The sequence below is a fragment of the Lepidothrix coronata genome, unplaced genomic scaffold, assembly GCF_001604755.1.
Source record: "Lepidothrix coronata isolate B3197 unplaced genomic scaffold, Lepidothrix_coronata-1.0 Scaffold87, whole genome shotgun sequence".
NCBI classification, from domain to species: Eukaryota; Metazoa; Chordata; class Aves; order Passeriformes; family Pipridae; genus Lepidothrix; species Lepidothrix coronata.
The window spans coordinates 2,092,310-2,234,511 of record NW_016690267.1 but is presented as its reverse complement, the minus strand read 5'-3'; the positions used below and the strand labels follow the sequence as shown (position 1 = coordinate 2,234,511).

Sequence of the window (142,202 nt, the reverse complement as noted above, 5' to 3'; positions counted from 1 at the left end):
TTTCTCAAAAGAAGCATTCCAGCCAAATCAAGTGTTGCCTTCCCATTATGGGATTTAATCTTCCATTGGTGTGGCAACAGCGATGCTTCTGAAATCAAGTACAGTCACAAAGTTTTTGTAAGTGAAATCCACCCCAGACACAAGGTGATGCTGAACTTTCCACTGGCCTCACCTGTACTATCATGTAGTACACAATAAAGAGGAAATAAATCCCTTCTGCTGCAACCACAAAGATGTGGAGGCTGTTGGTGTAGGGGTAAAGCCGGACACTCTGCAGCTCTGCACTTGGGAAGAAGGCCCCTGAAACACAAACAGGGGTCACCTCAGGGCTCTGATAGTCACACCTCTCTGTTCTCATTCCAACACTCAGTTCACCAGTCAGACTTCTGTACTTGCTTTCACATCAGTGTGAGCCTGACTCCAACTATCAAACTGAGATTTAGACTGGATTATGTGAGTAACCTTGTAAGTGTTCTTTGACATTTTCCTCAAACAGGCATTTCAGGCAGTCAGTGGCTTTTAGAGTGCTGGTGCTGTCTTGTGTCATAGCACAACACTAATTCCAGCAGGGCTGAGTTTGGATTGGACTGCAAATGCAGGACTGTAGCAGGAGGACTTGGAGATGTAAAGCTGAATCTTGTTCTAAAAGGAACATGAGCTCAGTTTTGCGGTCAGTTTTGGCATTTTCCAGCACCGGGCCAGACCTGAGGGAGGCTGCTCCCAGACCAAATGTTTTTTTTTATGGCCTTTAAACCAGAATATGGTTTCTCTGTTCGCTTTGTTGTATCCAGGTTATGTATTATATGATTACACAGCAATATACTGGAAGTCATCTGGAACAAAAAAACAGACTGTTATTTGTACTTTTTGTCTTAATATTGTATTGATTAGCTGAAGAGATTAGGAAACAATTTTTTCTTGTTCTTGTATAAATTCTGGAGGTTAAGTTTCAGTGTCGTGTTTTCTTCATCAGCAGATGACCACAGCATAAGCAAACATAAGATATTCCATTTTAGTCAGTATTACTGTGATGTTGCATTTTTCCTTAATGATTTATATAATTTGCATTGATTCTGTCATGATTAGATTTATTAAAACCCTTCTGTTTACTGAATAAAGAACTAGGAAAACACTGACAACATATAAATCCACCTTCTACAGGTGCACTGCTTGCTGTCTTCACAAATCTGTAACTTAAAAAAATGTACTCACCCAAAGCATTGCTCTCAAACATCAGGCTTATAATGCAGAACAGGTTCACATTGGCATTGTAGACTGTAAATTCAACAAACACTGCTCTGGTGAAGGTGTCCAGCCAGACATTGCTGAAAAGGTATTGGAGAATTCTGCCAAAAAAATGTAAAGCCGGTGATCCAACTCATCCAGGATAGAGACAGTATCACAGGGAGGAGACACTGATAACTCACAAGAATACAAGTGGTACCTGGAGGCATTCCCAGGATCGGTTCCCAGCTGAATCACGTATCCCCCTCCACTGTAGGTGGCCAGTTTACCCCAGCTGGGCTGCCCTCTCAGTTTGGACTGACTCTGATACTGCCACGCTGAGCTCAGGTCAGAGGAGTTATCAAAGACTGAAGAATTCCAGTGTTCCCCATAAACTGCTGTATCTTCTGTCTCTAGGGAGTATGGAGCATGGCATTCCTCAACTACATGCTGGAGTTTGGGAGAAATAGGGCAGGTGTCTCCTTTCACTCTTACTTGGCGAATTCGAGCACTCCCCACCAGCTTGGAATTGCCATCTGTAATGAATCCTAAACAGGAGATGGAAAAGAGCAGCACTGGCAACCTGGCAGAACTAATAATATTTCTTCATTTCATTTATGATTCACTGATGCGTTAATATTTTGCTATATATTCTTTTCTCAGAAACACTGTAAGCAAAATAGTCATGGAAATGAAACCCTCATGTTGATTGGAACTGAGTTCTTAAAGAACATTCATAAAACCAGAGTTCAGTATCACTACCCATCTGTATTTTATACAGAAGGAAACTGAGGCCTGGGGGAGAAAAGTGACTCACTTTGACTCCCACAGCAGAGTAGCTTTATGCAGTGTTCGTGTGGCCTGTCATGTCCAAAGAACAACTCTGCTAATGTATTTCAGTATTTACCCTTAAATGTGAGCTGGAAAATGGGTCAGATTTTTCTGCATGTGGCTACATAGAGAAAACATGGTGATATTGCATAATTTGCCTTCACATTGACCCAAGCCCTGATGCAAACAACTCTCCTGAGAAAAGCTTTATGGTGCCACCTGTCTGCCGTTCTCTTTTCTGGGTTATGGAAGGCAGCTTGTGTAGAACTGTGGCATATATCTGAATATCTGCAGTACCTAATGTAAAATGTGAAAAATACAGCATTATAGTGCAGAATTTTTGGTTTATATTACATACAAGGAAAATATCAGGGCACACTTGACCTGTGATCAAGCTGTGGGGGGTTTGTTATCCACTAGTATTCATATTATCATATTATAAGAATCCATGCTAGCCTTGTACTCTGACATCTCTTTCTCCACTCAAATACACCTGTGAAAGTTAGGGATATGTATAAAAGATTATGCTTCACAATCTGGCAAGCTGATGGGAAACAGTGTGACTCTGCACCTTTATATGATCCATAAAGGTTTTTGAGTAAGGTGGTGTTTGCCCACGTGAAGAAATCCTGGTAACTGTAGACATCGTGGAATCCAGCTGTAAAGCTGTCCTCAATGTGTTTGTTCAAATAGTAGGAATTGGGATCTCTCTGCCCATAGGCAACCAGTAACAGCATCCATAAAAACCCAATATAGGCTGGGAAAAAAACCAGGAAGAGACAGCACATGTGAGATCTGAATTAACAATGCTGTTCAAAACACACTGCAGGAATGATTACTGCTGTCAGCACCCATCAGGCCAAGGAGGTGCTTTGTAGACTGAGTGACCAGTGCTAGTAAATGTGCACAAGCTGCTGCAGTTTAACTGTTTCACAACTGGAATGTGAGCAGCAGTCAAGAAAACAAGTGGGAAGGCTGAACAGCAGTTCAACAGCTCTAAATAAAATGAGTAGTCTAACTTTGTTCCCAGTGAAGTTGAGGTAATTTTTGCCATTGATTTCAGAGAAAATACAACAAGAGTATAAATCATGATCTGTAGATACTACTGCTTTTAGAAAGATGTCCTCCATCTGCTCTTTGACTTCACCTTCATTTAACTGTTGACCTCCTCGTTCTATCCTTCCTATTTTTGTTTTAACCCCTCACATGTCTGTAACGTGTTTCTTTACCATAAAATCAAGACTTAGCCACACTTCTACCTCCAGCTAACATTTCCACCTCCTTGCAGCTCCAGCTGCCACAGAACAGCCTGTCTCTACATCACAATGGCTGGCAGAAAGCTGAAGATGTGCCAAAACTTTGTCACCCAAGAGAACAATATTTTCACTGATGAGTACTACTGAATAAAGCAAGTAATCTAGGTATGGATACCCAGGATTTCTCGGATGAGGGCAAATGCTTTCTGCTCCTTCATGCAGCTGATTTTCATTTTTTCCACATCAGCTGCGGGAGGTGGCCGGTAAATGTTGCTTCTACTGTCCCTTCGGGCTCCAAAGAGAGGGTGTGAATCACCTGAGAGGGAGAGCAGTAAACCCTGAGATTAGTAAACAGATCATCCATGTCCTGCTTTTTGTTTCTTTGGACATTCAAAGGGAACATTTCTATTTATTGCTTTCCCTTAGGAAACAGTTCTGCAGGATTTATCCAACCTATACATACAGTGGTCTTTATTTTTTTCTGCAGCTGACACAAAATCAGTTATTTAGGTTTGTTTTCACTTCCACTTGATCTTGGGAATGCTAATGGGTAGGTAGGTAGTCATAATGCCTGTGGATTTAGTGATTTCTGCTAACATTGAGAGCTAAGATTCAGGTATGTAAAGATAACCAGTGAAGTTCTCAGCTGAGCTGAGTCACACATAAAGCACTCCAAAAGCTTGAGAATGCTGCACTTTCTTTAATAATATCTCACTTTACCAGCACTTACCTGGTGCAGATAAAGGCCCATCAATAGCTGGGTTTTCTACATCCTCATGTTCCACCTTCTTCAGAACCAGAGCAAAAAAAGCAGCAAATCCCAGCACCTGGAAAGAATCAGCTATAACTCACCATATGCCCATTTCATATAAAGAAGTGCAGGCCACTGATCCCTTTGGATCCAGGCACTGCAGAGAACAACTGCTCTCTGACTGTTGAACTCCTGCAGCTGAAGCCCTTAAACGAGAGAACAGTGCACAGTGACACATCTTCCCTGCTCAGAAACCTCATCACCTATTAAACCCTGATGAAAAAAGGGAGATGAAACTAATGGAGGTAATGTCAGCAAAAGACAACAGAACTCTGCAAACCAGCTGCTAACTCTTTGTTAAGGGCAAAGGCTTCTCATTTTATACCTTAGATCCTGTGGTTCTTTAGAACTGTCTTCCTGCAATGGTAGTAGATGAGCTGATCTTGGCCAGTGGTTGTATTTCTGAGGATCTCACCTTTAAGGGCTGTGTGATGAAAAGACTTTCCAAGAAGGAGATGACCATGGAGATCAGCCACTTGATGGAGTTCTCCTTGCCATAGTGCAGCCCATAGAGCATGGTAAAGAACCCGGACACACCACTGGTAGCTGCCACCAGGAACCACCCGATGAACACAAACCACCAGGGCAGTCCTTTGGAAGAAACACTCTTCTTGTCATCACCGGAGAAGTTTGGAGTAAGGGACCACCTTGAGAGTCAACCAGAAGAGAAAATAACAGTCTGTGGTAGAACAGGAACCAAAATCACAACCATCAAGTCCACTGGGAACAGGCAACATCTTATGATTTAAAACCTCAATCAAAATATTCTGACTTCTTTTAACTAATGCAGCTATGTAGGATATATGGATAGCAAAAAGTACGGTGAGCAAAAATGTGAGGAAGTGTGCAGAGGTCAGCTAAAATTAAAATAAATATGATGGGCTTATTTACTCCTCAGTTTATGCATAATTGAACCTCCAGTAGAATTATTGACAAAGAAAACCATGAGTGTATTTAAGCTGCTGGATGTGTCTCTTGTGATCAGCATAAAGGCCAGGGAGATAATTAGAGCAATTGTTTTCGATTCTTCCAATTTAATTATCATATTTCACTGCACTATTTTTGTCTGCTTATTAATTTTTCTTTATCCGTACATTTTAAGAGACTTCTGTGACTTTGGAGCTTGGTGATTATCCCAGCCCTTTACTATCATGTGGCATTGTGTTGTAACTTTCCATTTTGGAGGCAAAAATAACAAAGAGCAATGATCTGTCATTATTGCCTTTGTGTGCAGTTCACAGTGCGTGGAAATTTCTTTTCTACAATGGTATAATAGTAAGACTTATTTTTACAGCTATAATAATAGTCATCTAGCACATATTAAGCAGTAATTATTTGGGCTCTGTCATCCTGACCAATTTTGAACTCATGAATTTACTTATACTGAGAGTGAGATGAGAACCAGGTTACCCCTCACTGGTGGACGCTGACGAGCACATTCGGGGCTCCAGGAGGTTCTTCATGTGCTGAACCTGATGAACAGCTTGTGTGTAACTCTGAGGCACCTGGAATTTATGGGGCCCCAGTAATTCCAGCTCCATCTCCACATGCTGGAGTTGTGTGTACAAGCAGCGATTGTAATCACTGTATTTCGGTCGCTCACAAATTCTCTTCTCTGGACTTGGGCTTCTTGTTTTTTCTGCAGGCAAAGAATTATTTATTTACCTATTGAGAAAAACTATGCCTAGATTAAAATAGTGTTCAGTACAAAGGGTAGTAGAATTGGAGCTAAGGATTATGAATGTGACAAAGTGAAGAGTAACATGTCAAGGGATGTGTAAAACCAGCTTTAGTACTAGAGCTTAATACTCTTCTGCTGGAATTGTTGCCAGAGGGCAACTCAGTTAAACAGGTCCTAAAACCTTAATAGAGAAGTTAGATCAGATCAACTGTTAATTTGTTCATAGTTTCCCTGTGCAATTAGTAGCTTGGTAGACTCATTGGAAAAGACAAATATGAGTCTCAATGAAATCAGTTAGATTGTTTACTCATATATTCTTGTTTAATTGAAGATAAATAAATGCCTGAGTTGAGAGTCAAACTGAAAGGAACAACAGCATAAGGCCAAGAGGGAAAAAAAAGGTTAAAAAACTGTGAAACAACTGATATTCGTGAGTCTTTGTGCTGGTAGATACTGATCCTGCTCCCAAGTCAGACTGGTAGCAAATATTTAATTCTACAGTGTAAGAAATAGAGATTTCACAGTTGTCTTTACTCAGTGGTAAAGTGGGTGCTCCATTGTGCACAGTGAAAGGACAAGAGGCAATGGGCACAAATTAAAACATGGGAAATTCTTTCTGAACAGGAGAGTATTGTGAGGACTGTTGGACACTGGAGTAGGTTGATCAGAGAATTTGCTGAATCTCTGCCCTTGGGGACATTCAAACCTGACTGGATTTGATCTTGGGCAATCCTTCCCCAGCTGACCCTGCTCTGAGCAGAGTGGTGGGATCCAGAGATCCCTTCTAACCTCAGCTGCTCTGTAATTCTGTAACTGCCTCTGAGTCAGAATGTAAGAAGAGCTTGGGTCATCCCATCCAGTGCTGTCATCATTTTCACTGCAAAGGCTTCAGAGGGCATTTCGCAGTCTGTTGTGTACCTTGCATATCCATAGAACCTAAAGTGACAATTATAGGGCCATCCTTCTTGCTCCCATCATAAAACCCTTGCCCAGCTCTGTTCTGCTGGCAGATGATGTCCTCAACCAATGACAGAAGGGAGTTGATGTTTGTTGTTTTTCCAAGATCTGATGCTGAGGTGAGAGGTGGAGTCTTCAGGACTTTCAAGAGTGAGTTGGCAATTCTTCTTATGTCCTAGGAAAGACAGAGCAACACAGCAGTGACTCTGGCTGCAGTAGCTTAAGCTGATGTGATCTGACAGCACCACTGGCTGGGAGCTGCACTGATTGCTAAAATCTCCAGAATGGATAAGAATAGCACATCCTACACTGCTGGATGTGACAAGCAGGTTTCAGTGAGTTCAGTAAGACGGCTTTCAGGGTTCAAAAGGACAGCTTACCTGCCTGGGGACCTAAGCTGAGAAAGATGGGGTCTATGATACCTTTCATCTTCACTGTCTTGCCTTGTGTTTGCTTTACCCCTGAACACAGGGATTTGGTTGCCCAGTAATCGTGCAAGGGCTGGGACGTACAAAGGCAGCTCTTAACAAAGTCGTGGATGGCATTTAGGTGGGCAAATGAGAGCTTTGCATCCGTGGCAATTGGCTTTTCTCTTCAAACTGGCTGAAGGGCATCTGACAGGGAACGTTTGTGCTGTGGAGCCAGGGAAGCCGGTAGCGCGTGGCACCAGAGGGCAGTGCAGGACTCGCAGGGACTTGCCTTTGTCACAGCCTCTGGAGTGAGCGAGGCAGCCTGGGTGACCTCTGGGGTGAGGGGTACGCTTGGGGACACTCGGCCATTCTTCCCCGGCTTCCTCTGTCTCCCCTCCTTGGCTGGCCGGGGTCGTGTGTTCCTGAAGATCTGCACAATGAGCAGGTTGATGGGGAACATGAGGAGGGAGCTCTCAAAGCCAATCATCACTTCCTGCCATGTGAACTCGATCTTACCTGTCAAGGTCAAACAGAGGGGAGGAGGAAAAATAACCCCATGAAAAATAAACCATCCGTTTTATCTTGTGGAAAAAGCCCATTTGTTCAACACTCCTGCTTCTACATTCTGCTGTCTCTCTATTTCCCTGCCCAAGCAGTGGTGAGGTTTGTTACCCAGATCCATTTTCTGCTCGGCTGGATCCTTTGGCACGCCCCAGAACATGATGCTGGTCAGCATGGTGCACAGGAGCAGGGAGAAGCAACACGACACGCGCTGGGCGCGCGTGAAGGAGCTTCGTGGGGAGCGGCTGAAAACCGAGTACCAGATGTGCCCGTCCTGGAAATCCCTGGAGGTCTTCATGAAAAACAGATTGCTGGGAAGGAGGAGAGGGAAATCAAATGGATGCTTAGAAAGGAGAGGAAAGAATAAAACTGTAGTTCAGTGTCCTGACCTGATCATGCTTGTAGGTACTGTCAGAAGGAATAATAACGTTGAGAAATTACCAAATATTGTGGTTTGATTTGCATGGAGTGGTCATAGGTACTTATGTCCTTTCCTTTTGCCCACACCATGGAGGGAAAGTGAATCATGAGCAGTTTCTATTTAAATTGTTAAGGAAATTACACGTAAGAGAAGATGTTGGGTTTCTGTAGGTCTTGTCAGGCTATCCTTCTTTAACACCAATATTTCCAGTGTGGTATTACTGTATCCTTCCTCTTTTCCTTGTTCAGAGCCTTTTCAGAGCACTAGAAAGACATTTGTCTAGGGGTTTGATCTTTCTTTTTCATGCTTGCTCTTCTAGATTGATTGCTATCAAGATTAAAAATGTCCATAAAATAAAAGGTACCTGAACTGCTTCATGTCCTGTTCTGTAGCTACCGGGAACACTTTATCTAGGACACATTCTCCAATATCAATGGCTAGCCAGGAGTTACAGAGGAAGTACCATTTCTGATCCCATGCCAGATCATGGACTAATACTCGATTCACATACCTGTTGGAAAAACATACAGGGCACAATCACATGTGAAATTCAGAACTGGACAGAACTTCTGGAGGACAAACTCTGGCCTTTGGCTTCTTAGGGTGTGTCTAAACTGTAAGGCACAGAACACATCCCATCCTATACGGGACATGGGATATGGGAAGCACTCCTGGTCCTGCAGTTTAGATTATGATTTGACCTATTCACCGGCAAAAATGAGAAACTAACACTTCTTTTCTTTCTAGAACTTTAGGAAGGATAATTCTCATGTGCTAGAAAAGGAAAATTGTTATCATTATAAAGAAAAATTTGTGGATCTTCAGATCTCCACTTACCAGGATGGGCTGTCCCCTGAGTTATCATGCCACAATCTAATACTCTGCAGTTCCCCAAGAGGGAAGAAGGTACAGAGAAGGAAAACATCCACTCCTCCACGTTCAAACACAGATGTATCAGGATCAGTTAGATGGTGGGGCTCACTCTCTCCTTCCATTCCACAGAGAGTGAGAGTCACCTGGAAAATAAGATGGCACGATGAAGATTTGCACATCCTGGTCATACGTACAATTATTCCTCTGGAATACTCCTCCAGCTTCCATCAAACTTAAGGACTTTCTGGCTTAGGCAATGCATTGAGCTGTCCTGTTTAACAGCCTCAGGCACTCCATTGTTCATCCAGTTCCCTAAATGGGTGCACAAACTGTTCCCCCACACAGTGCCACGAATACCTTGGAGGTTGTGGCTGCGCCACGGCGGTGTCCTGTGAAAACTGTCACCAGGTACCGATACTGAGCAAAGGGGTCATTGTCTTCCAGGACTGTGATTTTCACCTGCAGAGCAACACAACACAAGCAGTGTGTCAGCTGGTCTGGAAGTGTGGATTCCTGAAAGCTGTGAGCAGGAATTTGTTGTCCTGTGAACAACGTTTACTTACCAGTAAACAGAGTTACAGGGAAGGGAGTAGAATAAGTTAAAGACTTCCTATTAACACAGCCTGGGCACGGTGGGAATTGACCTAAATACATTCAGTCTTTATTAGCTGAAGACTTACTTTGGCATCATCCTGGATGTCTTTCCTTCGAGCCCAAATAACTACAAGCACATATATCAGAAAGATGCATCCTACAGTTGTCACCACCACAGGATTTTCCACAAATGTACCAAATAGCTGTGCAGTTTTGCTGACATCTATGGCATTGGGGATGACAAGGAAGGAGCTCCCAAAGAAAGTCAGATGGTTGCACAGGCACTGTGTGCTTCTAGGATTTGTTTTTGGTCCTACCTGAAACCCACAAAAAAAAAATCCCAATAAAACATTTGGCTTTAAAATATTAGATGACTTAACAAGCAAATGAAATGACAGTGTTGAGATTGGTGAGTTAGTGCAGAGAACTGCTGTACACAAAAGAATAGTTCAAATTCCAATAAGGAACATTAATATGTAGCCAGTAACAGGCATTATAACATAATATGGCCTTGTCAAAATTTTTCATTTCTTCTTGGAAGTTCATCCCAAGAAATAGAAATGGAAATGTCATTTGAAGCTTAGTTCAATATGACTAAACTTCTTCAGTTTATTAAAACATCTCAGAATGATCTTGTTTTAAGGTGTGAGTTCAGTGCTATCATTTTACTAGGTGGTGGTTATAAGGGCTGGCTTTGAAGTGTGTAACAGAAACACTGTTTTGTTTTGCTCGACTTACATGACATCCATAGCTGTTCCAGCTCCCCTGGCGCTCATCCCAAAATACACAGCGGGATGCAAAGCAAGTGACACCTATGGTTAGCCCAGCATAGACTTTGGAATCCATTCCCATATCTTGCAAAACCATGAAATAGTAGGTTCCTCCTCCAAAAATGAGTTCTTCCGGGCTAAGAACCCAGGTGTTTGTCTCACCTTGAAGATAAACATTTTCGTTTCAATGCATGAAGAAATGCTAATTCAGAACTATGCAGCTGTATTGCATGTAATAAATAAACCAAAGAAACAGATATGAAATAATTCTTAGCAACTCATTGTTCAAAGCAGCCCACTCCTTTCTCCTGTTGGTGAACACTGCACACTAGAGACTGGAACCCTGAAGCACGACAGACTGAATCTCCTGTGAGAGGTTTCTTTCCAGCTGGACATCTGAACTCATGGGCAAGGCTCACTCTGCAAGTTCATGGGTCACTAAACATTATCTTACCTCCAGCAGCTTTCTTAGAGAACAGATGTTTTTTCATATCATAATTAGTCTCATTTGGGTGATAACCGTACCCCAAGTAGAGTATTAGTGGAATGTTGTGTTCAGATTCCAGGTAGATCACTATAGATGTGTTTTCTGAGGTAACATTGACTTGGAAAGTGCTATAATTGCCCAGATTCAACAGAATCTTATCTTCCTGAGTTGATGAAAGCCTTGGTAACATGATCTGTTTTCAAACAGAAAGACAGAGGTTTAAATACAGCAAAGCACTTTGCTCCTAGCATGCAGCCACGTGCTAGATTATCTTTGTTCATAACAGCAGGAAAGCAGGGCCAGCAAAAATATCAGCTTCAAAGTAATTTTCTTGCTAATGTCAGCTAACCTCTGAAAACATTCATTCTCACATCCATTTAAATGAAGGATAAGATACCTCCTTTTTAAGAAAAGACAGAAATATTTGTTATTTCATTCATCACATCACACAAATCCCCTCATCACAAATGCAGACAACATCATCCCATTATCTAATGTAATCTACACTGCAGCATTTGTTTTCACCTTACAGAAGATGATAACACAAATGACAGTTCATTAATGGAGAAAGGAAAAAATGGGAAAAGAGGGAGAGGGATAGAAAATAGTGGATTTACTTCAATGTTCTCTTTGAGGTTGCTGACCGGTATGATCAAGCCATCCAGACCAGTAAGACTTAGACCCCCCACTGTTCCACTGATGTCAAAACTGGTGTCACTGGAGAAAAAGGGGTTCACAGCAAAGCTCACCATCTGTCAGCAAAACATTAACAATCAGACAACTGAGATATTGTCAATATTTCATTATATTCCTACGCTAAATTGCTGAAGAGTGAAAGGTTGAGCTCAGACACAAACAGAACTGAACTTTCAAGATTTGTCTGCATTCAGATCTAAATAAGAATCTACCTTATCCCTAAGATAGGTCAACACAAACCTTCAAAATTATTTTGATTCTGAAAAGTGACGTGTACAACAATCTTTACTGTTTCCATACTCTGTAACCCTTTTTTAGCAGAGTTGGAAAAGATGCAATGAAAAAAAAATTATTGCAGGTATTATGGGGTTCTCCTGAGAGGGCCAAATCAAGCAGAGAGGCCCTTAGAAAATTTATAATAAAAATATGACAATTACATACTGTCTATTGTTCTGAGGGGAAAAAAAACACCATGTCCTAATTTAGATTAGGAAATGTGTTATTACAGCACATTTGTCTCCTGCAGGATCTGAGTGCCTCATGTATTTCTAGCTGGGATGAAGGAGGGCTGCTGCAGTTTAGTTTGAATGTGACACGGCCTCTGAGCTGTTGCATCCTCCTCAGAGCATAAGGTGTAAACAAACAGCAAATAGATTTATAGGTATTGATTCATTCCACTGCCTTCTCTGGCCGTGTAAGTGTATGTGAGGGGATGATGGGATGGGGAAGTTCAGCTTTCAGTCCTCCTTAGCTTGCTGAAACAACCTCATGCAATTAAGATAAATGAAGACTTCTTCTACCAAAAATATTTCAAATTATTGTCATGACAGGAGGGATGACTTGTGTGCTCGTGTGTTCATTGTAAAAGGAGAAAAGATTCTAAACCCATTATATTGGGAGTGTAAGTTGAATATCAGACTGAGTCAGATAAAAGCTGTTTACTTGCCCTTATATCCACTGTTTCATCATCAAGTCCTGAAACACTGAGAGAGGAAGCAGGTGGGAGAGTAAAGCTGGCAGAGCTGGAATTGGAGATGTTAATGGATGTGCCATCCATGTTTTCTGTTTGTAATCTGTCCAGTTAGGGTTGGACACAACAAAGCAGAATAAAACAGAAATAAGAAAAGAAATAGAAAATAAAGGGGGGAAAAAAACACACCAAAAAAAGACCAAACATTAAAAACATGGACTTCATAACTAGAGAAAAAGCTTTCTCTTTTCACAAGTATATTGTAGTTGCAAAACTATTTCTAACTCTGCCAGTAAATACTTTGTACAATAATCTGTCCCTGACGTAGTACTGCACATAACAGTGCCATGGAATCATCAAAAAAGGGGTGGAACTGGCATATCTGGAGAGGAAGTTGTGCCCAAGGTGTGCTTCTGTGAAAGACATACATGGTTTCTGTGTGAACATGCTCTTGGTTTGAATGCACAGTGTGAGGTGGATGAAAACCAAGCTCTCGGGGAAAAATTTAGGGATGATTATCAGGAATGGAGAATCCTTGTCAGGCTCCTCAGGATTACACTTGCTTCTGCCAAGCTGGTTACAGTTCTATATAACATGTCATTATTGGCAACTTGGAAAAGAAAAGAAACCCTTAACTGGCATGACATGAGTTTTCTACATCATTTCAAAGGGAGGTGACTACTGCCTCTCCCAGGAAATAGTAGTAAATTCTCTGCTGGTTAAAGACGACACAGCATGAGAAATTCTAAGGTGATGTTACTGGAACCCAAGCTGTTCTCACTATCAGGTAGTAATGAAGCCTCATTGCACTGTTGAAGTTGTCATTGTGCTACAATATTTAGTTGGGTGGTTCCATTTAAGCACAATGGAATTAATATTTGGAGCAAATTTGATTAACTCTCAGCTGTTACCTGTGTGTGTACATTGTGGCAGAAGGAGTGGTGAGCACTGTAGGTTCATCATCCGGGGCTTTCCCAAACAGGAGGGCACTCTGGAGATTTTCCACTGTACTCAGGAGCTGGTGTGACACCGAAATCTGGGAAAGGATTAGAGGAGGAAACTTGCAACAAAGGTACTCGGAATCATCAAGCTGCACATCATTTGTCTTTGCTTCCTTTAAATTTCAGTGTCTTCCAAAGCTGACAAACTTGGTGATGTGCTTCTTAATCTCAGAAAAAGTCATTCTATCAGCAATTCAGTTTCTCAGTTGAAACACTGCAGACAGCAAATAAATGTCTTACAGATTTTACTTTTATATTTTATTATTTATAACTTCTACACATTGATGTTTGAAGCATTACAAACATGACATCAGTCAATATATTCGTGCACTTCTGTGCATTAATGCTCTTTAGCTGCACACTTTAGTGTTTGGGTACTTGGAAAAGCAAGACCTAATTACATATCAATTGTGTGTTAGTAGTGTGTTATCTTGGGGGAGCTTGACCAGTTCATAACCTTTTCTCTAGGTTAGATTTCTTTCATGCCCTATTCCCTTGCAGTGATGAAATTACAGTATATTCAGCCCAGGGAGCACTCAGATCAATTCACATCTAGATAGGAAAGGGTAGGACAAAATAAACATGTTGCATCAGAGTGGGCTTTCTGGAAAACTGAAAGCAGGACCCAGAGTTGATTCCAGTGGTGGCAATCATGAATATTGAATACCTGTGGCTTCCTTGAGTTAAGGGGCAAAAGGAGGGGATAGAACCAAAGCTGAAAAAAAATCTTCACGTGCTTGTCATCCATTAGAGGTCATACACTGATGCTCCAGTGCCCTGTCCTGTCCAGCTTTAAATGTAACAAATCTTTAGAGGCTTCTATCCCCTTCGTTAGCAAACATTCAGTGTAACAGGTCTAAGTGGGGAGATGTTTTTTCTCATATTCAAGTCCATCATGGTGTCTCAATGAACCCTTCCCAGTGCCAATTTAAAAACACAAGAGGCAGCAGAGCTCCTCTCAAAAGCAAACATGTTCACACACAGTCCAGTACAAACTGGGCCAAACCAAAATTACCTGTTCTGCCTCTGGCACTGAAGAGTTTGCAGCTCTGATTTCTACAGAAGCTTTAAGGACGTTGCTGACTGCATTAAATAGATGGTTGGCAGCTTCCTTTAAGTTCTGATCATCTCTGCTGTCCTCTGGGTTTACAGCGAGCAAGGAAGCACTGACACCTTTCAGAGTGTTGCTGGCTTCCACCTGCATGAAAAACACAGGGAGCAGTTTAGATGTGCTGGTACCACAACTGACAGGGAAGATACTTGGAAAATACTTCTGTCATTTACTGAATATTGCAACAGCAGTAATCTCATGGCACTATTACTGGCTAAGGCTGTTTTTACTATAATTATTTGTGCTGGGGTAATACCTCCGATGCTAATAAAGATGATATACTAGATGCTATACTAAAATGAAATACAGACCTGAGAAATGCAGCCTGTTTCTACAGATTTCATCTGTAAAAAAAATCTGAAGGAAGCTGGGGAAGGATACTGCTAGGATGTACAGTAATGCAGTAAATTAGGTTATACTTTTGGGTGGTCTGTCTAAAAAATACCAGTATATTGCCAAGCACATCCATGTTTCAATCTTAGTTCCCACAAACCCTGTTGAGTTGCCAGCAAGTGATACCCTTGGCTTTGTGCCAAGTGCCAAAGCAGGATGAGTTGTACAATTTTTATTTTGTGCCTGAATGCAGCCAGTGGTTGCTTTGTGAGTGTGAAAGCACTGGCCAGCTTTTAGCCCAGGATGGTGAGGAAGCCAGGCAAGTTCACTGCAAGCTTGGACACATCCATTCCCACAGCCTGCAAACTCCAAGCAGCCTCACTGCAGGGTGAGGGCTGAACCTGAGCTATGCTCTTGTCTTGCCAAAGTCAACCACATACTGCTGAAATGCTCCCAAGCCATTGCCTGGCTCCAACCCTACAATAGATCAGAAATCAGAATAGCTCTTTTTATTGCCTGCATGTTTGGGAAACTTCCCCAGTGACAGTTTGTTCTCTCCTCCCATGTGCTCACACCTTAAGCTTAAATAGCATCATCTGCTAATAATGTCATGTTGCCAGATAAGATTCAAGAGATACTTTTGTGAGACCCATCTGCACATTTGTGCCCAGTTGCTCTGGGTGCTGCCCTGTTTCTGCCTCACTGACAGCTTGCCTGTGTGCATTTTGGGCAGTGCCTGGATCAGGGACAAATGAATGTGGGAAATTCTAGAAAAACCCCTCCTGGACAGTTTTTCTTCAGGGTTCTAAAAGTGCTTTACAAGATAAAGCATACATCCTAACATGTTTCTGACTAAAAGTTAAGGTTTCTATCTAAAAAAAATATATGAGAAATGTAATGGTCGTAGCCTGGATTGCAGAGGTTGCTGAGACAACATCTGAGAGTGGAATTTTCTTACTCTAAACAGCAAAATGTATTCCCTCCTGGTCAAAATAGACATGCTGGTAGAGTTGAAAATATGGGTAAGAAGAGACAACTGTAAGGCACTGAATCTCTTCCAAGGTCAGTGGGATGCAGTAGAGTCTCCACTGTCAGTGTGAGGAGATGGAAGATGAATTGTGTCTTACCTGTGCTGAGACAGACAGCTCTTCACTCCTGGAAGTGATTTCTTTCAACACCTCTGACATCTTAAGAGCAGCCTGCATTGATGTTACATTAACAGCAGAGAGAGTTGTCAGCATCAGCCCTCGGAGCTTGGGATGAAAAGGGATAATTAGGCAAAGGAACAAGATACTAATTAGGACTGTGCAAGTAATGCTGTATATTGACAGCCAGGCTTGCTGTAAATTATGAAGTAGAGTAAGACTCCACAACAAGGATCATTTGAACTGATATTAGGCCTAGTGACAAGATGCCACTTGCCTCAGTAATTGTATAATCATGAATTTTATGTTACCTCCCAGCACAGAGAATTCATAAGCTTCACATCCATTAAGAGCACGGAGAGTTACTTGTGAGAATTTGTACTAATGTATGTGAATGACTGTGTAAATGCCACTTGCAGAGAAAGCAGAGCTATGTGTGATTGATGTTATTCAAATAATGAATCATAATTGAAGGATACATTGCGTTTCTCTCCATCTTTTCATCTGAGGCACTCAAAGCACTGTACAAATATCAGTTTACAACTGAAATGTCAACTGGTAGCTGAAATGGCCAAGAGAAAATTACCTGCCATCTAGTGCTTTTGGGGAAAATTGGATAGGGTATTTATCCCACAGGAGAGGCCATTTTAATGATATTGAAATTGTTTGTGGAAAATTGGGTTTAAGTTAACTACTTTAGATTAATGCAATAACGAGAATTAATTATTTTACTGGTGGGTGGTAAGACAAATTTTTTATGTAGGCAAATAGTGAAAATAGCTGAAAGCTGTGCCAAACACTGAGACAGATGCTAGAAACTTGAAACCTCCATTGATTTCAGGTGGTGATATGTGAGCTTTTTATAACTTAAGAGTTGTCAAAGAATATGAAGAGTCCATTATATGACATTGTACTGCAAGAGAACAAGTGTCTGGCTGACCTCTTTTCGTGTCTTTGTCTGCAAAGACATGTTAAAGCTTTCCTCTTGGGTCTGCTGGTTAAGGACAGATGTCACTGATTTGTACAGCTGGAAAAGGCTCATGCTGTTGTTCCCATCTTTTAGAATGGTGTTTGCCTTCTCAGATACCATGCCCTGCAGGGTCAGGTTCCCATCCATCCCATCTGCAGGTCCAACCTGATGAAGAAATCAGATATGCTCTCAACATTGCCAACACTGTTATAATTACCTTTGAACAGCTTCCATGATCATCTTGATGACAGCCTAGCTACAGTGGGACATAAAACCTCATGTTCCCAGTTTTAAATGTTTTATTTTTAATGGCCTGATAAGGATTTTCTTACTGGGGCACTGGGGAAGAAGCTGGAGTTTTTTGGGGCCTACAGAGTAACTCCAGACTCACTAAATACATCTTATGCTGCCCAAGGTCCAAACAGATCATCTTTTAAACTTCTGTCCTAGAAAAAGGACAGTGGAAGATACTTCTGACTGCCTTGAGCACACAGAGAATAGTCTTTGTTAGATAGGAAAATAGTGATTATGGCACATTCAGAAGGAAGTGATATGTCAAAAAAATAGGAACAAGCTCCAAAAGTGAATCATGGGTTAGGTATCATCTTGAGAGTTCTTGAAAAAAGTAATTCCACTGTGTACCTTCACTGAAGCATTTGTTTGAACTGTATCACCAAAGGTGTTGCTAACAGTGATTGTCACATGTACAATAAAATTATTTTCCTCTTCTCCAAGTGGAAGATAGACTGGGAAGAGTTCAGGATCCGGGCTGCAGTCCAGGAGAGAGTCTGAAAGAGGAAAGAGGGGGTGAGCTACCAGACTGCAGCCAGACACCTCCTGCTCTCTGCAAACAGGGGACTCCGGGCTTGCTCTGGGCAGAGCGGGATCAGTCTCCCCACAGAGAGGGCAGGTGACACCTTTGCTTTTGCTGGTGAAGCAGCGGTGCTTGCTGGAACTGTGCAGGAGCCAAACAGTTCACCTGGGGACTTACTTGGTTTCAGGTAGAAGCAGTACGTGAGCTGCCTGTTGGGACCGGGTTGGGGTGAACCCACCGAGCCGGGAGCGCTGCAGGAGACTCTGAAGGTGGTGAGCACGGATCCCTGCTCGGGAGACACGGCACAGGCGGGGATGCCGGGCGGGGGCACGGTGCTGACAAGGTACATCCCCTCCCCGTAGCGGTGCCGAGTCACTGCTGGGAGCGGAGGGAGCAGAACGTCAGCAATGATCGTGCCCCGGCAGTACCGGGCACTCACTGTGCCTACTTAGCAACGGTGCTGCTCCTCCAGGCACCACAAACATCAGGCTGGGCCTAATTAGAAACGAAATCCTGCTACTGAACAAACCATAAGAGGAAAAGAACTATTAAAAATATAGTAATGCTTGCATTATAAAGCAAAGCTGTGTTATTTGATCAAGGTTAATATAGCTTCATTTTGGATGAGCCTTAAAGTTATTGACAGCTTGCAGTAAGATAACTGATTCTGTCCTGCTGTGCAACAGCCCAGAAAAAACTCATCTCTGCATTATTTTAAAGAACCCACATATAAAGTAACAGCTTTCAACCTGTGGACTAATTTTCCTTCATGTTTGTCAGCGAGACTGTGTGTGTGTAACGTCAGTGTGATGTCATGACAGCGGAGATTATCTCAAAGGAGTCTGAAAAGCCCTAAAACCCTGCTTGTCCCTACCTGTTACTTTAATCTGAAAAGCTTCTCCCTGTGTCTGCAAGAAGGAGCTGTTCATTCTCAGCACGGATGTGTTGCTTTGAAGCAAATTCAAAGAGTTCTGCCGGAAACCAGTCAGGCCACAGGCCAGAGGGAGGGTTGTAGACTGGAAAATCAGACAGAAAAGAAAACATGGCAGTTTTCTGGACAGCAAAAAGGCTCTTTGCTCTGCTTTCTGTTGTGATTTATCAGGAGCAGCGTAGCAGTTTGGTGCCCTTCATTATAACCCTTCCCAAACCAGGCACCCCCTTGTCTCAATCTTCACTTGTATTTTCAAAGAGTCCACTTGACAAAGTGTCCCTCTGTGGCTTTCCCTCAGGGTGGACATTTATCTTTGTGTGTGCAGTATTTCTGACAAATCTGGTGCTCTCACCTTGGTTTGGGATGTGTTATCCAAATACCAGTTATAATGCATGGCCTGGGAGTCCTTCTGTCCAGAGACACTCAAAACAACTTCATTGCTAATATTCACTGGTTTGCAGTTTGCCTCACACCTGTAAGGAAGTAAGAGGGGATTTACATGTAGTAACTGTATGAGATGTCTAGTAGAAATTTCAGACATATGGCATTTATGCCCATAGTTTCAATGAGGTTTGCATATGGAAATCTCCAACACTGAAAGGCTGTAGGGGAGTCAAAGTGTTTTGGGAAGAATATTAATCACTTAATAAAATGATTATATTCAGAAATGTGGACTGGAAAACAGCAAGACAGCATTTTTACAGCTGTAAATGGATTTACAACAATAGGTTTTCTTTACTCTAAGGGCAGTGAGGCCCTGGCACAGGTTGCCCAGAGAAGCTGTGGCTGCCCCATCCATGGATGTGTTCAAGGCCAGGTTGGATGGAGCTCTGAGCAACCTGGGCTAGTGGAAGGTGTCCCTGCCCATGCCAGAGAGGTGGAACAAGATGATCTTTAAAGTCCCTTCCAACCCAAATCATTCTGTGATTCTATGACTCTAAAAGTACATTATCACTTTATTATCACTATTATTGGTAACTGTGGCCTTGCACTATATTTGTGCAGTAATAACATTAACCCCAGTGAATACTGGGGTTTAAAAACAGACCTGATTTCCAGTTGCAGTTCTTGTTTTGCAGTCACATAGAGACACTGCTCGTCCTGCCTCTCTTCACTGCCGTGGTTTCGGACTGTAATCCTGACAGTCACTGCTGATTTCGGAGGAGGAAGGCAGGAAGGTGGGATTTGCACCTCAGATTGGTTGGTTAGGATTATCTGTTGCAGCACACATTCATTCCATGCAGGCCAGCAAGCTCCTGCACAAACATTTCCTTTATAATTAGAATAGTACCTTATAAAGGACTTTCCTACTATAGGTTTTAAAGAGCTTGATAGAACAAAAAAAGTTTCCTGAACCCAATTTATAGAGTTGGTAATCTGGGTTCAGAGTATAGGCTGACCTCTTCAAAGTAATGTATGAGGTCAAGGATAATTATGGGGACAGAACACAGATGTCCTAATCCAATTTTCAGCCAGAAATGTTTTTGCATCATGTTTAATACTAATAATTGCTGTTTTATTGAGATACATGTAGCTTGCAAATGCCTAACTATATAAGTCACTTGGGTCTAATCCTTGACTATGAGGGTGAAAGCTTAGAAAAGGCAGACCCTGAAAAATTGAAACCTCTGGGAGAAGGCAAAGCTGAGTATTATGCCATGACTAGTTTGGTGTTAACACCAGGGTAAGGTACAAGGACATTCTTCATGTACAGTGAGTGGCAAACTTTAAAGCCAGAAAACAAACTATCCTTTAGTCAGATTTTCACCACTTGATCTGACAGGACAGTGAGTTTGTTACTCATAAAGTAGAAGCTGGTGAAAAAAGTTCAGGAAAGTCACATACCACAGGACCAGAGAAAACTGGAATTACTGTTGTTGTCTGGCCAGCCAAGTGTAACAGTTGTGAAAGGATCCACGTGGCGACTTGGTTTAACATAGATTTTGGGTTCTCTTTTGTGATCCTAAATAATAATAAATGTATCAGTTAGGACAGAAGTGTGTATAACCACACACAAATCTTTATAATGAAAAAGATCTGAAAGTTTAGACCCCAAATGACTGGATGAAGATCTGTGGTTTAGATGGTCTTTCCCTGATCAGAGGTAGTTTGGAAGTAGAAGCTGTGGGAACAGAAGCAGATGGCACAGACAAATCGTGTGCTAAAATTCTCCTGAATGCAGAAGTGGCTTGGGAATGCAGGTCCCAGAAAACTAATTCCTATTAATTCTTGACATCTGGAGCAAGACTTCTAACCCTTGGACAACCCCTTGTTTTCTAGTGCACCTTCTAGTACATCTCTCTTTTATCTGACCTGGATACATTACAGTTATAGATAAAGAGAAGAGGGAGATAGCTGAGTTTGTCTTTCTGGGCAACAAACTGTAATAAACTTGGTTTAGAATTAGATTTATATTCCTCTGATGCAATATATTCCTACAGGCAATCTGTAAAGCACGATGCCTTCTTGTGAAGTATCGTATCTCCTGTTGCAGATGTCTGTCTGCCAGAGTTACAGTTACAAACTAGACCTCTAAGATGATAAAATATTCAATCTGGCATTTTTATTCTTTCAATTTGAACAGCTGCTAGCGATTGATGTATCCTTAACTTCTTAGTTTGCCATAAACTGGATTTTTTTTCATTGCAAATTTTTTTTTAATTTCAATATAGAAGTAGAAAACACTTGGAAACAATACAAAAATATATTAAATTCTGCTTGAAGGATCACCCTTCAGGGAGAGGTTTGCAATATCCAAGTAGATTAATTAAAAATTAATCTAAACAAATTTCAGCTTCCAAAACCGAATTGCTGGGAAAAGTTCATTTTCTTTAATATTTTTTTATGAACTGTAGATTGAATGCCTGCAAACACATTTGCCTCCAAGACTTTTAGTGTAGGTTTTGTGTTAAACCATTTGGGGCACAGAACACCTAGTCCCTAATCTACTAAGACATGAATACTTCTCTCCAATGTCTTATGCAGCACTTTCAATGGCAAGAAAAATTTATATGTATTTCAATTTTAAAGAAAGATCCTTGAATAATACTTACAGTTGCCTTTTGGATATTTGTTTTGTAGCTGCCTTCTTCCTTAGCAGAACCTGTTTAATGCCAAAAAGAGCAGAATATTTTAGTGCTACCTGTAAAGCTTTCAGACATCCTCAGTGAAGATGACTTAAATCCACAGGGTTTGACTACTGACACTGTGAAAGACAGGGCTGTAAGAATCAGACTCTAGAGCAGTCGAGTTAAATAGGTAAAATTGTAACAACAAGCTCATCACAGACTGTAAAGATGATCCTGATTCTTCAAACATAGTGGTGTAAATCAAAATATATTCACAGAAGGTGATGGAGTTTCATTGCTGTACAAAGAAAAATTGGGGGGAAGCACTGGGGAAGTTTCAATACAATTAGAACTAAGGTTACTTTGTTCCTGGTATAATCTGATTTTGTAAATGTAAGGATGAGCCATCTAGAAGCATTTACTGACAGCAATTATGAGACTGCTGTGATGCAAATATTTTCTGGTTTCAAAGCTGTGTCCTGAGCCATAAACTCCCCTAATTATTTCTAGGACAAACAGCAAATGAGCAATGTGTAGCATATCCAGGGTGATGCTAATTTATGACTACTTCAAAGTCAAGGAATCTGCCTTCATCAGGAAGAAGCCTCCACAAAAGTTTTCAGCACTGTTGCTGGAAGGAAAGCAATTACTAGATGCAAACCATAAATATTCCATTAAGGGCTCTGATTGCAAAAAGTGTGGTCAAAACCAGCACTGTCAGATTAATGCCATTACCTTTTTTATGGGAAGTGTTTGCCAACACAGTGATGAATCCAAGATCCAGACTCATGTTTGAGAAGGCATTCTTGGCCACCACTTTCACTAGGAAAATACCTAGAGAAGACAAATGGCCAGTTAAGAGTAGCAGTGGGACCAGTCTATCAGGTTTGGGGAATAACATCCAATTTGTATAGAAAATCCTATTCTTTTCTGTTAAGAGTTTTCAGGGGGTTTTCTGATAGGTGTCCTCTACTGGAAGGTTTTTCAAGGAACATTCCCCTTTATCTCAACTTCTGATAATCCATCTGCCTTTGTCCTAGCCCTTGCCATGCTGTTCTTTGCCAGCTGTTTGTATTATCACACAGTAAACTAGAGGTGTAAAAATATTGAAGTCCAAATGAGTTCAGGCATCTTGAGAGAGCAGCTGTCTCGTTTGAAAATTTCTGCCTCAAAGAATGGGATGTTCAGATGGGTACAGGAAGACCTAATAAAACTTTAAATATTGAATAATTTTAAAACATCAAATGAAATTATGATTAGCTTCTACTGTTCCAACCTTGGCACAGGATTGGAATAGTTCACTGGAAGATGGAATTTTTTTATCTTCTGCCACTGAATTAACTCCTAAGTACAAACTCCTTAATTTCACATTTTAAAGGCCTTGATTACTTAGTAATGGAAAGAAAATATTACTTAAAAGCTTGTTCATAATTGAGTCCAAGAAAAACTACATGTTAGAAATGGGCACACAGAAAAGCTCCCCTTTTCTTTGACATCTCTACTGAGAACTCCGCAGATTGTTAATTACTTCAGTGTAAAATGCAGAGGAGTCTAAACTTGAAATGTTACACATATGAATAAACAGGAGGAAAACACTTTGTGATCCAGGAAAATGTCCTCATTTGTACTTGAATCAGATTGTGTCAGAAAAAAATAAACCCTATGTCTTTTTACTGTGTCTTTTCCACTGCAAGGCTGGGGTGAAGCCTTTTAGCTCCCTTACAAGTCACTATGACCGTGCTGCTCGCACTGCTCTGCACACCAAGTTTAGCAGTCAGAAAAGCCACCAAATTCAGCTGTACTTTTTTGTCCCCCAGCCCAGGATGCTGTGAGCCTTTCTGTGAGCTCTACTGAGCTGTGAGTGTTTGGGAAGCACAGGAGGTGTCAGTGCTGTACCTTCCGAGTGCAGGGGAACCACGTACGTCCGAGGTTCCCCACGAGGACCATCCTCCGTGTGAGAGTGAGTTCCGTTCGATCCCATCACCTCAAACGTCACCTCAGCTGGGGCACCACGAGACACAGAGACATTCACCTCCAAATTCTCCCCCAGCTGCAGAGTGTGGGAAGCCAATGCAGCCTGAAGCCCAGATATTGGCTCAACTAAGTGAACAGCAAAAGTCTCGGAGATCTCTGACGCCGTCGTGTTGCTGGATGCTCGGATTTCCAGCTGATGTATCCCTGGGCCTAGCAGCTCTTGAGAGGCACTGTCCAGTGTCAGGTTATGAGGGGCAATTCCTTCCTTTATGCTGGATTCAGCCAGTGTTATGTTATCTGCTGACATAATGTAGGTCACTCCATTGCCTGCAAAAACACACACCGAAATTTCTCACAGCTTGTGTAATAGGCCAACCAATTCCAGCTGCTTTGTGCAGCACTCCAGTATTTATGCAGGAGTCACAAGAACTGCAGCAATGCAGTCTTTTTTAATAAAGTCACTTTAGGTGACATTATTGAAGTCTATCATGTGTTTCCTGCTGGTACTATTTGGGCAGCCAAGAGAATTCATACACTACTGAATTTTATTTTTTCTGCATAAATGTGGCTTCCAGAAACGTGAAGTGAGAAAGAAATGTACACCAGCAAATGTGCCCAGCTCAGCATGGAATCCTCTTACCCTCAATCAGAGAAGCATTTCTGTGAATTTCTAACTTCAAATACAGGAACATTCTGACTGGCATCCTGGGGATTTATGTGACTAAAGTTAGAGTTCATGCTCTGACAGAGCTCATGCTCTGTCAGCTTTGTGAATAGGAAAAAATCATTCATACTTATGTTTTAGGTGGTGAAATACCTCTGAGAAAGAAGCCCTACAATGCAGCTGAGAGCATTCAGCTGCAGGAATGAGAGGGAAAGCATTCTCTAAAAAGAAGGATTGCTTTGCATAATGAAAATCTTGCTTCTGTCCCATGGGTGGCATAATATTTATCCTGCCCTTGAAATTATGCAGAGAAATTACCCTCACCTCCATTGAGTTCCACTTGAATCCACAACACCTCCCCATACAGTGCACGGCAGTGAGAGCTGTTCCCAGTTTCATACTGGCTGTAGCACCCAGTAATGCTCAGTTGATCCATCTTATCTTGGACAGTCACCTGCCTCTGTGCCATCACGTGCCATTCACTGGTGGTGCATTCCACAAAAACAGTGAACTCTCCAGGGGAGGAGTATCTGTATGTGATGTTGCTGACCAGCCTGGAATAGGAAGAGAACAGCTGCTTGTTGTGGAAGCCTGTCCTGGGAAGTCCTTCACCCTACATGGTAACACTGGTCACATTCCCAAATTTCTGACCTGGCTCAGCAATCCTGCAATCACTGTAATCCCTTGTTTATTTGCATAGAATTTGTGGGGTTGAAGATTGTCCCCTTCTTTCATCTATGGTGTTATTAGGGCTGTATATCAGGGTGGTCATTCCCAAAGCACATCTATAAGGGTTGGTACATTTTGTTGTCAAGTAGGGAGATGACAGGTTTCAGGTGCAGCTGCTTCTGTCCTTGCCCATGCCAGCAAAAATGTCTCTTCACTCCTGGGTCTGGTGCAGCTCCAGTCAGGACAGCAGTGGGAGGTGAATGGCTGTGAGGGTTGCTATTGTCACTAACACACGTAGGGAGATGGTGCAAAGAGCCCAAGGATATCCTTCCTGAATTACAAACACCATGGAAGGCAAAGCAGTAATATTCCCAACACTCTTCTCTCTGAACTCCTTAGATTCTTACCACGGTATCACCCAGTAAATGCAAAGATCAGGACATATCACCTCTGATAATGCATATTTTTCATTAGGTGTTTAAACAAAGAAACAGGTTTCACTCTAACTAGACTTCCAAAACATGCCAAAGACAAGATCAGACCAGAAAAGGCAATTCCTGTAAGAGTGGGTATCAGACTGGACACAGAACACAGGTGAGCATGTCTGTGAGCTATTGAGTAGGTGAAGTGCTTCCCATAAAACCAGCAAGCCTCTGCTTACAGCTGGCAAATATATTTTACATAAAGGCTCGCTATTAAAGATTTTCTTTTCAAGTTCTTTACAGCTACAGGCCTGTGTCTGTAGCTCTGAAAGAAAGTTTACTATTTCTAGTACATTAATTCTTTTTGGTTTTCATTCTTGTACTCTTCGTTTTCCTAGTTACTCACGTAGGATTCCATCAGTAGATAAATAAATTTCTAGAGCCCTTCTCTGTCATTCTCAGCACTTGGACAGAATCTGATTTTTAAATCCAACAGAAAAAGGGTTGATCTCTTAAAGACAGAATTTTTATGCAGTTGAAAAAAAAAATAAGAAGTCCAGAATGTCCTTGTTGTATTTTAAATGTTATCAAAAAATACTCTTTAAAGTTAAGAAAATAATGTTTGCATGTTCCTTGGCAATTACTGACATGTTTTCAGTAATTTTGAGCCTTAGGATCTGGAATAAATTCTCTTAGAACTAGGAAACACTTGTTATAATAAACAGAAGAAATATTGTGGTTGGCAGCTTGACATAAAATTTTGTAGCAATTTCAAAAGAGGGTTCTGCAGATCCAAGTGTCTTGTAGTTATGGCCTATTATTAATCTACATAGTTTTTAACATATCATTTATGAGACTGGGAACATTCAATAAAGTGCAAGCAATGAAATGTAGTGTTTGTGTGATGATACAGGAAGGATATATCTTACGTTGGAGGGTAGTAAGGATCAATAGTGTGACCATCTCCAGTGCTGATGGTACAGGACAGGTTGCCAGAGTATGGTGAGAGCAGCCAGTTCAGACTGACCGTGATATTTTCAAAGACAAAACATGAATCTGTCACAACCAGCTGCAGACCTGTAAAACAGAATGAAGAACTCCATGCCAGTGTTTGCCTGCATTTCTTACGTAATTTAATTCATTTTCATGCATTGAGAGCCAGCCTGCTCCAAAACAGAGTTGATGCTGCTGCTGATTTGTGTGTGTTGGTGGTGTGACAGGGAGCTGATTCTTTTCCATACCTGCTGGTCAAGATTCCTGTTGGACATAATTTCATTCTAGTGTGTTTTATGTGTCTGGATTTCCAAGCTTTGTATTCTATCTTTGTATTCTATCCAAACCCCTCTACATTTTCATGCTTATTTTTAGTGGTCACTGCTATTCCAGTTTCTTCCCTGAGGATGGAGCAGTGATTTTTAAGATAAATATCAATGGTCACAATGTTCCAGCACAGAGCAGGGCAGGCTTTTGGTGTTGCCAGCCCCCTCCCTCTTACCTTCCTTGCAGTGGTATTGAATAGACAAATAGCTTCCCCAAGCTGGACAAGGATCTCCAAAGAAAGTGCCATCTGCTGTCACCTGGCAGGCCTGGAGACCGTGACACTGGCCTGGAAAGAAGGAGAGCTTTATATCAACTGGTGGGTTTTGTCTTTGACTGTCACAACAGAGGAACAAAAAGCAGAGGAGAAGCAGTACCATGTCACTGAGTTCTAGACAAACTTCCACATCACTTTGGCTGCAGTGTGTTGCTTAATGCCTGGTGTTTCTTAGCACCATTTTATTTTATTGGAATAAAGCTGAGTTAGAGCAGGTAAAAAGCCCAAAGAATCCCCACAGGGATGGATCATAGTCACTGTTTAGTCTGGGAAGCAGCAGAGCCCTTGGCCCCAGCGGGCTGGGTGCTCCACACATGGAAGGGAGCAGCAGGTCCCTCCTGCCCTCATGTTCCTGTGGGTGTCAACCCTCCTGGGTTGGAGTTGGGTTTGTCTGGATGTGTCCTCTTCCCATCTCTGCCAACCCTGGCATCTCCCACTGAGCTTGTCAGGGAGTAATGTGCCCACATACTTCTTCACACTGCGAGAGGAGCCAGGTTCTCCATTTGCTCCTCCTCCCCTTCTCAGAATCTTTGTTCCTCCCAGAGTCCCTCTTTCCATCCAGCCTCCTGTAGGAACCTCCTCCCTGTCAGTTCTCTGTGACTCCCTTCATTTTAGGAATAATCCACTTTCCCATTCACAAACTCCACTGAAATACAAGATGAAGTACTTCAGGGACCAGGAACTTTGGCACATACTCTCTGTTCCTGACAAGCAATGAATGCCATAAATTACCTGCTACTTCATCTTTGACACTGATCCAGCTGCAGCCTTCGTCTGTATCCTCCTGGAGTGGAGTCTCAGACACACAGTAATGAGGGGTCTTCCGTCCATAGAAGCTCTCTCCAATTTGAATAACTTCTCCAGATCCACACTGCACAGTGGCATTGTAATTATCACAAGCAATGCTCTGGCCAGATTCTAGTAGGAAAAAAAAATAAAAATCTAACTTTTTGCATTTCTGAAAAATCCTGCTACAGTTCTACTGCATGTCCCCTTTTTTTGTTTCTCTTTCTTCCCTTTTCTCCCTTCTAAGCTAAACAATTAAGAAAATGAAAAAAAAAACCCACTCAAATAATAACTAATTTTTTTTTTTAAAGTCAAAATTAATAGATTTATGCTTTAACTGCCTTAAACAAAACATTGAGGACATTTTCAAAAAACAAAAATATTTTAATCTAAAAAGTAAACTTTTTTTGGGGGAAAAGTCTTAGCATTTTTTTGACTTGCAGTACTGGAAGGTTTAAAGTTACTCTTTCCTTCCGAAAGAGCCTTGTGGCGGTGTGTGATTTGCATAATCTTCAGGTAATTGCTGAGGAGAATAGTTTGCATATTAAGTATGGGACCTGATCCCATTTCTGCTACAGAGACACCTTTGTTCCTGTGTGATATTTGACTGACTTCATTCAGCAGGACTGCTCAGATGAGTAAGGTCATAGCTCTAAATGCATACACCTCATTCTTTGATTAATCTAGGACAGTTAATTATCTGTCAGAATTCTTAGTATCCTGTAGTAATCAGGATACTTAATACCCTGAAGAGGAGGATGTGAAAGACTGCTCCCATATGGGAGTGTTGTAAAAGAATGTTTTTGTTTCAGCTGTCCCAGGTTTAAATAAGTTGTCCTCCAGTTGCTGTTTGGATCATTCCCCTCAGGTCCCTCTATTAACTGTGCCAGTGTGTGCACACTGCAATAATTGTGTGCTATTGTTATTTAAAGGCTAAGGCTAAGCCTGGCTGTAACTATAGCAACATGATCAGTTTACAGATTAGAGCTCTCTAAATAAGCTTGAAAAATAACTTGCTGTTAAATTCTAGTCCAGACTATTACCTCGTGCATTTTTTTGGTTCTTTACTTTATATAAAGATTTCCTGCAGTATTTGCTGTCTCAGCAACTTTTACATGGAAAGGTGCACAAAACCTGATTTGCATTCCTATGTACAGACCCTGGTTCAATACACACATATTTACTACAATAAATTGCTAACCCACAGAGCACCAAATGGTAGAATTGAAATAATAAGAAACACAAATAATGCTCGGGTTGATGGGCAAAGAAAGGATGAAGACAGAACGCTGTCTGCTCAGTTGACTGTGCACATATTCCTAGCTCAGATGATCAAGTAGACAAGTTCCCAGGCATCAGAGAGATTAAATTCAAATATTGGTACTATATGGAGCCACTATTCATTTCAGTGTTCGTGAGCACCAAGCTCACAGTAGCCATGTATGAAGCTGTGAAGCACCACTACATCCATTTTACAGAAAAACTGAGGCACTGTCAAGTTATGGGAATTTCCAAACATTTATCACCCAGAGAAGCTAATGAAAATATTTCCCATTTCTTTGGGATATTGGATCTAATTCCTTGCATGCAAAGCTGGTAAAAGAGGACTCTTTTACTCATGTGTGAATGCACGTGGGCTGGAGATACTGAAAACAAGGCTATAATTGCCTCAACAATCTGGTTTCCTGGGTAGTGGAATGATGGATGTAGTGTAGGATATTGTTGCCCAATAATGCAAACTCTCTTTGAATTTAATGGGCTCTAAGTCAGATCCTATGGTAACAGATGATAGTTTCCTTGCAAGCAGACAGTTGTCTACCGTGGCTGTAATGGAAAAATAATTTTAGTCTGTTTTTGCAAGGAAAATAAGCTTAAGGGATTGTGCTGTCTGCCAATTTCCTCTCCCCCAATCATTTTTAATGTTAGTCATCTTCAGCCAAATTTGATATAAACCTCAAAACACCCTAAAATTTCATGAAAAGCAATTGCTAGGGAGAAGAGAAAGAGCTACATCATCACTTCTATTAGGACTAGGGATTATAACCCTGTTTATCTGTTCCACAGTGTGGGATTCCACTGGCCAACCCATACAGCTGGAGCTCTGGGGCAGCTGCAGAGCTGCAGGGGAGGGAGCTGAGGGAATGAAAAGTATTTGCAGAGGTGGGACATGCTGGGGATTTGGGAGTGAACTGGGAGTGTTGAGGAGGAGGGCAGGGAGGGGATGTGGAACAGAAAATCAGGAGAGGAAATAAAACATTATTAGCTTTGCTTATTGCAGAACAACTTGGTATTAATGTCAGAAGTAGAAGAGTGCTGGACCAGGGCAGCAGCACTTCTAGGGCTTGTGGAAACCTGTACTTGCATACTTGATTCAAAGTCTTTTTATATTAGTGAGCCCACAGCCAGACTGTCCTTCCAGTGCTTATGACCTCGGTTCTAGTTACAGTTTAAAGTACTTATGTGCAAAGTGCGAGGAACACAAATTCCCCTCATATCTATATGTTGAAGGGGATGATATTGCAGGCATTCCTTTCCAGGACTGTTTGTTCCAAGGCACAATCTAAGGGACACGATGTCTGTAGATTTTCTGCCTGAGCACTAAAATGCCATCAGGAAGCACAGGTTCCTGTCTGGTTCCTTAACCCAGGGATGCCCTTGAACTTCACCTCATGGAGGGGTCTAGGAAGAAACAGGAAAAACCTGCTCTCACTTTTGCTCACTCCAGGCTGCCAGGAGTGGTTTCTCTGGAAGCCTGGCTGTATTTTTGCTTCAGTTACAAATGGAAATTATTTTGGCACACATTTATGATCAAGAGTGTCTTTACAGGGCAGTCATACAGGTCCCACCTCGCTCAGGTGCTGTGGGGATGTGGGAGTTTATTCTTGCAACCATGCTTTAAAGTAGCCAGCTGATGTCCTCTGTGGTCATGGACAGCTACACATGAGATTCACTCTCAGACCCATCTCTGCTTCACTAGCCCTCTGCTGGCACCCTGGACCTCAACAGTGGGTTGCTGAGCACCTGCATCTCCCAATGATTTCTGGGTTCTTCTTTCTTTGGATCAAGTCTTACGACAGCACACTGGAAAAAGAGCAACTGCTGGGGTTATATTTTGCTTGTTTGCATTTAATAAGATTGATGAAGTTATTGCCCAGGTACTTAGAAAGCAACAAGGCAATTTATGCCCAGTTGTGCTATTCCAGCTCTTGTGTATCTTACCAAACTCACAAATGAAGTCAAATTCCTGGCTGCAATTTTCAGTCACACCCCACTGATACTTGGCATTCTTCAGGATGTACCCACATGTAGATGAGATGGAAGATGGCTGATCCTTGTACCAGTTAGTGTAGCTTATATTTGAAGTGTCCAGCCAAATCATCGACCCTGTGAACAAAGAAATTGTGTCCTGAATGTTTATTTTCTACAGTAATTCAATTAAGAGCCTGCAGAGCAGGATTGTAGCCCTGCTCCTACTGAAGAGGTGATTTAGTCTGGGTAAGGATCTTCAATTACATTTTATATTGAACCTGATACAATCATTAAAACAGACACTGCCACTTTGTCCTGTGATCCCAGCCTCAAGATTCCACCCTTTCGCTTGCATCAGGCCTTGCAGCACTTCCTTGTGGGATGAATTGGCTCAGCCTGCTCTTCCACTGGAGACCTAACCCAGCACTTTTGTTTCACTGGGTCAGCAGCTGATCTAATAAACCACGTGTTCACACAACCACAAGACCCAGTGGAAAGGGGGATAATATGCAACTGGGAAGTGAAGCAGGCAATTAAAAACATCTTACTATAGATCTGAAGATACAGCAACAAAAGACAGAGGCTTCTCAGCAGATATCTACAGAGGGACTGATTGCATTTTCTACCATGTAAAGAAAGCATCACGGGCTGATACAGATTTAAAGATGTGATTCTAAAACCACCTACCGTCAGTAGTTTCGTTCTGGAAGGAGTTTGAGATCAGTCCTATCCACCACTCCTGATCCTCAGCAATATGTTTTTGCAAAAACTCTTGAGTTTCCTCATTTTGAATAAAGACAAGGTGCCCTCCTCCTCTCTCACACCAGCTCTGGGCACTTGTGAAGGTTTGTTGGAGTCTCACAAACTCGTAGCAGGAACGGTTGAAAGCTTGCTGGTACTTTGAGCAGGGGATTCCTTCATCATCAGTTGCTTCCTCCCCAGCCAAGCATCCAGCAAGAGAAACCAGAACTGCAATCCCCAACCACATTCCCAGCTCAGTGCCCCGTGTGGCACTCGTCCTGCTTACCACACCACCACTCCTTTTGCTGCCTTCTTCAAAAACTTGAGATGTCATCCCTGTCACGTCATCAGCATTCCTCCCCTTTGCTGCTTCCCACAGCAGCAGCAACAGAGCATGGAACGGGTTGCTTGCAATATTTAATGGTGATTGTGTCTGAGGAGACACACAACAGGTGCTGGTGCTAAGCCACTGCAAGGGCCTTGTGAGGCCCATTGTGCAAATGTCACATCCCAGGCGGGATCAGTTTGAAGGGAACACATTAAAGCATTGCTTTCCTCATGAGCAGACAAGATAAAGTTGATATATGCTGCTGTTGGACACGTGGGAAAGTGAGATAAAGCTCCTCCATCAAAGGCATCATTGTGCAAACGTTAAAGCTGGAGGTCTTTCTAACAACAACAACGAGATACAATAATAGGAATGAGAGGAGAATGAGGAAAGTGAGCAAAGCAAGGAGTTATGAGATGAGAAAACACATACTGCTCCTCTAGATACAATTTAAAAATTTTAAAACTATTTAATGGGTTTGCATTGCTTTATTTTTAACAATTGTTGTTTGAGGTGCTTCTTTTGGATGCTAATGCAATGTCTATCATTATTGAATCGTATTCATCCTGCCCACCTGTTTACACATATGCAGGTTAATCTCAGCTGTTCCAAGAAAGTTTCATTTTGAACTGTTGTTGTCTTAGAATTCCACACCTCAAGTGAAATCCTCCTGTCATCCCTTAAAAGCTAAGTTGCTCAACTTCATAGAGCTACAGTATTTATACCTGCTGGGAGGCAGAGGAGAAGGCCTGAAGTTAAAATAATGATTTAGAAAAGATGAAAATATTGCCTTAATCATCAGAACTACTTGGGAGCCCTATGTGCACATTCCAAAGGCTGCTGATGGACTTCAGGAAGCAAGCCCAGCAACATTTAGGAGCTGAAATCCCTAAGTGCACCTCAGCTTCCTTATGAAAGATACCCATCAGGTTTACAAAGCCTCAGTAGAAACACAGCACAAAGAAGGATCTGTAGCTATCGTGATCCTCCTGCCCTTGGCATTAACTCCATTGGATTTGATGCCATTATTACTAATTTATGGCACCATAACCCAAAACTGAAAGAACATGCACTTATATTTAGCCATGGATCAGTGAGCCAGTTACTGCATCCCAGAGGTGCGGGAATCTGAGATGTTGGATGGATTCCTGCATTGCAGAAATGCCTCCTGCATTGTTGCACCGGGGAGCTGAAGGCAATGTCCACACCTACACTGTGCCAGTGCAGCCCCAGCTTTAAAGCTTCCTGCCAAAGTCAAGTATGTGCACTGCATCCAGTCAAACATCTAAGAGTGATCTTCAATCCCAAGACCTTTCTGGACCTCCAGTTCGTGGCTGTCTTGCTCAGCTGGATAAAGCTGAAGCCCTTGAAGAGGGCTTTCAAGATAAAGTTCATGGGGAAGTGTTTAATGGGTAGGACAATTGTGAGGGATGAGAGGAAAGGGGAAGAAAATGCACTATGATGCCTCCATAGACACTGTTCTGGATGTTTTCTTTCTCACCACACCTGCGAATCAAGACTTCAGCTGTGGAACCACTGGAGCAGGTCCCACATGAATTTCTGACTGATTAATAGGGAGAGCTTATGGAGCAGCTGAGATGTGACTATTCCAACTGGGTTTCCCTGCTCAGGAGAAGGCCAACCCATATTTTAATTATCTGATGGATCTGGCCCAGACACCCATCCCCTTCCTGGAAGAGACCATGTATCTATGATTATCAGCTGGTTCTGTTGGGAATGTCTACAATTTAGGAATCCCTTTTGGGCCACATACAAAACTTCCCAGGCAACAGTTTGGGAAGCCCCAACCCCACCGTTTTACATCCAAGCTGCTGCAGCAGGCAGAGCTGGGGGCACCTGCTGTTCAGGCAGTTGGCCACTGTATATTCGCATGATATTTTCTTCAGAGTCTTTGCTTCTTCTGGGGCCCTGCTGACTTGCCGGGCTTTGCAGAAGCTGGCAGCCAGCCCCTACTTTGGCCTTCAAGATATGAGAAACACAGCCCATTCCTGCAAGCACAGGTGTGATGGAGGAGACTCAAACATATCAGGCTTAGTGACACAGCCTGTGCATTCCCAGTGGGTGCCTTTGGCTCACTTTTGTGAGGAAAGTGTTCTGTAGCATCATCCAGCTCTCCCTCTGCAACTGGAAGTTTGACTACATGGACATACTGCTAAAAATGCCAGAGCTGGGGGTGCCACAGGCTGTCCTCTGGGAATCTGCTCCAAAGCCATTGAAATTAATGGAAGTCTTGTCTCTGGCTTCGATGGATTTTGAAACAGGCCCTGAAAAAGAACAAATGTTTGGAAATGTCTACAAATAAAGCCAAGCTCTCCAAGTGAGTCTACTGTTGGCAATTTCTATAGCAATGTGCATTTTTTTCCTAATCTACGGTTGCTATAAGTAACTCTTCAGCTGCCTGCAGCAGATGGAGAGTGGAAGAAAGACAATTTCCCTCCTTTTGCAGTTTGTTGACTTCATATATTTTAGTGCCAGTAGAGCAGTCTGTCAGTTTATTCTGTTTACCACAAGAAAGAGAGAAGCATTTACACGAAAAGAAAATACCACTTTTAGGCATGAAAATTAGGGTGTTCAGGAGGAGAGAAAATTCTGAAAGCCTTTTCACTCATAAGTGAAAAATGACTGGATGTCAAGTAGACAGCGCTCCTTGAACTTACCTTCTTGTGGGAAACCTGCCTTTTGCATTCTTCCTCAACAGGAAGACTTTCTTTTTTAAATAGTTTTCTCAATATCTTCACACCCTCACTCCAAGCTGCGATAAAGCTTTGAATGGCTCCTTTGTTTGTGAGCTCTCTTGAGTCTGTTGGAATAAGACTTTCATTTTTTCTCAGAAGTGTTTTAGGGGGCCCTGCAGATCTCTTACACAGCCCTAACTTGCCCTCAGGAGTTGCACCAGATGGTGGCCATCGAGAGAAAGTTTCTTCAGAAAAGCATTGTGCTATATAAAACATCACAATTGACAATGATGAATTATTTACTCCTGGTTTTCAAATGGATCCTTCGAGGTTTATTAACTTTTTGTTGTTGTTTTAAGTAGAAGCTGTCGAGGTGAAAGAAATCTGAAGCATATTTTATTTGCAAAAAAAGTTATTAGGTGTTAAAAAAAATTGGTGACCTACACTGAAATTCTCTAAAGGAGCCTTCTAGGTGCTGTTCAATGCTCCTGAAACTGAGCCCCTTAAAACCAGCTCCATTTTGATGTCCCAATCTCAAAGTATTCCTAATCCCCGATTTATTTCTTTTTAATCTAAGTTTATATATATAACTTACATGGCATTTGGAAAGTTTAACTGTATAAGCCAAAGTTCTTAGGACCCAGGAGATGAGCACACACAACACTTATCTAACACGTGTAGGTGCAGTAGGATTACCTTGACACCTCCTCAAATCAGCCTTTCATGCCCCAAATGAGGCATCAAGCCTAATTGCAACTTTTGAAAAGTACAAGCCTGAATTCTTGTTCAACACAACCAATAGCTCCACAGTTCAGGGCACCCTGAATCCAGCTGCACATTTCTCCATGACAACTGAAGCTGTCAGGACAACGCGTCTCGCTCATAAGATGTTTCTGTGTCTGAACTTCGGTGCCCCAGACCTGAGGGAAAATCGGATCCAGAGTTTCACTGGGCTAGCAGAGAGCTGGGTGTGCAGACAAGGGGGACAGGTAAGGTGCCCCCACTGGCTTTGGGGTGGTCCTGTTCTGTACCCTAGTGCAGATTATCTGCACCACGACAGCCTGAGAACCTCCCGTGATTCCAAAGGGCACTGCAGCTCTGCAGAAGAGCTCCACAACCCATAGTAGAGGCCAGAAAGTACTAGACTGAAGAATTAAGGAAGTGAAGAGCTGCCAGTGGGAAGGAATAAATCACACCCCCATCCATTTTGGCTGTTGTTCATTTGCCTTGAGGAAGAGCAAGTAAATTTACTCTCTATAAGTGGATATTACCATCTTTACATTCCTGAGTATTACTGAATGTAATGTATAGATTTTATCAGGAATAGAAATAGATCTTTGTTCTATTAATTGAATAAATATAAGAATGGAAACCTGATCTACATTTCTTTGGCTTTAAGGTAGAAAAAAGACTATTTTCAGGTATATCATTAAGTTAAAATCATGAGTAGTCCATTTTACTGTGTCACGTAAAGTTCTTCAGTGTGAAGAATGTTATTACCTGAATAGGTAATAACTGAGTCCTGAGCAGACTGTCCAGAAAGGGATGGAGAAAAGCCCCTAGGTACACCTACACCTTCTCTCTCCTCAACTGGCTTTAAAAAGGCCCACTGCCAATTAGTTTAAGAAGGTGGGTCGCAATCCCCCTTCCTTCCTTGCTGCTCTCCTGTGCTGCTTGTCCTGATGGGGAGACCTGGTTATTTGCTCACCGAAAAGGGTTTGGCCTTGTTGTTGCTTCCACTGTTTAATTTTCCATGAGGCAACACACTGAACTTACCAGTGAGCCGTGCCAAGTTGCAATTTTGATGGTATCTTGTTTATAAAAACAGGGAAAACAATTCTTATCTCATATAGGGCGCAAAAATTAAATTAGACGCTCATGCCTGGCAGGATGGGGTCAGGATGAAGATAAGCAGGATTACATTCAGGAGCTGTTGGGTTGGACATAATTTCTGTTTATAGGATGTGTATGGTTACCTTCTGGCACAAACATCCCCTGGATAAGTCCCTGAGGATCTTTTCCTTTGGAAGCATCTAATACTACCTTTGTTCTGTCGCTGGACTTTCCTCACCTGCCATACAGCTGATGCCTCAGTACCTGCCTCTCTCCCAGCTCGTTCCCATTTGTTATTGCTTTCCACAGCAGAACTTTGACTAGTAGGAAAAGAGGGCTAAGTGTGTCCTGGAGTGAGCTGGAGTTATTGATGGCCAAGGTTAGCCTTGAGTTCAGCAGAAAGGAGCAGAACTACGTGAAGAACCTGATGACACCTCCTGTGTCCTTGTGATCATGTTTGACTAAGTGGCACAAATTACATGTGCCATTGCCTTAATATCTTAATTAGAGAACTGTTCAAATCATTAAAGGTGCCCTCTTTGAGTAAAACATTAACTGCTGGATAAAAATAGGCTGAACTTTGCCTAGCACACACAGAGACACAAAAACAATTTGCTTGGATCTGAGTTTACTGGCATTACAACTTTCACTGGTGTCATCTGCCAACTCTCCATATTTCTGTAGATTGGAAATCTCCCTTTTCCACAAGATTTGTAAGCCATTCCAGCTTCCACCTCTTCATTTAATTTTGTTTCACATTTTTCTTCTGCTTGTTGTGAGCTGTTTCTGAGCTTACAGAACATGAAACCAGAAAGAAAAAAGCTGTATTTCAAGGATTCATTAATATCTCTTATCAGCAGACATCCAACACCTTAGAAAAAAAGATGAGCTTCACAATCCCCATAATGAGAAGACTGGAGGTCCAGCAGCTTCACCATTTTTGTGTTAAGCCCTCTACACTCAGCTGCCACCTGACTAAAACCAGAAAGAAGCTCTTTAGAGTTTTAATTTATGTTCCCCCGAAGTTGTGCAGGAGGCTACAAGGTAGGACAGTGTGTAGCAACATTAATTCTGTCCCTGCACACACGCCTGTGACCCCATTTCTACACCTTCAGTCCTGGAAGTGAATGCCAACCTTCACGTTGTCATTCTGCCCAGTTGAGAACACACGACTGAACTGTATAATATCACATATTAAATCATGTAAATCGTCTTGGGATGTTGAAAGGTGCAGATAAGGCTATAGAAGCCTTACAGTGAGGAAGTTTATGTGGCTGTTTATTTGTTTTACTCTCTAGTGTTTAAGTATTTGGGCATTATGATCACTGGGCAGGCTCAGCTTGGTTGAAATCTAGTATGAGTAGGCCAGTAGTTCTGTGCCTAAGCACTTAAAGAGTTTTAACACTAAGTTACATTATACTTTTATTTTAATGAACAAATCAGTATTGTGGTGATATGTATTAAAACTATGACTGTATATAAAAGAATATAATATTTTTATCAAAGAAATTGTGAAATCTCACAAAAATCTCCCCTCCCCAAAAAAATAAAAATCTCATCAAGGACATTAAAATCTCACAAAAATAGTTATTTTGGTCCAAACAATACTGATCAAAAGAGTGTATGATCAAAACTGTTTTGATCCAAATACAATCTGGTCGAAAAAAATAATATATGGAAACTATTGTTATTTAAATTTGAACAAACTATATTAGTCATTCATGCTTGCAATTGTATTGGGACAGTGCAAGAGACACATTCCTAAATAATCTGGTGGTAGTTTTGTGAAATGAGATCATGTCAATAAAACAATATTTAACAAAGATAAGAGCTTGTGTCTCCAGCAGATGAGATAGCAATCAGTGTGATTTCAGCAAGAACAACTCCTGAGTTCATATCAGGTTTGCTGTTGGGATTTTATTTGGTAGTAGGAGATAACAGTTGTAGTTGAAAGTTCTTAGCAGCGCTGAAAGTCGTATTCATCAAGTCAATTTGACCTTTGTTAATGGGCTTTAATTAGAACTCAGACTTTACAAGCAGAAGATTGAGATTAAAATAAATTAAGTACTATAGAGATAAGGAATTATATTGGTGTCTGAGTGATTTTTAAGGCAATGATTTGCTTCTTGTTAAGTGAACCAAAAGTACAAAGGTGGCACGCAGCAGTGACACCGTTGTACCAGAAATGTGGTTGACCAGCTTTGCTGTCCCTGGGAAGTACCACCAGACTGGTGCTGGGCAGGGTAATTCTTTGCTCCAAAAATGTCTTCATGGCACTTTTAAAGTTCGGGAGAGAAGGCACACAGAGACTGGAGGGAAGTGAAAGTGAGAAAGAAGTGAAGAGGAAACAGCTTGTAGCCTTCACCACAGTTGTTTAGAGCAGAAAGAAACACAGTGAAGCAAACCCACCCATGGTGGGGGCTGATGACTTCAAAAATGTTGCCATGAGGGGTGAACAGAGAGAGGAAACTGGAGAAAAAGGTTAGATTTGGTTGGGGGAAGTTTTATAGTCAAAGGGGTTTGCAACAAGAAGAAACATTGTGAATTAATAAAATTAGACAAGTCACCTGATCCACATCTGCTGGTGATAATTACATATAATTGTAAATCAGTGCTTTGATATTTCTCCATTTCTATGTAAAAAGGGGGAAATCACACAGTTGGCAAGAAAATTCATCTCTCCATACCTTACTAAACTGCTTATTTGTCATTCATGTGAGGAAAACAACAACAAAAGTGTTTTGTTGGTAAATGAAGTATCTTTTACTAACAAGGAGGAAAAATGAGCTCTGCAAAGCTTCCTTATTTAAGTTGTACAAAATATGAGACAACACTTTCAGGCATAGACATTTGAAATTAGCTACCAAACACATTTAGATTGATTTCAGAAGTTGTTGAATATCTATAGCTCCTTGTTCTTCCATCCAAACATTTAACAGGTTTCCAACTAGCTCATCTTGGCTGACCTTTAAACTACATGAACAGCCATGGTGGAGAAGGCAAAAGAAGTTTGAATTAATCTTTTTATTTCTTGCTTGCTCTATGGAAATCTTAATGCCACTACAGATAAGACAACTCCCAGGTCAGATAATGAAAACTGCAGCATTAAGAGCTGCACACAGCAATGGATGAGGATAATGAACACATTAAAGCAAAGCAGAACATCGTGGACAGAGAAAATGTCCTCATGGCTTAGGGAAAGCAGAGTTGGGCAGCTCTGGTTTTTTGCCAGATCCTTTTCAGTCTCTAACACTGCTGAAAAATCCCTTACTTGACTTTGTGTATAAAGTAAGTCAACATCTCAATGCACACACACTCTTTCTCTCACATATATGCAAATCCACACTTGCACATACATAGTGTACATGTGCATTTATGTGTATGTATCTGCATATGTGGATTTTAGTGCTCTTCCTCTCCTACAGCCTTCTGGTTCATTCCTGCTGTTTATTAATGTTCCTAATTCCAACAAAGATCTTATATTTTCTTTTTTAATCTTGTTTCTTATTCTGTTATCTCCTGCTTCTTCAGTGCTTTCCGAAGATGGACCAAGATGTTGTCCTGGAGATCCCCTGGAGTGAAGATCAGCCACTGGACAGGCAGTGGGTTAGGAGAACAATATATAATGAGTGTATCAGAGCAGTCTGTGGCACAAATTGTGTTTTGAATAAAATAAATATGTATATTTCTAAGAGCTCAGTCAGCTTTAAGAAGTGATGCTAAAACATTTTGGGAACAATGGTGATTTAGCTGACAAAATCAGATTTTAGGGTAACCCCATAGGAAATTGCATAATATATAATTGTGCAAAGAATCTCTTTATCCTTCATGGTCAATAGAGCCTATGATTTGCTCTGCAATCACATGCTTTATATTGAAATAATTCTCTTCCCAGAGGATTTTAAAATTAATAACATTCGACTCAGTTAAGTACCTTATCTAGAAACAAAAGCATGAAGTTAAAAATCTGCCTTAATTTAAATGAATCCTGCCATACTTTCAGAGTGGTTTCAGGTCACACATGGGTGAATATGGTAGAGTGACTATTTGTGAAGAGATATTTAATTCAAAGATGTGCCACTCAGTTGACTCTGGAGCAGCTTGGATGTTAAGAAATACAGCCCATGACTGTCCAGCGATGATAATTTGTTAACTCATAGAATAGCCCAGTTAAAATCCACAAAATGAAAGGAAAGGATGATCCCCTGCTGTGAAGTGTTTGCCACTCCCAAAGAGCCAAAACCAGAACCGTGGGGAGATGTTTTTCTTTTCCTCTCCCTACCTGCCGAACAGGACAAGCATATCTCGACAGTGTCCATTGTTTCCCTGGAAAGCCGCAGGGATGTTTTATCCACCCGCCTGTGCCCCGGCTGTGCCTCAGCCCCATTCCCGGGAGCAGACAGGCCAGTTACGTTTTTCTCACTTTCCCCTTTCAACCGGTGAAAGAGTTAATTTTCATGCGAACGTGCAAGAATTACGGTGTGTGTGCAAGGGATTAAAGATCAGCTATTATAAATTGGCAATCTATAAGCCACCGGCCCGCGTTGCACTTTGACCTTATCTTTATATGTAACAGGAAAAAGCTGTTCTGAGCCCAGACAGAGGGGGAACCACGGCGGCGGCTGGAGCGGCGGGCACAGCAGGGACAGGGAATGGCAGCACCGATGGAAGCACTGTACGGCGGGAATAAAGAAGAACACCCGGAGCCCATAAAGGCCGAGGTGCGGGGTAAGTGAAGGAAAATCTGTTCTAAAACGCGCCGCTGTTTTGGTGTTTTCCAACCCGTAAAAACTGCGACGCTTGTTGGCCCGAGGCAGCGCTGGAAAGGGAAACCGAGAGAGGGAGATACGCGAGGGAATTTTGTTTAAAGGACTGATCTCAGATAATGTTTGTGACCCTGCTGGGGGCTTTTTCTCACTTCGTGGGCAATTCTGTGTACTTTTCAAAAGTCTGTTTGATCAGGGCTCACTGAAGTTGGTGGTGAGGGACGAGAGCGGGATTTAAGCTCGGCCGCTCCCTCCCCCACTCAGGCTTTCGCTTTCTTTCTCCGGGACTCTTCCCTCCCCTCCCTCTGTCCGCTCCCGCTCTTCCCGGGCTCCTGGGGGGGCTCACGAAAATTCGGGCTCGTCATCAAGCAGCCAGGCAGCAGTACTGGCTGCCAGCGGGTAGCGTTAAAAAGAGGGTTGAGAAGTTAATCCAGTAAAAATTGAGGAGCTTCCCTCAGCGGAAGTTTAAAGTGGCTCTCTAGGGAGGAACCCTTGACCAGCCTGTTATTTTTCCTGGTTTCTTTTACTTTACAGAAGACTTTTTTTGCTACAGCTACAGAAGAGGTTTGTTGCCGAGATTTTTGTAAATCTCTGCTGTATTGTTTGCGATATGTAGTCCAAAAGTGTAAGGAATCTTACACTGATTGTAAAGTCACTTCCCAAGTACAACACTTAAAAAGATGACAATTAAAACTTGCACGACTTCGTTGTTGTTCAGTTTGGTGGCTGAATGGGAAACGAGTTTGTGTTAAGTCAGACGAAGTGCTTTGCTATAATGGCCTTTCAATTATTTTATGCCTTTATGGGTTTATGCCTTTCAATTATTTTTTCCCTCAAGATAACAACTTATTGAAACATTTGAAGTTGTTTGCAAACAAACCATTTATCAGATCTGATCTCTATTATGCAATAGTTTATTTGAACAAAGACTGCATATTTCAGAAAATAAAGTTATGTATATGAAAAATTCCTATATATAAAATTTCATCGCTAAAGAAAACTCATAGAGAACCTTGACCTCTTTAAATATTTTGCTAGTCCTGAGCTCTGCCAGTATTTTGGCTCCTTGTTACTCAATATGTACACTGTAAATATAAACACGTACTTTTAACATCAGCTGCAATTTAACCCATGCTCTCCATGGGAGCCATGTACAGCCATGTCTGAGACTCTGTTGCTACAATAGTTAATAAATATCCAAATATTTGAGGGTCCTGTGTCACTGTTGTGTCCTCACCTGGTAGGGAAAAGAATAAAGTCCAGATTTTTAAAGGAATATAACACTTCGGGATGCTGACTGGTACCAAGTGTGATTTACAAAGTGATTGGTACCAAGTGTGAAATGGTTAATTCCCACTAAGATGAATTTTCATCTGAAAACCTCACTAGCTGACCCTTTGCTCCATGTTTTCCACACTGAAAATATGCCAGACACTACACTGCATTGCTCCAGAAGTTTCAGAAGCTGTATTAAATCCACAGTGCCTTAAAACGAAGATCCTCTTTTCCCCCTCTTGATCTCTTCCAGCAAAATTATTTTATTGGCCTGTCCTGAAACTTTTTGAGCATCATTACTCTAATACATGGGAATAATCTCTAAACAAAATTTTTGGTCCTAATAGCTGCAAGATGTTGCCTGAATTGCCCATAATATGGGAGAAATAGCAAAGCTTCAACCTGCTACTACCAGATAACAGGGAAGTGGCAAGAAGAAAAACATTTGTATTTCAGGCACGTAAAAAGACTCAACTTGTTCAGTAGTTAATGTTCAGTAGTCAACCAAATGAAAATCATGGATTTATTTTGAATATGTACTTTCTGAAGCTCATAATGCTATTCTCTCTGAAGGATTTTTTTTCTTTTGCTAACTGGTGATTTCTTCACTGTCTTCCCACCAGCTATTTTTAGTTACTCAGGTTTTGTGCAATAACCTGTATTAAAGGTTAAACCATGTTCATCATTCACAAAAAAAGTACTATAATTGTTGCTTTGGAACTTCTTGTGTTAGAGAGGGAAGTAAGATTTGGTTTTCCAGGGTCTTGTAGGGACAAGAAAAAAAAAAAAAAGGAGAAAAAAAATTTCTTCATCTGTTATGTCAACAATTTTTTATCTTCCTCATGTATTCCAGAACTGTGACCCTAATGAAGTTATGCCCTAATGATGGGTGATGGCTGCCCAATCCCTGGAATTGTTCAAGGCCAGGCTGGATGGGGCTTTGAGCAACCTGGTCTAGGGGAAGGTGCCCCTGCCCAAGGCAGGAGGGTGGAACTAAATAATCTTGAAGGTCCCTTCCAACCCAAACTATTCTATGAATCTATGATTCTGACTGTGTGGAGGAGCAGTATGTAATTTTAAATGTTCCCTCAGGAGGCATACACAAAGAGAAACAAGTGAGGCTTTTCATTTAATATCTGTCATGCTTTTGTTCATCTCTTTAACCCCAATGACATTCTTTAATTGTTGTCATTCTGTGAGTCAAATGGTAGGTAATATTTTTCTTGCAGAGATTTGATGAGGAACATTTCTGATTGAAAGCTCAACAGTACTTAAATATTTTCAGTATAATATTCCTACACTTTATTTGTGTACAAAGCACCACATTATGACCAATGTCACAGAAGCACTCCCAAAATGACACTACATTATGCTGTGTAATTTAATTAATGGGATTTTTACTGGAATTAATTTAGCCTGAAGTCTAAATTGATATACTGGAGGCCAGTGCAAGTCATCTAACCCATAAAATATGTTTGTTTCTGATAAGCTGTAGCTTTTCCTGGCACGAATAAAATCTGTAAAATCTGAGTGCAGCAAAGAAAGGTCCAACTTTATTTGCTTCCTGATAATTAGCAAATTACATTCCAGCAATCTCATCTTCTTATAGTAATCTCATATAACAATAGTAAGAGTCATGCAGAATGTTGCATTTTTGAGCAGAGGAAATTTTAGTGAACCCAAACTCCAACATAATTGTATGGTACTGCAAATCTTAACACCAGTAGTCTGTGTAGCCCTTGGGAAAACTGTCCTGGAACAGGCCCCTCACCTAACTGAATGGATACTGGTAACTCCTTTCTGTTTATAGGTCAGCTGCCCACTTGGTTGCAAGGGATCCTTCTCCGGAATGGCCCAGGGATGCACATCATAGGGGACAGCAAGTACAACCACTGGTTTGATGGCTTGGCTCTGCTGCACAGCTTTACATTTAAAAATGGTGAGTTGTTGCACATGACACTAAAAACAGCTCCAGACCCCATATTTTGGTGCCTTACGTTGCTGATTCTGTTTTGAGCTGGATTAGAGTGTTTGAGGTTTTTTCTGCGGCGTGGCTTGTGTGGGAACTGCTGTGGGGAAAGTCTTTCCAAGCAGCCTCCCACCTCCCTGTCTGCAGCAGGAGTGTCTCTGCAGGGCTGTTATCAGGGAGATGTTATATTATCCTTTTTTCAAGAGTGCCAAAGTTCAGTGTTGACAGCACAAAACCAGCTCTGGGCAGGTCACTGCAGGGCAGCCTTTCCCTTCCATCCAGAGCAAGAAAACCTCTGCTGTTTTAAAATGGATCAGCCCTGTAATATCTGGAGATTTTCTGTTGTGGATGAACAGCCTAATTTAAGGGAAGACTAACATTCTCCTTTGGGGATTTGGTTGCAGCTATAACAGCTGCCAGCAGAGTAACTGGGCCACTGTGTCACTTCACACATCAAACCTCACTTAGGTATATTTGACACCCCTACAGTCCATCCTCCTGCTTGTCATCTTTATGGGGGAAAACAGGCAGCTCCTCTATCCTAAGTAATTGCATTTTTTTGTTTTCAGTTAGAGCATTTTTCATTCATTCAACTGTTTTACAGTGTGAGGCAGGATGGTTTACACCTAGATTCTTGTGGCAGAAAGTATGTGTCTATAAAAAAAAAAAGGTATTTACTCCTGCCATCCTCCAGTCCTAGTGCTCACTATTTAGTTTTCATTTCTGTGATTGGAAACATTTAATGCAACTGCAGGATCTCCTTGCCTTTCCAGATCTATATCCTTAACAAAATAACCTATAAAGAAATGGTTTTTTTTAAATTGCCACTATGTTTTAATTATCTAAAACAAACAGAGCTCACTTAGTTCAAGTGTAGGGGGCCATTAAATATTTTAGGGCAGACATTGATTCCTTCAAGCAATTTGTTACTCTCTCATAACTAGATTTTGCCAAAACAGGAGATTTATCACATCGGTACATGGATTGTATAATTAATCATTTTTGCACAGTGTTTTATTTTACTGGAACAATTTATCCAAATCCCTCCTTTCCCCTCAGAAGTCCCCCAGTACTGCCCAAAAGTGTTGGGAGTCAGAGAATCTTGACAAATTGCTACCCCTCTCAGCAGCCACAAAGCCTTTCAAAACAGGGAGTTAGGGGCATTGTTGGTTTTGTTCCAAACTATTGTTGGCTAAAGGACAGCTGCTTGAGAAACTTTGGCTTTACCTAATTTGCTAATTTTCTGAAGAACTAAGTCTAAAATGTGATGGAAACCTGTTTGTTGTTCTTCAGGTGAAGTTTACTACAGAAGTAAGTACCTCCGCAGCGACACGTACAACTGCAACGTGGAAGCAAACAGAATCGTGGTGTCTGAGTTTGGCACTATGGCTTATCCAGATCCGTGCAAAAACATATTTGCCAAGTAAGCAACGCTTTCCCCAGCAAGATTCTTGTGTTTACTTCTCTCCCTGTTTACCCCGACACATCTGTACGGTAATAAAATTGGTTCGGCAAATTTACAGTTACTAAATATTGAGAAGGCCTCTGTGGATTAGTCTAAGGCAAACACTGTACGTTGATTTTGTCACCTGTGTTGGCTGGTTTGTCCACTCAGCGCAAACAGATTCTGTAAAAAACAAACATTTTCTTTCTCGTGCTTTTCGCAAAACTTACGATACTGTAAGGGGAGAAGCAGCAAGAGAGGAAAAGATCACAGAATCACAGAATATGCTGAGTTGGAAGGGGCCCACAAGGGTCATCAGGCCCAACCCTTAGCCCTGCCCAGGACTAAGAGATGGGGAAGGAATTAATGCAGTCTATTCAACAAAAAGAAGAGAAGCATCAATAACTGCAAAAAATCAGAAAAGCTTTTGGATTAAAGCTGAGAGGCAAGGTGTGAGCCATCATGTTATCCTTGGTCTTGTAAGGTTGGATTTAGGTATTCCCTAACAAATGCCAATAGCTCACCCCTCTGTACTTCCTGGCTGAACCTCAAAGTGATATTTGGTAAGAAAACATGCAGGAACAGTTCTTGCAGAACAGCTGATATGTTGCAAGTCGTTCCCCTGAGATCAGATTATTTTCTTCCCTCTTCCAGCACTAATAGAGTAACTGTAATTTCAAGTTCAAAAGGGATATAAGCAACTTTGTCTTGGCTTCCAGGGACTATGATAAAATCCTACACTTATGAGAAAGGCTTTGGAACCCATGTGTGAAGTTTGATCTTTGAAATCATAATTGTGATATGGGATAACACTGGGAACAAAAATATTCCTTCAGGGAGTATATGACTATCTATTTATGAAGGCATACACTGAAAAACCTTCCAGCTTTTAGGTAGGAACTGCTAGGCCAAATTTTCCCAAGGTAGGCACAGGAGAGCGTGTAATTAGCCCATCCTGCTAAAGCAGTGCATGTGCTAGAGCTGACAGCAGGAATGGGCCTGGATGCCCATTTGTGCATGGAAAAACGTTTGCTTGCATGCCCTTAACCCTCCCCCAGGCCAAGGGCATTGGAGAAGTCCATCTCCTTTGCCTTTGCACCCTTTCCACCGAGGCAGTGTGGGAGCTGCCAGGAGAGGGCACAGCCAGGAGAGGGCACAGCCAGGAGAGACAGCCCCAGGTCACACTGCCCGGGTGACTTGGGCTCTGTGCAGGGGAAAGCAGCTCCAGCTTCCAGCTCTAACGAACCCACTGGGAATTTCCCTCTGTACAGGGCATTCTGCTATTTGTCTCACACCATTCCTGAGTTCACAGACAACTGCCTGATCAACATTATGAAAGCTGGGGATGATTTTTATGCTACCAGCGAGACCAACTTCATCAGGAAAATTAATCCGCAGACTCTGGAGACGTTGGACAAGGTATAAACCTCTGTCTGTCCTTTTAGTTCCTTGTCTGCTAGTGATTAAAGTTTCAGGCTGACTGATAAGGATCCTTGAACACATGCAGGACACAAAATATTTTTCTTCTACTGTTGCCTTACTTTTGAAATCGTGGCAAAGTGAAATAGTGAAGGTACCAGATCTTTCAAGGACTCCTGAAATCAAATTTAAATCCCATGTGGTTTGGGAAAAGTGGGGCTTTGGGCAAGTTCACTTGTACATAATCTAGCAAGGTTGCAGGAGTAATACCACAATCACATGATTCTTTTGAATGATTTCCATTATTATGTATCTCAGTTATAAAATTATTTACATAATTATCAAGTCAGTAGGTCAGTTATATGACTACTTTTCAAGAACCTTATGCAAGATATTACTTAATTATCAAAATGGAACCCTGATATATGGAAATATACAGTGAGGTTTTTTCTAGCACGCAGTACAGTTTGAGTGCAACTTCCAAAATTTAAATCAAACAGAAATCTTTTTGCTCCAGCAGGTTGCCAGACCCACAGCCCTGTTAAATAAACTGATTCCAGGGTGAAATGGGAATTCGCACAGGAATTTCTTCAGCTGATCCTCCCCTGGTGTTATGTGGCTGCAAGGGAGGGGTGACTGTAATTCAGATTCTGTAACTTAGTTTTAGCCTTGAATTAGGAAATGATTTGACAGAAGCCATTTGGTTTAAATATTTAAATTTCAAGGTTGTTTGAAAATGGGGTGCCAATAAAAGGCTGCCAGTGTTAAAAAGCTGATGGATTTGTGGTGTTAGCTGAGATCAATTTTAATTCTCTTACACTTCTCTCAGACCTCTTATTGTGTCATTTCCCAGGTTGACTACAACAAATACGTAGCTGTAAATGTGACAACTTCTCACCCACACTATGACAGTGCTGGAAATATTCTCAACATGGGCACTTCAATAGTTGATAAAGGGAAGACAAAATACGTTCTATTTAAGATTCCTTCCTCTGTGCCAGGTAAGATATCTCTTTTATTGGTATTTTCTAGAAACTTGTTAGCAATTTCTTTTCTTCTGAGGGTAAGGAGGAGTGATACAGCTCATCTAGCAACCAGTGGTGTTCATTTTCTTAATTTCAGCTTATTGTGAACTTCATGTTAACTGCTTAGCCTGTCTGGGCATGTGCTTTTACAAAGGTCCATCCTGAGTACTGTGTAAACAGGGTATTTCAGTAGGAAGGACCTTACTTTCAGATGAAGATTTGAAAAACAATTTTCTCTACAGGGCAGTATATATAATTGGAAGTTGTAAATTTTAATTTCTTCATAAACGAAAATTCTCACAAAATGCTGATACCGTGATGTTAGGGAAGCAAATAATACCTAATATAGAGCAAATTCCTGTCTAACCTGGCTTACACTGGGCCTTGCTGAAACACCATCCTTTGTTCACAGGGCAAATCCCTTACTTTATTTCCTTCAAATAATATTTTTTGTGTTTGTGGTGTTGTTTAAAATCAGCTGCTAATGGGATGCCTTGCTGAACAATCAAGAGGCCTCCAAGAGCTGCAAGATCAGTTTGTAATTTCTAGCTGGGGCTCAAACAAAGTCAATATAGGTCAAGCAGGAACATCTCCTTAGCAGTTAAAAAATATGGGGACATTTGAACTCCTTTTAAAAACTACTGATTTAAGTGAACACCTTTCTCCTCTGTACTGGAAATTCTGAAGGCAGTAACCAGTGGAATCAAATCCCAAGACAAGGGGGCTCTGCCTGAATGGATCTGGCATTGTGATTTCACTGTGTTGCTTCACTGGGATGCAAACTTCTATGTTAATTATACAGTAGTAAACAAACCACTTTCTTAACAGGAAAATGCAACTAAAACTGAGAGGAACCTGTTCTTCTATGCATGGGAGAAACCCAAGCACAGGTTTGAATAGGAACTTATTATAAATATATTTTAATTTTTGACCATTTATGTTTTTATTCAGAACAACAAAAGAAGAAATCTTGTTTCAAACACCTGGAAGTGGTTTGCTCCATCCCTTCTCGCTCTCTGCTCCACCCCAGCTACTACCACAGCTTTGGAATCACAGAAAATTACATCATCTTTGTAGAGCAGCCCTTCAGGCTGGATATTGTCAAAATGGCAACTGCTTACATCCGAGGGGTGACCTGGGCTTCCTGCCTTGCCTTCAGTAAGGATGACAAGGTATTTTTCCTGATGCTGAGCAAGGGAGTCAGGCAGGCCAGTGACCTCTTCCATGCTGTTCTGTTGTCATCTGGTTCATTAATTTCAATAGTCCCTTGTTTTTTTAAACCCTTGGCTTTCACGTTGCACTGTTTGTTTAGAAGTTGTCTTTTTTTGAATACTATCTCCCATGTCCAGAAATTTCACAAATAAATATGCTGAAGCTCTTGAGAAAGAGAGTAGTTTATAAAGTAGGTACTGTTAGAAATACTGTGTTCTAGCAGAGAAATTCCAACCTGCACCAGCATCTGAGACACATCCAGTTGCTCCTGGCCCGAACAAAATGCTGTGGATGAGATCTGCTCTGGGGGCATTGCATGTGATAGAACCAAACTGGTGGAGCAGCCTGCACTGAACAAAAGGAGAGTCTTTCACTGTGGCAACTGAGGGAAAAAACCTGTTTTCTGAGGACCACCATGTTTCCACTTATTGATGCTCTGGCCATCAATAAATGGGACTTACTGGGGTACAGGGCATCAGCACAGAGCAGTACAGAGACCCTCGACCAAGGCAGATTTATTTAACTTAAAAAGAGAGCAGGGGATTTTCCTAGTTTTACTGGAAAATTTCAATCCTCAGCCCTGCCCAAAAGTAATTTGCAATAGTAAAAGGAGCTTAAAGCTCTTCCACACTCATTTTATTCCATCATTTTTTAGTCTTCAGGTTGGAACTTCTTGTCTCCCAGCAGCAAACCCTGAGCTCTTACTGTGCTTCAGTAGACAGACAGTGATTAGGATGGTGATGGTTACCATTAGAAAACAGTTTTCTAAATAGCTATTTGCTGACTATGAACAGTTTTCAATAACGTTTTTTTATCTTTCAGACTTGGTTTCACTTTGTAGACAGGAAGACTAAAAAAGAAGTGTCCACCAAGTTTTATACTGATGCCATGGTGTTTTTCCACCATGTAAATGCTTATGAAGAGGATGGCCACATTATTTTTGATATTATTTCCTATACAGACAATAGCTTATATGACATGTTCTATTTAAAAAACCTTAATAAAGACTTTGAAGACAACACCAAGCTCACCTCCATCCCGACCTGCAAACGATTTGTCGTTCCTCTGCAGTTTGACAAGGTAGAAAGAAAACGGCTGTTTAATGTGTTCTTTGATCAGTAATTTCAAATACATCAGTGTGATCAACGGGTGAATTACTAGTTGCTAGCCTTTATGTGCAAATTTCTGATTCTGGGATACACAAAGTGGGCAGGAGGTTTGTTTTGTGTATGTATTGTGAGAAATGGCAGCAAACATCTGGACACAGTTAGGTGGATCCAGGTGCTGACACCATCCCTTGTGCAAAACAGGGCTATTGGGAACATGGCATTCTCTTACCAGGGAGATTATTTGTTAAATGCCATCAAATACAAGCAGATGTATCACCTTGGCTGCTGGCTGCAAGGGCATGTGTGAGGTTTTTCACAATCTGTTTACTGCACTTTACTGGAAGCCTACATTTAATACACACATGCTCCCAACCATTGCAGTGGTTATATTAAAGTAAGAAGATTTCATTTAAGTGTGAGATACACCAGGAAGAGAAAAGATTTTATCTTTCAGTTTAATTTAAAACATCATTTTACATTGTTGTTTGCACAGAAGATCTTATACTGCCCAGCAACTTGGGCAAGTTTCTGCCTGATACTTTTGGAATGGATATTACTTTTTCTTTCTACATCCTGGAATCTTGCTGCTTTGTTCATGTTTCAGAAACAGCTCTGCAGCACTGACAAAGGACGTGTTGGATCACACCAGCTGTTCAAACTACCCTGTGCAACCTTAAGAATTCAGCAGTAGCACATTAAAGAGTGTATTACACCTATTTTTGCACTTGATTTTTAGCAGGTGCAAAAACCTAACATTGGTGACTTCTAGTGGGAGTTTGATACCCAATTCTTTGAAACCCATCTTCATTCATTTAATTCACAAATTTGTTGTACTTTTGGAACATAGCCACATGTATCTAAACCTTTCTAAGGACTCAGTGTGATTCAAAATGATTATTCTATGATATATTAAAATACTCTGAGTATAACAAGATTTCTCATGAAAACCTCACAATGTTACAAGATAAACACCATAAGAAGGATCTTCTTGAAATCTGATTATTTGTTTGCTCCCCACATTGTTTATATTAATATCAAACACGATGAAAAATCTAAATTAGAAGCATATCCTTACAGGCACAAGATTTTTCAGTGTATATCTCTTTCAGGACGCTGGAGTAGGTTCTAATTTAGTCACACTTCCCTCTACTGCAACTGCTGTAAAGGAGAAAGATGGGATCTACTGCCAACCTGAAATACTGTGTGAAGGTGAGACATAACCTTTATACAGGTCTCAAATACATTCTCCTACACACACAGAAGTGTGTTCTCATAATGCCTGAGAGCTGTTCATATATGGAAAATCTTTATAAAGCGAAGGGAAATGACACTTTTAATGACCATGCTTAGTGTAGATATTGACAGTATATTTTTTTTCTTCTTTACTGCCTTCCTCTGGGTCTGTCCAGTAATACATGACCCTGAACATTTAAATGCCTGATGTTACATCAGTTTTGTGTTAATACAGGATCCCAAGTCTGATGTCACATCTATTAATAGGGCTCGCAAATCTACCTGTTACAAGAGTCATTTTAGTTAAATGGGTCTGTTATAAATAGTACCTTTAGTTTTTACTGTATTTTATAATATTTGCCTTGAAAAGCAGATTTTTAACCTTTTTTCAGGGGATAATAATAGGAATATGCAAATAGTATATATTTAGCTAAAGTGAAAGTAATGTCTTAGAATGGTAGCATCCAGTTTTATCTCAGTTGTTCAGGTCATGTATTTATGAAGAAAGAAAAACCCCACACCAAAAAAAACCTTCATAAATTCCAGTATAATGAATCCCTAAGAATGAAATATCGCCAGTTTTTGAACTAACAACCCTGGCTTAATTATATTAACACCCATCTTCTGCTTCTTAGAAATTCAGACATACAAACTCTATGCAACATCTTTATTAAATAGTGTCAGGGTTTTCCACAGGGCAAAACTTCCTGAAAATTGGTATATGCAAATGTACATTTCAGTTATTTTTCTTTTCTTGTTCCTAACTCCTGAACTTTATTTTACCCAGGGATAGAACTGCCTCGCATCAACTATGACTATAATGGCAAAAAATACAAGTATGTCTTTGCAACAGAAGTGCAGTGGAGTCCAGTTCCTACAAAGGTATAATTAACATTTACAAAGTCAGTGTTTTCCCCTTTGTGGGTCATTCACATGCAAACAAACACGAAAAGCCTGAATTCTTAGGAGGGTAAGCTCATGTTGTACCATTTCCCTGATAAAGTATTGATAAACTCAGGCTTCTTTCTCCAGCTTTCTGTTCCCACAAAGTCTCTGGAATAATTACTGAGACCCTCAGTTTTCTGCTCTATTGGGCTGAACCTTCTGTAATGTGCCAAGAGCTTCAAAGGAGGGAGTAGGAAGAAGTACTGATAGATGTACATATTTAATACTTTTTTACCTTTACAAAACTTAACTAAAAAAATAACATATTGCAACACCACTTGATAAACTTTAAATATTAAAACAATATCTAATTTTTCAGAAAGCTTTATATTTTATTGGCTGGTTCTCTATTAGAGGGTAGCAAATGCTTTGTTTACCTGTGCATGATGCCAGCTTTTCAGGAGACAGCCTTTAGTGTTAATATTTGAAGGTAAGAATGTTATACAGACAAACTCACTCTTTACAATTCTTGTTCTGTGACTACAAGGCAGCACAAATTGAGGTCACTGTTGGTTCTTGTATATAATTACCACAACTGATTACAAAATAAAGCTGGATTTCTGCATGATGCAAGAAAATTTATTGCAGCATATCTGACAGAAGCGCAAACAAATCTGCAAGTTTGTGATTTCCAGTGTAGATAATCCCTGATTGATTTAAACATAACAAAAGACGCTGTTAGGAGATTTTGGTTTTTTACATCAGTTGCACTTTAATGAATGCAAGCACAACAACCACCACATATAATCCACATATAATCCAATATAATAAGGTAAAGTCTGTCAGTGAAATTGCTGTAATCTTGAAGTTAGACAAGAGAATTCTTCCAAATTCTTCCTCCACTAATCAGAATAGTTTCACTTTTGTGTAAACATATTTTTTGGCTTAAGATCAAAAGGGAAAAGAATAGAACTGCATCTGTGTGGGTAGAGAAGAGGCCTTAATGGAATTGAACTGAAAATGCCAGGCATCCCCTCTGGCAATTGGTTTGGCCACTCAGTGAGATGAAAATCCACACTCTGCTCCTTCAGTAAATCCCAGTGTCTGCCCCACTGGTTTAATCTTTACCCCTCACTATGAATAGCCTTGGTTCTGGCATAGGTACCCTACTGCACAATAGAAGGCCTTGAGAAATAGGGAAAATAATTCACAGGATTAGAAAATGTTTTCTGCTCTACTGCAGAATCTCAGTGAATTGGCACAAGGACTTAAATGTTCTGGACCTTGGGCTCTGTATAGTGAGGGCATTATTTACACTGAAGATCTCGTGATCTGTTAGTGTTTGTAAACTATAAATAGAAGGTGCAATCGTAATCTAACGAAATGAAAAGAACGTTGTGTGATTATGCAGCCACTAAATATGACTCCAAAATTTAACATTTTCCAGGTGTTTCCTTCTTGTGCCTTGTTGCTCCTTAACCCTTAGCATTGGTGCCCCCTGCCAGCTGTGTGTTCACATTGTACCTTTGGAAAAAGCTACTGTTGGGGTCACTGACATCTTTCTTTTCTGGTCACAACAATTTAGATTGTAAAATTTAATACCCAGACAAAGGAAATGCTCCACTGGGGAGGGGAGGACTGCTGGCCATCAGAGCCCATCTTTGTTCCCAGCCCTGATGCAAGAGAAGAGGATGACGGTAAAATAACGACAACATTCCGAAAGCTGGGGTTACATGAGTTTTGTATTAAATCTTACAAGTTTTATTGTTCTTAGTCAAGAAAGCTGGGTTCATGCTTCCACTGGGAGATTAAAATTAGCACCAGCCATTTTATTCCTGCAGACAGAAAACCAAAGTAACAATAGACCAAAATCAGCTTCGTAATGTCTCAACGGAGCCATAAACAATAAAACCAATGCTTAGGATTTTCCAGAGAGCCACTCAGAGATGGATTTATCAACAGTGGGAAGTCAGTGATGTTACCAGTGAGAACCAGTGGCACTGCAAGTATTCCTGTAATGTCCATCCAGTTCTGTTCTCAGCTGAGCCCTTGCAAAGCCAAATGGCAAACAGCTGAAAGGATGAGCCCCAAAAATACCAGGAACAGTTTGGTGTTGGTTTGCTTGTTTTCCCTCCCAATGAACTGCAGGCAGACCAGCAGAAAGCACAGAAGAGAAGCATCCATTAGTTCTTGAGCACTCTCAGTAAAGTACTCGATCTAGTAAAGCACTTAGTATTCTAAAACTCGCAGGAAATAAGAACTGTTTCCTGACAGTGTTATCTTTCCTGCTTAGTGTAACTATTATATGCTTCTAATTCTTCATTTGTACATCACAGGTGTTGTTCTGACCTGTGTTGTGAGGACTGATCCAGAGAAAGCACCCTTCCTACTTGTCTTGGATGCTAAAACATTCACAGAATTGGGACGAGCCACAGTAGATGTAAAAATGCATCTGGACCTGCATGGAATGTTTATACCAGAGCAAGATTTGAAGACTGAGACTGAATAAAATGCTGTTTGTCTTATTGCACAGACCAAGACAACCTTCTACTGAATGAGGGATAATATCCTTCAGGAACAACCTTCTCTTATGACAAGAAATGACTAATTATAATCTCTTCAATATCTATATATAATCTCTTATAAGAGATAGCGATGACTTTTGTTACAAATTCTTATATGCACAACTGGTTTATCACTATTCCAAAAGAAGAATTATGAGTATGAAGTGCTAATGTTTTATACAACTCACGGGGCAGGGAATAGGAGACAAAGGTAGCAAGAAATGTTTTATTTGAGCAGGCTCAAGCTTTGTGAGGCAGTGAAGTACTGTATTTATAGGGTGACGCATGGCATGAGTCACAGATGGCTGCAGGTCATGGAACTTCCATGGACTGTTGCAAGACTGCAGCTGACAATGAAAGTTGTCTCCTGCCAGAAGAACCTCATGTTAAACTATCTACATATTAATAATTCATGACAGTGTTTTCTCTTGGTGCTTGATTTCTTAAATTCCACCATAACCAAAGTATTACGTTGAGGTGCTACATTTTTCTTATCCAGAATCCACAATACTGCAGCTTTGCTAGTCCTTTCATGGGGTATTTCTCACTTTTATGTTGACAAAACCAAGTAACTTTATTGAAATAGAGTATATATTTTTATGTATCATTCAATTATACTTTAGTGATACTCAGTCTTAAGCACTTTGTATTTAAATCAGTTTTTCTTGAGGACAACATCTGACATGTCATGTAACTAGATGATTACGTTCTGTAAAAGATAAAGAATTGTAGTATTTATTAATATTGCTACTCGTGTCTGTTCATAACAGTATGTATGTGAATGAGGGCAGTGTATTTCTAGCAGAACTCAAGACACAGGAACAACAGACTGTTTAGGGAAAGAGTGAAAGATCTAATCTAGGTCTCATCTGAACCACACAGAAGCTGAAACTATATACAAGCTGTTGTTGCCAGAACTGAGCATTTGCTTTATGTCTGCTAAGGAGCATCCATGTTCTCACATGGGTTTATCATTGCCTGTACCTGATGCTTCCTAATAAAAATGCCCAACTCTCACTAACAGGCACAATTAAAAAGTACATTTCAACATCAAGTTCATAAAGTGCCAAGTACAGTGGGACCGGTTTTTGTTACAGGAATGGCATTTCCTAATCCCCTGAGTGTATTTCTGTTTCCCTGTTCAGGGCATTGATTTTTCTTTAAATGAGAGCTTTTTTGCTTTGAATTGTATTTTCCTGTTGTAGATACATTTACTGTTGGAGGCATCTTTACTGACAGAGAAAACCAGGTGTACATCCATCCATTTAGGTGTTCATCTGGTCTGTCCATATCATCACACTGCTCAGGTATCTCTCACTTTTATACACACATTCTCACGGTGTCTGTGCTGCTCATGCTGTTTTACAGGTAGGAAGCAGAATGAAATCGTGGTCATTTACTATCTCCCCATCACATGAGAATCTGGGCCTTGGTGACTTGTTCATGGTTACCTAAGATGTTTAGAGCAGAGCAGGAACTGCACCAACATCAGCCATGGTTCCTGTCTGCTCTGTAACAACTAGGACTCAGTTTCTCTGCTTAAGTCTTTGCACTTTATAAGTATAAAGAATATACAGGCTATTTTTAATGTTTAAAAAAAAAAAAGTCACTGTGGTCAGGTTTAGTTAAAATATGCAGTTTTGGGCATTCAGAGGTTTGCATGTTCCACAGAATGGAAATAAATACTTCAGTAAGGTGTGTCTGCAGAAATAGTCACCTCTAGTGTTTCCAAGGCATGTTAACACTAGTATATAAGAGAAGTTTATCTTCTATAGAAGAAATTGAATTCCATTTTTGTATGTAATATGGAACTGGTATGGAAGGAAAGATTTGTGATATTGGCAAAAGACAGCAGCTCTAGGGTTGTTCCTTTTGATCTGAAAAAGTTTGGATTTAACAAGTGCCCATAAATATTTCTGAAACTCTAAGATGGCAATGAATCAAAAGTCTAACCATTATTACAGATTGTATTTTAAGAATTTTTCTTCAGAATTTCTTCTGTAGAACTCATAGGGTTATGGTTTTGGATGATCATGAGTTTGGACACAGGAGTTAATTGACTTCTGAGGAACTAATTCTTACTGGTAGAGATGACACGATAGGGGAACACTCACCATAAAAGCAACCTGTAGTCTAAGAAAGTAAACCTGTTATTTACATTCATGCAGAAATAATGTAGAAAATAAATTGTAAGATCTTGTCTTGGGTATGATTTTTTAAACAAAATGGGCCACATTCCCTTGGTCAGTATTACACAGGACTTGATTAGCATCAAGTCTGTAGCCAACCTGAAGAGAAAAACAGTGATGTAAATCTGGATTTGCCAATCCCAGTATCCTCCTGCGGCAGAGACAAGAGGGATAAAACCACGTGGCTAATCACAAATTTGTTCAAGAATGTTTTTAGTGGTTGCAATACTAATCTGATGAAACATTGACCCTGAATATGGTAACACACCATATCATTTCCAGGCTGACAGCAGCACAGGGAATGTAGATATGCTTTGCCAAGTGGCTGCATGGCTTGTGGGTTTTTTTGATGTGGCAACATGGCACGTGGTAATGAGTGTCATTTGGTTTGCTGCTGACAAACTATGAAATCTCAAGGGCAGAAAGGTCTGAGTCTTCTTTTGCAGAAATTTAAGCCATAAATTAGCCCAGTAAAGCTCATGGAGTTATTGGAATGGCTTAAAACAAATCTAGATTGAGTGACTGCAAATAAAACTAGTAAGGATAGGTATCTCAACTGAAAAAAGTATATACTAGAGTGACAGAATCAGGCCATGGGTATGAATCATATCATTACTTCAGAGCTGTTACAAGTGGACCTTGGTAGAGTGGTTTGGTTTGTTGTTGTTTTGGTTTTGTTTTTTTTACCAAGACTTTCATTAAATCGAACAAATAACAAGGTATAATAAATAATTTGTTCTCTAGAAGTGGGTATTATCTGTTACACCTTGTCCTGTTGCCCCACATTTGCAGCAGGAAGAAGCAGAAACACTGTTTACTAGGACGAGTCAAAAACCAGAAATACAACAATGTTTTCCTGTGTAACAGGAGGCACGGAAGCACAGCGGTGTCTTTCTTTTTAAATAACCAGGCCACTCAATGACAGCTTTTGCAATAATTCAAACCACTGTTCCCCTGGGTATGCAATTACCACAGTATTAATAACAAGCAGTCAAGGTGCAGCGTGCTCTCTGCCTTCATTACCCTCAAAGAGAGCTGGGAATGTGTCCTCTGGATCTGTTGTGCTCCTCCTCATTCTACACTTGACATCCTGAGTAATTACACCCAAGCCAGAAGAAGTGGCCTTCTAATATTTGTAAATGGGTAGTATAACCATAAGTGTTGCAAAGTTGCTGGTGTTTCATGCACATTAGCATGATTTTAGGCCTCCATGAAACATCCTCTGCTCCTAAAACTCTTGTTCAGAGTTGCACAGCAAACCTGGAGCCTGGTGCTCAGGTAAGCACTGTAAGCACTGGCTCAAAGGGGGCTGTGCCCACTCCCCACCCAGGCACTGAGAGCAGGGTTTGCACTGCAGGGTCTCCACGTGTGGATGTCCCAGCTGCAACCTCCATCTGGACAACAAACCAGCATTGTGTCTAGCTGGGGAAGAACAAGGCTGCCTTTGTGAAGGCATTCATTTGGGGTCACTTCCAGATACCTTAATTCATTTTCCAAGTGGTAAAATGGAGACAGCATCAAACCGAATGGAGGATAACATTTTGTCACATTTCACAGAAATGCAAGTAATAAAAGCATGTGAGCCACCACAGCTTTGCTAGACCAGGCCCTCTGAAAATGTTACTGTCCCAGTGGAGCAATGGACAGTGTGATGTCCGTCTGGGTGTTCCACAGCCTGAGAAATCCCAGTCCAGCTGTGCCCAGCAGTGCAGGGAATGCAGTGAGCTGCTGTGCTGGGTCCCTCCTGGCAGCACCAGCTGGGTGTGTGTTTTAGAGCAAATCACAGCTTTTGAAACACTTTCACTCAGAGTGCAAATAGTTTCAGTGCTTAAATAGTGAATGCTGTTAAGAAAGCAGATGGAATCAAGTCATCTCTTAATGTGCAATTAAGTGTGTTAATCAACAGCCTAAAATTTAGCCTGTGAACAGTCCTAAAGGAGATCTCCTTTGCTGGAACAGGCCGTGTTTCCAGCAGGCAGCTGTGGAAAGCGGCACTATCGCAGTGAGTCTCGCTGTACTTAAATCTGATTCTCTTACTTTTCCTCATGCTAATGCCAGTCATGTTCATCTCCAGCATGCAAAAGGGAACAAATAAATAAATGGAAGACCAGTTTTAGAGAATAACAGAATCAACTGGGTTGGAAAAGAACTTGGAAATCATCAAGTCCAACCTATGACCAAACACCACCCTGTCAACTAGACCATGGCACTGAGTGCCACGTCCAGACTTTCCCTAGACACCTGCAGGGTGTCTAATCCAATGTCTAATCACCCTCTACGTGAAAAAATTCCTCCTGACGCCCAAGCTAAACCTCCCCTGGTGCAGCTTAAGACCGTGTCCTCTTGTCCTGTCTCTTGTTCCCTGGGAGCAGAGCCCGACCCCTCCGGCCCTACCCTCCTGTCAGGGAGCTGGAGAGTGACAAGGTCCCCCTGAGCCTCCTTTCCTCCAGGCTGAGCCCCCCCAGCTCCCTCAGCCGCTCCTCACTGGACTTGTGCTCCAGACCCTTCACCGGCTCCCCTGCCCTTCTCCAGACCTCCTTTAGCCACATTTCAAAGCCGAGAGGGGACAACACAAACGCTTCAGGGATAACACCCACACTCTCGCGGCCGTGCCGAGCTCAGGGTCCCCGCCCCGCCCCGGCGGAGGGGCGGCGGTGCCGGGGCGGGCGGGCCGGGCCGCCCCCGCGGGGCGGCGCGGGGAGATGATGCCGGCGGATGATGTCAGCGGCGGGCGGGCGCTCAGCCATGGTGTGAGGGCAGGGACTGAGCCGGCCCGGCCCGGCCCGGCTCGGCGGCGGCAGCAGCACCATGTCGGGGCCGAGCGCCGTGTCGGACCCGCAGCACCCGGCGCGGCTGCTGCGGGCGCTCAGCTCGTTCCGGGAGGAGACGCGGTTCTGCGACGCGCACCTGGTGCTGGAGGGCGAGGAGATCCCGGTGCAGAAGAACATCCTGGCGGCCGCCAGCCCCTACATCAGGTACGGCCGGGCCGGGCCGGGCCCGCGGCCGCTCGGAGCGGGGCAGAGCCGGGGTTACATAAGGAGGCTGGGCAGGACGGAGCAGCCCGGGAAGGCCGGCGGGGGCTCTGCGGACCCTGCGGCGCCTCGGCCCGGAGTTGGCCCGAGCGCCCCGGGAGGGCGCGGAGTGTCCCCCTGTGGGGACATTCAAACCCTCCTGGACGCGTTCCTACTCCAAGTGACCCTACCTGGGCAGCGGGGTTGGACTGGGATGATCTCCAGAGGTCCCTTCCAACCCTAACAGTCCTGTGTTTCTGTGGGAGCAGCAGCTGGGCCGGCTCCTTCCCTCCGTCCCTCCCTCAGGCCGGTGCCGCCGGGCTCCTCCGCAGGAGCCGCCGTGTTCTCGGCATCAAACCGCTGCTTTTTCCAGGTCCCAGAGGCTCTGTCACCCACCGGGGAAAAAAATCCCCCCCCCCCCTCCCCGCACCTGAATTGCTGCCAATTGCCTGGCGTGAACAAGCGACCCATAAAGAACGAGCTGTGCGGATGGTCGGGGAGGTGTCCGAGGGGCAGCATCCCAGGGGATGCCGTGAGGAGCTGGGCCGAGTCAGCACTTTAGCATCATTTTTTTTTATCCTTAACGCCTTTTAGCAAGACAGGGTGCTAGGTGGTGCTTATGTGTCCTGAAGTACATCGGCTTCTAAATTAAAAAAAAAAAACAAAACCAAAAAACCGGCTTTGTCTCCCCATCGCTCGTGCCCCTACAACATCCAAGAACATCCCTCGGAAATTGCGAGAGGGACAAAGCCTGGCCGTGCCAGGATCGCTGGCAGCTCTTGGCAGCGGGAGTCACCAGCATGTGCTGTCAGAACTGTGCCACTTGACAGCGAGTGCTGGGGAGGACGAGCTGCATTAGCACAGTCATGGTTTCTGATTTCTGAGCTTCTCCTGGGCTGCGTGTCCAGGGAAACCCAGATCCTGGGAAGTCCTGCTGCAGCCACTGACAGCAGTTTGAACCCTGTCACGCTCAGTGCTGACAAGTCCAGTCACATCAGGTAAAGAGAATATACCTGCCACGAGGTGTTTATGATGCATATCTGCGTGTCAGAGAGGGTAAACAAAATGCACGAGTGGTTAATTTTGAAGGGTTTTTGTTTTTAAGTCCTCTCATTTGCAGGTTGTAAAGACATAAATTTTGTCTTCATGTGTAAAGTAGGAGCAGACCTTCAGTACCAGTTAAACACAGGATTATCATAAATCTTCAGCAGACTATTTGTAATGGTTGGGCATTTCTTCCAGGTGCTGCTTCCTGTGAAGTTGTCATAAAATCTGCATATTTGCCCTAGGTGAGGATGGGGATTCTTTATGCTACTCTCCAAAAAAAAAAGGCAACTTTCTGCAGTGTCATATTATGATCTGCTTTTAGGCAGTATGGTGTTTTGGGTGACCATCGTAGTACAACTTCAACGTTCACAAATACAAAAATAAACTAAAAGTAAATAGAATAGGAAGCTGTTAAATAACTTCTAAATGGTGCTGACTGTGGACAGTTCTCTGCATCAACTGAGCTGGCAGAGCTGAGATATAAAATGAAATAAAATTCACAGAGAAGGAAGATCAGCAAGAATTTGTAAAAAAAAGAAATAGCGGAGCCTGTGTACTAACAGTAATTTTTTGTCAGTGCTTGTTTTGAGAAGCAGGTTTGGAAGACTGTAGTGGAAGGGAAATCAAAGATGTGAAATTGAAATGAACCTTGATTGAATACTCTTCAAAAGGCCTGAATGCTTTTTAGGTCGTTGGCCATCATGTTTTAGATGACCATATGCCTGACATTAAGTTTCAGAAGAGCTGCTGTAGGTGGTAAGAGGTCGTGTCCTTGGGAAATCTGCTGTTCCACTGTTACAGCAGGATGAATTTACAGGAAATGTGCTTTTTTTTTTTTTTTACTGTGAAAAAAAATGCTTAATGAAAAGTTTTTGTAAATTGTTCTATGGGGGAGTAGCTCTTCACAGAATTTTGTCTTAAAGTATTGCATTTTGTTGATCTCTGGAAAATGTACTGGGGAAACACGAGTTAACTGTGTGCGAGGAATAAGAGCGCCAGACACAACTACATTAGCAACAAAACTTGTAGTCATTAGAGCTGTGGTTTTTTTAAACTCAGAATTCTTCAGGTTCAAATCCCATGAAGGAACTCATTAACTATGTGTGAAAGTAGGTTACATGCATTAATATATAAATATGATTAAGTGTGGGGTGGTTTGTGTTTTTTTTTTTTTTTAAGCTAACTCGTGTCTTCTCCTCGGGCTTTCAAGATGTAAAGAACCAAAAATACATGGACCTAGTTCTTGTAGGGCTCATTAAGAAACACATTTGTATTACCTACCTTTGCAGAGCCTAATTTTTACCTGCTGCCTGTCTCTCTTCTTTTTATCACTCCAGGATCTCTCTCTTAGTCCAGCTGGTCTTCACATTGGGTAGAATTGGTCAGGTAGGTTGCCAATGTTGGAGCATTGTGTTTCCAGCCAAGGGTGATGTTTCAGTGGCTCTTTTTGGAGATAAAATTAATCTCCACCTTGTACCTAGTCTATACAAGTCCCATTTATTTTGAGTGTTGGTTTTGCAAAGAAAATCTGTTTAGGTTTCTATATAAAGAGTTATTGCAGGAGACTCAAGAATTTCCTGCCCTTGTATTTTAAGGGTAGCAGATTCCAAAGTGTGCTCTGGTACCACAGGCTGTTACAGACTCCAAATGCCAATTGATTCAGGTTGCTCTCATTTGAAAAATTCCAATACAAAGCTCAGAAAAATCCATTAACTAATTTCAGAGGTAAAAATTGGAAGAAAAGTGAGTGGTTATATGAAACTTGTAAGTGAAGCAGTGGGAAGTATGAGTTGATGTTGTGTTTTCAGTGTCTGGCTGTGTCATTATGTGCTGTGGCTGTGGGCAAGTTGGTGGGCGAGTTCAGAAACTGTAAGGTTTGCATGAGTGCTTAGTTTAGGGTGTGAGTAGGAAAATAAGTAGGACCTTGTGAGGGGGTGGTTGGGTGTGAGCAGACTCTCTGCATGCTGAAGGATTTGTGCAGCCACAGAGAGAGGAGCGTTACCTGTTTTTTGGTTTTGCATGGAAGCTGTTTGGCTGACTGGTTATGAGTAGGACACTTGTAAATTACAGTGATGTGTTTTCCCTCTAGTTATTTGGCAACTGGATTATCCATGCAGCTCAAAGATGGCAGCTTCAGTGGGAAGGGGCCACAGAAACACATGGAATGTTGCTGGTGTCGTGAGTCCCATCTGCCTGTCTGGTCCTTAGGGTGGCTTCTGCAAGTACAGAAAAATAATAAATGCCTGTTTAATTTTTAAATGTTCAGTCTGTGGGACCAGTAAGACTTTTAATTTTTGTGGTGGTTTGATTCTTGAGGTCTTGCCTCAGCTGCCTAATGCCAAGTGGCTCGTAGCCCTCCAAGGGCAGTGAAGTCTGGAGTGGTTGTGTGAATTCCTGCAGAACTGCCTTACATATACAGGTTTATCTAATCCCTCTGTATGCCCCTGGAGCAAATCCTGTCATTTGCAAAACACAGAAGTCTTCCTGCATATCTCTAACATCTTGTGGTATATTCCTGAGCCTGAGAAAAGCAGGAGGAAAGTGCCATAGGACAAAGCGTGGTTTGGCTCAAAGTGATGTGCATCCCAGAGAAGTTAAATTGGAGCCAGGTCAGCTCTCAGTTTTCTCTTCTGGAACAAGTCAGCCAGAAGCCTGCACTTCTTTTGTAGCACTCTTTGTCCTGGCACTTGCCCTAATGTAGATCCAGTTCTATTGCCTTGGCTTAATTTATTTAGTTTGAGAGCCTGGTGTAAATTACAGTGGCGTAAGAGGGCTTTTACCAGAACAAACCACGCTTGCACTGGTAAGTTTGGCCTAAGTTGTAGCATATATCCGCCAACCTTTTATAGGATAGACTTGGTCCAAGTATTCCTGGTATCCTCAGCAGTAGCAGCAGATGTTCCCATCCCAACAGATCTGTCACTGTCTGGCATGACTCGTTCCTGGCCAGCTGAAACTTGCAACTCCTAATATTTTGCTCGCTTACTGTCTGCCTGCCTGGATCACAGGGAGCATGTGGGAGCTACCTCAACAAAGAGGATATTTAAGCTCATATTCTTAGACAAACTTAGTGTTGTTAAGCAGGGATTGTGCTGCTCTGTTAGAAATTAAATTAGGACGTTTTTGTTACCTCAGCGAGTTTGGTCTTTGATTTTCACGCATCTGTGTGAACAGATTACAGATGGCTGTTTGTGTTCTATACTGTTCCCCAAGGCTTTTCGAACTCAGTAATGGACCAGTAATCATATTTTCATCTTTTTTGAGATGAGCATAATGTAGCTAAAGGAGAATGTAAATGCAAGGTTAAGTTCACATTATTTTCCATGCACTTGTAAATAGCTGTAAATTGTAAATGGATTATGGTCAGAAATAACCCTACAGCATTTGCATCTTCTCACTTGTGCTGTTCAACCTTCTGACATCTCTAAAACATTGCAGGCCTTGTGAGACTCTGCACAGCCTCAAAATCATAACCTCTTTGCCGATGCCAAAATAGATTTCCATGGAGATGTGGTGGGACGTGCCCCCGTCACTGAACTCCTGCCCTTTCCTCTGTGTGCTGGCACTTGGAGCATTTGGAATTGTCCTGAAGGCATCCTGCTGAGACGCCATCCCTGTGTGAGTGTGTTTGGGAGCATCCCTGAGTGCTGGTGTGAGAAGTGGGACGGGGCAGTTCTTGTTACACCTGTTGGACAATAAATATTATAGAGCAAGGTCAACTGGAAGCCAGTGCACGCCAGTAGCTTCTGCTGCCGATTTCCTGGTAGCTGTTTTGTTTTTATTGACATCTATAGAGGCATTTTATGGTGTTTTAAAACTTTTGTTTCAATTTGGGACAAGTGTTGAAGTCAGGAGCACAAACAGCAGCTGGAGCTGGGAGGTGTTTGGTTGTCAGGACCCAGTGCTCCCACGTCCTGGTTTAGCTGAATCGCTCTGTGCTTGTGCCAGGGCTGGTTCCCTCTTCACTGGGTGTGCAGGGCAATGTTGTGGTGACTGCACTCTCAAGGAGGGCTTTAAAGCCATGTTGTCTTCAAGGCTGCTTAAGAGAAGTTTGTTTCTGGCAGTCTCCTGGGAGCTTTGCAGCTTGACCTGTCAGTAGGAAGTCAGGAACAGATCAGGCCAGAATTTGCTTCCAGACTTTCAAAGCTGTTTTTCAAATTAGGCATAGTTTTGGTTTGGTTTTGATTTTTAAAAAATTGAACTGCAATGCTACCTATTATGTTTTAGTGATAACTGAGTTGTAAAGTCTCTGTACCTTTGAGAGGCAATAAATCAAAATAGTTGCCTTGGCCAGGAACTCTCTGCCTGGCACAAGCCAGAAGTGCCTACACACGTGTTATGTTTGGATAAGCAGTTGAGGGGCAACAGTGATAAAGGTGTGTTAAAAGTTTATGGTTTCAAAAGGGATTTAGAAGTCACTATACCAGGCTTGAGTGGGGAGTTGGTTATTTTATTCCTGCTCCAACAAGCCCCTAAAGATGGCCTGAAGGGAGGAAGCCATAAGGCTCTTACCCAGCCCCAAATAGTAAAAAAAAAAATACAGTTGGGCTGCTGCTACACGTCAGGCAAAGGGAGAACTGGGAATGAGAGCACCTTGTTTACCCAGGAGAACTTGAGATGAAATTTCTCGTCCTTCCTTTGTATCCGTGTGCCTGATGTAAGAGGCGAGTTGGGATGGAAGGTGTGGCAGGATGGAGCTGCTTGGGATGTCTGGGTAATTCATACTCTGTAGCTTGCCTTTACACCTGCATTAATTGCCTTGTTTGGCAGAACTTTTATTATTAAAAGAATACTTTTTTATTAGTATTTTTCCTTGCTTGGTTTAAAATGTGTTTTATGGCTCTGAAGTTGCCGATGCGTCTGGAGTTGATGAGTCTGAACTGCTTGATTTGCATTTTGATTTTTTTTTTTTTTTGGTGGGTCTTTTTTCTTTGAGCCTGTTTTGTTTGTTTTGGTCTCAGCTGCAGTTACAAAAGGAACTTCTTCCTGGTGTAGACCGACAAAACCAAAAAATTACCAAGGGTTTGAAAGGATTTGTTTCTTCACACTCTCTTCAGGCTCTTATTCTGTATATTGTACAGAGCTTTTTCTCTGTCCTGGTGCTGAGTACCAGTGTAGTGTTACCTGTGCACAGAGGAGTCTCCAGTCCTGTCTTTGTCTCCTGTGTTTTATCTTTCCCCTGCTTAATATTTCCAAGAAAACAAAATAAATCACTGTTATGGACAGCTTGCTTGTTGCCTATCAAGGAACTATCTTCTTAATACCATGTGGTTGGTGGCTGGTTTATGTCCTCAGGGTGTTGGTTTACATCCTCTGAACAATGTAGGCTGCCTAGTGCAGCTCTTGTTTATGGACACGGTTCCTACTCTGCATTGGAGACTCCTGTGCTGGTGAAATCCTGGTTCCTTTTTCCTCTTGGCTGTGTCATCACATTCTGTGATAGTCTTGTAGATCCGTGTTTTCCAGCTCTCAGCGTATCCAGAGTTCAGGTGCCTCCCTCATTTGGATTCCAAACATCTTCCAGCTGTCCCACAATACTACTCGTGCACTTCTAATTTTGTCCATTTGACTTCATACTTATCAGCAGTTATGGAAATCTTCCTCTGATGTGGTGCTAATTTCTCCCATGTGCTGTAAGGATGAGTGAGGTATAAAAACCTGGCTAATACAAGTTTCCTCAGCAGGTTCATTGGTGTTCTTTCAAAAAATTATATTAGTAAGTCACAGGAATGTTTGGGTTAGCATTGCATTTCTTATATGTTTAATTATAAGCTTAACAGCATATGGGTATGGTCCTGCACTTGTTTCTTCTAAAAAGCATTTTTAACAAGTTTAAAAGCAGAGTTAATTTGAAAGAAGATGTATTTTCAAGTAAGACACTGTTCATTTCGTGGTTTAAAACTGTATTCTGGAAATGTCTTCCTTTGTTATTCCAAGGAAGTCCTGCCTAAGAGGTGTAACACTGCTGGAAATCATCAGTTTGGTGAATGGGCTCAAGTGTCATGTGGAGCAGAAAAATGCCATCAGTATGATACAGGTTTAGTTCAGGAGGGGCTCTGATGAGTGATCCATGTGAACCCAGCCTGCTGCCCACAGAGGAACAGGGATTAGATGTTTTTTTCCCACCTTTTAAAAACGAAGGAAAAAAAAACCCCAAACCCACCTTTCTAAATCCAGTGGCAGGTGTTTCTAACACAGGAAGGTACCACTGCTGAACCAGGTCTGTTCAACCACGTGCACAGGTGAGCCTGAGCTGTGCTTTGTGCTGTGACATGAGCCCTGGGTGCCCAGCAGCTCATCTGTGTTGCTCATGCTCACTTGTTTGTGAGCTCAGCTGGTGCAGTTGCTTGGTTGTTTTCCAGCTTGGCTAAAGAAAGCCAAAGTCAAATGAAAAGGCAGGTCCTTGGTGCTGCTGAGAAGCTCCCAGGGTCCGTTCTTGGGCACTGTTTGTCGGGTGTGTGTTCTGTCTACTTAGGGCTAACTCACATGTTTAGGCAAGACAGGCTGGTTGAGGGTAGATTTCCAATTTAGATTACAATCTAACTCTGGATGAGCTCAGTGTAATCAGAGTAATTTCAGATTTTCGGGGTAAACAAGCTCTTCACTGAGGAAAGCCCATGAGCCCTGTACATGTCCCCTGTGCTGCTGCTGCTGAAGGAATTGCCTTGTTCCCTTTCTTATGGAGAGGAGGGGAAGCCACATTTTTGCCTGACTTAAACTTTCCGATAGATGAAAAAATAAGGTTATTCCTGGTTTTTGTTTCTCTTCAAGCAAAGCAACTTCTGCAGGTTTTTGTGCTGAGCTGTTAGGTGGATTACTTTGCCTTGAGATGTGATGTTGCAGTTACAGATAATCTTAAGGAGAGAGACATAGGACAGACACAGAAGAGGCATAGCCAAAATCCTCTGAGAGCTGGCACCCTTTGCAGGGTGTGGTGAAGACTGGCTTTTATGTGTGGTGCTAAAGGCCAGGGTGCGACCTCAAAGGAAACCTTCTGATTTGGTTGTAAAATATCTTTTTGGAGGATGGCAAGTGGGTGGAGTGAACTGCTGCATCATGTTTTTATGTCTGACCTGCTTAATAATGTGATTATTAAGGGGGGTTTTTTGCACGTAGAGAGACCAGCTTTCATGGGAGAAAATATTGCAAGGAGAAAGGCAGACAAATGGAAAACTTCACCATTAAAATGGTCAGTCCTGAGTAATTAGATTTAACATGGAAAGCTTATACTTGAAAGACTTAAACCTACATAAGGAAGCTCAGACCAGGAGGAGACTGAATTGACCTTCTGTTTGCATCAAAAGCAGATTTTTTAAGTCTTCTCCTTACTGATGCAAAATCTCCAAGTACTCACTTGCCATTTTGGGGACTGAGTCATCCTTGTGAGTGTGTTTCAGGTTCGGTGCATGTCTTTGCTGGAAGCGTTTGTTGGAGGTACAACTTCATTTTAGAACGCTAATGCTCTCTAGAGAAGGCCAAAACACTGGTGCAGGTAAAGGATATATCATCAAACCCCAATTTTATTACTCGTTGGTTTGGAAGGATGGCTCTGCTACTTCACTATTGAGGTTTGTTGGTGTGGCAATACTGGCAAGGCTTGTGTAGACTAGCCCTTACGGTTAATCTGGAGCAAAATCATTAATTTGGCAAGACAGCTGCTTTCCAAAAGCCGAGTGTCTCCCTTGGCTCCTGCAGTCTGGTTCCTGACACCCTGCTCTGGCTGTGGAAGTAGGTCAGGGAACTGCGTTCGCGGCGCGATGACGTGAGAGCAGGTGAAAGTTTTGTGTTGCAAAGCATCAAACCCTAAGTGTCTGTCTCTTGTTTCCCAGATTTTTAGGTTGCTGCTCACTGTAAATATAAACCTGCTTGAGGTGGCTGTGGTCTGGAGCACTCTCACAGGCACAGTCTTTGCAGACAGGTGTTTGCTTTACCTGTTTAGGTACCAATATACCAGCGCTCTAAGATTAAAGCACTCCAAGGGTTGTGCTGTTGTTCTCTTTATAACTTAGGCCACCATTGTAAAAACACACCAGTTACCTTTTCTTAACAGTTCACAAATAAGGCAGAGATTTTAAAGATAAAAATATTCCCAGAGAATTATGTCTGACTCAGGAAAACAAGCGCTATTGGTGGCAGCTGAGTTCTTTGTTTGAATTTTCATTTTGTTTGCTGTTTGGTCTGTCTGGATTTTTAAAAATTATTATTCCCCTCCTGTAAAATTTCATCTGTAAAATGTAAGAAAACCAAGTTTTCAGACACGTGGACTCTTTTTTCAATGTGCTTGTCATTCATCTTAACTGTCCCACTGTCTGGTGCTGTCACAGGGATTTGGCTATAAGGTTGAAAGGATGATTGTGTTTTTCTTTGTTTTGCTCTTTTAAAATGACAGTAAGTTGGAAGAGCCACCTGAATTTTAACAAGAACTGTGGACAGTCTTAATTTACCTGTTGGTTTGCTTTTTGTTTGTTTGTGGGGGGGGGTTTATTACTGTTTGAATTTGTTTTATGCAATTAGATGTGAATTGTTACTCTGGCAATATCAGCATCTGTCCTTAAGCCCTATTTTAATTTTGAGAATTCACCTTGTTTATATTGCTTACAAATACAGAAGAGGTACTGGAATTTTTTTCCTCGTTCTGCCTTATGTAGTGTCATTTGAGATGACTCATTAGGATTGTATTCCTTAAGTGATGTGGAACAGCAGATTCTAAATTTGTCACACAGACAACATCAAAACACAACATCAACCCAGTTGTTCTGATGCCACTTGCCCAAGGTGTTCTGTTTGCCAAACAGTTTTCCTGAGGAGGTACAAGAGTTTGGGGTGGATGTTGAGCATCTATAGAACACTGTTTATGTTACTGGAAGCAATTTCAGCTTATGGTGACGATCTTAATTAAAAAATGGAAAATATTGGTTTAAACCATGTATGGAGCCAAGCTGTTCAAAATTAAATTACTTGATAGAACAGGATGGAGAAGTTGCCATATTTTATTTCCCCCAGCTCTGTGTGTGTTTCAGTTGTGCTCCACTCCCAGCTCAAGGGTTTTCTGGTTGGCTGGGGAGGTTATTTCCTTCTAAATCTTGATGTTCTGGTCTTCCATCTGAATTAAGGAAGACCGAGGCAGCCTTTTCTGCTGTGGTTTGGCAGCTTGGAGTGCTTTTAAAGTAATTAGGAATGTTGTCCACAGTAGGAAGCTGTCACATGCATGTGTCAGAAGCAGCTGTGCTGCAGCTGGGCCCATCTCTGCACCTTGGGTTGCTGATTGCCACTTCCAGCTTTCAGCCACACAAATCACAGGCTGAGTAAATCACCCTGAGGAAGAGTGTGGTGGAAAGCAAGCATCCTCCTCCTGGGATGCTGACAGATTGGGAAGCCTCTGCTTAAGCATATCTAGTAACTTATTTTCTGAAGTGGAATTTAATAGAGGACCAGGGTTAAATGTTTCTCCATGTGCCCACTCTCTGAACTGGGAGCAAACATGGTTTGAAATGTTCTTGTTCTGTCTGTGTGTATTATGACAAGGGTGCCCAGGCCTCAGTTTGCTGGTGAGATGTGGGTGCAGGTCACAGCTGGTGCTGGGTGATGCAAGAGGAGACAGAGCTCCTTGCCCTCCCATTCCATACCTCCTACTCTTCTCTCCTCATTCAGCTTCTTTCCTTTAGACTCACAGTTTTCTTTCTTACACTTTTCCAGCCCCAAACCTGGTTATAATATGCCCTTGCATCATGTTTTCCCTCCCCTCTTCCCAACAGGCAGTTGCTGTCCTGCAGTGCGTGATGTGAATGACAAGGAGCACCTCCAGCTGCCTTTGGGAATGGCTCCCATGTCAGAGCTCAGAAGTATTTGTACCAAAATAAATAACCTTGTAGCTTATTAACCAACAAATTAAAGTCATGTGACAGATGGATAACTATTGCTTCCCATGACACATGATAGGAGCAAAACTTAGTCTGAACTGGGATGCATTTGCATAAGGTGAATGTTTGCCTTCGTACGAGTGTCTGTAGCTGAAATCGTTTGATTTGTTTTCAAGGTTATTTTCCTGCTTTGACTTTGTGTTTTGGCCCTGCATCAGGGGCTGGGCCCTTTCTTTTCAGATTACCAACTGTTGATGCCTGAAAAAATACACAGTAATTAGAACATCTAGCCTGATAAGACCCAAAAACTCTGAACAACACTTTCTTGTTACCAGGAAGCGTCATTGTAAAGTCCACGCAATGAGGTGATTTAGCTTGGGTGTGTGCAGGTGATGCTAAGATGAAAGATAAATAGCACTAGTCCTTTCCCTAATCTCCCCATTAGTGCTGGCATCAACATGTTTATTATATGCCTTGGGCCTGTTTTAAGCCCCACAGTGTGTTGGACTGTCCAGGTTCTGGGTAGATACTGCTCTGTGTTTGACCATACCAGCTACTCACAGGTACCTGACACATGTGAGATCCAGGTGCCATCCAAGTGCCTCTCTTTTCTGCTGAAGGAAGCCACGTGCTGCAAACCTTGATATATTTTATGTTAAGTGAAAAGAAAAAACAGTTTCATCCCAGGAAACAAGATACTGCTTTCGTTACAAACCAGGAAACCTAAAACTCGCGTGTAAGTGGAGGTCGTAGTAGTAGTAAAATTGAAGTAGTTTGAATAGATTTGAAAATGTGTGAAAAAGCCTTTTACTCTGTGTTGGAATTGAAAAGGCCTCTTACCCTGTGTTATATGCTCTGTAATTCCTTTGGAGTTTGTAGGCAGGAAAAGTGCACATTCCACATGGGCAAGGATGGCTCGAGCTGAGGTACATGTTGATCGTGTTGCTGGAGATGTATATTGGGGTTAGAAATTTTCAACTGACAAGTTGTAAATCAGTGTCTGCTATTGCAGCATGTGCTTTAGTGGGAGTCACCTAATTTTCCTAATCTCCTTCCAAGTGTTAGGAAATAAACAATTTCCTAATCCATACCATGTTGTTGTTGTTATTTGTATTGTAACTTGTGCCGTACAAACACTGAGAGGAGCCGAGCACTGCTGTGAGGTGAGATGTGAAGACAAGACCACAGACATGATTAAGTAAAGGGCTAAAATTACCATCCTTATTCACACTTAAAAATAGCTCCTTACAGACTAAGGTTTTATTTGATGTGAGTTGTAGCTTATTTTGTGAGAAACTAATTTGTTCTGATATGAGTAAGTAAAGCAGAATCTGCCTTGAGCTAAGTCCTATTTATGTGTTAGTGTGAACATGGACAGCAGAACACTGACAAACTGGTCACTTCCAGCTTAGCAAAGCCACAGCTTTTCACATTAAGAAACTAATTCTACCTAAGAATATATTCAAATGAATGTAGAAATGCTTTTAAGGCTTTTGTGTGCTGGGATTTACATATAGATATATAAATATACACAGAGGTAATAAAACAAGTTTTCTGGTCTTTATATAATGTATTCTTCATTGCCTAAAGTGTGGAAAAGAGACATTCAAAATGATCTTTTATTATTTCTCGTGGCTGTTTGCACCAGACTGGTGGACACTGCTCACTTTTGAATGCTTCAAGTTATCTTTCCTGGAAAAAGTGTTTGCACAAACAGCTGATGGAAAGCAAAGTGTCTGCTGTGTTGTTATTATTAGTTCCCCATCTTTTCCCCCAGTCCTTCTCCTTGCTATTCAAAGGCACATCACAGTGCTCCTGGTATTTTTAAAGGAATTGCTCACAAGTGAGGTGTCCACTGATGCAGATGAATATTTAAAGCTCTGCTGAGCAGCACATGAGCTGTTTCCTGCAACTGTGAGCACATGGCTTGGTTACAGCCAGGCATAGCATTAGGCTGATAACATCATAAACTACACAAAATGGTAATGCAGTCCAAATATTTTTGCTGCCAGTGAATATTCTGATCACATCTCCTTACTCTAATTATTTCTTTCTTGGTAAAATGTTTGGGGGTTTTTGTTTTGTTTTGGTTTTTTTTCCACCTTTAGCAAAGCAAATTCTTGTGTTTCATCTGTCAGCAGAGCTGCTGTTCTGTTGGAAGGTCTGAGTGAAGTTTTTGAATGCTTATGATGAATGAGCCGGGATAAAAAATACTTTGGCTCTTTGATGCCCTGGGTGGTTTGCAAGGCTGAAGTGTTTGTTCAGTTTGGAAATGTGATAAGCAGTATCAGAGACCAGACCTACATCCTTTCCATGCTGATTCAAGGGACAGTTTTCACATCACATTGGAAGGTTTTAACATCCCTACTCTAGCTCAGGTGACCCACAGCTACTGTTTGTTTCTTCAGAAACAAATGCAACAGTGCCCAGATTTTTGAGCTTTTCTCTTTTTCTTGTCTCCTCTCTTAGAACAAAATTGAATTACAATCCTCCAAAGGATGATGGCTCAACGTACAAGATTGAACTCGAAGGGATATCTGTTGATATCATGAAAGAGATACTAGATTACATCTTCAGCGGGCAGGTATGGTATTAAAAAGAACTAGACAGCAGCTGGACTGTTTGTCAGAATAACTTGGGTTTTAACACTGTCCTGAAAGATAAACCTGCTGTGGTTTAAAGCTTTATGATGGAACTTCTGCAAAGTGGGGCTATGCATGTGAAGTAAAGGCAGTAAGCTCTGTAGTTGTCTCTGCTCTTCTCGTGCAGCCGGGGAGGACTTTAAAATTTAGAGTCAGTGTCAAATGCTTGTATTAAAATTGGTGGCTGCCTTCAATAACCTGCCTTAAAGCATGCAGTCTGTGTCAGGTGTGAAAGAGAACTGGTTTGGTGGTAGCTGTAGAGATTGAGACCCCATCACTGGCCATTACAGTACATCAGGTGTCCTCCCTCAGTGCCCTTTGTGCCCACCTGTCTGGCCTCTCGTTGCTGCCACTGTGCCCCTTCAGATCTGTGTGCCAGGAGCTTTAGCAGGAATTAAAGTTGGTGTGTCCAGTTTATTTGGAACCAGACTGACATTGCTGAACGAGTTTTAATTTTCAGCAGAAAAAGAAAAGGCAGATGTGGCTTGAAATTCTTTTCTGGACGTGCATTTTTAAAAACATTATTTATGTATTGCAGCAAAACTCATTTTAGGCTCCCAGATGAGATGAACAATTTTATGGTTGGTTTCTTCAGGCGCAAAATTCTGCTCGACACCTTCTGCCAAGCAAATGCCTTTCCATCCCTGTGTTCATTTATAAAGGGGTAGCAGTCATATCAGTTTCTCCTAATTTTTACACTGGCATTAATGCTCCATTTTTCAGCCACTGAGATTGAGGGTAATGAATGCGGGCATGTCATGGAACAAATGAGTGATAGTAGCTATAACTTCTAAATTAATTCTTGCAGATCAGGCTAAATGAAGAAACTATCCAAGATGTGGTACAGGCAGCTGATCTCCTGCTGCTTACAGACTTAAAAACTCTCTGCTGTGAGTTTTTAGAAGGTTGCATAGCTGCTGAGAACTGTATTGGTATTCGGGACTTTGCACTGCACTATTGTTTGCATCATGTTCACTACCTTGCCTCAGAGTATCTGGAAACTCACTTTCGAGATGTCAGCAGCACAGAGGAATTCTTGGAACTGACTCCTCAAAAACTGAAAGAAGTGCTGTCGATGGAAAAGCTCAATGTTGGAAACGAAAGATACGTCTTTGAAGCGGTGATTAGGTGGATTTCTCATGATTCAGATTCCAGAAAGGTCAGGACATCCAAATGTTTGTATTTTGAATGTGGTGCAGATTGGAGTGTTTATTCTAATCAGTGGGAACTTGAAATAGAACTGTTTCTTTCAGGACTAATCTTGCACTTACGGAATTAATTGAATTTTGCCTGGAATGCAGACCATGGGATTGCAGTAAAAGGGTGAAAGCGCTGTGGGTGATACATCATTTGCTGCCTTCATTATTTGATAGGCAATAAGAAATAAAGTACCATTTTGGCATTTGATGATATAATCTTGTTTTCGTGGAGAGAAAGCAAGTAGCATGTTTATGGAGAAATCCTGTGGACTTGATGCATTTTCTTAGTAACATTGTGCTGTATAGTTTATTACTTCCAAATATCAAAAACTCTTAAGTATTTGACAAATACAGAAGCATCTGTGCTTACGGGTGCCTCAGTGGTGTCGTGTAAAAGGTGGGTGATTCCCTGGCATGCCTGTCTCCCCTCAGGTTCACATGAAGGATGTCATGTCAGCAGTGTGGGTGTCGGGCCTGGACGCGGCGTATTTACGGGAGCAGATGATGAGCGAGCCGCTGGTGCGGGAAATCGTCAAGGAGTGCAACAACATCCCGCTGACACCCCCCCAGCAGGGAGAGGCCATGCTGGCCTCCTTCAAGCCCCGGGGCTACTCCGAGTGCATCGTGACTGTTGGGGGGGAGGAACGAGTGTAAGTGTGCAGTGGCATCGCAGGGCTCACAGCTGGTGCCAGAGCCAGCGCCTGGAGTTCATGGCAGTCTGAAAACACAGCGTGGAGAGAGCATGTGCACCTGCTACTCTGTCGTTTAAGTTTGGTTTAGGTTGGTCAGATGCAGCTGAAATACCTCTGGGAGTGATTCAGCAATAAATAGTTATTTTGTTTCTGACATTCAACATGTAGTAAACTAAGGGTAGGATGTGTTGTTTGTTCAGCACAGAACGTTGGAGAAGCACCTTTCTGAAGGTCTGAAAAGCATCTATAACAAAACTTAAATGCAGCCAACGTGTGCTTTTACTGTTTTGTTTATGATAGCCATGGTTCAAAAAAACAAGTCATTAGTGGTGCATCTGAGCTGCCAGATGAAAATTCCTGTTCTGCACAATAATCCCTTTCTCTTTTTGAGTACCCCCTGCAGCAGGGGGGAAGGTTCTGTCCTGTTTAAATAAATTTACCTTTAGATATTAGCTCTTTATAGAAGTGTAGTAAACCACTCAGATAACATTTTGCATATCAGTTTGTGAATAACTTTACTCAAACATTACTAATACACTCTGTGAGTTATTTTTAGCTGTTCAAAGTTCTTAAGAAAGAGTACAGGAAGGTACAGTAGGAGTGAAGTGCAGCTGCTTTTTGTCTCCAGTCTGTACAAACTCAATTTACATGTTTGGTTTGTGGGTCTTCTCCTTACCAGGGCAATGCCACACGTGATGAATATACATGAAAACGTGAACAAACAAATGTGGGACACAAGGTGTTAACAGTGAACTTGTAAAACTCTGTCTTGTCTTTCTGTTTTTGTTTGTTCCCTCCCCACCCTGTGTTCAGATCACGGAAACCAACCTCAGTGATGCGGTGTATGTGTCCTCTTTATGATCCCAATAGACAGCTCTGGATTGAACTTGCTCCTATGAGTATTCCAAGGATCAATCATGGAGTATTGTCAGCAGGTAAAGGGGAACTTTGTATTTTTAAAGTCAATGTTATGAAAACGTACCAGTGCCTCAAAATCTGAGATACAGCTTATAATAATATATTTTCTTTAAGATTGACTGCACTGGGGTTATTTCATGCTTCCCCTTTGTCTGCCCAAAACTGTACTTGATTCTGTGAAAATCCCTGTCATCCGAGTGTCTTAAAATCACTATTCCCGCAACGTTTTGTGGGAATCTGCTACATCTGTCTCTCCAGGAGTATTTCATGTTTTAAGTAAATTCTAGTTGCTGCATCACTGAACATGTTGAACAGTATCTGCAGGGGTAGACTGGAGTCAGATATAAGTATGTGCTTTGCCTTCTCCAGTCCAGTCTGACCTGTGACTGGTGTGAATCTCTCAGTGAATTCCAGGATACAGCTCACCAGTCACGTTGTCTTGCTCAGTGTACAGGTGTGAGTCCTGTTCTTAAGATCATGTTACATTTTGTTTTACAGAGGGATTTTTATTTGTGCTTGGTGGTCAGGATGAAAACAAGGGAACGCTAAGCTCTGGAGAGAAATATGATCCAGACACCAATTCATGGAGTTCCTTACCACCAATGCATGAGGCAAGATCTCTATCTAACTGTTGGGATTTAAGTTTTTACTTTGGCAAAATGTTCCTTTTCTTCTGCAAAATTTTATTCTGAATCTTCAGTCGCATCTTACACATTCGAAATCATGCTGCAGACTGACTTCCTTTTATATCCTGTTGTTGTTCTTGTGGTCTGATGCTGACTGCTGGATCTGGAAAAACTAAACAGTTGGTGAAGAGCTAACTGTAAGATGAACTACAAAATTTCAGGAGTTTCATAATGCATCAGTCATATAGTGTACTTAATGTTCTGCGTGTACTGGCCTTCTAAAACAAGAGAACTCTGAGATGGACAAAGGGATCGGACTGTGCAGAAAACATGGACAGAGGACTGGCCAACATACAGAACTTGGCTTGCACAGACGTACTTAGGTTTGGTTTGAGTTAATGCTTCCTTCTTCATACTTACATTCCATCAGAAAGTTAACAGTTTGTTGTTTGTAAACATATATCCTTAATACACCTGTGGTTTTATCTTTGTAGATCAGCACAGGGTGTTTGTTAAGAAATTGTTTGCCCCAGGATTTTCCTCTTTGCAGCCTCTGGTTGGCAAAGGCTTGTAGTTTTGGCTACATCTGTAGTTATGATGCATTAAGTTTCCTGCTTACTAAGAGTAAGATTATGATTGAGATGTTCCCTGTTTGCTGTGAGACTGAGGGGAGTGTGCCCAAACATACAAAATAGAGGAGCTGCCTTTGCACAGATAATGAGTCTGAGTTTGGCTGCTATAGAGACCTGAAAGCAACAGCTTCATCGTGGAGACCATCACTGTGCAAACTGAAATAGAGCCAAGCTCTGTTCTTACATTTCTGTGTGGTCTCTTTGGCTTCTGCTGCTCTGCTTTTTTTTTTCTTTTAATACCCTTTGTTTAGTTTAGTTGATTAAACTAATAATCTTATGCTGGTGTTTAGGGCTTCACCATTAAAAAAAACCAAACCAAAACAAACCCCAGGCGTAACACCAATAGCACTTTGCAGACAGATATGCTGAAAAATAAGATTGTATTGATTTGTTCACAGTGGCTGTTACGTTTTACAGTGTTGACTTTATTGGTATTCCTTAGGCACGACACAATTTTGGTGTGGTAGAGATTGATGGAATTCTGTATATTCTGGGAGGTGAGGATGGTGAAAGGGAGCTGATCTCTATGGAGAGCTATGATATTTATAGCCGGACCTGGACCAAGCAGCCAGACTTGACCATGGTTAGGAAGGTAAGAACTACATTGTATGGTATTGCAATACTTATGGTTAAACAGGCAATTATATGTATTTATATAAATATATATATTTAAACTTTTTTCTTCAAGTAGAAGCTGTAACAAATAATCTCAAAATGAAAAGAGAGACAGCAGCTTCTTTATTAATATACCAAAAGAAAACTCTGGCTGAGGATTGTTATGCCTGGCATTGTTTGACATGTGCTACAGGCAACCTGAATGCCTGTGTATAGTTAGTTTTGGATATGCTTTTTCTCTTTTCCATAAGATTGGCTGCTATGCAGCTATGAAGAAGAAAATCTATGCAATGGGTGGAGGCTCCTATGGAAAACTCTTTGAATCTGTGGAGTGTTACGACCCCAGGACTCAGCAGTGGACAGCAATCTGTCCTCTCAAAGAGAGGAGGTGAGTGAAAATGGAAGGGGGAACTAGATTGCTGTGTACAGCCTTTTCTAACTCAGATGAGAGGAAATTGTCCTTTAGCTGATGAATCCCTGAAGATGGCCCATGAACTTCCCCATGACTTTCTGAGTCATGGTAGCCTGTAGTTAACTCATGGCTGAGGAAAAGAGAAGCATCCAAGCAATAAATACAAATTTTGTAGAAATGCACTCCTGACGTTACAAGCAATACTTCCTTGATGCAAAATGAAAAGTAGAAATTGTAGTTCAGTTGGAACCTCAGAATTTTTTTCAGAGATAAATACTTTTCTGTTTTATGTGTTCTGAATTAGGTGCTTACAATTCAAATCCATGACACATCTGGTCTTGTTGGATATAAAAGGAATGTGTGTGTGTGTGTATAAATAAAAAAGTAAGAAATGGTGGAAGTTCAGATGGATATGTGAACTGGTTTTGATATATGACATTAATATTTTCTTTTCATTTGGATTTTCAGATTTGGGGCAGTGGCCTGTGGAGTTGCCTCTGAGCTTTATGTCTTTGGTGGAGTCAGGAGTCGTGATGACAGTCAAGCCAGTGAGATGGTGACGTGCAAATCTGAATTTTATCATGATGAGTTCAAAAGGTAACTGGCTGCAGCTCTAAACATGGAAAATACATGCCTTACAGTCTTCTGCTTGTTCCCCCGCTATTGGTCCAGCCCTTAAAAGCATATTAGGTCTGTGCTGTGCTCATTTTATTTTTTATGACCCAGTTTGGCTGTTACTGAAGGTCCATCAGTGGCTTTACCCTCTCACATACCAAGCCTAAAGCCCTGGGCCACCATGCCAGTCTTGAGTGCCCCTGAACAGGACAAGGCCCTTGGTCATACAGGTAGTTTGTGGTTCTTCCCTTGCACTCTGCAATTCCCCCAAGTGCAGGGTACTGCTGCCCCTGCCTGTGCTCATGCCCAAGGCTTCTTCTTCTTCTGAGTGCTTATTAAAGGTGTTTTCCAGCCTAGATGGTTCCATGATTCTATGCAGGAGTGTATGTATGTACAGGGATATTTCTTCATGATCCAGTCTTTTGCAGCTTAGGGAATTCCTAAGGTAGGGATAAGAAATTTCATGCATTTTTGCTCCAAGCATTTAGAGCTGATGTAGGTTTTTGCCCTAGGAAAGACACTATGGATGCTGTACATTCCACAGCCCTCTCTACATCCTGTGTGGCTGATCTCCTTCTCTTTATTTTGAATCTGCTTCCAGTTGCTTCATTTGTTATCTCTTGGCTCTGGTGGTGGAATCCACCTTATTACACGTGGTAACTATTCAAAATGTTACCTTAGGCAGATTTTTTTTTGTGTAGTCACCTTACTCTCCAGTCATAAGACAAGCTTTGGTTCCTTCAGCAACTTTTTTCTTGCATATGACTATAAATTAGATGATTCTCTTTTATAAACTAAATTGAAAAAAAGACTTTGTGGTCAGATGTTTCAAGTCTTGTTGACAGTGGAGAAGATTAGCATGTCTTTATTAGAAGATCAAGACTGATTTATGGCAGTGACCTGTATAAAAGGACACAAAAATAGAATAGTAGATGTAAATTCATTATGTAATTTTCTTGCGAGATGTGGTTGTAAAGAGACTAATTTCTGCATGAAGAGGTCTTCTGTGTTGTTCAAAGTGATGTCTAAACTAGCTATAATCCAATGAGGCTGGAGAAAAACATCCTTTTAAGTGGATATAGGAAGCAGACAGATAAGAGAGGCTATTGCTGCTGATGCTCCCTCGTGTTTTCTAGCCCTGTGGGGGTGGGGAAATGCTAAAAGTTTATTAACATTTTTGAAAGAGGTCTTTGAAAGAAAAAGAATTCTGGAAGGAAGTGCTCTCCTCTCTCCTACTTGCTATTTTTAGCTGATTCACTTGAAATATTTCCAGGCTGATCCTCATGATTCCTCACCAGTGACTGTAAACCTGTCCCACTGGTTGGTAGAGGGTGAGCTGTCATGGATTTTGGAATCCTCGGAGGTTGCAGCCTTGGTGAGTCCGTGGTGCCACCTGCTGCCTGCAGCACCCACACCTGCACAGCGTGTGCTGTGCTTGTGGCCGTGCTCGGGGGCATCCCCGAGGTGTTACAGGATTCAAATAAAACTGTAGTAAAAATCCAGTTGTTCCAGGTCTTGCTCTGCCCCCCGTGCTGGGTGTGTGGAGTGAGGGCTGTGCCGGCGCAGGGGCCGGGAGGGAGCAGCAGGAGGAGCTGCTGGAGGAGGCACAGGGTGAGGGCTGCCCAGATACTCACATTTGCCTTTTTGCTCTGCCACAGCAGGGTCTGAGCCTAGAAATTGAACTCAGCTGAAGTGTGTGCTTGCACTGCAGGCAAGACACGGGTTGTGGGTGTTCCTTTGGAGACTGGGGACCAGGGAAGGCTGGGATGACTCTGCTGGCTGGGGATCGTGCTCCCAACGTTTGGAAGGTCTCGGTTCAGCCCCGGGAGGCACAAGGGGAGCTGTAGCCAGAAGAGGGTGCAGTGTCCCTGTGTTATGTTCCAGCACTCAGCTCCAGGGGTCTGCCACTTATCCCAGGTTTCCCTCAGAGATCTGTGCAGGTGGGTGCCTTTCAGGGGGGCTGTGGCAGGGGCTGTGACACCTGAGCAGTTGTAACTATGTGGAAAAGGGAGAAAATGACCATAAAGGGAATTACCTTCAGACTGCAGTTAGCAAATATTTCTGCCTGCCCAGTGCTGAGACAAAGTATGGTGTTGTCCAGTATTCTTTTCTGAAGTAACATGGCATCTGGAAAATTATCGTAATTTCATTAAAATAGTGTCTCAAAACATGAAATGAAAGCATATTGACTCTCTGGAAAATGTGAGGGTGTTATTTCCTGGGCTGATTGAGAAATAGCAGAAAACAAATCTAAATCACTTACTTCACTCAAAATAAATAATATGCTTAAAATAAATAATATGCTTTTCTTAAGTCTGTGAAAACCTTATGCTAAGTAATGATGTGTGTTTGAGTTTAGCAATTCCACTTGCACATGCTCTGCTGTGCATCAGCACTCAGGAGTAAAGCATGAGTGATGCCATAGACGTTACCACAGGTGGACAATCTCTCTCAGTTCCTTCATGCATAGTTACTGTGATGGATGTACAAGGGCAGGTTCTTCATCTTAAACATTATGCAGCTGCTACAAGGTGATCGATTTATAGTTGAAAAGTGCATTTGTTTCCTCAGCAAGGTTCTGAGACAAATACAAGGTGATTAGTCCCCCTTCAAACCAGCAGCTTCAAAAAGTCATCGTGAAGGATCTGAACCCTCAGACTTCACAGCACACACACTTTTTGTAGTTATGGTGATGGAATAATACTGGAGCTGTCAGAGCTGAAATATCACATCAACAATGTATATGTATGTTATTGGCAGAAATTTAAAAGTGTTGGGTTAATAGATTTGGGGAAAGGAGGAGTTTGTTTGCAAGGTGGTTTAGCAGCAGTGGGTCAGAGTGACAGCACATCAATTCTAGCAGTCTCCAACCAAAACTTACAGTGGTTTTTTAATAGTTACATATATCAGTGTTCTGTACTTTGTAACAAGCTACGGGCTTTTCCAGCTGTTTTTAAGTGCAGAACTCCATCATGTTCACTTTGACTAGAGAGAACCTTTTGTGCTGTGAGTTGAACCATTGGATACTGCTGGGTTTCGGGTACGTGCAGCAGTGCACACCTGGGTCATCTGCATGAATTTCCATGTGTGCCTCAGGTCTCATTACCAGGGAGCACAGGGTCAGCACCACCCCAGGCACCCAGAGGCTGTGAGTGTCTGACTTACAGGTTTTACTCCAGTGTGTATGTCTAAGTATGTACTTACAGCAGTATATAAACATATTAATTCCTGTAAGCTGCCATAATTCTGGCTTAAATTGGATTAAAGGACTGAACTTGTTTAATATTGTTTACTTTGACAGTAACTTACTCCAGAATAACTCACAGTGCGCAGTCTTTCAAAATTGTTATTCTAAACTATGACACAGAGTTTTCTAAAGGCTGGGGATATGCTAAGGTCTTCACACTACCAAAAAAATAAACATTGAGACTCCTGTTAAGCTCTGCTGTATAAACAAGTAATAAAATAAATGAAGTGAGGCAGAATAGTAACATCCACATGAAATGTGGAACAGGATAATAGAGAAAATAATTCTCATATTTGAAGTGCTGCTGTAACCGAGGTTTTTCAGTTAATAAATGTTTTGTCAGCCTGTCTTTAGAGTCATGTGCATGAGTGAATGTAAGTGAACCAAAGATAGAAAATACATCAGACTGCGGGGCTTTTGCAGGATGTGGATTTTTTTTTTTCAAAGGCTATAGATTGAGCTTTGTGTGCGTTGTATCCTGTTTTTTAAAATATTGATCAAGCTAAAAACAGACTTAATAAATGTGAAAGTGGAGGATGGAGATATAAAGGTATCCTTCACTCAGTGGTCCAGTGTTTCTTCTCTATAAAAAGCAGGAAATCTTAACTATATATTCAAGACCTTGATGGGTCAGTCTTTACTTCTGCCAGAGTTCCTAATTCATAATATACTTTTTTGCATCACGTAGGTGTGTGGAGAATTGGGTGATGTCTGTACACACTCGGGTTTTTTCTTTTCAATGTAGATAATTGGAAATATTTAACAGAGCCCAAATTGGCTTTAGGATTCTTTGCAAGAGCTGCTGGTGGAGCTCTGTCTCTAGGAATAGTCCAACTGCCTTTTGCTGGTGGTCTGGAAGTGAGGTAGGATTTTTTCCTTCTTTTCATGATTAAAAAAAAGAATTATGAAACTTTGCAGGTATTAAGGGGGATAAAAGTGAAAGATAGCTGTTCAGAAGCAGTACTTGGCAAAACCTCCTTTAAAATGTTCTTTTTGCTACCGGAACATCATAAAAATAAGGAAAAGCTTTCAGCAGTATATAAGTAGTAAACTAAATAATCTTGTAACATGGTATGTGTAATTAGCAAGATTCTTCCATTCAGTGTGCAGGAATTTCATTAAAAGCAAGTGCTTATTAAAATGTGATGAGAACACTGCCTGATGCACTGTCAGATGAGAGGAACACGGATTTCCATTCATTTGCAGGCCTCCTTTGCAGGCCTCCTTTCCCAGCTGGGATGAGCTTGAGGTTATATATCTAGAATCTGTTTGTTCTGTATCACATCTTTACTTCCTTCCCACGTGGACATAGAGCAGTTACCATCCTGCCTGTTCATTACAGCAGTGTGGATGGATCATTTGGCTTATATCACTTGAAGAGTGGAAAAAATCAAGATTCCTTCTTTTTTTTTTTTTTAAATTTAAGTGGAAGCACATTTCAGTTCTGAACAATCACTTCTGCCCATGGTTACGGTGGTACTGCCTTCCCCCTGCTCCTCTTGGACTCGGTTTGAGTGGAGCCATCCCGGGGAAGTACGCAAGAGTTCTGTTCCAAGGACTGTTTGCAGATTCCTGAAGATTGTGAATTTTTGGTCGTGGTGTTTTTTCCATACTGTTCAAAAGGCAGGCACAGCCCACATTAAGCTGGAGCTTAGTCAAATTCTGATGAAACGTGACCCCTTGCCCTTCCTGTCTTTGTTCCTTCCTAGTTCTAACTGCTAAAGCTGCTGTGAGTGTTCCTGAAAAGTGGGGCCTGTTTTTTAAAGTGTACGTGTTGAGAAAGCTTCAGAATGAATTTTCACAAGCAACTGCAGATACTTTAATATTGTCCTTTGGTGCTGTGCTTGGACCTCACACCGTGGGTTTAGGTATTTTTATTTAAACTCCAAAACCTTGAATATCTAGTGCAGATAAACCTCTGAATTGTTTTTTTTTCCCCCCTTCCTTAACATGGTCCTGTGTTTACTAAAAAAAAAAAAAGAAATTCCAATCTTCCTTCTGCACTGCTCTGCCCTTATTCAGTTTTCATAATTCTAGGTCACTTGCTGCTAAAAAGCAGTGAAAACACTGAGTGTGCCCTCTTCCCACAGTAAGGAAGCTAATGAAATGTGGTGCAAGACGTTTTGCTCTGTAGGAGAGTTTCTGAACCAGTGTAGAGAACTTCTCTTTTGTTCTGCTCTTAGTTCATCTCTCATCCTCTGTGACAGCTACAAACCATTGCCTTGCTTTCTGCAGGATGTTAATCCTTCAGTGTACAGCACAGGCAAAATCATGGACAGCTAATCCTTTCATTTGCCCTTTAAAAATTGATTTCTGTCTCCAAGATAATTGATGTGGAGCAGCATCTCCTTCAGTGCCAGAAGAGAGGTTTACTTCTGAATCAGGAGTTCAGAGAATGCAGAATTTTCCATGGTCAGCAGGTATCCATGAGGGCATTTCCGAACTTTTTCCCTCAAATTAACCTGGTATGGCCATAAAATACATGGGGTGATTTTCAAAGGTTTCTCAGACTTTCCTGTTCTCTGTAAATTATTTAATAAAAGATATAGGAGCAGTCACCTAAAATGGCCTTGATTTGTATGTCTCAGGATCTGTACCTGGGAACTGTGACACCCTCTGCGAAAGGGCAGCAGCATTTTGTAGGAATTTGTTTCAGAACCAAAGAGAATGCTGACAAGTCTAGGCAAGTGGGACACCTTTATAAACCAGCATCCCAGTACATGCTTACCTGCTTTCCAAAGGCTTCAGCATGGAAAACTGCTTTTCACTGGGTGGGATGATCAGGCTGCTGTAGTGTTGCAATGAGACTGTGCTTACAGTGAACACAGGGGACTTTTAAGATTACGGTAGGAGCTGGAAAGGGATTGAAAAGAGCCTGATATGTGATTAGGAATTCCAGATAATGGACATTTTTCTTTTCCAGATTCCCTTACCATTTTGATCTCCAATCTTCTGTCCCTTGTTTGAAGCTGAGCACTGCCAAGTGCTGCATTCTTCTTAGCAGGCCCTTATAAAGCACAATTAGAGAAGTTAAGGAGTTATAGGGGAGAAGGCACTGCTTAATAACAAGGTTCTGCCATAGCAATTTGTTATTTCCCCTAGTGTGGGTCATTAAGGCTTATATGTGTTTATGATTTTACTGATTTTGAGAAAAAACAGCCTAAAATTTTCTCTGTAGGGAAAATTGACTGGCATAGCTGTTGGCTCTGACATGCCTGGTCGCTTCCAGAAGGTCACACTGGGTGGCTGCAAGAGGAATTTATTATAGGTAGATTACACAGATGAGTGGAGCAATTCTGAAATAAAGCACATTCAGGATACAGCAGTACCAGTTGCTTTTCCTGGCTAGGAGAAGCCAGGACTATTGCAGTCTAGACAACATTCCCAATGCTTTTTACATAACCAATTACCGTGTGCTCTCTGCTTTCGAGTCGAAGATTACAGTTACAAAAAGAATCTGGATTATTTATTTTTTTTTAATAATCACATCCTGTTTTTTAATTATTGTTTTTACAGGTGGATTTATCTAAATGACCAGAACCTCTGTATCCCAACTAGTTCTTCTTTCGTGTATGGAGCTGTGCCCATCGGAGCCAGCATATACGTGATTGGAGATCTCGACACAGGTCAGAACTAGAACTGAAAACCTCTTGTTGCTTATTTTCTTCCAGTCTTTTAAATACTGGGCACTAATGAGACTGAACATTTTAAGGATAAGAGGCTGACATTCTGTTCTAAGTTGCTGTGGTTCACAGGGATTATGCTGGACATACAGAAATGCGCAGGTTGCTTTTAGAGCTCTTCAGAAACAAGTTCAGTGTAATGAGCATTGGGTGGTTTGGTTGATTAGTTTGAAGATCAGAAAAGAAGACTTAAGACTGTGTTACTGCTTTTATCTAAATGTAAGGAAAACTGTTACTGCCTGAGGTTGTGGCTCCTGTCTTTGTAGCAGTAAGCAGGCAGTTCTGCATTTTGGGGACATTATCCAGTGGCTCATATGGATGTGAGAGTGACTCTGGGCTCTAAATCCTGACTGAATAAATATGTGCTAACAAACACAGTCAGTCCTCAGCTTTCAGCATTTGGCCACGTACTGTAAAAGAGGTTTGAAAGACTACATGCTTTTGTGGCCATGTGTACATACATAAGTTGTGTGACAGGGCTTTCTGCAAAACGTAAATGAGGAAAATTCCAAGTGTGGGGGGTTTAAGTGGATCAGAGACATCACAGTAGTTCCCTTTTGACAATAATTTCAACCACCCCTCCAGCAACCGATCTGTGTTCCTGTGCACTCTCTCCTTCATGTGTTTGCATGCTCTGCCAGGGGAAGTTTGGGTTGGATATTAGGAAGACATTTTTTACGGAGAGAGTAATCAGACACTGGAATGGGCTGCTCAGGGAGGTGGTGGATTCTCTGTCTCTGGAGGTGTTTAAGATGAGGCTGGATGTGGCATCAGTGCCACAGTCTGGTAACCACGACAGTGTTGGATCAAGGGTTGGACTCGATGATCTCGGAGGTCTTTTCCAACCAGGTCGATTCTGTGATTACCAGAGGTTCAACGCGGTGGTACCTACAGCGCGTTTTAGGCATTTCCTCTCTTTTTTTGTGAACTCAGGCACAAACTATGACTATGTCAGAGAGTTTAAGAGGAGCACGGGCACCTGGCAGCGCACGAAGCCCCTGTTCCCGTCGGACCTGCGGCGCACCGGCTGTGCCGCCCTGCGGATCGCCAACTGCAAACTCTTCCGGCTGCAGCTTCAGCAGGGCTTGTTCCGCATCCGCGTCCCTTCTCCGTGATCCGTGTGCTGGCAGGGGAGGAGACTGGAAGAATTCTGCGCAGCCCACCATAATCTAGCTCTATATAAAAGGAAAAAAGCTGAGAAATTACAGCTGAAACTTAACACTGTATGCTGTGCTTTGGTATGGTAACTGTTTTTGTTTTAAATGCTTAAAAAGCTTGAGTCTCAGTTCTTGTTTGGGAACAAATAACTTAAGTATACATTAAAAAAGAAGAGAGGGGGGAAATAAAAGGGGAGAGCAAGGAAACACCTTCAGTCGTAACCATTTGGAGTTTAAACCATATTATTGAAGAAGGGGTTTTTTTGTGTCTGGAACTGTGGGAATTGGTTTCCTTTGGCGAAGCTTATTGGAAAGCAGGACAGATTTCAGGTGCATTTCCCCTGAGGGGAACTGGTCCGAATAAAAGTGCTATCTGGGACTGGATAGCTGTAATACACAGGAGCTGTACAATAACCAACCTCCCTGGTGTGCTGCCAAGACTGCTGCTGGAGCGTGATGCCATAGGAGACGTTGGTCGTTGCACCTTTTATTTCTAGTCCTTCCTCAAAAAGATTTAAGGTCTGTGCCTAAAAATGGTGGAGGTGTGTACATACGGTTTTTCATTCATTTGCAATGGTTTCATTCCTACAAATACTTTTAATATATTTAAAAATGGACTAATCTGAAATGGATACAGTACATTACAGAGAAGTAAACTGTTTTTTTTCTACGCTGTCATTCGAGTAGCCTGACGAACTGGTCTGCAGGTGGGTGGCATGTGCTTCTGGGTGGGCTTTGGTGGCTGTTTTCTTGAAGTGAAAAGGGGGAAGCGGTGTTTGGAACGGTTAGTGGTGATTGCTGCTTTTGGCAAAAGCAAAAAAAAAAAACAAATAGGTTGTGTTCCTTTTTACTTCAGATCACTTGCAAACTCAGAATGGTTTTTAAGCCTGAGGATCGTAGAACGGTCTGTTTTGTCTCTCTCAGAACAAAGGTGAAGTATGACAAGGATATATTTCTTTTGCAGAAAACCTGATTTTTGGATTAAGAGTTCAGGAAAATTTGAACAGCGACTTTAAATTGGGATCAAAAGTTTGTTTACTAATGATTTCCGTGCTAAGGTACAGTCTTGTTTATTGCTGTCTGACTTGGAAAGCTGGGTTTTATGGCGTGGTTATAGTGAAGAACTTAGTATCTTGCATTTTTTTTCTTACTAAGCCTTGTTCACATCAGTAGCGATATTTAATTGCCTTTTTTTTCGTAGTCAAGGTCAGCTGGTAGAACACTTTTACCTCAGTTTTTGATTTCGTTATTGTTGTGATGGGTGGGACGTGACCTCTATTTATTTAAAAGGCATAAAATGGGAGAGATGGGAAATAGAAATAAGACCTCCTGCCCTTCAGAAAAAGAGATTTTGTATAACCAGTATTATAACTACACACAAGACTTTCCACTCTGCACCTTTGTGGACCTCAGACAAGCCAACCTCTGCCCTCAGCTGTGTTAGTGTAAACCTTTGTCATCTTCGCTGAATCATCTTAGACATGCTGAACTACAGTCCCAAACTCCTACAGAGTAGTGATATTTCACTAAATAGTCCTTGAAGAGACATTCTGAAACTTCTGCTCGGTCCTTCCATAGCACTGATGTGTGGTTGGAATTACTCTGATTTCTGAGCAAAGGGGTGGGGGGGAAAGAAAAGGGCAGCAGCCAATCCATTCACCATTATTTATTTTTTTATTATTTTTTACAATGCTGAAGTGCTGCAAAACTTGAACTATATACATCAATTTTCTGACCTATATTAGTTGACATATTAAAAAGTTTATATATTTATGCATTGCAGTAAACTTGGTGTGTGTATATATATGTCTTTAGATTTTAAATTTATATATAATGCTTTACTACAGAAATGTGAACCACTATTTCCATCCTTGGCTGTCTTGTGAAATAAATCAAGTGCTGTTAGTTTATCTATAAAACTTCCCTTTTTTGAAAAACCTTACATGGATCAATTTTTTTTTTTTTTTTCTCAGACAAAGTGCCAAGATCCCATATTCAAAAGTGATGAATGTTCCTAAGTACCTATTTCACTTTTGAGCTCAGTTTTCTAAGTGGCTTGGAAAACTTTCAAAAATGTTATTCAGAATATTGCAGGCTGCTATCTCCCAAGTCCCTGTAGCTTCCCAGCACCCTTGAGGGCATTCAGCACCCAGAAAACATAAGTGATAAATGCACATATTAAATCCAAATCCTCTGTACTCAAGCAGTGTTTTGCAGTTAAAATTACTGAACAGAATGTTTACATTTAAAGTAGGATTAACAGTAGGTATTCTTACTTTTTTTTTTTTTTAACACAAATAAACAAATCTCTTGTGATTGGAGCGTGTTGCGAATGCACTTGGTGAGATTTGACCAAGAAGTTTAAGCCTCTCCAGCTGAACCAGTTGCAAACTGAATTTCTTAGCACACCTGTCCTCGTGTCACGTTCTGTGCAGCCCAGGGACCAGGGACCCTGGGATCAGACCCCAGTGTCTCCAGGGACACTGGCTCCTGGAGTTTGGGGCGAATGCTCAGGCTGAAGATTTGAGCACTCCTGAGCTCTCAAAACTGGCTTCCTTGGTGTTGCTTAAGTGAATGGGGATCATTCCCCATCTGTGTTGTGTGTGGCCGATCCAGGAGCTGTTCCAGGCCCTGTGTGTGTAGGAGGGAAGTGATGTGTCTTTTGGGGTCTGACTCCTGTCTGTCTGCCCTGATCTGATCTGCAAGTGCATCTCTTGGGATGTGCAATAACCAGGTTTGATTTCTCTCTGAATTTAAGGCAAGGCTTTGATGCCAAGGCTCCCCTTTCTCCAGGGATTGTCCTGGGGATGGTGCAGGAGACAAGAGGCAGAGCTGACCTCTGATTTTCCTTTTGCTTTTCAGAAGAGATGGTCGACTTCAGTAGGGGAGGGAGGCTGTGATTCCAGAGGTGCTGAGTGGAGGGAGGTCACCAGTCTCCTGAGGCGTTGAGCGTGTGAACAGCCATAGATTGGACTGGGTTCACTGGTAAACGCCACCACCCCAGCTGTCCCTGCACCCCGGTGCTGTGTACCCCTGGTGCTGTGTACCCCTGCATACGATGGCTGAACCACGTGGGAAACAACTCAGGAACTTTCTGAGGTGCAGTCCAGGGGTTTTAGGTGGTTTGGCAGTTTAGAAACTTAAGTTGTCCTTGCTTGGCACAGTGGTCTTAATTCCTTTTAGCTCCTGAATCAGCTCTCTCGTTCAGCCAGGTCCTCCACAGGTAACTTTGTGAATGTTTCTCCTGGCCCTCTGTCCCTGCCATCTGAGGCTTCACCACCAGGCTTTAGGCACCTTCCCTGGGGCTGAGAGTTCATCTCAGCATTGAAATGCTGATGTTTTTAGACCAACATTTGTATTTCTGCAAAGTGCCACTGACTCGGTGCCCGGCACACCTTGGACCGGGTCCTTGGGTGCACCTTGAGTCAAGCTCAGCACAATCCCAAACCAGGACTGGCTGGGCCACCTTGAGCTTGAGGAACTTGGACTGGGCCTCTGTGTCCTTTTTCCTTCCCCTGCTGAGGAACTGGACAAACCCCAGCCACTGTCTTCAAAATCACCAAAATACGGGTAGGAGTTGTGGAAGATGGGAAGAGAGGTGGCTTTTTCTTCTCCCCTCACTCCATCTCTTACCACAGTTCCCCCCCAAAAAAAAATTCCCTCTTCCTTTTTTTTTTCTTCACGTGCCACGGGTAATTTTTGGAAGAACTTTGGAATTGCTAATTTTAGGTTAAATCAAAAGTTTTGAGTGTACAAGTGGGGGGGAAAAAAAGAGATACTATTGTAAGCACACGGCAGCGTCCTCTGTGCTTGTTTTACACTTGTAGTCTTGTGGCTGCTCTGTACAGCAGAGAGAAGGATTTACAGAAGCAAAGGTGTAAAGTGCTGTTGCTCTCAAAAAATAAATCCCTCGGGTTCCTGAGGGAGGCACACACCTGGCCTTGTGAGATGGTCCTAAAGAGTCAGGGTTGGATTTCAAATTCTTTCTGGTTTTATAACCTGAAGAAGAGGCATCCTGAAGAGTCTTCTGTTTTGCTGTACCACAGCGAGGTCTGCCTGTCCTCAAATGTTTGATCAGCTAGTCCTTAAGTTTTAGTTGTTGTGAAAATGCTGTATCAACCCAGCTGCTCCTGGTCGAGGGACTCTCCACAGCTTTGGGGGCACCTCGTCTGTGAATTGAAGGCAAATGGATACGAGGTCACGCAGCAGGATAGTGGTTGAGTCTGAAAACAAAGCAAATTCACAACCTCAGCTCACTGATAGCTGTGGGCAGGCTGTGCTTGGACTGCACAGCACGTGCCTGGCACGCAGCCTGCCTTCTGGGGCAGAGATCTGGGTGGAAATAAGAGGTTTTTATCAGAGCTGCCGAGGCGCCTGGTTTATGAACTCCCCTCGCAGAACACACCAGGCAGCTTGGTTTCTTTGCAATATTTCTTGTGCCTGCACGACTCAGGAAATGCACAAGTACAGGAGTGAGGGGTTTAGGGATGTCTTTCCCTGTTTTAACTGCAGTTCCTCTGGTTGTTCCATAAATACTGTGGCCATCCAGCCTGCATGGGCTCTGCTAACATGCGTGTGCCGTGCGAAGTGGAGGATGCAATAACAAATGCAAGTTGATACAAGTGCCAAAATTTTGGTTTACTCTGTGTATAACAATAATTCAGCTGATCTACTAAAATACAGAGATGCTTACAATTCACTGTGTTTCAAAAAAAAGCAGTGGTTTGGGTTTTTTGTGTTTGTTTTTTTTTTTAATGTATGCTATTGAAAACACTGTAAATTTTTACTTTTTTTTTAAATACTGTTCTGCAGGTTTGTGTTACTCTTCACAGCTGCCTTGAATATCACTCCATGTGATGGATATGGACACTTTGCTCTTTATTAGAGCACTGGTGCCATGCAAGTATATAATAAGTGGCAGCTGACAACAGGTTTTAGTATTTAAAATTCTAAGTAGTTAGATGAAGTGCAGTTCGTTTGCATTACTTGGCCTGCAGTGTCTCGGGAAGTGTGGCTGTGCCCAGGGACACAGACAGGTTTGGTGGCCTGGTTTGGTGCCACTCACAGCCATGCTGTCAAAGGAGTTACATTTAATTTAGGGTATGGATCCTTCCTGCCTCTAATTTAGCATTGAGGACGGTGGGGGTTGTGTTCTCTGAGCTCTTTGGAGTACTTAAACAGCTCCTCCAGGTGGGTGGGAGGGGTGTTAATGACATCCCTGTGTGCAGGAGCTGCTATTTCCATCTTCTCTTGGAGTGTTTCCTTTTCCTGTCCAGGAACAAGTGCAGGGCTGCGTTTCGCTCGTCGCTGCTGCAGCCTTTTGACGTTTGCCATTTTCTGCTGCTCTTCCTTGTCTTTTCTTGGAGCTGGGAGCTGCACCTGTAGGTTCTGTGTTTCTGTGGCACACCACTTGTGAAGGGAAAGTACAGAGATCACTGTGATCCCTTGGGATTGGGAAGGTGACCCAGGGAAAGCTGAAGGCAGTGGGATTTGGGGGCAGCTCCACTCATTTTCTGTGGGGGTCACATCCACATGCTCTGAAGTTTATTGATAAGTTGGGCATCTGGTCTCCACTATCCCTGTGGTTTCTGGTGTGGTTTTTTTTTTTCCTGTGAAATTCCTTGCTGTAGGAAGCATTGCAGCCACGGTTTAAGGTGACACCTCTGATCAGCCATGCCCAGCATGACTCTGCAGCCTGACTGCTGTTGTCCTCCAGTAATCAATTGTCTCAAAATTTTGATTAACAGGAAATCTAAAAACATGGACTAAAGCCATGTGAAGTGCCCAACTTGATAAACACCTGCTCAAAAGGATTAAAGGTAACAGGAGAATTAAACTATGAACTGCTACCAATGGGTGATTATGTTGTAAATTTGTTGGCAATACAAAATCTTAGATATTTTTCTAAATAGCTTATTCTAGGTAGCTGCTTCTTAGTTGTAAAAATATTTGAAATACATAAAGATGTTGTTTAGAATAATATTTGAAGGTTATTGTCTTGAAAAGTGAGCTGGAAGATTGGAGCTTTTCAATGGCAAAGGCTGAATCTTGTTTGCCCAGTGCTTTTGCAGGGTTTCTGGTGAACAGAGAACACCTGCCAGGGCACATCAGTGCATGAGGGTGCTCAATGCCACTGCCTACCTGTGCCCTTGAATTTGCATAATGAAATGAGGCTGATCTGAGCCCTGTTAAAAGCTGAGGGATCTGATTACAATAATAAGATAGAAAGAAGTGTCCCCAATGTCAATAATTTTATTGATAAAACACGAAAATGCTTTTTTTTTTTTTCAGATACTGGGTATTTTTGAATCACCACCTAATGCACTTGATTATTTTTTTTTCTTCTTTGCCTTTCATCCTTTTCGCTTAATGCTAAAATATCCTCAGTTTTTGTCAAGGGCAAGTTTCTCTCCTCTGTATTTCCAGCCCCAGGAGCCTGACAGACCCCCTGTCACAGGCTGTGCAATGGGCTGTCTCTCCACTGCAATTTCTGTGCATTCTCTGTGCTGCCACCTCTGCCAACTTCAGAACATTAAAAAAAACCCCAACCCTGTAGAACAATTTTGCACCAGATGAAAGCAAGAGCTGTTTTGGAAAGTCTAAATGTCAGTCTGCAATAATTAGTGTGCTTTGAAAACCTGATCCCTGGCTGGGCTTGAGGTTCTCTCCTGAATGCTCTGACACTGATTAATCTGCCTTATCAATTTTATTAACCTGCTTTATCAATTCACACGTGACACAGCAGGAAAGCATTATCATCCTTGTCACTTGTTTCACTTGTCCTTGTCACTTGTCTTTAACTCTTAAAAAGCAAAGTCTGCTTATTTATTAGAGTGTATAAACCAGTACACCGGGGTATCTGCCAAGGTGGTCGGGTTGAACAGAGCTGACATTCTGCAAAGCTCTTGTTAAAGTTTCTTTCGGAAGGGAAGCCAGGGAGTGCCCTCTTAAGAAATACTTTCAAACTCTTTCAGAACTGGTCTTAAACGAGTCCAAAGGACTCCTCTGGGTTGCTCAGAGTGCACGGGGTCTGTTCGAGCTTTTGTTTGCTTCGGGAAACAGCTGCTAAGTCAATTTGAAGCATTATTTTGTCATCCCTGACTTCCCAAACCGAAATAGGTAAATTAAAAATTGCTTCTTTTAATAGAAACATTTTTGTATTTAAGGGTTGGAGGCTGCATTTTTGCAATATGTGGTGAGTTTGTATTGCACCTTAGTTTAGTGGCTGTAAACAGCGATCTGTGTCCTGGTGGACTCCTGACAGGTACTTTTCAGTGCTTGGAGCAGAGGAGAAATATCAGTAAAACAAGATTTTCTAGGGGGGAAAGCCCCTATTCCCAGCTACCTCATTTTTTTTCCCTTGCACTTTGTCAAATCTTTTTGTTTTGTTTTAAATCGCATTTTGCCCTTCAATTAAAAAAAAAAAAAACTAAAAGCAGACAAGAAGCAGGACAGAATGGTGCCATTGCCCAAGGACAGTTTACTTTAATTTCATTTTAAATTAATGTTTCTGTACAAAAAGACCAAGGTTGACCTGCAGCTGCTGTAAAAAGTAAATAAAAATGTGTATTCCTTGAAAGTAACTATTATACTTGGAAATGAGAGTAGCAATTGAAAGACTGTCCTGATGATTTTTAAAAATGGAAGTCTCTGCTCTTTTAAGGACAGATCAGATAGTTTGCTCTCTGCCTCTGCTCTGCACTGTTTTGCCTGTGATCCATTATCTCAGTGGAGAGATTCACTGATTTTTCTGTAAAGTCTAATTGGCTGTTTTTCTGTGGAGTTCCCCATTTGCTCTCCTACAGAGGAAAAACTGTCAAAAATCAATACCCACCTTCTGCACCTGAACTCATCTAATTGCCCGTTTCTTTGGGATCTTCAAGTATGTGGGGTTTTGCTTAGCTTGAAGAAGTGTGCTTTCTTCTGCTTCTCAAGGTGCTATTTTGACATAGTTTTGAACTCCTTACACTGTGCTTGACTTCTCAAAGGACCGATATAAGCTGATAATCAGCTCGTGTTTATTCTCTGGGGTTTTTCTTTGACTATTCAGTCTGTTTTTTAAAATACATCCCTTTTCATAAAGATGGCTCCCGAACTGTCAGAGGCCTTAATAATACAAAATGTAACGGGGGAGTGCTGCTTTTTTCCTTTCTCTGTAAAGGCAAAACCAAGAAATGCTTCACGGGGAACGTTTTCCTCTAAAATTTTAAGGAGCAGCTCATGCTTTGAGTTCAATGTAGCAAACATTCTACTGGCCACGCACGAATAGTAGGGACAAAACAAGGAGCTATTCATGCCCCTGCAGACTGAACCAATTAGCTGCTAATTCCAGAGCCTTCCACTGGCATCATGGTGGCTATTCTGTAAATATTAACGTTCCTGGGCTCGGTCCCAGGACCTGGCTGTGTGTCTGGGACACGCTGACCAGTGTGGCTGTCAGAGCACTGGGATGTTGGGCCGGGTGTGGGGTTTGACTCAGACCTCACCTGCTCAGCCCCCCGAGGGTGTGGGTGCCACAGAGGGTCAGGAGATAGGAGAGAAGCTCCCAAGAGCAGAGACATCAGCTTAGCAGGCCTGAGGAGAGGCTCTTGTAGATGCAAGCCATGGAGTAGAGAGATGAATTTTAGTCCTGTGTAGGAACACTTTTGTTGTCCTTATTGTGCTAGTTTTTATTTGTATTTAATCTCTATCATCAGTTTGCTGTAGGGGTTTGGTAACTGCTACAAGTTTTTCATTCTGTGGAGAATATGAGTCCTACTCCTGCCCTGTGTGAAGCAGCAGAGAGGATCAAGGGTTGGTGTTTGAACCTGTCCCCTCTCCAGACAGCAGGTTATTGTCTTCCCGTAGGCTTCACAGTCTCAATGCTGTAGCATTTCTCAGTTAATGTAAGAGCCCTTCAGCCTTTTCAGAAGAGTCCAGAGACTGCCTTGTCCTTCTCCTCCTTCCCATCTTGGGTGCTGCCCTCTGGACCGTCTGAACTCATCCAGGCTGTCCAGGAGCCACGGGCTGTGGCCTCATGAGGAGTACCTGTGTTACCTGCAGTGCTGTCTGAAAAACAGCTGATAAATGAGGGACCCAGGAGAACCCCACTGCACTTGCAAGTCTCTGCTCCTCTCACTTTAGGGAAGGCTGAAGAGCAGCATTGTCCATTGCCTGTGCAGAGTCTGAGCTTTGCAGCTGCGCTCTGGCAGCACAGCTAAGGATGAGTCCACCCTGCCCCTTCCATAAGGGTAAGATATAAAGGATTATGGGCTGGGTGTTATAGGAGAACCAATATTTTGCATTGCTTCTATTTAAATCTGAAAATACTGGGGTCTCTGAAACCGTGTCTGCAGGCTGGAACCACAGCTATCGGCCTAAATAACCGGGGAGCTCCCACCTGCCTGGTTTTCCCCTCCACTTTTTTTTTTCTGAGAAACCAGAGATGTGGAACTGCATCCCAGTTTGTCTGGTCACTGCTTTGTAATCTGAAGTGGAGCCTGACAAGCTGAGACTGTTCTAATTTTGCCTTCAAAGGGAAAAAGCAAAATTTCTTCACGTTAGGTGCTCTACCTTCAGAGTTTTCCCTCTGTAAACCATGTTTATTGAGTAGCATGAATCTTGTAGGATTGGGCTAAAGAATATAAATACATATTATATGAATGATGACTAATGTATTTAGTCTGACTTTGTATGGTACAAATACTTTATTTTAGCGTAAGAGAGTGAAATAACTACATTGAATAATCCAGTTATGATATTCCATGAACCAAGAAATAGGAGGGTGTTGCAATGTGATGCCACATTGCTGCTGCTCTCCCAAAGGTTCGGTGTTCTGTAAAATCTAAGATCTTGATAATGACCAGGAGATTGTCAGAATATATTGACACTTTTCCTACAAAAAATACGCTGGTGTGGTGTGGTAGAAACACTCACCTGGTCTTGTTTACTGTTGCTGGCATGCAGCTTGACAGCAAGGTTTGTTCCCATCATCCAGCTGTCATGCTTTGACTTCTGTGTTACAGATGTGTTTACTGCTACAGGCTCTTTGTGTGTGTACGTGTTCTGTGGGTCTGTCTGTGCTTTGTGTGGGAATGAAGTTTTTGCTTTTATTTATGTGTCCACCCCAAAAGTCTTCACGTGTTGCTTTAGAAATGAGTTGGTGAATCACTTGGGGCCAGGCTTTGGAATGCTCTGATCTGAGTATGTTGAGTTACTTCTGTTAAAAACAGGGAAAAATAAGACGTAAATGCTCTTTGGCCTCAATCAAACTATGCAATACAGCACACCAGAGAGCGGAATTCCTTGTGATACAGAAGATGTGCGGCTCCTGTGTCCTTCCAAGTCCAGTCCTTGGTCCAAGGTTAGGAGACCTTGTACTCAGTGGCTGCCCAAGAATCTTGTATCCAAACCCACTCCAGTTCACTGGTTTCCCTCCTGCCCCCTTGCCTGGCCCAGCAGTTTATCTGGGTCAGTGTATGGGTGTTTGAGCTGGAATGATGTCCTGTCCAAGTGTGTCACTCCTGTCCTCTCGTGGTGTTGTCGATTGGAGCTCGTCCCGTGATCCCACCAGCGCGGCTTTTCCCGCTGGAGCGAGTTGGTGCCACTTCACAACATTTGCCTGTCTCAGCTCTAGAGCAGGTCGGGTGTTTGGGGTTTGCTGTGCCCCTCTGGGCTGATGTTGTCTTGCTTTTGTGTTCCTGTGTCATTCAGTTGTGAGTCTGGTCCTGACAGCAAAGAATCCCCGTGATATCCCAAACCCAGTCCAAGTAGGTTTTCATTTCCAACGCTTCTCTGTGTCTGAGTTTGATTTTGCTGCTTCCGTGGCAATTCAGGGATAAATGCCCACGTGGTCAGGACTGCTGGTAAAGGTTCTTTGTTCTCCCATTGATTCGTTTTTTCCAGTGAAATTTGTTCCTTGTGTTCCTCTCCCTCCCCCTGTTCCCTGTCAGTAAAACGGGTACGCTGTTTTCCCTGCTCCTGCATCCCGTGAGGAGCTTTCATCTCCCAGGTGCTCTTGTTGTCTCACCTTCACATCATTCTCCATTTACTTACCCCACCCTGCACCTCACACTGCTCCTCCCTCCTAACTCCCTTTCCTATTTCACCTTTCTCTAATTCAGATGAACCTTGATTTCTTTTTCTGATTCCAAAAAAGGGATTTCGGTGCATAACCTGGGAGACAGAGAAGCTCTCTCTGCAGGTGTCTGTGTGTATCCATTCCCTCCCCAGCACACACAGTGTGAAGGGTTCAGCCTGTTCCATTCCTATCCCCAGGTTTTCCCTAGTGTGAAGCAGAACACAGGCTGAAGCCATTTCTTATTTCTTTTGGTAGTTGAAAATATTTGGAGATTTTCTTCTTTGGAAATAGCTGCTGCAGATGAGCAGCTGGCAGAAGAGAGGGTTGTTATGCTTCCATATTCAGTATTTTTAATTGAGGAACAAATAATTTATTTTGGGAAAAAAAAATGTAAATTTTTTTGTATTTGTATGTCAAAGTGGCCTTTATAGGAAAAGCACATAAAATATTTAGATTAAAATTGCTTAGTTATGTAATTTTAGTGGGGACTTTTGTATTGACAGGGTTTCTATGCATTTTTCAAAATATACTTGCTGTTTTGTGTTAGAATTATTGGAAATCTTTTTAAAAACATGTATTAACACATTTTCCATGGTTGATCCCTTTACTATCATTCCTTTTGAATACTACAAAGGTTTTAATTAACCCTGTAAATTAATTTTCCCCCACAAGTGTTTGCATTAAGTCAATACAATGAGTTATAGCATGGGTATGTAGCTTTAAGGGAATAAGCCTAATTAGTGCAGCTTAATTATGGGGAGATCTGTTTGGAGAAGGGCAGAATGCCGGGTTTCAATTGCACTTAAACCACTGAATTAGGAAATTTAGGTTTTTGCTGTACCTCAGTAGGATTTTATTAAACTGTTTCCATCCTTTATTGTTTACACCTGAGCATTGTTTAACTATGCACTGTTTGTGCAGTTTGCAGTTCTCCTTCATTCTGTTGGGATTATATGAACGTTATCAGGTATGAAAAGTTTTGGAGCGTGTGCTATCCTCGTGGGTTTGACACGAGTTTGGGGAGGGAGGAGAGGAAAGTTAGATCCATTACTGTATTTTTCCATTTAATTATGTACAAGTCTTCACATTGGCTGAGACTAAATAACAGAACTTACAGTTGAACTGTAAGTGCAATCAATGGTTTGGGGATGGGGGAAGTGAAGGGGTTGCAGAACTCCAGGCAAAAAATACCCTTTAATTGCACTGGGGTGCAACTGCCCCGACTGCCTGTGCGAAGCAGAACCCGAGGGGGCACATCAGCCCCTGCTGTCACTGCTTGGATTTTCCTTTCTCTTCTCGAGGTGTTCCTGCAAGGTTTGCTGAGTGGACCCTTCCCAGGAACGTCTCTCAACTGACACTTCAGTTTTACCGTTTTATGTTTGTCCTTTTAGTTGTTGTTTCTCTTCCCCGAGCAATCCCCCATTGTCCATAGGTTAGTGTAAGTGCAAGCTTTCGGGTGTAGCACCAAACAAACATTGCATGGTACGATGTAGAAAAATGTGCAATTCTAATGGCACTTTGACCCATTGCTGAAACACTGGGTTTTGCCACTGAACAAATTCTCAACAATTGAAATCACTCTGTGTCTACATTAGATGTCTTGAAGGTGAAGCAAAGGGCAGTTACTCCAGTTGTACCCACGGATAATTTGGTATTGATTTTTTTTTTAATAGTTTTGTGATCCGTTTTTAGAAGAACACACACATTTCTTGGTTTACTTTAGTTGCCATAAATTGCCCAGGGCAGAGCCTGGTCCACCTCCATCCATTTATTTTCATGGAGTAGTTGCACAAAAAAACGGGAACAGCAAAGCAGGAAAGCTGTTTGGTTACTCAGCAGTAACCTCCCTTGCAGATTTTGTGGCTCACACACGGTACAAAAAGGGACACAGGAATTTTCCTGGATTCAGTAGCACTCGCTTTGTTTACGTGTTCTGTAGAACGTTGGGTGACTAAAGGGAGGTTCCCTTTTTAAAGTATTTGACTTGTGCTTTGAGGACTTAGTTGCCACTGTGCAAATTGTGCTGTAATATTGTACCAAGGATCAGTGAAAGTGTTTTATCTTTTTTAATGTCGTTTGTATTTGATCGGGTTTTATAAATGTAAGAAAACAGAGTGTTGTATTTTGATCTGAAATTTGCGTATGGTAAAAGTAACTTTGCTTTATGTATTGGAGGTTTGCTCAGAACTTGAATAATTTTATAGAAGGGTACAGACCAAAATTAATTGTCTTAAAGGTGTTTAATAAATTAACCAAATAAAACATTGATTGTTTGAAAACTTGTTAACTGCTCCTTCTGCTTTTTCTTTCTACTTTTAAAAGGAAGAACATAGTTCAAGATTTTCTCTCAAGGTCTTATGAGAAGTGAAGAAAAAAAAAAAGGAGCAGTGGATTTTATAAATATCATTTCCCATGAGTTATCTGTTTTATTATTAAACATTCCTACATGCCAGAAGTTTAATCAAAGGGGAAAGCCCAAAGGAAATAAATGAGGAGGAAGGGCTAAGGAAACGAGGGGAGGCGGGAGCAGTCCCTCTCCAGCTCTGTCCAGGCACTGAGTGCTGGTGATGGTCACTCTGGGAGAGATGGGAGTGGGAAGGAGCCTCTGCTCACCTGGAAAAGCTCTCATGGTTGTTTCAAGGTCTCCATTCTCCCCAGCAGTCACCCTCACTCGTCCCCTTCACAACTGCTGCTGCTTCCATGTGACCTTTCTGAGCAGAGGAGAAAAATCTGTAGAGTGTAACTGCTCCCAAGGGCAGGTACAAACTGCTCCTTCCAGGGCTGCCTGATATCCCAGCCCTCGGTTGCTCCGTGGTGTGCAGATGTGACCTCTGCAAGTTCAGAGACCTGCATGGTTTTAAGTTGCCAAGCAGCTGCAACTGCAGTTGAGCAATATTCTTGCTTCCTGGCTGCTCCTTTCTCTGATGTCCCAGCCTTGCCTCTGCTGGGGCTGCCTCCACTGGGACCAAGGAGCTGGAGCAAAGGTTTGACCTCCAGGAAAGTACCCTGAGCTCTGCCTACCTGTTTTTAAACAAAAGGACACTGAGGCAAGGCCATATGCAAGGTAGGAGAAAAGGAAAAGCTGAGGTTTGGGGTAGCTTGGGCAAGGGGAGTGAAGGGGGAAGGCAGCAGCACAGCTTCAGAGCAGAACCAGGTGCTGTAAACACATGGTCTAAAAGAGATGGTGGGTACTAGGAGAGAAAAAATGGATACTTGCTGCATAAACCCCTTTCCTTGCTTAGTTTCACAGCCATACCAAGGTTCTGAACTGCCAGCCAGGTTGGTGCCTCCAGTGTAAACAGGGACTGATGATAGGGAATCTCGTGTTGATTTACCCTTGTTGCTGGGGTTCCCATGGTTATGGGCTCTGCCGTATCTCCCCTGTCTTACTGAGTCTCGGAAACAAAGACAGGAGAGTGAACTTGGATTTATCTTTATTCCACAGCCTGGAATCCTAACAGAAAGGGAAGAGGGCTGCTGCCTGGTTTCCTTTACCTTTTATGCACAGAGGAGATATAACTTCTAAAGTTTCCATTTCTGCCTCTTTTTGCCCCCTCGATTTGTTTTCTAAAGCATCGCAGGAGAAATCCAGAAATGGTTCCTTAAACAGGATTTCCAGTTGAGGCTCTCGATGCCTGGGAGCAAGGCCTCCCTGTGCCTCCTTAGCTGCAAGGGACTTGCCAAGAAGACAAGTTTTGGGTTTGTGCAGCCACACTTGTGACTCTGGTGCTGTTAGGGAGTCACAGCTGTTCACTGGCTTCCACCAGCTTTCTCCTGGCAGGAATGTGCCGGGAGAGGCGTGCAGCTGGCAAACCTCCCTGCAGGTTGGAGCTGCTCTGGAGGCATCTGGGTGTGTGAGCAGCCCCAGCTTTGCTGAGCCAGGCTCTTCCCAGGGCTGGTGCCTCCTAGGTAAGAGGTGGCATCTGTGTCCTTTGCACAGCCCAAGTCTTGGAGCCAGCTTTCAACAGGCTGAGTTTTCCAGGTGAGGAAGAGAGAGGAGGTGATGTGGGAAGGATCAGAAGCTTTGCAGAGCAGGTGCCTGGCTCACGGCCTCCAGAATCTCAGACCAAGCAGCGAGCCTTGCTGTTCCATGTTACTGAATCAGCCCTTTGCACAATGATCACTGGAAAGAGTAAAATTAACTGAGGAATAAATTGCTGTTCAGAATTCAGTACAACCCATTGCTTTTTGCCTGGGAGCAGCTGTAAAGTCAGAGACAAGAATTAATGTGGAGTCTGTGGGGGCTTGGGAAAGGTGCAAGTCATTTGACCTGAATGCTGTTGCCACTCCCCAGGTTTTGCTGCTGCAGGTGAAGCAGCAGGATCAGAGCTGTTACTTTTGCTTTTTCTCCAGTGCATTTGGACACGCACGGGCCAAGCTCTGTCACGTGTGGCCTCTGAGGAATCGTGAACCCCAACACCGTGGGCTGGGCTGAAGGAGTTGGCTAATGGAGAATTTACGGTAAGAGCAAAACGTATTTTTAACCACCAGGATATGCTTATCGTCAGGAAAGGGCAAGCAGCACTCCTATCTCTCCAGGGAAGGGGAAGTGTTGAGCGTGACTTTATTTTTTTCCAACTCCTTTTCAAACTCTGAAAGGGTTTTTTTCCTTGCTGAGACATGTCGTTGGATTAAATCAGGGAGTTACACAGACATCAATCCTGGGTCACAGGTGAAAAATACTAAATGCCAGGCATGCAGTGTTTTTCCATTGCATGTGATGTACGTTCAGGAAAGACCTTTGGAAAGAGTGCTTTGAAACGGGTCTGTTTTGCTTTTTAAAATGCACCAAGAGCCTGTCCAGAAGCTTTTAATTTTTCAGGAGAACTTTGATGTTTTCTGTGTTGAAGAGGAAAGCAGATTCTCCTCGTTGTACCCCGCCCTGCTGCCTCTGGAACAAGCAGCACAGCACGTCAGGTGCCTGTGATCCTGGGCTGCTTTTTGGCTTGGGTGCTTTTCTCAGAAGGGGCCTGGATACGACCCCTTGGTTGTCACCGAGCCTGTTTGAACTCTGCCACCCCGGGAGAGCACCCAGGGACACCTGCCCTGGGCTCCTGAAGCGAGTCCAGGGTTCACCTTAGTGAGCCCTGACATTTTCCACAGCCTGTGCTGTTCTCCCATTCTTTAATCCTGCCCCTGGACTAGAAAAGCTTTTAAATGAGACACTGTGATTTGCTTGCAGGACACGGTAACGATGCCTTTCAGGCCACCGAGGCAGGAGGAGTTTGGCTGATCCAGTAAATACCTGCTTGCCTGTTTTAGTCAGTGGTTGGAGTCACAAAGAAAAGAAACGCTTTGAAATGCTAAAAGCTGCCTGACCAAAGAGCCGGGCTGAGGGTGGTGCCGCCCTGCCTCCTTCCATTCCCACGTGCACTGCCCACCTCCCCAAAACCAGTCCCGCCTGTCCTCCCGCTGTTCCTCATCAGCTGCAAGGCCTCCCTCTCCCCCCTTCTCCAGGCTCACTCCTGCCCTTCCTCAGTGCCCCCTTCTCTGAGGTGGCTGAGCCCTCAGTGCTCCTGCTCGCGCTCTTTTCTGCAGTCTCAGGTTTAAAAGCTGTAGCCCCCACACTCAAACGATCCCCCAGTGCTGGGTCTCCCGGGCTGTGGGTGCCATCAGTGCCCGATTCCAGTTCTCCTCAGGTTTTCCTTCAGTGCTGGATGCAGTGACGTGGCAGAGATGGGGAGGGCAGTGCTGTGCTGCTCCTCCTCACGGAGTGGCTGGGTGGGTTTGTCCTAGATTTCTTCCCCCTGATATGCCTGTGTCTGAGCCATGCCAAGCCTGGGCAGAGGGTGATGCTCCCCCAGGAACTGCTCCCTCTGAGATCTGAATGTCTCCTTGGGAAGGGCCTATCTCTTCCCATCAGCTGCCTGTGGAGCTGAGGGCAATGCTCTCCTCTGTGAAGGGCTTGGACATCAGGTGGGGTGATTCTTTGCTTCTTGCTATCTGTGCTTCAGCAGGTTTCGCTGATTTGCAATTAAATCTTCTTTCATGTTGGTTTTAATTGCCTCCTCAGTTCCCCATGCTACAGAGTAATGCTGAAGAATCCATTTTCAGCCCTTTCAGTTCATCTCCTCCTCATTTCAGCTGCGTCTGTGCTTTTCTCCTTGCTGTTGTAGTGTGAAATATTCAGGGAGAAATGTGAAATTCCCTCATCTGAAAGTCATGTACCACATCTTACAGCTTGCCATGAGGCACGGCAATGTTCCTGGCTCTACCTGCTTTGAAGAGCAAACAAAGGAAAGCTGCAAGCACCACAGTGTCTGGTCTTGGCAGATGCTTTGGAGACCAGCCCATTTTCATGGAAATTAGGCTGTTGCTATTAGTTTATTTTTTTGTCAGGACCTGAGTGATTCCTCAGTCACTTTTCCATTTTCATAAAGCAGTTTATGAATCACATACACATACACGTAAAATGAAGGAGTTAGCAAATGCTGCTTCCCTTTGATGTACAGCAATCTGGCCTTCTCCTTTTCAACTGCTCCCTGGAATTTTCCATCTTACTGTGCAGATTTCAATGAAAGGTAGCAAAGAAACCCCCCACTACTTGTTTAAAGAGAACAGGAAGGTCTTGCAAGCTAAAAGGAAAACAAATCTGGTTTGCAGCTGAATGACACGTTAAGAAAGGAGGAAAGGGCTGAGAAAGAACATTCAGAGACAAACCCTTCAGGTGTGGGGAGTGGGGAAGGTTAAACAGTCCCTGCTCAGAGAGATGTGCTGGACTTACTTCTTGGTACAGGAGTAACATTATGCCATTGTAGTATTTTCCTGTGTTGACTGTGTTCACTTTTGTGTCTTTAAACACAGGGATGTTCCATTTGTCTTCACTGGGAGACATAGCATCAGCTATGTCTCAGTATCAGTGCACCACCACTCTGTTCAGTGTTTACAGCTTTTCCCAACTTTTTTCCTCATGCTGAATGGCATTTTATATCCTTGAGATACTAGTCTGGTGGTTGGCATAACCTAATAACTAACAATTTCCTCCTACCTGCTGTTAACTGCTCCAGCTTTTTGGGCTCCTTTTCCCCCATAACCTAACCTGTTCCTTGGAGCTGGTGTAGTTCAAATGGCAGACCTCAGACCTCAGACCACCATCTGAGATGGCAGATGCTCCTTGGAATTACTTTTCATTGTACAAACATGTTGTTATAAAAGTCCTAAAGATTAAGTTTTTCTTGCCTAAATAGAAGCTGGGAATAATTTAGGGGTAGCATAGGTCTTGCCTACTTTATCCTTGAGTTTGAAAAAGAACTTTTCATATCTCTAGAAGTGAATTTGAACTGGAAGTCTTTTCTGTTTCCACTCTTTCACTGCCATTGATGGTGTGGTCAGAGAACATCTTCCTACAGGGTTTCCCTGGCACGTTCAGTTCTGTGGATGTACTTTGGATTTGTGGTTAAATGGAGAGGTGTCCTCTCTTTCTTTATGGTTGCATTTACCTATTGGGAAAAGACATCTCTACCCCTGTGCTGTTTCTGGAGTAGTCTGGAAGGAAGGAATGTTCCACAATATTTCTTGGGCTGAATCAACACCCTGTTTCCAACAAGCGATGTCAGCGTTGCTCTTGGGGTTGACCCTGGGTTATGAGCAGCGTTAAGATTGCAAAGTAAGGCCCCAATCCAACAAATACTTAAAGCTCTGCCGAGGCTTTTATTTGCAAAATCTTTGCTCTGACATTGCAAGGCACCTGTGAACGTAGCAGACTGCCAGACAGGGAAGTGTTGCTTGGACCTAGAATGGCGCGTGGTTGAGAGCAGAACAGATTGGGAAATCTGAAAATCTGGGGGACCAAGGGAGCGTGTTCTCGGCAGAGCTGCTCACAGAATCTTCCACCACTCCCCCACGGTACCAGTTTATTAAAGAGACCTGAAAAAAACCCTAGTTCTTGCCAGCCTGGGTGACTCCTATCACAGCTATGACAGGTTTATTCCAGTTGCAAGTCTAAACAAGTTTCTCCCTCTCTCTTGAAGGTACATAATTATCAAGATCATCCTTATTGCTACACCCGTTACCATCGCCTATAATCTCTGGGTATTTGCACTTTCCTGGCACAGTCCTGATTGGCAAAACAAAGCTTGCATGTGTGATAAGTTTAGGGTAAGAGACTCTTCTCATTAGCACTGGGTGCCATGAATCAGAATGATTAAGTGATTTGTCCAAAGCACAAAGTAGATTTAGTGTTTCTGCACTGCAGTCCTACTAAATCATGAATGTTACCAATTTCACAAATATTACCTAAAAATACTAAATCCTAATCCTGTAAATGTGATCCATTTCTATTTATAACTGAGGCCTCAAACCTTAACCATTTATTTCTTCCTATTAAAAAAGCTCCTAGAAATGCGAAATTATGGTAATTTAAAATTCCTTCATGCCAAAAAAAGTGTTGTTTGGCACCAGAGAAACATGTAAAATTTTATCTGCTTCCCTCAGTTAATTATCCTTGGTTTGGCCAGCTGGGAGTAACATACCTCCTGGTCTTCAGTGAGAGAGCTGCAGGTAACTGTCAGGAGAGACAGTGCTGGTGAACAACTACAAGAAACTAAGCAGAGATGAGGACAAATGGTCTAGTAATGAGAATTGGTCTCTGGTGGCCTCAGTTCCTTTCTCATTGCACCTCTGCATGACTGGCAAGCCAGAGAGAGGCAGATCTTTGAACATGCCAGAAAGTCATCCAAGATCATCCTCTGATCTCTTGAATTCAAAGTCAGTTCATACCTTGGAGGAGATGCTCCTGTCAGGGGAGAACAGAACTGGTCCGCAGCGCTAATTCATGATGCCTGAGAGGCTCCCACCCCTCCTGTACAGGGACTGTCCCAGTACCTGCTGTAGTTCCAGATTATTTGGGGAGCAGAGCCGTCTCCACAGGGTGTAGACATGGGAAAGGGGGAGGAAAGGCTGCCCACGCAGTTGGCTGATACCATCAGGACCGAAAGGACTTTGCTTAGAGCTTCTGACACACAGAAGAGCCTGCTGTCAGCTGACTGAAAGTGAGACAAGTGTAATGTTTTGCACTGCTCCTGCTCTGAAACTCTCCCGTAGCTGTAGGGGCAGACGGATATCTCCTCTTGCCACAGGGCCCGGCAAGATGCAAAGAGATCTCGCCTTCAGTGCTCCAGTGCACAGCAATGCTGCTGGAAGGAGGAAGTTTGAACAAGATGAAACTGCTCCAGCACCTTTTGGCCTCCCTGCTCACACTCTTTGCTTTTCAGGTCACCTTAATCCTGGTCTACCACTCAGCAGAAACAATATTCTCCAGGGAAATGAGCCTGATGTGAATGCCCCTGAGCTTCTGATGACTAGAGGATGCCGGGTCCCTTCCCTTTCTAAACAAGCCTCTCCAGTAGATTCACACATTTCAGTTTGCTTTCACAAGGCTACTTGGTGACAAGTGGCACCATAACCTTCTCTGAGGCTTCTCACCCAAAGCTTTATGCAAATTGCATGTAAACTGACTCTCCCCATGTGAGATAAGTGGTGCCTAAATGCCATGTTTGTTGATGGATGTCCTGGGGCTCAGAGTGCCTTGTCCTAGCAGGGGTCCTCTGAGGCATGCACCAAATCTGGAGCATCTCCAAGGGATAGAGAATTTAGGAGTGCTGGTGACTCGTGAAACTTTCTGGGCCCAAACTTACACTCTAAAAGTCCTCCCGCGGCAGCATCCAGTCCTCCCATGTGGGTTTGTTCTGCCACATCAGCATCATCATGGCTCTGTCCAGAAAGGAGCTGCCCTCACCCAGCACACAGGGAAACCCACAGCAGCCCCTCAGTGGGAGAATTCCACATGTGGCTGCTGTCACAGGCAGAGATGGCCTCGCTCCCAAAGCAGGAGAGCCCCACACGTCCTTTCTCTCTGGTGCTGGCAGGTGGTGCTGGCCAAGCCCCAGCCTGCACCCCAGAGCTAACACAGCCAGGGCCACAGCTTCCTGGGGGTGCCATGATGCTGCAAACACACATGCACTTGGTTATGTTCTATGGAACAAGCACAGCCAGCTCCCCAGTGCTTGCACATGGTGCCAAATCCCACTTCCTCTGATGCTCTTTCAGTATTAGCAAGTCAGGTCCCATCAGAGCCTTTAACTCTGTGTACATCTGACGGGGGGCTGTTCCCTTTCTGTGGCTCCTCCTGGGCCCTGTTCTAATCTTTTCTTCCTTCCTTTCATTTTTTTTTTTAATCCTTTAAAAGGGAGCTGTACCTACAAATCACCATCAATAAGCAGCCCCCAGGATTGACTCCATCTGCTTTCCCCAAGCTCATCCCTGTTTGTATTGCTGGAAAGGGAGACTTGAGTTGTCACCCAGACCCATGACTTTTGGGAATGAAGAGTGGTTCATTGGGATTTATAGCCTAAGCTGTAAATAACAGGACCTGAATCCACGCTTCATTTATGCCTGGTGGTTTACACTGAGAGACCTGTGCAGGCTACTTGTCTTGTTTTTTCATCCCAACTTTGGTGCAGCTTTCATGTCGCTCCATGTCATGCCAGCAGAGAAAGGCTGGAGGGCTTGAAGAGCTGGGAAAGACTGGCCTCTCCAGTTCCTGTTACAGAAGCAATAACTTCTGCAAGGGCTGAGGGAACAGACAACATCTACAGTCACTGCTCAAACCAGGATGTCAGGCCAAGGGCAGAAGAAGGAAGTGGCTGTGTCATCTCCTCAGGTACTGGGGACCTCTGCTCTGGAACCACCAGAAAAGCCACATGCAGCTCTCATTCACTACCCTGAGAACAACTGGACTGTTTATACCACCTTTATCTGGAGTGGGGTTACATGCCATGCATTCAAACCTTAGTTTGCTTTGTCCCAACCTCCCTGCCCAGGCAATCCTGAAGTTACCACGTTGCCCAAAATGACTTGCCCACTTCAATTTGGATAAGTACTTGCTTTCCCAGCTGGCTCATTGTTCTGCTGCTAAATATTGCTCAGATATCCCAGCCATGCCAAGCCTGATTTTTATCTGTGGATTCTGCAAGACAAGCTGTGGAATGCAAATTATTCCAGTGTATTTGCAGGTCTGTGCCGAGGAGGAGATCCCTGGAGCTTGATCCTTCTGTTTCCCAGTGAGTCATTATTGTTATGTAGGTTGTATTGCCCCACCACTCTGAGGTAAGAAATGCTTGGGTTTTACAGGCCACTTGTAAAAGAACACAGGGTCACAAAATCTCTCTCTGTGTGTGTCTAGCAGGAAACCAGCACTCCAGTGGTGATCACACTGTATGCAAACCTTTCTTCCAAAATCTCACCCAAAATCTATCTCTAGGCAAAGGCAGTGTCCCCTCAAGGCTTCGAGGTGCTCAAGTGCTTTGGGAAGGAACTCTGACTGCAGACAGCAACTGTTAGCTTAGCAAAGTCTAACAAAAGGCAGGCAGCTTTCTGCAGGCTCTTTTGTCTCAGGTGAGTAGTATAAACCTTTGCTTTCACTTAATAACCCCAACAGCCAGGAAAGGGTGGAGGAATCATTTGATAATTATGTTCATTTGATAGAGCACACATAAATGTCTGCAAGTGCCTGCAAATTTTACTAACTCCTGAAGTTACTTTCCAGTTGCTCTGGTTATGTGTCCTTTCTGCTCTTCTGCTGAACAAAGGAGGCAACTTTATCAGCTGCCTCTGCGAGAGAGAGATTTTGTGGCTTCCTTACACGGAACAAGGCAAGAATAGGTTAAAAAGCCTTCCCCCACACGGTGCTCCTTCCCAAACAGCCAGTTATCTCTCTTGCAGGCAGGCTGGGTGCATTAGGTGCTGTGCCAGGAAAGAATGATGATCCTCCTGCACCCACTCGCCCTGTGGGGAGGGCTGACCCAGAAGGGAGCTGTGAGAGGGCAGGGAGTGCTGGGTGAGAGGAGGCATTTCTGCCTTGTGAGCAAATTAAAACGTGATCTGCCCAAACAGTGATCTGCCCAATCAGAGTCCCTCCACACCGTGGACGGAGATAAGGTCCCCGTGATTCACTCGAGGGGTGTGTTAGGGAAAAAGGTTTGGGTTAACCCTGCCTCGAGCAAAGACAAACCCATTCGTGGGATTGTTTTTGCCCAAGGGCCCAGCTGCGCCTGGTGGGTGATGCAGGAAGATGGAGAAACTCGATGTATACCTCAGGGAAACCTTACTCTGGGGTGAACTGGCCGTAACTGTATACTTGTATCTGTGTGTAACCCTGTACCTGTATCTGCGTTTGTATCTACCTATTAGTGGATGTGTACATAGCTGGAATATTGCATGTACGTATGAGGATTGAAGATTTAATCTGATAAAGTGTGGTAGCATGGGAAAGAAAAATTAGGGGTGGATAATGTTATAGATTAGGAAATCAGGGGAATTTTTCTTCCCCCTGCCCCACTCCAAGGGAAAAATGGAGTTGGGAAGGGAGGTCATTAGCGTTAGTAGCCTGCCTAGGTTAATGGTGCATTTGGAGATGGCCCATTTGGTTAATGGCCCATTTGCCAATCTGATTGGGCAGATCACTGCATCCCCAGAGCATCCCCACAGAGCTCACCCTGCATATGAATTCTTATGGATTAAACGAGTGTCTGGATCCAGGGACCTGAATGTTTATGGCTACCTCATCCTTGCTTGGAGTTTACTCCTGAGCTAATACACACCACTCTAAAGTCTCAGCCTATTTTGCCACAGGGTTGGGTTTTTGCAAGGAAACATCCAAGTTTCCTCTGTTTGTCCATGCTTCATCCAACTTGCCTTATCCATGGCTGCTGCAGCAGGGAATGGTGTGAGCACTTGTCCCTGGTAAGGCACAGAAGGACATGTGAGGTGCCACAGAGGTGGTGATCTGGCAGGACAATGGGCCCAGGTTTTGTGTTTGCCGCTGATGATCTTATGCGTAGAGTGAGGGTTTTTCAGACTGTTCTGGAATTCTAAACCAGGCAGTTTAGGTGATTTCAGCAGAATGAGGACCAGGATTTGACTTTAGGTACTTTTTCTTGCATTCACAACTAGTTTTAAAAGTGCTGGCAATAAACAGCAAAGTGTTGCTCACTTTAGCAAATGCAAAACCCATTCTGAGTACAGACTCTTCTATTTTCTCTATTTTTGTGCTCTGTTTGACAGTGGTTTCTGACTGACTTCCAGCAAGGCAATAGTCAACCTGACTATTATTTGTCACCTCCTATGAGCTAAATATAATTTGGATTTTATTTACCTCATAGTATTTCTTTAACAAGATGTGTAACTCACTCTCTGATGCGAGTTTTTCCTGGATAAAAGAACTCCTCACATTGCTGTCTTTATGCAAAATAAATAAAATCTTTCTGTCTTCTTGCCACATTTAGATCTATATATATATCCCTGGTACACTGAGGAGATATCAGCTTGGGAATTGGCACTAAGAGGGTAAATAAATGAATTTACAGTAAAGCCTGGTTATTGTTTTTAAAGACCTATTGAAAGGAGAAGACTGTTCTTAATTTTCTCTCGTAATCACATTTCAAGATGTTTAGCTCATAAAGGTCTGTCAGAACAAGGGGCCTGGACTTTTATCTTTGCTCTCCAGTTGAAAACCTGAAGGACACTCTGGTTTTTCACTCCTGGCTGTGGTCACAAGGAGAAGCCGTAGCCAATATGGGACAGGATCCTGTGGGCTCCTGCCACAGATTCCTTGTCCAGAAGTGAAAAGAGCTGTTAATCCTGCCTTGTTTGCTTTGCACACCACACCCCTGCTTATTGCTTACAATCTAAATTACAGAGGCGGCCAAACTTGCTTCCTGTTCAAAACAATAGCCCTGGCTGACACATCCCCTCGAAATGCACGGAGCAAAGTGCCAGGGAACGGCCCGGGTGGGTTGGATGGGCCCCAGGGCTGGGGCTGAGGGCACTGGTCGTCCCCACAGAAGGGTCACACCTGCACCCCAGGCAGGCTGGGGACAGATGTAGGGGCTGCTGATAGTGTGCTGTGGAAAGAAATTACTTTATGGAGGATATTAATTAAGGGAAATGTGTGGAAATATGGGGAAAACTTCCTGAAAAGAACAAGCATGAACAGGATCATCAAAGGCTTATGAATTTAGTAGGAATTTCTATAGGGAAGCTAATTTGTGAATGTCTGGCTGTTTCAAAGTCCGAGTCATGCTTTTCTCCATAAGAAGGATGATATTGGTTTATTGCAGAAAATATTTTGATTAGGTAGTTTTCATTTGAAGGACTGTACGTGAGGATATAAGTTCTAATTTCCTCCATTTGTTTTACCTTTCCTAGGAAATGTGTGCAACAGTCTGAGCTGACGTTACTGAGCTGACGTTACTCGTGCTTAATAGCACTTACTGGGAAGAGCTGTGCTGCGTTGGAGTCCCTCTGCAAACAGAGGATGTATAGAAAATAGTCCCAGGTATTTCTGAGGAACTATGCTGGATCACAGCCAGGATGTCATGGAGGATGTAGGTGACATACCCAGCACTTCCATGGGCAAACACTGTTGTGTTCACAGTGTCTGGCTAACGAAGGGCAGGATAAGCTGGTGAGGGCACATTTGCTGTCCTCTGAGTGCCCGGCTACCAGTGCCAAAACCTTTTGATTCTGGTCTATCACGACGCGTCCAGTGACGGTGTCTGTGGTCGTGGGATGTGTAGCAGCTTCCGAAATAGGGACTCCCTTCCTCTGGTTTGAAACAGAGGGTGTCACAGTGGCTGTGCAGGGCACTGCTGCTCCTGTGTTCCCCGGTGAGGTGCTGCTGGGCTCAGTTGTTTACTGAGCTGAACTGGCTGCACAGGGCAGTGAAGGGGCAGTGAGTCAGGCCCACGATTGTTCAAGTGCAGGAAAACAAGCTGTGTGTGTGCAAAGTGATCTGGGCACCGGAGCTGGAAAATCCATCCGACCCCTTGTGCTGTTCGTTTGAGGAGAATCGTGTTATGGAAGTGTTCCTGGGCCATTATTAAGGCTTATTTTTCCAGGGATGCTGGCACGTTGGGAAACTTCGCGTTTACTTCGGGTTTAATGTTCTTTTGTTCTGCATTCTGACTCAGAATAATACCTTCCCCTGTGAGCTGGAATTACAGCTGGAGCCAGGTTACAGGTTCCAAATCAATCTGGTATCCTAGAGATCTACCTCACTGATAGCAGTTAGAAATCATTTCCCCTATCTCTACCCACACTGTCTCAGGGAATCCTTGTGAAGGCTCTCTCTCCGTTTTTATCCTCACTTTGGGATCAGATGACATCTGGCTCCATTGCTTTGTGAGCCTTTGGATAATTCACTGTTTCCATTTCTCTCCCAGCATGATCTATACGATCCTCCCCTGAGACATTTTAATGTCTGGAATGAACTCCCCCGTCTCCTCCAGAGAAGACTGAGGCAGATGATTAACTGTAGCCAAATCTACCCCTTTTTCTCTCTAAATTATCCCTTACTGTCTCCTCCTTCCTCCCCTTGGTTTTAACTAACAACTTCATGAAACATCTGACTTCTCGGTTTTTCTAGGGGAAAATTTTAAACAAAACCACATTCAGACACACAGACATACACACACCAGGCAGACAATGAATGCTCACAGACAACCAGCAGCATGCTCACAGAGGCAGGCTTATACACAGATACAATGACGTAAATCAACACCCAGAAGCATTTATTAAATTACCCAGATATATACACAGAGGGACAGGCAGATGGGTTAAGGCTGCGTTTTTACTGGTGGATAAATGAAAACATCACTTTAATGCCCACAGGAGAGTATTTTGGAAAAGTGGTGGCAGCAGCAGCAGCACCAGATATTAGAGGTGATAATATCTCTTTATTCACTCTTGCAGACTAATTGGCTTATCCTAGGAAAGGGCAAATACTGCTGCATAGCAAGTGCAAAACCATAAGCTGATTTTTTTTTTTTGATTCATAATGAAAATCAGTGCAAAAGCAGCATAGCAGTCATCCCCAAAATCAGCCCCTGTTCCCAGACAAGGAATGGTTCCTGGAACTTGCATCCCTAAACTCCCACTTTTGATTGCTCAGGGCAGCCCTGTCTTCCTTTTTTCTTGCTCAGAGATGAAAGCAAACTGAATTCCCTCTGTACAGTCATGGGAAGAATGGTTCCCAGAATCCAGGTACACAGCTCTCAGGGTATTAAATAGACTTTTTCTTGAATGCCCATCATCCTCAGGATATGGAACATTAGGAAATACTGTAGTTCATGAACACCTGGTGCTTGTTATCCCCACACCCACTTAAGGAGGCATTTTAGCCACAGATATAAGTTAACTGAAACAACTGCACGAATTAAACTGGCCAAATGTCTGTCTTTTCTGGCTCACATGCAGGTTTTCTCATCAAAAACTACTGCTAAGCTAACTGCAATCTCCTTAGATGACCTTGAACCATGGGATTCACTTGTATCTTCAATATGCTTATAGTGAGATATGAGTTACACAATATGAGACCTCTAAACAGGGTAACTCAGCCCCATCACCCCTACTTACACCTTCCTACCCGGTGCCCCAGCCCTGCTAACCTTACCCAACATTTTCTTTATTGCTTGTTTCGCTGTTAAAATGTGGATAGTGTTTAGGGCTGTAATGATCTTCTTTGCTCTTGACTGCAGGACAAACAAGAGGCCAACCCCTGGCTGCCTGCACTCACAAACACCACCTGGGACACACAATGCCTTCATTCTCCTGCTGTTGATAATGATAACCCAGCCCCACTCCACACTGCCCACGGTGCACCCACTCCCTTTCCTCCCATCACCTGTGTGGCTGTGGTAAACAAATGTAAATTGATATCTGCCTTGGTGCAATTTGCTGATGGACTTAACCAATTCACAAGGTGTTTTGCAGCAACAGCTGTACCATCCCTAATGCTCTCAAGGTCTTACTAAAGGCTCAGGGTGCTGGATAGCTGGTGTTTTCCTACAATGTCTCATTCTGTGTTTGTATCTTAAAGCTTTCCATGGCATTAGTGAAGAGCTTAATACAAATGTACTCTTTTCAGCTTATCTTTTTTGTGTTCTGAAAACATAGCCTTATATACTGGAAGCCAAATATATGGAATCTATAGAAAGTGCCTCCATTTTGCACTATCGAAGTTATAGCTGTGATTTTTTTCCTTTTTTTTCAGAGAATTCTATGGATTGTCATCTTCTTGCTCTGTTGCATGTGAAGTGGGGACTGTCCTAAGCAAATCACTGCCATTTCTCTGTTTTCTCTTCCACTTGGATTGTAAAGGCTCCAAAGATATTATACTTTCCAGAAATCATCTATGCTCAGCTGATGGACAGGTAAAAATTACAAGGTGTGTATTTACCAAAGCATTCCTTTAGTTGTATCTGTGAATCTATAAATCATGAAAGACAACCATGTTGTCTCTGTCCTTCGTATTTATTCTCTTAGGCTTCTTGGGCTAAGGTCTGTGTTACATGTATTTACAAGCACAACAAAACCTCCAGCACTGGATGATGTGCATTGTCATCAGATGGGAGTTTACACTTCACTTTGTAACCCAGCTCATATCAAGGTAAGGAAAGGACTGAGGACAAATAGGAGAGTTTCAGCTGCTTTTTGTATAACCTTGTTTTGAAACGACCCTGACACAGGAATTTCATAATAAAAACAATAATTAAGGATGTTGTTTTATTGACTCTTTCTATGACACCTCTTCACCAGAGAACCTGTGGATACTAGTCCTCCTAATACTTGGCAGTCTTACCCATTCTGTTTCTTTTTCTCTCCCTAGTCTTTCAAAAACTAATCCGAGTGTTTCAGCATTTCATCCACTTCTAATTTCACTTCCCCATTGTGTTGGTTCAGTGAGCAAAGATATACTTCCCTAATGTGGGGACTACTTTTTTCTTTCTTAGTTGTTCTTCCTCTGTTTTGAGGAAACTTCACTTTATTGTGACAAGCTCAGAGCTCTGCATCATATCCCCTTTCCCTCTGACTCTTAGTGCTTGACTGTGTTACGGTAATGTTTTATCTGTGTTAAGAGCTAATAGAGCATTTCAGATGGAGGAGCACTCACAGCTTGGAATGACTGGCAGGATGTGACCTATTGATGAAATAGGAAATATTAGTTGGGGGTGGGAACCATAACGCAGACAGTGTAACAGAAATGGTGACTTTTCACTGCCTCCTGCCAAAAGAGAGTTTTTTACGTACATCTTGATGGCAGTAAGCACTAAAGGAAACAGAGACAGCAGCCTGATGAGGGCTTTTCCACATTTTTTTCCATGCCTGAGCATGTGGGTGGCCCTGGAAGAAAGTGGGGAAGAAGTTTACTGCTCAGGGCTCCTGTCACTTAGAAGGGTGAATGTGGGGGATACCTTATCTGCACTATCTGGTTGGGCGCAGCAAAGCAGAAAAGAAATTTCAGGCTCTTTCCACTCTTCTTTGTGTCTTCCGCTTATTTCCTTCCTATCAACTTGTTTGTTTATTTTAGTTGCCTCTTAGTTTCTATTTGGCCAATTCAGATTTAGACCCGAGACTGTAAGAGTTGAGACTTCCTTTTTCCACCTAAATAAATCCCTTCACCACAGCAACTCTGTTAATGCTGCTTCTGTTCTGAAACATTTAATCTACTTTGCATAGTGCTCCATCCTACTCTATCAGATCTGGGAAAAGTCAGATTGGAGTGCTGCTCAGATCAGCAGATGGCAGGCTCCTTCTAGCAATTGATACCACCAGCTTCATCCTACATCCCCCTACATCAGAGCATCTGATGATGACAGGCAGAAAAAAAAGTATTTCTGCATCATGCACTCAAGTGTGTGCATTATGTCAGTGAGGAATCAGAGATATATTTGTCCCCAGGGTCTGCACAGCTCAGAGTTAGCCCTGTGCTGTAATGTGCATCAGCTGGGGAAACAAGAACCCAGTGCCTGAGTAAACTGGAGAAATAGCAGAAATCTGAATGTCAGAGGTGGCAGAGAATTACAAATTCATATCAGAGTCTGATTTCCCACTTACTACTCCACCTGTGAAGTGTCTTCCAAAATTACTTTTAGGCTCAGGAGTGGGTGATAAAACATTTAAGGAAAAGAAAGAGATGCTTGCAATCCAATCTTTATTTTGTGTTCCTATGATCAATGGTGCCCTAATCCAGCCCTTCCTTCCCTTAGGGCAACTACTCCTTGCAGGGTGGGTTTCTTTAACCTAGTTATTTTTTAAATGTCCATCACCTCTTTTGGGAAACAATTCAGTTTCCCGTAGTTTTATGATTTACTGAATCCTCTTAACACCACCATGCTGATTAATTCAAACACACTTCAAATGCAGGACTTTTAGCATTACTGATACAGCATCTCTTTTATGTTTTAGGTGTTTGCTTGAATGTGTTGTATTCCCGATTTTCAGTAAAGAACGGTTTAAAAGTATTTTTTAACAATACAGCATTGTTATGAAAATGAGCTGACTAGTGAGTCTGATAGCAGGAATTTGCTCTGAGTCAACAGTGGCAATTTGCAAGCATTGACTAATGAATTCCATAATCCAGGCAGCACCTCTGCGAATATGGGAAGAAAGCTCCATTATCTCTAATAGGCATCGAGGATTCAAACATGAGAGGAACAGCTGCTGTGTGAGAATCTAAACGAATACTGAATACAAGTTGGGAATTCCTGGTCTTTGCTGCTTGGAAAAACTGTATCTCACATCTCTGAACAGATAACTCCCAGGAATGTGTTAAGCAGACAAGAGCAGGAGAGTTTTTTTGTTACAGAAAGCATGAATGTGTTAGACTCTTATAGCCTCTGACAGAAAATTTCAGTGACAGTAGAAGGAGATTTATTTTTTTCTTCCTTCTTTGATTGACTGGGGAAAGGGTTTGCCAAGTCATGTGTTAATGTCATAACACTGTAAAATGAATCAGGGATAATTAAAAGATGTAGTAAGCAGTTATTATTCCTTTTCCTTGTTTTCTCTTTTAAAGTGTACTACTAATCCTGCAAAGCCCCTCTGGGGACAGTGGTCAGCACATCCCCTGTTGGGGCATCTCATTGTCTGTATCTGGTCCTTGCCACAGCTGCTCCTTTAGTCCCCTCATAGCTTGTCAGGCATCCATTTGCATGAATTTACTCTCAGACAAGGTGACTTCAGGCAATTTTTTTCCCCTGTGTAGGTTTTGTGTTTTCTAAAGGGTTTTCCAAGGCTCCCACTGTCATGAAACTGGTGTTAGTGGCACTGAGCACTATACATAAAATGCCATCTTCTTTTCCTTTGGAATATCACACTGGTTTTGTTTTAACACGTTATTATAGGTGGGTGTTACTAAACTGAAGAAGGTATGCTGGGACAGTGCTTCTGTTTTGGCACCCATAAATGACCTCTGCAGAACACCTGATTGAATTGAGAGTAGTCAGACAAGAGACCAAATGTTGGGAATGTATAAAAAATTCGGGTTTTTTCCTTAAGACTGGAATCCCAGGTATTTGTGAATGACTGTGTCAATGGGCTTTCCTGGTTTTACAGATATACAACTGAGGAGATGAATATTCTGAATAATACAGGTCACAACAGAACTGGTTTTGAAAAAGGGAAAAAGAAAGACTGTTACTGACCCAGAAGCCTGGGTCAGTGCCCTAAACTGCATGGTGAGTATAACCCAGGTTTCCAGGGTACAGTGTCTTTCAGGAAGTGATGCTTCTGTTTACAAAGCCTATTATGAAACGGTGGTGAATAATAAAAAGAGAGCAAGATACAAAGAAGTGCAAACGAAAGGGCAGAGTTCAGGAATAAGATAGAACTTGGAAGTGAGTGAGCAGAGCTCAAGAGTAGGGTACAGGACTGGCAGGTGGGTCTGAATTGCCCTTCTGCCACTGAACTCTCTTTTGGAGAAAGCATCTTCTACCTCTGCTGCTTCCCTGCCAGCCCCACTCTCATTTTGGTTCAACTGCACTGATATTTCTGCAGAGTAGAACAAGTCTCTCTTGGGCTATCTCCTTCCCCCTTCAAATTTGACCTGTATCTAGACACCCTGAACTAAAAGAGCTTCTACTCAGTAGTAATATCGACAATAATAAATAAGCCATTTGATTTTCATTTTGAAAGCTTGTGTTTCTCTTCTAGCAGAGAAAGGAAGTATTTCATAGAAAACCTTGTAAATTCTTGAATTATTCAAAACTGATAGCATGCCCAGAAGCACCTTGTGAATAGCTAGAGGTATGTGCTTTTTATTATGAATTATTTGCTCAGTGTTTCTTATATGAATGATTATGACTCATGCTTATGATAAATTTGTGGTTGAATTTGCTCATAAAAATTAGATTTTTGGGGAAAAAACCAAAACTTACAGCAATTCCCAAATGCCACCTTGAAATCCTGCCAGGCGTGTATACCTGAGATGTCTGTTGTGCTGCATGGAGCCAGAAGAGGAAGTCTGGAAGAACAAAAAAGCCAGGATTGCAATTGATCCAACTTTTGATTGCTATAATAGATATGAGGAAGGGTGTTAGTTTTAATGTGCTCAGCCTTGGGTCACATACCAGCTATTTATTGCAGGTTGGATGGCTAATGTGTGTTCCAGCAAGCTGTGCAGCACCAGCGTGTTTCAATTTCACTTGTCTAGACAGGGTTTTCAGTTGCCCTGTTCTGGCAGGCAACGGGAGATTTCATACCTTGATCTTATCGGGCTGTGCCGAGTTTACCTCACTGAGAACATCTGCAGGCCGAGAACAGGGATTCAGGGGAGCTGCAGACACACAGCACCTCTGAGGATTTGGACCTCTGTCCTTGACAGGGGTTGCCACGAGTGGCTTTTGCAATATGTCAGTGGATTTCAGCACTTTGGAACGGTGGATTTCCAGGCTTAGATCCTTTCAGGTAACTCGTGGGTCAACTGCTATAGACCAGCCTTCATTTTTTTTGCTGCCTTCCGTGGAACACTAGTGGAGAACCTCTGCTCTAATTTCCCAGGAAATTCACTTAAGAACACCAGACTCTTACATAACGTCCTCCCGTTGGTGAGCAGCTCTCCGAGATGACAATTACGGTAGATTTAAAGCAGTGGTTTGGGCAGGTGAATGGTTTGCACAAACTAGAATAGTCTCACTGGCTGTATTTCTGGGTGAAGTGTTGGTGCAGATGAGTGTATGCGAGTAGTCCTACTATCGACATGATTATCATTTGTACCAGAACAGTGCCTCGGGTCAAACAAGAACAGGTCTCCCTTGTACCAGACACTCTGGGAACTCCTGGAAACAGACAGTTCCTGCGGTGAAAGGCTTACATCTACACAAAGCTGTCCTTTCCCAGTTTGGTTTGCAAATATTTTTTTGTTATTATTTTTATTGCTGTTCCACGGAGATTTACAGGTGTGAGTAGATCTGGCTGTATTTCAGGGTAGATGCCTGCGTCACTCACCCCTCGCAGTATGTGGTGTACAAAGCCCTGTGGGAACCGCCTGTAATGTTTAGTGCACAATGACCAGTCAGTTTGTTTAAGTTCAGGAGGTAAGTGATTACCAGGGCTACGAGATACTGACAATCTGAACCTCTATAAAAGAGATTTTTGTCTTCCTGTTGGTTGTATTATTCAGGTCATTAAACGAGTGGCTTTCTTCTGACCTTTGCCAAGTCATATAATTCTGCGTTGTTCTATCAACTGGTACTTGGGAGTATTCTGGAGACTTCCTTGCTTTTTATAAATAATTTTGAGGCTGATATGCAACAAAAGTATCTCCTGAATTTGCTGGCAATTGATAGGCTAAAAAATCGTCCCTTCTGAAAGTGTTTAGGCAGCAATACTCCTGTCAAATGCAAGCCTATTTCAACACAACAGCTCTGTAATGACACACACGTGATGGACATGCTCACTGTAATTGTGGTCCAGCTGGTCATGTATTGTCTTTGACAGCAGCCACTACAAAAGGTTTTATGGCAAAGGCTCCCAAACCTTTCCAGTAAAAGCTCGTCTCTCCAACAGATAATCTGTGTGACTCATGATGCGAACAGATCAGATGAAAGAGCTTTCTCTTGGGCAGGCTGGTGATGCTGCTCACAACTGCTGGCACCTCTCTTGGCATGGTGACCTATCTGAGAACTATTGCAGTAGAAGATGCCACCAGAAACCAAATCATGGGCACATACTGTAGAATAGTCATCACAGAACAGGTCATCCCTTTCCCAAACTCCTTCAATTAAAGGCAAGTTTAAATTTTTGAGTATGAAGTTTTATACTTTCTCTGAATATTTTGCAAGCACCAAGTAAAACAACCCTTTAAACTTCTTCTGAATTCTGGACCTTGGTAATATCCATTGCAGTGAGCCCCACAGTTTAACGGCATGTGCACGTATTATATAAAATGTTTTTTGTTTGTTTGTTTGTCCTAACCTTGTTGTGCAGATGAGGAAATTGGAAATGAGATCCAAATTCTCCCACTGAAAATTTAAACTGCTGACAAAAAAGTATCGATGGTACCGCTTTTCTGGGCATGACATCCATATCGCACACAGCATCCCTGAGCCATTAAGCAGTTTAGAGGGCTTAGAAGGGAGTTCATTTTTTCATTCCTTTTTTTTTTTTTTGATAAACAATTGTTCTGCTTTGTGGACAATCGGAGGACATTCCACATCCTTCTCAGCACAGTCTTTGGAGGTGCTGCTCCTCCTGGGCTCCTAAGGGCTGGTGTGTTGGGGAACGCAGCCATTCCCAGTCCCCTCATAAAGCCAGAGGAAATGGAACAACAGTGGGATCCACTGGTGAAGTGCCACCAGCCAGGCACGGGCTTCCCTGGCAGTTCTTCGCAGTGGCTGTACAAGAACTTAATGCGGACTGAGGATGCTCAAAACACAACCTGCCTGAGGAGAAGAAGCAAAGGGGGTGTGTGTTGTGATTTTAAGCAATTGTTCCCCTGTACTCTGGCACTGGTGAGTGCACACCTTGAATGCTGTGTCCAGTTCTCGGCCCCTAAATTCTGGAAGGACATTGAGGTGCTGCAGCGGGTCCAGAAAAGGGCAAGGAAGCTGGTGAAGGGTCTGGAGCACAAGTCCAGTGAGGAGCAGCTGGGGGGGCTCAGCCTGGAGGAAAGGAGGCTCGGGGGGACCTTGTCACCCTCCAGCTCCCTGACAGGAGGGTGGAGCCCGGGGCGGGGGAGAGTCAGGCTCTTCTCTCGGGCAACCAGCGCCCGGAAGAGTGCACATATCCCCAAGCTGTGCCAGGGGAGGTTCAGGTTGGACAGCACGAGGAATTTCTTCACATACAGGGGGATTAGACATTGGAACGGGCTGCCCAGGGAGGTGGTGGAGTCACCACCCTCGAGAGCGCTCAAGGAACGACTGGACGTGGCACTCAGCGCTCTGGTCTGTCTGACGCGGCGGTGGTGCTGGGTCGCGGGTTGGACTCGATGGCCCTCAGAGGTCTTTTCCGACCCCGTTCATTCCGCTCCTCCGTGAGGGGCGCGGCGGCCGCGCGCGCGGGTCTCCCCGCGCGCCTCCCGCGGCCGGCGCTGCCCCGAGCGGCCATTGACGTCAGGGAGGGCGGCACGTGACCGCGGCGGAGCCAATCGGCGGCGGCCGGAGCCGCTCCGGCGAGAAGGGGCCGTGTCGGCAGCGCCCGCCGCTCCCGCCGCCCCCGCCCCCGCCCCCTCCTCCTGCCGCGGCGGCGGCGCGTGGGGAGCCGCGCACGGCGACACACACACAGAGACACGCACACACACACACACACACTTACATACATACACACATACATACACACACACGCTCCCGCACCCACGGGCGCGCACCCGCACCCACATACATGCACGCGCGCCGCCGCACGCTCCCGCGCACACGCCCCGGGGGGAAGGAAGGAGCCGCGGCCGGACGCCCCGCAGCCCCCGCCGCCGCCGCCGCCGCCAGGAGCAGCCCCCCGCACCGCCACCACCGCCGGCTTTTGTCCGCCGCCCCCGCGGGAGCCCACCCTGCGCCCGGCCGGCGGCAGCATGGACGCGGCGCTGTGACCCGCCGGGGGCGGATTGGGAAGTTTGAATAAGGATTTTATCGCTTCCCTTTCCCTGTTCTCCCCCTCGGTGCGGCTCGGTCCCTGCCCCCCATCTTCCCCGACAGGTTTTGGTTTTTTTTTTTTCCCAGCATTTTTTTCTTTTAATCCGCCGCGCGGGGTTGGATTTTTTTTTATTATTATTATTATTATTGTTTGTGTTTTTATTTGGTTTGGTCGTATCCGTCTCTACCGGCCGTAGAGACCGGTCCCCGCGGGCGGCCGAGCGCCACCCCCGACCCGGCCCGCGGGGCTGCCATGGATCGCACCGGCGGCTCCGGCGGGGGCAGCGACCGCAGGCAGCCCGAGGAGAGCAAGCCGCTGCTGGGCGAGATGTCCGCTCCCGAGGGGAATAAAATGGGTGCCGCGCCGTGCCGGAGAGCCCTGCTCCACTGCAACGGCATGAGGTACAAGCTGCTGCAGGAGGGGGACATCCAGGTGTGTGTCATCCGGCACCCCCGGACGTTTCTCAGCAAGATCCTCACCTCCAAGTTCCTGCGGCGGTGGGAGCCGCACCACTTGACCCTGGCGGACAACAGCGTCGCCTCGGCCACGGTAAGAGCCAGCCCGGGTCCGCCCGGCACCGGCGTCGGCACCGCCGCGGGGCATCCGCGGGGTGCGGGGGGATGCCCGCGCCTTTGGGGCCCCCGCGCTGCCCCACCTGGGGGGACCCCCCTCGGGGGCTCAGTGGAGGGTCGGTTCGAGTGGGTCCTGGAATGCCGGCGGAAAACCCTGAAAGGATTTTTTTTTTTTTTCCCTTTGTAACCCTGTGGATATTTAATTTTGCGGTTTCGGTGTTTTTCTTTTTTTTTTTTTGAGAAAGACTATTATTGTTATTACTGTTACTGATTTTTTTTCCGTCCCGTTTTTTAAAAAAAATTCCTCCTTTCCCAACATGACAGACATGCAGTCGCAACACCGAGCCGCTTCTGTCCGAAACCAAAGTCGGCAGATACCTGCTGGCACCTCGGGCAAGTTGGAGGTGAGGGAGGTGGAGGATGCTTTGAATTCGAGAGCGAAGGCTGTGCGCGGTCTTTGCTGTGGTTCAGGCCTGCTCTGGGGGCTCTGGTTTGGCGGTCACATACCCTGCCCAGACACAGGCGATGTGATTGGAAAATATGGAGATTCCTTCAGGGTTTTCTTCTGGCTGGAAAATGATGCAAGAGAAAAATGCGAGGTGGTGATATCAACGTTACAGAAGATGTACAGTAGACAGATACAGTCTTGAAAAATATGATTTTTGTATTCGTGTGCAATTTAAAATTTCATGGCCATTATTATTTGAACATTTATGCAGCATGAGATGTGATTACACCCATATTTTGGCGATTAACGCAGCTCACAAAACATGTTTTACACTGATCTTTAATCATTCAGTACTTGGATCGTGTCTTTTTTTGATTTATATGTAAATGTCTCATTTTTCTCAATGGCTTCGTTCTGGCCTTCCTATAGGACACTGTGAATCGAGAAAGTGGATTGGCTTTTGTGTGGATTTCTGTTAATGGTGTATTTCAGTGGGTTTCATCCAGCCTGTGCTGTGCTTGGAGGTTGGATTTTGTCACACCTTGGTACACAGACATAATGTGTGTAAATGTCCCTCCTGCATCATGCTCTGGTGTGAAGTATTCCGAGCAGCTTTTCAGTGGGAGCTCCTTTAACCTTCAGGTAGGCCAGCTGCCTGTTCTCACAGAGCTCTTTTTTGTGCCACAATGACATCTCTCCTCACGGTTTCCACGGGGCTCTCGAGGATGTTTCCAAGGGAATATTTTTCTTTCTTTGATAGAGCTACTGTCTAAAGGGAGAAGGAAGACTTGATCGAGCATTGCTGGAGAAAACCCCCAAAAGACACACGAGCTCAAGGAGTTTTTGCAGCTTATGCAGCTCTTCATTTTGTTAAGATACCGTCAGTGTGGAGGGGGAGTTGAATATCAGTGGAGATGAGGCATTTTCCTGGCAGTATCCATAGCTGACTATTTCTGAGCAGAGAAGGATACCAGCAGAGAGAGGCATGATTGTGCTTCAGATCTCTGCAGTGTGGCAATACCAGGCATGAAGTTGTATTTGTGCAGGAGACGTCAAACTCTGCTTGCTGGCAGAGCTGTCACCAAAGAGACCATCTCTGAAAAGGTTTCTGAAGTCCTGTGGGGTTGTGCTTTAATTACTGTTGAGGTGTTCTCATTCCTAATTATTTTATGCATATAAATAGCGAGAAGACACTAAAATGTTGTGCGTACCATTGCAGGCTCCATTTTGTTGAGCAGTGCTCTTCGTGCTTGGTCTTGCGCCTTATCATTTTTTTCCAGTGCTAACTCACCAAGTAAATACCGTTGTTCACAGAAATATCTGTGCTTTATTATTTCAAGTAGTGTCTTTGGTTTCCAGGGAGCAATTAGGGCACAGGGATAAGATCTACATTCACTTGTTGCCTGACTCTATGGGTAGGTTTAGGAGGTATCTTACAGGTTCTATGATATCTATATTTTATTCTTTGTTTTTTAAGCTGGGAAGATTTGATTTAAGCAAAATCCGTGGTAGTTTAACTCCCACCCCCTATGGAAATGTGGTATAGGCACAATGCCAAAACCACCTCAAACTGGAGGTAGATATTTGAATGCGACTAATTTGGTTTTCAAGAGCTGTAGGAAAATATCCATTCTGTCCATTGAAAGTGAGCGTTGGGAGCACTCAACAGCTTTGATAACGAGGTCATTTTTACACATGGGGCTTTCCACAGGCAGGGTGCTTTATGAGCAGCCAGTAATTAATCTTCACATCATCCCTTTGCAAATCCTCTGGCATGACGAGTTTTACTGCATTCTATATAACATGAATAAAATTGAGCAGGAAAATAACATCACTTTGTTTTGCATTTGAAAGCAAAAGTTGTAATGACAGCTAAATCCAGATCTGGCAAATTATGTCCCTGAGTACAGTGGATAGGTTATTTGTTGATTCCAGGCACTTTATATCCTTTTTATTGTCACTTGAGACACATATTTGAATTAAAATCTTCTCCCCACAAGCTCTTACTTGTCAGTCCCTGGGCTGCAATATAGGAGTTAGCATTAGTTTGTGTATGGATTATTCATCTGTAGTTTATTCCACGAGTAGACACAGTATGTGCCCACATCTATAAGTCTGAATAATGAGACCCTATCTACATTTTTTTTTTTGGTGAGAGATAAGTAGTTTTGTTGTTTATTTAGGCAGCTACATGTTTTGTGCTGACAAGATAGTTTTCAGTAGCAGAAGCACTATGCATGAATGCAGTGGAAGAACTGTTAGGCCATCTTATTTTAGCAGAATTTAGGGAGAAAAAATAATGTTGTCTACAAGTGCATTTTCTGACATTATCACAAGCTACTGTTTCAACTAAAATAAGTCCATGTTAATATAATAATAATAATAATAATAATAATAATAATAATAATAATAATAATAATAATAATAATAATAATAATATTCTGATTTGGTACGTGCACTCAGTTAAGAAATGGAAAGGTATTAGCTTGTGGTGAGTCCCATAACTGTAGGTGTTGGGGCTTTATGTGATTAATATGTTGTTTCCATTGCTAGTTTCATGTTTTTATTTCTGAAAGAATTGGTTAAATATAGTACAGTTTCACCACTACAGTTCCACTTGCATCATGTCCAGGCTTTCCTTCTTTTTTGAAGAAAGTGAATACAGATCTGTAGCTTTTTTTTATTATTATTTTGTTTTGTTTTGTTACTGTAAATATTAAAGCCCCAGTAGGAAATTTTGATACTTAAAAACTTTGTTTGTCAGACAGCAGCTTGCCTGGGAATGACTCTGACTTTCTCCCCCATGGGAGGAATAATGTTTATTTTATAAACACCTACCAAACTCAGATGTAGCACCCTTACTAATTTTTTTTCCGCCAGTGAGATCTGTCCTTGCACAGCTTGAGGGGCAGTGATAGTAAAAACGAAGACAGAAATAAAATCCAATTTAATATTTCTCGAGTGGTACTTTTTGGGGGGGTGAAGAATAACCCTATGGCTGTCTTCAGCCAAAATTTAATTTTCAATAGTTTAAATGTAGGTGTCCTGAACTTCTGTGTCTTTAGTATCGTTCTGCATTGTCCCTTTCATGTCTCTGCCCTGCTTTTTTTCTTTCATTCTTTCTCTTGAGTCAGTTGGGATTGGATGTTGAGGACGATGAGTTTTAAAGTCCTGGGTTGCAAGGAAGACTTGTGATACATATGTATGTGCAGCAGACAAGGAAAGAATAAATAAGTGATTCATTTTTGCTGGATAGGGATGACCTCTCTAGTTCCCATCTGGGAAGATAAGACATTATTGAAACCATGAAGTTACTCATTAATATCCCTCAAGGAGAGGTGGAAGCTTTGGGCTTTCGTGCCTGTTTCACATTTCTTGACTTTGCCTTGGCAGGTAAGTTGAGTGTATTGTAAGTGTTTTGCTCAAAGCTGATGACAATCCTGAAAAGACTTTAGTTTCTTTTAAACATTTTTCTATACAGAGGGAATGTGTGAGGACAATAGTTTATTGACAGACTGGCTAATCGGAAATGCATTTGAAACAAGAATGTGAGTGGATTAGGGAACTGCATTTGTATTTTCTTCTAGAGACAAGAACATACCCAATTAATATTAAATGAGGCAGGGCAGGATTATCTGCTTCAAATAGGAGAACTGGAGTAGAAAATTGTCTTCTAATTGTTTTTTAAAATTCAACAATTCTGCTACTGCATGTGTTTCAGCATGTCTTTCCTGGTAAAGATAGAGCAAAAATTCCTATCAAGCTGGACTCATTGTTTACTTTAGCACAGGTTCCCATTAGTTAGAAAAACATACTTTTAAAAATTAAATTTCCCTTGAAAAACAATTAGCTCAAGTGGGAAGTATTATGCAGAGCTCAGAAATTTCAAAACAATCTTACAATGAGAATTTTTGTAAAGCTTTCATGGAAAAGGAATATTGTAGCATTATCCAGATTGGAAACAGAATAAATATGAATTTGCTATAGTACTACTACTACTACTAACTAAAGTTTAAAAAGTCTGTTGAGTAAACCAAGTGCTGCCCTTAAGTCCTGCACTCTTGATGAGGCTCTACCTATTTAGCCCACCAAGCCAAATTATCTTGGAGGGCCTGCCATCATTACGTGTATAAGTGAGTGTGAACACATAAATAACAAAGCAATTTAGGATAATTTTTTATCTCTTATAACAATGGAATGATAAATTATTATTTACATTTAATATTTCCCATTGTTCACTGTTGCAGATGATTACTTTCATTTGATAAGAAGTGGTACCAACAGGTTTCGGATGTACATGTTTTTGCCTATTCTGGTTATTTATTGCTAAATACCAGGTATTTTGTTCAGGTGCATCAGAAAGGGCATTGAATCTCATAATTTGCAGAAAACCCATGACAATTTAGAGTTCTCTGCAAATTGAGAAGAAATTGCTCCATGTTATCTGTGCTGTTGAAATTGAGATGCTGTTTCAGAAGCGAAGGCAGGCATGTACCTGCGTTAACGAAATCCAGATTTTTCTGAAGACTGGGTGATTTAATGTCTGCTGTGACAAACTTCTTTTATTGCTGTATTAGTTGGTAGCACGACATAAGAAAACCTAAATGATATTTCTTTAAAGTTGTTTAATGCCTATCAAACATATCGTTGCATATATAGTTCCTACAGTGGTTACAAAGCATATTTATAAGTCAGTAGTGTTAAGGTATGTGTTTATATGTCACAGAGCTTATATAAAATATGAAAACAGAAGCTATATTCATTGGCAGAGTGAAAGCTCTCAAGGCTATTAGTGTTAACACCCAGCCAGTAAATTTTACATGTTCAGGAACATAAATAAAAAGGATACTCAGAAATACTTGTGCCTCATTTTTCGTTTTGGCTGGGGAGTAAAGATGTGGTGCTAGTCACTACATGGTGGTAATAGTCCCCCTGGGAAAGCTTGGAAATTGCCTCTGGTCCTCAGTGGGACCTGATCCTGCATCAGAGCAGGGCCTGGAGGAGCTCAGCATCCCTCACAGGGCCGATCCTTTGTGGAGCTGTAAGATCATATATTTTTTTTTGTTGAAGTGGATTATTGTAAGTAGTGATATTCCCAGAAGAGTCCGGATCATCCGCGTTGGGGTGTAGCCCTTCTAGAAAAGGACATACTGCCCAGGGAAGCTGTGGCTGCCCCATCCCTGGAAATGTTCAAGGCCAGGTTGGACAGGACTGGTCTAGTGGAAGGTGTCCCTGCCCATGGCAGAGGGGTGGAACGAGATGATCTCTAAAGGTCCCTTCTAACCCAAACCATTTCATGACTCTGTGATTCAGTGAAACTCAAAAGTGCTGTGTGGCTTTTCAGAGGTGAAAGGCCGTGGTGAGGGTCCCGTCTGCATCGATGGTCCGATATGCAAGGTTGGGTTTGCCTTGTTAGCAGGAGTGGGAGAACAGAGGCCACAGCCTTGGTCCCACCAAAATCCCTGACAGAGCTGTATACGCTGAGGGACCTTTTTGGAAGAAAAAGGTGGTAGGTTTAGTACATAGAAAGGAGTGATTTCTTTGTAACTGTTTAATTTATTGCATATAATTTGTCTGTACTTTTGAAGTTGATTAGTAACAGGTGAGTTTAACACAATACATTAAAAAGGCTTTCCTCATTTCCTTCTATGTTAGTAAGCATGGCTGGCCTAATAGGGTTTTACTCATCTCCCCACATAGGATTTATGAGAGAAGAGACCTACCTCAAACAGTTCAAGCCTTTTGGAGTCTTTAGGAGTAATTAGATTGTGGGTTGCATGGGTAGATTGCGGCTTGTTTGTTAGTGTTTGGAGCAGTGCTAGTCGCATCAGTTCTGTTTTGTGTCTGCATGTGTTTATAGATACGTAGGGCTTAATTCCACAAACAGTCACGTGTTTGAAGATGATTGATACTTGAGCATGTATAATCCATTCAGAGAGCTTGTGCATGCATGTGCACTCAGTAAAATAACTTTTTTTTGCCCATCTGATGATGCAGAGTCATTGGCAGCAGTGCTGGCTGGGGCAGCCTGGCCTGTGCCATTCTGCGTCTGTGCCGTGCCCTGTCAATCTGCCTTTTGTACACACCTAACAGTTTGCAGGGTCAGGTTGAGAAAATCTCTGTGAGCTGGCTGGGGAACACCTTCTCTGCTTGAACCTTTTGCAGATTTGTTGTCTTTTAACTGCATTGGGGAGCTGATGTGTTTCAGCCTATAGTCAGCCAGACTGCTGAGGAAGAAGAGAGCGGGAAACATGGTAGGCGGGAATTGCTGCCAAAAAAAATGTATTATTAAATCATTGCGTAAAATTTTCCTGTTTTGCACAATATTTAATAATGCAGGGACAACACCAGGAAAGGGAAAAGACAATTGAAAAGCATACATTATAACTGATCACGTCAGTGGTGAGTGAAGTTTTAGCACTTGCGGTTGTGGAAGAAAACATGAAGAAGTCAGAACCAGATGCTAAGTTAAAAGGCCTTCACTTCATAGGCTTAAAAATTAAGAGGATTTAACAATACTCTTTAGGTTTTGGAGGAGGGGAGCCTTGTTCCAGGATTTGTTGTTACCAGTACTGGCATTTCCAGTGCTTAAAGTGATTTGTTGACTTTGCCCCTTGGGCTGTCCCATGACTGATGGGACAGGGCCAATAGAGTGGGGAATACAAAAGCAGGTGACAATGCCAGGTCACAGACTGTGGTGTCCAGGGCATGAGTTTATGGTGTAGGCAATTTTCTACTACTTTAATCTGAGATTTCAGTGCATTTTTAGATAATTTTAAGTCTTTTTTCTATTTTTGAGAAACTCAGAAAGAAGGCATCTGTTTTTTTCTGGACTCGAGTGTTTCTGCTAGATGTGTGCCATTACTACTTGAGCTCAAGAAACTCATCGAGTTGCAATGACTTAAATCTGAACTGGAAGTACACTCGGTCACGTACATTCTTGGTCTCGCTCTGCTGAAATCAGTAGGGTAATTTGAGGAGAGGGATTACCATTCATTGCCTGTAACGTGAATGGCAGGATGTGCTGTTCAGACAGCCAGGAAGGTTCAGCGAGGGATCACCGTGCAGGTTGGCTGCTGGCTGGGGGAGATGGCTGACTCTGCTCAGCCTCGTGCAGCACTCTCCAAACACAGCCACAATTCCTCCCTCTGCTTGAGGCAGATCTTGAGGTGCTGAGCCACTGGCAGGAGTGGCTTTTCCAAGAACAAGAGGATTGCTGGAAACTTCCGTGTTAGACAGAACTGGTATAGAAGCTGCTGCTCTTTCACCCATTTTATGCCAACATTTATACAACACTGTCCTGGTGGAAAGTGAGTTTGTGACATTATTTTCTTCTGTGGGGAAAACATTTTCATTCAGAATTCTTGGAAAGGTCCTGCCAGCCATCGCTGCTGCTCCATGGGGCATGTGCCAGCTCCCTCCTGTCTCTCTTCCCCAGACATTAGAGTTTTATTAAGGAAAAAAAAAATGCTGCTTGATGCAAGTTGATCTCTTTTCCCCCCTTTGGGCTTGAAATTTGCTGAAATGCTGCTGTGGGATGTGGTCCTGGCTGAAGTTTGCGTGAGGGTGGATCCTCTACAGGGGCAGCTGCCCCCAATTCCTTTAAGGTGTAGGAAGATGGTGCTGCTGCTTCTGCCATTGTCTTGCTTGATATTTGCACCTGGGGCCATTTTCACTTCTGGGGCAGTGGCAGAAAGGTTTAAAATGGAGTAAGGCTTTTCTGGGCCCTTAGAGAGCCTCTCCCTTGTCTGCTCAGAATTGCCACTTGTTTCAGGGGTAAGAGCTCTTGCACTTTTCAAAGTATGCTGCAGTTTCTGTGAAGTTCTTGTTCCTGTGAATGAGGGATTGCATGATTTTCTTGTTGAATGAAAAATTTAAAAGGAATAATTGCTTTCATTGATGAAAAGAGTAATAACCAGGGCTTCAAAAAAGATGACTTAAAAATGAATATCCAGTGCTTCTCAAACTCCAGACTGCTAATTTCTTGATATTAAGAATGGAGATGTTGAATGCTTGGCACTGTCTACAAAGGACTTTTCCTTCTTGGGTTTCCAGTGCTTAAAGAAATGCAGAATAAAATAAAATCTTTTTATCCTTTTGAAAAATTTAGAACTAAAACCTTAGAGCACACAGAAATGGATTTAGGTTTTGTAAGATTGTATTTTCAAAGATGCCATATGTGGTACAATAAATGTTGCCTGAAGAAAACTGAGATTAGCTAAATCGAGGGCTTTGTGGAGAATAGATAATTGTATTCCCAAATATAATTATTTTATAGTTATATTTTGCATAATATTTTTCTTAGGCCCAAAGAGAAACTCTGTTTGCAGGTGAGACTCAGAAATAATATTTTTTTTCTTAGAAATAAGGTGTATGTAATTTGAAGTGTACAGATATCTATGTATATTTTATGGATGAGATTTCTGATGCTGTTAACCCAAAGGTAAGGCAAGAATTTTGTAAACAAAAAAGTTGCCTTGTTCTTTATTTATGTATAGACAATTAACATTACCTGAGCAACATTAGGCAATTGCATGTGCAGGTAGACAGTTTGGATAAGTTTTAAGAGAAAGCCTTTTTTTTCCCCTAAACCTCCTGAAGATACCCCACAATGTGTTCCTGGTGGTACATTTCAAACAATACAGAGCAGATATTCCTCTATGGTAAAGCTGTGGTATTGCTATTGTTTTTTCCTCCCAGTCTTTGTCTGTTTTGGCTATTTGAATATAAGCTTTTGGGATTGGCAGGTGTCTCTTAGCATGTCTGGTTCCTGTTGTAATGGGATTCTGTTATACCACAGAGTTTTTTGTTTGCTGCTGTAATACAATTAGTGCGTATTGTGAGCAGGCTGTGGTTTTGCTCTGTCTAAAATAAAACTGAATGAGTTTGTTATCCATTTTCAGGGATGGGCATTATTAATAGTAATGGAGAAACTGCTTAACAAAAAGTTTCTGAAATTCTGAAAGTGGACTCCAACTTTTTTAAACAAAATACTAAGGGTGTGTAGGCTTTTGCCATAAATACGAATGTCTGTTTGACCCACTGTGAACAAAAAAGAAGAGAGATTATTTTTAGCCTCTGAAATGATCAGAAAAAAATGATTTTTGGATGACAGTATAATGTCTTCATCCTATGAGTTCTTGGGTTTCATCTTCACTGTGCTTCAACCACCTCAAAGTGCTTAATGGTCAGTGTTTTTATACCTGGGGAAAACAGAGACAAATAAAGGTAAATGAGACTTTTCAGACATGTCGGTTGGTTCATGCTTAGTTTGCAGTTTCTTCACGTCTGTGGTTCACTCTGGATGGTCTGAGGTTGGACACCAAGGATCAGTCATGCCTTGCCCTAATGTTCATGATAAATCAGTGGTGGGAGCTGGAGCAGAAGTGATGTTCCCTTGCTTTGTCTGCTAGGCTGCATCTTCCCTCCTGATTTGGATGGCTATCCATTTTCTTATGGTTGTAAATCTCATTAAAAATCAGTGGAAGTGTGGGAGAGTGACTGACAGCAGAACGTGGCCCACAGTGTCGTGCTCTTCTTGCTACCCTTCAATCTTCCTGCAAAGAAAGTACCTGTCGGGGAACCAGGTGCCAATCAGTTCAAGTCTCTTGCCTTCTGCGGCGTGCGTGCTTTGTGTGTTCTCCTAGCAGTCATGCTGACAACCTACCACTTTGCTTTTGCTTTGGAGGCTGTTAAGATTGAATTCAGAAGAAAAGAGTAAGGCAGGGAAACCTTGACTGCTCTGAAATTTTCAGGATGAGAATGATCTTGCAAAATTACTGTAGAAGCAGGGTGTTGCAATCCGTTTTTGTGAAAAGATTGGCAGTTCTCTCTCCCTTCTCAAACCTTGGGTTTACTATACGAGCTTTTTGACGTTGAGCTCTTAAATTTAGGAATCCCTTGAGAAGAGTATGATTGCAGAGGCATCTCAAAACACCACGTTTCTCTCTGCTGCAATGTGTGCTGTAAGAAGGTATGAAACTGAAAGTAGAATGTTATGTGGACTCTTAAATTGTGGATCTTTGAGCCGCTGGTGTCAGCTAATGCAGTTCTGCAGATTTTTTTTCTGGCGGCTGTGTGGTTATTGTAGTTGGGAACCTGAGTGTTGAGCTGTTCCTGGCAGCTTGAAAAGTTGTACAGTGAGAGATTTCTTTGCCCTGGCTGTTCTGATGCCAGGCAGGGCACTGGATGTCAGTGATGGAGAGCTGTGAGCGTGTGCCTGCCTTGAATGCTGTGGCTCCACGGTGCTCTCACGATAGCTGTGGTGTTCTGTGGTGTTCTGTCATCTGAACAGTTTGCTCGGTATCTTGGCTCTGAGGAGGAAGGTGGGAGGAGGGGAACGAAACTGTGAAAGGCCCAGTGATTCTTGAAGAACAGCATTTACTTTTGCAGCAGTGATTGCCATCTCCTCTGATGGGCTGTGTTGAGTGAGGTCCGTGTCCTTGTCTTACTGCTCAGTGGTGAAATGCCTGGAGTTTGAGTACCTGTTCATTCCTTGTGGAAGATGAATCATGTTCAATGAAGCAATTGTGTTCCTTACCCACCAGTAACGTAGAACAGAGAGGTTTATTTGGATGTCTGGAGGAAGAGAAAATAGCGTCATTTTACAGATGTCGTTCAGTCATTGTTTAAACCAGGAGAAAATCTATGCAACTGCTGTAAACCTCTGCCTTTAGTAAATAGGTTATAGTAGCAAGATTATTGAATTGGAAGAGGAGCTTCAGCTTATTATTTCAGTGCAGGAGCACTGATGCTTCTTCAGATATTCCTTAAAAAACAAATGGCCACTCCAACTGTGTAGTAAGAACTCGAAGTAGTATTCCCAATCATTTTTGTTATGAAATGCAGCCCCTATGTGGAAGTGAAGAGTGTTGATGAAAGATACTATGCAAGTGCAAATTATTAGTTGTTGCTTTAGTTTTTCTTTCAACTCTTCATGGTTCTTTTAGATCCTTTGGTGGTTTTTTTTTTTTTTTCCTCCTTTCCCCCCCACTGATATTATGTTGACTTTTGAGGAAAGTGTTTTAATTTTTAACTAAAAAATAGCCTGACATCCAGAGGCATGGAACAGGCTCTTCCTCTCCCAGAGGAGCAAATGACTTGAGTGGAGTCCTGGCACTGAAAATCTCATCTACTTTGCAACCAAATAATGTGGACATTGTAGAAAGCATAAAACTTGTGCTGGCACAGAACTTAGTTGCTGAAGGTGAAAGTACAGACACAGTCAACATGTCTCGTCTGACTGAAAACACATTTTCTAAGGTTGGATAATTCGTCTTTTGTGATTGCTGTGAATGAAACAGGAAATCAAGCTGAAAAAGCTTGAAATTAAATGAAATGTGCAGGACCAGACATGCACTTTGTTATTAAATATTGACATACCCCGTGTAGGTAACCACTTTGCCTTTGGAGCCCAGCATTTGCCTGAAGACTGCAATGTCTTCTTGCTCTTATGGTGAAAAATTTATCAGCATTGAGAAATACTGCTAATGGCTGCTTTCCTAACACCAGTGTACGCTGTGTTTGGTGCCATGTCGCTGCCTCCCTTGAAATTAATCTCCTGATTTATTGTAAGTTATTTCAAATGTCCCCGGTGACTTGGGTTGACTAATGTACTTTAAATATGGCGAAATCAAATCATCTGTTGTGGGAGTTGACTGTGTATCAAACTGCTCCCTCGTGGAGATAGATGACATGGGAAAGTACTGAGCCCTCCTTGGTGCTTACCCAAATACAGGACCAGTCCTCTGTTGCTGTCAGCCTATGGATTGGTCAGTTTTAAATCTGGGGTGAGCTGGGATCAAGGCATCACTAGCCATCTGCATTATCTGTATATTGTGTGTTTATGGTACCACAGCATGGCCCAAGTGGGCTTGGAGGGGGAAGGGAAGGAAAGGAGGTGATGAGAGATAAAAATTAAACAGGACAGCTTCAGGCATGAGGTCGGATGGGTCTGTGTGCTCCAGAAGAAAAGGGAAGCCTGTGAGTGCAGCGTGCCTGTGACTGGAACTTCTTGACTCATCTCAGAGGGATGTTGTCCACAGCGCAGCTTCTTCACATGAGGTGGCAAGGAGCCCACAGTGTGTGAGGCCTGTGCTGTTGTATCTTCCCTTCTGAATGCCGTTTAAAAATAAAGGGAATGTTTATATTTGGTGGGTTATGTGTTTCCTAATGCCTCTTCATTTATCATACCCGCTGTAATTGAGATAAAGATGTAATTCTCAGTTGCATATCTAGGTTTAACGTCAAGGGTTTGGGAGGTTGTGTCTCTACTTGTCAGATTTTCTTAAGAGAAACAGGAGAACAAACTTACCCGGTGCATCTTCTTGCCTGTACAGTCTGTACCTGGAGATCTGAGAGCGGCTGTCTTGAGACCTTTGTGTCTGATCTGAGGCTCTTGCTGTGCTCAGATTTCATGTTACCCGTTTTTTTATTTTGGAATTGTAAGGAAAGCCTGTACAAACAATGCTCTGCTGTTTCCAAACACTGTGAAGTTTTCCCCATTGCTTCCTGTTTTTGTAGCCTGTTTGTGAAAAGACCTTGCCCGCTTTGCACTGGAGTTATCCTTAATGTGAATGCATTCTGCATTAGCTGCTGTGTGTTCCAGCATGCAGGGACCCAAGCTTCTCTTCAGCAAGCGTCATTACTCTTTATTTATGGCAAGACTAGATTAAAAAAGACTTGTGCATGTAAAAGTGAAAGCACAGGCGGTGTTAAATTGTGCAGTCATGAGCTTGTTATTTCCCTTCCCCCCCCAGTATGCAAGCCAGTTAGTAACCCAGTGATCTATACATGAGGCTTTAATTGGATATATGCCCAGAGAGCAGATTAATATGGAAAAGCTATAAAGGCACGGGTTCACAAACTTTGTTTGACCACAGGAGGACTGTCTGCATGATCCCATGTGGAATGTGCCAGGGATTCTCAAAACAAAGAAATACCTTCATGTATCTGTATGTAAACCACGGGATACAGAGGTGATGTCTCTGCCTTAAAGTCAATAGACTGTTGATTAAATGGGACTTCTTCAGCCTGGGAGTGCTTTAGGTGGGGCTTAGGTGCGTCTGTGGCCTCTGTGTAATTTACTCGAGTTCTTAAGTTTTAGTTTTGGTAATTGTTGGAGGCTTCTCTGTGCGATTGGATATAATCTTTGGCTGCCTTTAGAGATAAGAGGGGGGGCGTGAATCTCTCTGTAGTGAAATGAAAACAAGCAGATGTCTGACTGCAGCTGGCTAGAGATAAATCATTTCATATAAACTTGCCTGGAGAACATGATCTGATTCCTCTATAAACCTACACTCCAGAGGGAAGGGAGAACCCCCATTAGTCAATGACACCCTCCTGGCCTAAAATTCCAGTGTTTCTAGTTTGCAAATCACATGAAACACATACAGACTAGTAGCTGTATTCAGCAAAGGCTTTCTCAATTTCGAAAACACTTGTAACACAGATTTTGTGTCTCTTCTGGGGATTTTTTTTCCCCCTAAATTAAAATTACAGCATCCCTAAATGTGTAAAACCAGCCACAGTCACATCCCTATGTTCTCCAAACCAATTTAATATTGATAAAATCTCTTTTAAATTGGCATAGGACTGCAATAAAGAGTTTTGTGGCTTAGGAGAACCCTGCTGCAGACAAAGCTGACCTTCCTGACCCTTCACATGATGGAGAGCAGTAAAGCATACCACCTCTTTCACAACTCTGTTTTTCCTCTTTGCCATCCTCTGCATGGTTGTATGGCACATTTTTCCCTGAAGATGGTGGGATGGAAATGTTATTTCTTGTGGCATAAGCCCTAATCAACATGAAGAGTGGGGAGCTGTGGTAAATATACTCAAATAGTTGCAGAAAATAAGGTAACCCTAATTAAAGTTTCGTGCAAGTAGTTTCAGTGTTTGATTCCAACCATTTGCCTAACGAAGGCAGGGAATAGTCCTTAGCTCTCTGCCTGCAGCAAGAATATGGGAATTGCAGTGACTCATTCTCAGGGACACGGCAATGGGAATGAGGCACTGCTGTGGTTGCAGATAATTCCCTGGAAGTCTCCGTTGTGCAGAATGCATTAATTGAAGAGATTCATGAGCTGCTTAATGTCACATCACTTCATTTCCTCATCAGGGAACTGAAAGTCTCATCCGTATGGGGAAAAAACAGAATCTCTCTGGTTGCGAGTAAATCTTGACCTCTGTAAGAAGGAGTTGTGTGTGTTGTCCCTCACAGTGCCCTGGGTTAAACCTGTTGCCATGTATCTTGAATTTTTCCTTGCCATGTTGTCAGCTGTGGGGACAGAGGCAGCAGTGTAAAGACTTGGATTTCTGAGTGCCCAGAAGTGAGCAGTGGGGGTGAGGAGGGGACTGTTTGCTGCTGGTTTCTTCAGTGCAGTGCAGCAGAAGGATGGACGGTTCCTCTTTGTAACTCATCACCGTCTGCAACCATTGCACTGCTCTCAGAAGCAGAGGCATATCTTTATATTCAAGGGAGAGGATGTGGCAGAGGATACCCCTGCAGAGAGCTGGAAATACAGCATGGTACCGTGTGGCCCGTTCTGGAGGGGATGGGTGCATATCTTGGGGGAACACGCTCTGCAGACAGTGATGTGTTCCAAGTATGATGCCTTGTGTAGGCAGCAGAAAATAAACAGTGCAGCCCACCGTTTGCAGATTTAAACTGGAGAAGGGAATGTGCTGCACTTATGGAAATCAGTCTTGCTGTGTGTGATATCGCAGTTTTCAGAAGCAGATGTACCCTAATTCTGGTTTTCCCCAAGTGCCTGTGTTTCTGACTGTCTTGCCCATTGCAGGCTCAGGTGAGAGCTAGTACAGAATGAGTCCCATGGTATTTGCCATAGTTTTATCATGTGGCCCTCCCCAGACACTGCTTCAGCCTGAGTTTTTATCCCTGTATTACATTTATGGCATGGCAAACATTGCACAGAAAAAGTTTAACACTATAACAGCTACTTGCTAAAAAAAAAATGCTTTTCTTACTTTTTTGACTAGAAATTAGTCAAGATTTCTGTGTCTTGAGTGTAAAGCATTTCTGAAGGGGTTGTATCTTACAGCTTTTGGTTTGGTCCTTGTCCAAGGAGAGCAGGTCAGTGAGACGAAATTCCCTTTCCTGTGGCTGTATGTGCCGCTGCTATCCAGAGTTTTGGGAGTATCAGTGAGACCTTAGAGCTGGACTTGGGACACTTTTTGTCTTTCTAGCATCTAATTCCAGCAAGAGATCACAGTAGTATCAGTTGCACGACTCAAACTCACATCTACCACGAACAGCCATAATGCTCTAGCTGTGCTCTTCTGTGGCAGGCTGGTTAAGTAATAAGAAGTACCTTTCAGATCCACTAATTATTGAGTTTTCCTTCATCTATGCCTTTGGGAACATTTCAGTACTTTGCCTGGCAGTGTATCACTACTCTTGAATCGTGTGTGGAAAAATGTCTGAAGCAAATTAAACAAAATTACGTGTGAGTAAAAGATCAAGTCACAACATTGTCGAGATGAAAATCATTGAGTTGATGGGTGCAGTCTATCTGTGAGTGGGAAACCTTTAGTGGTACCAGGAGAGAAAATTGACCATAGCAGAAAAAGTTGCACTTGATGTTTCTGTAACCTAAAAAAAAAAAAAAAAATCAGTCTCTTTATTCCTGTGATTTATTATTTCTCTGGTCACATGACACGAGGTATTGCGAACACATGGAGTCTTAGCAGAGGCCACAACAGGTTGCCTACTTCAGCAAAGTCTGGCTTGAGCCTGAATCTCAAAAAATTAAGGTGGAGAGAATGAGAGAAAAAAATTGAAATTATTTTTCTGGCATTATATTTGTGGCTTGGCACGTCTAGATCCTGGGAGTCCATTCCATTGTTTTTACTCATAGCATCTTTCTCTCTTGCTGGGAATCACTAAGAGTGATTTGGCATCTGTGCCATACTAGTAAAAACAATCTTAACTACTTATAATTAATGAATTGTGTAAGCTGCCAGTCACTGGTTTGAAGGAATGGAATAACAAACATAAGGACAATGTGAATTCTGCATTGACTGGCAGAGTATGTCAGAGAAAGTGCTGCTTTGTTTTTCTGGTGCTGAATTGCTTTAGTATATGGACTTTTAAATAAGTAGTGCTTTAAGAAAGTGTATCAGTTGCTGGAGCTGAAGCTCATGTGTTCATAAGCTGAAAAGTGGCATAATTTTATATCAATGTGTGTACTATAACATGAAATCCCTGTGAAGGGAAGATGCTGTCCTGTTTTCCCTGTTGTATCTGTCTGGGTTCACTAGGTGGGAAAATAAATCACTGACCTGAACTGGTGACACTGACTGCCATTTTTGAAAAAAAAAAAATAAAAAAATTAGGATGTCTTAGTGTAAAAGCAAAAAAGTCATATTGAGGTCCATCAAGGGAAAGAAGGACGTTTTCAAGTGATGAAGCTTGTTCTTGGAGAGAAAATGATACTTCTAGTTTTTCTGATGAAGAGTTAACCCACAGCAAGATCTTTTTAAACAAAACAAACAAGTTGGACTCATTTTTAAAGAGAGGATTTTTTTGAGGGGAACGCTTTTTCAGGCTTTTTGGTTCCTCTTTGAACCGTGTCTTTAGGATGGATATGTATGTCTAGTTCAGTCAAGAGCTGATAGAACAGCATCACTCCTCACATGGAAGTCTTACTTCTATTTCCCTATGGAAAGAGGATCATTTTAGGGAGAGCTGATGTTCTGGGCAGTATATCCAAGATAGCTATAGATGCTAGAGGAAGAGAAAGCAGCCTCATGAACAATAGGAAGGATTTAAAAAGCTGTTTAATTTGTGCCAAGCTGCCTTTTTTTTTTTTTTTTGGTTGTCATAGAAATGTGCCAGCCCGTGTCTCTCACAGATGAGCTCACTAAATGAATGGCTGTGCAG

General features: G+C 42.6%; 4 protein-coding genes across 6 annotated transcripts in view; 3 read left to right on the top strand and 1 right to left on the bottom strand.

Moving 5' to 3' along the window:
- PKD1L2 (polycystin 1 like 2) overlaps positions 1-32,507 on the bottom strand; it is a 38,511-nt gene extending 6,004 nt beyond the window's left edge. Inside the window, exons 1-39 of the mRNA XM_017820954.1 lie at positions 31,961-32,507; positions 31,244-31,408; positions 27,971-28,156; positions 27,140-27,250; positions 26,574-26,721; positions 24,878-25,107; positions 23,812-24,216; positions 22,577-22,749; positions 21,990-22,083; positions 21,901-21,950; positions 20,693-20,810; positions 19,896-20,103; positions 19,200-19,320; positions 18,791-18,932; positions 18,094-18,294; positions 17,745-17,890; positions 17,073-17,267; positions 16,115-16,240; positions 14,559-14,741; positions 13,454-13,578; positions 12,519-12,555; positions 11,494-11,628; positions 10,844-11,069; positions 10,358-10,551; positions 9,706-9,936; positions 9,383-9,484; positions 8,990-9,168; positions 8,517-8,663; positions 7,843-8,042; positions 7,460-7,686; positions 6,722-6,935; positions 5,560-5,761; positions 4,538-4,769; positions 4,042-4,138; positions 3,487-3,627; positions 2,627-2,812; positions 1,445-1,772; positions 1,213-1,346; positions 173-300 (exon numbers count right to left, since the gene is read on the bottom strand). Coding sequence (XP_017676443.1) covers positions 173-300; positions 1,213-1,346; positions 1,445-1,772; positions 2,627-2,812; positions 3,487-3,627; positions 4,042-4,138; positions 4,538-4,769; positions 5,560-5,761; positions 6,722-6,935; positions 7,460-7,686; positions 7,843-8,042; positions 8,517-8,663; positions 8,990-9,168; positions 9,383-9,484; positions 9,706-9,936; positions 10,358-10,551; positions 10,844-11,069; positions 11,494-11,628; positions 12,519-12,555; positions 13,454-13,578; positions 14,559-14,741; positions 16,115-16,240; positions 17,073-17,267; positions 17,745-17,890; positions 18,094-18,294; positions 18,791-18,932; positions 19,200-19,320; positions 19,896-20,103; positions 20,693-20,810; positions 21,901-21,950; positions 21,990-22,083; positions 22,577-22,749; positions 23,812-24,216; positions 24,878-25,107; positions 26,574-26,721; positions 27,140-27,250; positions 27,971-28,156; positions 31,244-31,408; positions 31,961-32,507 — 7,014 coding nt within the window. The remainder of the gene's footprint in view (positions 1-172; positions 301-1,212; positions 1,347-1,444; positions 1,773-2,626; positions 2,813-3,486; positions 3,628-4,041; positions 4,139-4,537; positions 4,770-5,559; positions 5,762-6,721; positions 6,936-7,459; positions 7,687-7,842; positions 8,043-8,516; positions 8,664-8,989; positions 9,169-9,382; positions 9,485-9,705; positions 9,937-10,357; positions 10,552-10,843; positions 11,070-11,493; positions 11,629-12,518; positions 12,556-13,453; positions 13,579-14,558; positions 14,742-16,114; positions 16,241-17,072; positions 17,268-17,744; positions 17,891-18,093; positions 18,295-18,790; positions 18,933-19,199; positions 19,321-19,895; positions 20,104-20,692; positions 20,811-21,900; positions 21,951-21,989; positions 22,084-22,576; positions 22,750-23,811; positions 24,217-24,877; positions 25,108-26,573; positions 26,722-27,139; positions 27,251-27,970; positions 28,157-31,243; positions 31,409-31,960) is intronic.
- Positions 32,508-41,446: 8,939 nt separating this feature from the next.
- BCO1 (beta-carotene oxygenase 1) lies at positions 41,447-57,972 on the top strand. Of its 2 annotated transcripts, XM_017821012.1 has the most exons (11): positions 41,447-41,599; positions 44,723-44,851; positions 46,175-46,304; positions 47,597-47,744; positions 48,598-48,745; positions 49,721-49,941; positions 50,804-51,061; positions 52,200-52,299; positions 53,111-53,205; positions 54,794-54,905; positions 55,545-57,972. In XM_017821012.1, exons 1-11 carry the CDS (start codon positions 41,524-41,526, stop codon positions 55,715-55,717), a joined length of 1,590 nt encoding a protein of 529 aa, XP_017676501.1. In that variant the 5' UTR covers positions 41,447-41,523; the 3' UTR covers positions 55,718-57,972. The 2 variants fall into 2 exon arrangements, with proteins under 2 accessions (XP_017676501.1, XP_017676502.1); XM_017821013.1 differs by lacking the exon at positions 54,794-54,905 and having other exon boundaries at positions 41,452-41,599; positions 55,545-55,678.
- Positions 57,973-60,752: 2,780 nt separating this feature from the next.
- GAN (gigaxonin) lies at positions 60,753-101,659 on the top strand. Of its 2 annotated transcripts, XR_001875806.1 has the most exons (12): positions 60,753-60,936; positions 74,349-74,463; positions 75,330-75,680; positions 76,153-76,370; positions 77,226-77,347; positions 77,829-77,941; positions 79,031-79,180; positions 79,455-79,591; positions 80,084-80,212; positions 86,994-87,103; positions 88,094-92,129; positions 92,176-101,659. XR_001875806.1 is itself a non-coding variant. In XM_017821011.1 (11 exons), the coding sequence occupies exons 1-11, from the start codon at positions 60,770-60,772 to the stop codon at positions 88,273-88,275; spliced, it is 1,794 nt and encodes a 597-aa protein (XP_017676500.1). In that variant the 5' UTR covers positions 60,753-60,769; the 3' UTR covers positions 88,276-101,659. The 2 variants fall into 2 exon arrangements, 1 of the variants encoding a protein (XP_017676500.1); XM_017821011.1 differs by having other exon boundaries at positions 88,094-101,659.
- A 22,538-nt stretch (positions 101,660-124,197) lies between these two features.
- CMIP (c-Maf inducing protein) overlaps positions 124,198-142,202 on the top strand; it is a 133,048-nt gene continuing 115,043 nt past the window's right edge. The window contains exon 1 of the mRNA XM_017821015.1: positions 124,198-124,828. Coding sequence (XP_017676504.1) covers positions 124,532-124,828 — 297 coding nt within the window. The 5' untranslated portion in view covers positions 124,198-124,531. The remainder of the gene's footprint in view (positions 124,829-142,202) is intronic.

Bases quoted from the DNA above. Each gene is read 5' to 3' on its own strand.
- BCO1 (XM_017821012.1), top strand. From the start codon at position 41,524: ATGGCAGCACCGATGGAAGCACTGTACGGCGGGAATAAAGAAGAACAC. The intron at 41,600-44,722 runs GTAAGTGAAGGA...TTCTGTTTATAG, and splicing joins CATAAAGGCCGAGGTGCGGG to GTCAGCTGCCCACTTGGTTG. The intron at 51,062-52,199 runs GTAGAAAGAAAA...TATCTCTTTCAG, and splicing joins TTCCTCTGCAGTTTGACAAG to GACGCTGGAGTAGGTTCTAA.
- GAN (XM_017821011.1), top strand. From the start codon at position 60,770: ATGTCGGGGCCGAGCGCCGTGTCGGACCCGCAGCACCCGGCGCGGCTG. The intron at 79,181-79,454 runs GTAAGAACTACA...CTTTTCCATAAG, and splicing joins ACTTGACCATGGTTAGGAAG to ATTGGCTGCTATGCAGCTAT. The intron at 87,104-88,093 runs GTCAGAACTAGA...TTGTGAACTCAG, and splicing joins GATTGGAGATCTCGACACAG to GCACAAACTATGACTATGTC.